Below are 144179 nucleotides of genomic sequence, written 5' to 3'. Positions count from 1 at the left end.
TCAGGACAGTCATTCACAAGTGTCTCCGAGGGTGGATTCCTGCACCCACAAACGCCAGGGACACAATTGTCCAGCAGGGGCACAATTCTGGAGGAGGAGGAGCTGGAGGAGGAGATGGAACCATGTTCACAGCAGGGTGGCACCCAGGCCAGCTCATGGCCATCACTGGTGCATGGCTGGGGGGATACAGAGGACACAGACGATACACCTCCCACAGAGGACAGCCTTTCGTTGCCTCTGGGCAGCCTGGCACACATGAGCGATTACATGCTGCAGTGTCTCCACAACGACCGCCGAGTTGCCCACATTCTAACTTGTGCTGATTACTGGGTGGCTACACTGCTGGATCCCCGTTACAAGGACAACGTACCGTCCTTAATTCACTCACTGGAGCGCGATTGCAAGATGCGCGAGTACAAGCGCACGCTGGTAGACGTGATGCTGCTGGCATTCCCACCTGACAGCGGGGCCACAGTGGAAGCACAAGGCCAAGGCAGAGGAGGAGGAGGAAGAGGTCGCCAACACAACCAGGGCACCGCCAGCACCTCAGAAGGCAGGGTTAGCATGGCCGAAATGTGGAAAATCTTTGTGAGCACGCCACAACAAACAGACGCTCATATGGAACGTCTTAGCAGGAGGCAGCATTTCACCAACATGGTGGAGCAGTATGTGTGCACACGCCTACATGTAGTGAATGATGGGTCTGCCCCCTTCAACTTCTGGGTCTCCAAATTGGTCACATGGCCTGAGCTTGCCCTTTACGCCTTGGAGGTGCTGGCGTGCCCTGCAGCCAGTGTATTATCTGAATGTGTATTTAGCACGGCGGGGGCGTTATCACAGACAAGTGCAGCCGCCTGTCCAGACACAATGTGGACAAGCTCACGTTCATTAAAATGAACCAGGCATGGATCCCACAGGACTTTTCCATACCTTGTGCAGAATAGAGATGGATACCGACCTTACCCAGCCATTGTTCTATTTTTGCTCTTTCTCACTCTTTTGGGGTGTACCCTCATTTAAAATGACTGAAAAAAAGCAGTGTTGGCTACCTCGCCCTCCTCCACCGCCGCTTCCACCTACACCGCCCATAGGTGTGCGCAGCCTGTTGCATTAGGGTGTGCACCCCAAAGTTTAAATACACATGCATGTGTTTGCCTACATGTATATGGCCCCGGTACATTACTCTCCCTGCTGGCAAAGTGAAATAGAAGTGTGTGGCACTTCTCTTATGGCACACCCGGCACACCCTCTGCGCACGCCTATGACACCGCCACATCCACCACCACCTCAACCTCCCTCCTACTCCATATGGGCCTCGTCCTTCACAGATGAAGAACATTGTTTTATTTTTCTTTTTTTTTTTGTTTTAAGTTATTTCCCTATCCACATTTGTTTGCAGAGCACTTGTCATGCTCTTAACTACGTTTTGCTGCCATTTGCAGCGCTCTAGCCCTTTCCATTGGTGTTTTAGAGCCATTTTAGTGCCTGAAAGTTCGGGTCCCCATTGACTTCAATAGGGTTCGGTGTCCGGGTAAAGTTCGGAAAAAGTCTGGGACACGGACCCGGACTTTTTTTTCAAGTTCGGCCGAACACAGACATCCAGGTGTCCTCTCAACTCTATTCACCTCACTTTTGTGGATGGGGAAATACCTTCTTTTTTTTTTCAGCCCAATGGCTTATTGAAAAAACAAACATCCATGTATGGCCAGTCCTTCACTTGTGCTTCATGTACAGTGGGGGAAATAAGTATTTGATCTGTTTGCAGTTCAGTGAGTGAAGTTAAGGATTTAGAGGAGATCTGTAAAGAGGAGTGGACCAAAATCTCTCCTGAGATGTGTGCAAACATGGTCACTAACTACAAGAAACGGATTACCTCTGTGCTTGCCAACAAGGATTTCTCAACGAAGTACTAAATCATGTTTTTCTTAAGGGTCAAATACTTATTTCACTCACTGAACTGCAACTTTATTTATAACCTTTGATTTTTTTTCTGGATTTTTAGTTGATATTCTGTCTCTATCATTTAAAATACATCTATGATAAAAATTATAGACCCTTCATTTCAATTTGCAAGAGATCAAATACTTACTTTATTTCACAAAAGTGAGTACACCCCTCACATTTTTGTAAACATTTTATTATATCTTTTCATGTGACCACACTGAAGAAATGACACATTGCTATAATGTAAAGTAGTGGGTGTACAGCTTGTATAACAGTGTAAATTTGCTGTCCCCTCAAAATAACTCAACATACAGTTATTAATGTTTAAACCACTGGCAACAAAAGTGAGAACACCCCTAAGTAAAAATGTCCAAATTGGCCACCATTATTTTCCAGCACTGCCTTAACCCTCTTGGGCATGGAGTTTGCCAGAGCTTCACAGGTTGCTACTGGAGTCCTCTTCCACTCCTTCATGATGACATCACGGAGTTGGTGGATGTTAGAGACCTTGCGTTCCTCAACCTTCAGTTTTGAGGATACCCTGCAGATGGTTTAGGTCTGGAGACATACTGGGCCAGTCTATCACCTTTACCCTCAGCTTCTTTAGCAAGGCTGTGGTCATCTTGGAGGTGTGTTTGGGATCCTTATCATGTTGGAATACTGCCCTGAGGCCCAGTCTCTAAAGGTAGGGGATCATGCTCTGCTTCGGTATGTCACATTACATGTTGGCATTCATGGTTCCCTCAATGAACTGTAGCTCCCATGTTCTGGCAGCACTCATGCAGCCCCAGACCATGACACTCCCAGCACCATGCTTGACTGTAGACAAGACACACTTGTCTTTATACTCCTCACCTGGTTGCCACCACACACACTTGACACCATCTGAACCAAAAAAGTTGACCTTGGTCTCAGCAGACCACAGGACATGGTTCCAATAATACATGTCCTTAGTCTGCTTGTCTTAAGCAAACTGTTTGCGGGCTTTCTTGTGCATCATCTTTAAAAGAGGCTTCCTTCTAGGGTGACAGCCATGCAGACCAATTTGATGCAGTGTACAAGGTATTGTCTAAGCTGACTATACGTCGCACACCTCACAGGCTGACCCCCTGCCCCTTCAACCTCTGCAGCAATGCACTCATATGTCTATTCCCCAAAGACAACCTCTTAAAATGATGCTAAGCACGTGCACTCAACTTCTTTGGTTGTCCATGGCGAGGCCTGTTCTGAGTGGAACCTGTCCTGTTAAACTGCTGTATGGTCTTGGCCTCTGTGCTGCAGCTCAGTTTCAGAGTCTTGGCAATCTTCTTATAGCCTAGGCAATCTTTATGTACAAACCCGATTCCAAAAAAGTTGGGACACTGTACAAATTGTGAATAAAAACAGAATGCAATGTGGAAGTTTCAAATTTTAATATTTTATTCAGAATACAACATAGATGACATATTAAATGTTTAAACTGAGAAAATGTATCATTTTAAGGGAAAAATAAGTTGATTTTAAATTTCATGGCACCAACACATCTCAAAAAAGTTGGGACAAGGCCATGTTTGGCACCCCCTCTTCTTTTTATAACAGTCTGCAAACATCTGGGGACTGAGGAGACAAGTTGCTCAAGTTTAGGAATAGGTTTGCGCCAAATGGTTTCTATGGGTGAAAGATCTGGACTGCAGGCTGGCCATTTCAGTACCCGGATCCTTCTTCTACGCAGCCATGGTGTTGTAATTGATGCAGTATGTGGTCTGGTATTGTCATGTTGGAAAATTCAAGGTCTTCCCTGAAAGAGACGACGTCTGGATGGGAGCATATGTTGTTCTAGAACTTGGATATACCTTTCAGCATTGATGGTGCCTTTCCAGATATGTAAGCTGCCCATAAGACACGCACTCATGCAACCCCATACCATCAGAGATGCAGACTTCTGAACTGAGCGCTGATAACAACTTGGGTTGTCCTTGTCCTCTTTAGTCGGATGACATGGCGTCCCAGTTTTCCAAAAAGAACTTCAAATTTTGATTCGTCTGACCACATTACAGTTTTCCACTTTGCAACAGTCCATTTTAAATGAGCCTTGGCCCAGAGAAAACGCCTGCGCTTCTGGATCATGTTTAGATATAGCTTCTTTTTTGGCCTATAGAGTTTTAGCTGGCAACGGCGAATGGCATGGTGGATTGTGTTCACCGACAATGTTTTCTGGAACTATTCCTGAGCCCATGTTGTGATTTCCATTACAGTAGCATTTCTGTATGTGATAAAGTGCCGTCTAAGGGCCCGAAGAACATGGGCATCCAGTATGTTTTTCCGGCCTTGACCCTTAAACACAGAAATTGTTCCAGATTCTCTGAATCTTTGGATGATATTATGCACTGTACATGATGATAACTTCAAACTCTTTGCAATTTTTGCTCTGAGAAACTCCTTTCTGATATTGCTCAACTATTGTTTGCCGCAGCATTGGTGGGAATTGGCGATCCTCTGCCCATCTTGACTTCTGAGAGACACTGCCACTCTGAGAGACTCTTTTTATACCCAATTATGTTGCCAATTGACCAAATAAGTTGCAAATTGGTCCTCCAGATGTTCCTTATATGTACATTTAACTTTTCCGGCCTCTTATTGCTACCTGTCCCAACTTTTTTTGGAATGTGTAGCTCTCATGGAATCCAAAATGAGCCAATATTTGGCATGACATTTCAAAATGTCTCACTTTCAACATTTGATATGTTATCTATATTATATTGTGAATAAAATATAAGTTTATGAGATTTGTAAATTAGTCCATTCCTTTTTTACTCACAATTTGTACAGTGTCCCAACTTTTTTGGAATTGGGTTTGTAGAGCAACAGTTCTTTTTTTCCTATCCTCAGAGGGTTCTTTGCTATGAGGTGCCATGTTGAACTTCCAGTGATCAGTGTGAGAGAGTTAGACAGATAAAACCAAATTTAGCACACCTGCTCCCCATTCACACCTGAGACCTTGTAACACTAACGAATCACATGACACCGGGGAGGAAAAATGGCTAATTGGGCCAAATTTTTACTTACTTTTGTTGCTAGTAGTTTAAACATTAATGACTGTGTGTTGTGTTATTTTGAGGGGACAGCAAATTTACACTGTTATACATGTCACATGAAAAGATATAATAAAATATTTACAAAAATGTGAGGTGTGTACTCACTTTTTTTTTGCTTTTATACTTTAACTGTAATGTTGACTGAAGATGGAGAATTGATTGTATCAGTGTTGAGGAAGTTACAAAACTTTTACAGATCTACAGTAAGCAAGAACATTATTTTTGGCAATATACTGTATGTCCCACTAATCTCCCCAATCTTAGATCAATGGGAGATATAGAATATTGTGATCAGTTAGCAATGAAAAGAAATTGGAAGTGCATAAGGAAGAATTTTAACCTATACCAAGATGTTTTCAAATAATATGAAAGCACCAAATAACCTATATTTTAATGTTTATGAACCTCTTATGATATTTTAGACTCTCATACCAAGGGACTATTTGCTCAACGACTATTCAGATTTTAAATCAGATCTGTCCCCTATAGGGACCTGCTTTAGGTTGCTTTGTGTTTCCATAGACTAGAATTAAACCGTATATTAGGCCCTTTTGGAGGGTTCAGGCATCTTGGTTGGAGGATATTAATGGGTAAGATACAATTAATAAAGCTTTGACTGAATTCTTTCAGGATAATATTGGGTCTGCCTCCCTGGACATTATGTGGGATACAATGAAAGCTTTCCTTAGAGGCATTTTTTAAGTCCATTAGCATGCACAGAAGAGCAGCCCGGGAAAGGGATAATATTTTGACTGAGGAAGTCCAAAAAAACGAAGCTTTATATATTAATAATCCCACCTCTTCTAATAGATCTGCCTGGAAGGACATCCAGCAACTTTATCAGCATACTATTTTGGATAGAGCTAATCGTTCTGGCTTCCTTAATAAATGTAGGAATCTGGAGGAAGGTGAGAAACTGGTCGTATGTTAGTGGTGATAGCTAACGCTCAAACCCAGTCAAACTTTATCACTGTTATTAATACAGCAGAGGGAATTAGTTCTCATAACCAACAGGATATTATGGAGATTTTTCAGATATTCTATAGTGACCCCTATAGGAGTAAGGTGGACTATCCTATGGATAGGCTTAACATTTTTTTGGGAGCAATTAGGCTACCCTTTGTTTCAGAGGATGCAAGATCCGCGCTAAATGCACCTTTGACTTTGGTTGAGTTGAAAATGGTAGTTGTGGATTCCCCCGGGAGTAAGACACCTGGCTTAGATGGCTTACCAGTGGAAATTTACAAACAATATGGAGGTTTATTGCTTCCGGAGCTTTTGAAAGTCTTCAACCAGGCTTTTGATCTTATGGAACTACCAGCGTCAATGAGGGACGCATGTATTATAGTTATTCTTAAACCAGGAAAAGCTACCTTGTTATCAGAGTCTTATCATCCAATTACATTATTGAATACGGACGTTAAGATTCTGGCTAAGGCTTTAGCAACTAGGTTTAGTAACGTAATACAAGACTTGATACATCCAGATCAGACTGGCTTTATCCCCATGAGATCCACAGCAATAAATCTCAAGAGGCTTTTTTTGAATATGCAGTTACCTACTGATAATGCAGGAGGGAGGGTCATTTTGTCACTGGACGCTTCAAAGGCTTTTGATAGCGCAGAGTGGCTATATTTATGGGAGGTTCTGGATAAGTTTGGCTTAGGGCATAACTTTATACATTGGGTTAGATTATTATACGCTAATCCGAGCATGTGTGCACAAGTTAATGGTTTGGTCTCTTATTTTTATCCACTCTTCAGAGGAACGCGTCAGAGTTGTCCTCTGTCCCCTTTGCTGTTTGCGCTGGCTATTGAACCACTAGCGGAGGCAATTCGTCAATCTAAGGATATCCACGGCTTCCAACGGGGGGGGGGGGGGGGGGGCAGAGTTGAGAAAATTTCTCTCTATGCGGATGACTCACTTCTGTTTTTGGGAGACACAGAAGGCTCACTGACTTCTCTTATGAATCTTATCCAGACCTTTGGCTCTTATTCTGGGTTTGTTATTAATTGAGACACATTGGTTCTCTTTCCCCTAGATATGTATGATGTATTATTGCCACCAGAAACTCAGTGTATTAGGATAGAACATAGTTTTAAGTACCTTGGGATATGGATTCACCCTCAGTTAAAGGATTATCCGAAATATAAGATATCCCCTCTTATCCATAGATTTAAAGGTAAAAGTAAAATATGGTCTAAACTACCCTTATCTGTTGTTGGTTGGGCCAATTTAATCAAAATATTTTGGACTCCCCAATTGCTCTATGTATTTCACAATTCTCCTATTTGGATTCCTAAAGTATGGTTTAGACAAATAGAATCTTTGTTTTGAGAGCTGTGTTGGAAGGGGGGTGTCTAGAATAGGACTAGCTCTCCTTCAAAGACTAAGGGAGGTTGGAGGTTTGGCGGTTCCTCATCCAAAAGTGTATTTCATTGCCTCCCAGCTACAGCACCTTGCGGGGTGGGGTGCAATAAACCTGAGGGACCCTATACAGGCCTTATTAATGGATGAGAATACTTAGTTTCACCTTATGGCACAAATGGAGGCTGGGTTGTTTACTCAAGATAAACAATTTCCCACTCTAGTATTTATGCAGAAAAGTTGGAAGGCAATGAAAGACATGATGGGTTACAACGGGATCTCCGCCTATTCACCTATTTGGGGAAATATAAATTATCCTGAATTGGATAAATTATTAGGCTTTGACAAATGGATTTCGGTGGGGCTTCATTTTGTCTCACAGTTGTATACAGATTGTATCTTAAAAACATTTGAAAAATTGCAGGAGAGTTACCAGATCCCCGTCAGGATTTTTTTAAATATTTGCAGCTGTGTCATGCACTTCAAATCCAATTTAGAAATATAGATGTGACTCCGAGACCCATGGTGATAATGTCATATCATATATATTATAATACAATATAGGACACAAGATGTTAAGATGGAACAGGGGAGGAGGGGGTGAGAGGGGGATTTGGGGATTATTTCTGACGATGAATGGCAAAATATTCTACAAAAAATATTGACAGTTTTTTTAATACCAACACAGCAATTGACACAGATGTTCATAATAAATAGAACATATACACCTATCAAGTTGTTTCAATGGGGCAGACGGGAATCCCCCGATCGCCCAAGATGCCGACAAACATCGGCCGATCTTCTACATATGTTGTGGAGATGTCCTAAATTATTTAGGTATTGTAGCGATCTGGTGAACACAATAAATAGAGTACTCGGAACCCAGCTTTCGCTGGACCCCAAAATTTGTGTTTTGAGCGTCTTTCCAGACGACTCATTATCACCTATGGTCGAAGAATTACTTAATAGGTTATTATTAGGGTTGAGCGGACACCTAGATGTCCGTGTTCGACGGGTTCGGCCGAACTTTAAAAAAAAGTCCGGGTCCGTGTCCCGGACTTTTACCGAACTTTTCCCGGACACCGAACCCCATTGAAGTCAATGGGGACCCGAACTTTAAGGCACTAAAATGGCTCTAAAACACCAATGGAAAGGGCTAGAGTGCTGCAAATGGCAGCAAAACGTAGTTAAGAGCATGGCAAGTGCTCTGCAAACAAATGTGGATAGGGAAATAACTTAAAACAACAAAAAAAAAACAGAAAAATAAAACAATGTTCTTCATCTCTGAAGGACGAGGCCCATATGGAGTAGGAGGGAGGTTGAGGTGGTGGTGGATGTGGCGGTGTCATAGGCGTGCGCACAGGGTGTGCCTGGTGTACCTGGGCACACCCTAATCACCTAGGGCACATAGCATTATCGCTCTGTTTGCCAGTGAGGAGATGGGAAAGATCTCCCTCGCACCTGCTCTGCTCTATTTCTCTTTGCCAGCAGGGAGAGTAATGTATCGGGGCCATGTACATGTAGGCAAACACATGCATGTGTATTTCAACTTTGGGGTGCACACCCTAATGCAATAGGCTGCGCACACCTATGGGCGGTGTAGGTGGAAGCGGCGGTGGAGGAGGACCAGGGCCGGATTAAGAGCATCATGGTCTTGGTGCTGAGGATTTTGAAGGGCCTTAAGGGCCGTGCCTTGACATGCACCCAGAGGAGGAAGGGTGCAGCCATGCATGCCTAATTCAACATGGGATGCTGTCTCTGAAGCCCATAAACACATCCATGCATCGGCAACTGTCCCTCCTTGTCCGGCCTTCGCGCTGTGTGGGGAGGTTCTGAGGGTGCTGCCTGGGGAAGCAAGCATAGAAGCCAGACTTCTGTGTTTACAAGTGACAGAAGAGCGGTCACAGTGAATATGGCCAACCCGGGGCCTATATAAAAGGTAGGGGCCTGCATGGAGCTGCAGCTCCAATAGCCCCTACGTTAATCTGGCCCTGAGGAGGAGGACGAGGTAGCCAACACTGCTTCTTTTCACAAATTTTAAATGAGGGTACACCCCAAAAGAGTGAGAAAGAGCAAAAATGGAACAATGGCTGGGTAAGGTCGGTATCCATTGCTATTCTGCACAAGGTACGGAAAAGTCCCGTGGGATCCATGCCTGGTTCATTTTAATGAACGTGAGCTTGTCCACATTGTCTCTGGACAGGCGGCTGCGCTTGTCTGTTATAACACCCCCAGCCGTGCTAAATACCCGTTCAGATAATACACTGGCTGCAGGGCACGCCAGCACCTCCAAGGCGTAAAGGGCAAGCTCAGGCCATGTGCCCAATTTGGAGACCCAGAAGTTGAAGGGGGCAGACCCCTCATTCACTACATGTAGGCGTGTGCACACATACTGCTCCACCATGTTGGTAAAATGCTGCCTCCTGCTAAGACGTTCCATCTGAGCTGCTGGTGCTGCTGTTTGTTGTGGCGTGCTGACAAAGCTTTTCCACATTTCGGCCATGCTAACCCTGCCTTCTGAGGTGCTGGCGGTGCCCTGGCTGAGTTGGCGACCTCCTCCTCCTCTGCCTTGTGCTTCCACTGTGGCCCCGCTGTCAGATGGGAATGCCAGCAGCATCGCGTCTACCAGCGTGCGCTTGTACTCGCGCATCTTGCGATCGCGCTCCAGTGAGTGAATTAAGGACGGTACGTTGTCCTTGTAACGGGGATCCAGCAGCGTGGCCACCCAGTAATCAGCACAATTTAGAATGTGGGCAACTCGGCGGTCGTTGTGGAGACACTGCAGCATGTAATCGCTCATGTGTGCCAGGCTGCCCAGAGGCGACGAAAGGCTGTCCTCTGTGGGAGGTGTATCGTCCGTGTCCTCTGTATCCCCCCAGCCACGCACCAGTGATGGCCATGAGCTGGCCTGGGTGCCACCCTGCTGTGAACATGGTTCCATCTCCTCCTCCAGCTCCTCCTCCTCCTCATCCTCCTCATCCTCCAGAACTGTGCCCCTGCTGGACAATTGTGTCCCTGGCGTTTGTGTGTGCAGGAACCCACCCTCGGAGCCCCTTGTGAATGACTGCCCTGAAAGCCTTTGAAATGTTACCTCTTCATCCTCCTCCTCCTCATCCTGTGCCACATCCTCTTCCATCATCGCCCGAATTGTTTTTTCAAGGAGGCATAGAAGTGGGATAGTTAAGCTGAGAACGGCGTCATTGCCACTGGCCATGTTGGTGGAGTACTCAAAACAGCGCAACAAGGCACACAGGTCTCGCATAGAGGCCCAGTTATTGGTGGTGAAGTGGTGCTGTTCCGCAGAGCGACTCACGCGTGCGTGCTGCAGCTGAAACTCCACTATAGCCTGCTGCTGCTCGCACAGTCTTTGCAGCATGTGCAAGGTGGAGTTCCACCTTGTGGGCACGTCACATATGAGGCGGTGAGCGGGAAGGCCGAAGTTACGCTGCAGCCCTGCCAGGCGAGCAGCAGCAGGGTGAGAACGCCGAAAGTGCGCACAGACGGCCCGCACTTTCTGCAGCAGCTCTGACATATCGGGGTAGTTTTTAAGGAACCTCTGCACCACCAAATTCAGCACATGCGCCAGGCAAGGGATGTGCGTCAAACCGGCTAGGCCCAGAGCTGCTATGAGATTTCGCCCGTTATCGCACACCACCAGGCCGGGCTTGAGGCTCGCTGGCAGCAACCACTCATTTGTCTGCTGTTCCATGCTCCTCCACAACTCCTGCGCGGTGTGTGGTTTGTCCCCCAAACAGGCAAGTTGTAAAACTGCCTGCTGTCGTTTAGCCCTGGCCGCGCTGAAGTTGGTGGTGAAGGTATTACGCTGTCCGGATGAGGAGGCGGTAGAGGATGAGGTAGCGGAGTAGGATGAGTTAGGAACAGGAGGCAAACTGAAGCGCCCTGCAATCCTCGTGGTGGAAGGACATGTGCCAAATTGCTATCCGCCTCAGGCCCATCCGCCACTGCATTTACCCAGTGTGCCGTTAGGGAGATATAACGCCCCTGACCGTGCTTACTGGTCCACGTATCGGTAGTTAGGTGGACCTTGGCACAGATGGCGTTGCGCAGTGCACACCTGATTTTTTCCCCCACTTGGTTGTGCAGGGAAGGGATGGCTTGCCTGGAAAAGTAGTGGCGGCTGGGCACGACGTACTGTGGGACAGCCACCGACATAAGCTTTTTAAAACTGGGCGTCTCCACCAGACGGAATGACAGCATTTCAAAGGCCAATAATTGTGAAATGCTGGCATTCAGGGCCAGGGATCGCGGGTGGGTAGGGGGGTACTTCCTCTTCCTCTCAAGTGTTTGGGAGATGGAAAGCTGAACGCTTCCACGGGACATTGTGGAGATGGTTGTTGGTGACCCAGGTGGTGGTGTTGCTGACAGATCGTCTGTTTGCGGGGTGGCAGGTGCCGGTATGACTGCAGAGGTGGCTGGAGCGGCCGAGACTGCAGCAGAAGAGGAAGCAGGATGAGCCAGAGACGTTTCTTGGTTTTGAAGGTGTGTACTCCACTGCAGCTCGTGCTTTGCACTTAGATGCCTGATCATGCAGGTTGTGCTCAGGTTGAGAAGGTTTATGCCTCGCTTCAGGCTCTGATTGCACAGGGTGCAAACCACTCGTGTCCTGTCATCAGCACATTTTCTAAAGAACTACCACGCTAGAGAACTCTTTTGAGCTGACTTTGGTGCGCTCGTTCCCTTGCTGCGTTGGGCAGTAGCAGGCGTAGTGTCTAGGGCACGGCCGCTCCGCTTCTGCACCCTGCTCCCTCTTCTGCTGTGCTGGTGGCTCTGTGCGACCACCGCCTCTTCCTCCAAACTACTCAGGTCACCTGCATGACCTTCATTCCATGTGGGGTCGAGGACCTCATCGTCCTCCACATCATCTTCCACCCAGTCTTCACCCCTGCCCTCCCTGTCGGTCTCCACAATGCTGAACGCCGCAGCAGTTGGCACCTGCGTTTCGTCATCATCGGAGACGTGCTGTGATGGTCCTTCCATGTACTCATCTTGAGAAATAAGTGGTTGGGCATCGCTGCACTCAATCTCTTCCACTTCTGGGGCAGGGCTAGGTGGATGGCCCTGGGAAACCCTGCTGACAGAGTCCTCAAAAAGAATAAGAGACTGCTCTATGGCTTGGGGCTCAGACTGCTTGCCTGATTTGCAAGGGGGTGAGGTGAAAGAGGGTTGGACATTGGCTGCAGGTGCCAACTCTGACCTTTCTGCAGTAGACTGGGTGGGAGACAATGTGAAGGAACTGGAGGCACTGTCAGCAGCAAACCAATCTACTATCGCCTCTCTGTGTTCTGGCCTCATCACTTCTAGAGGCGTATGATGCCCTACCAAATACTGATGCAGGTTCTGTCGCCTACTCACACTTGAGGAAGGTGTTTCACTTGTGCGTGTAGCTGGCACAGATCGACCACGTCCTCTCCTTGCAACAGGAGCTCTAGCAGCAGCACCACCACGACCCAGGCCACGGCCCCTATTTGACGCTCTCCTCATATTTCTGAAATTTAAGATCTTGCCCTAGAAAGGTCTTTATTGAATAGCGGAACAAAAGAACAACAGTATCGCACGGGTGTATCTCACAGTCAAATATGCAAACTATGCCGCAATTTAATGTTTTTTACACCAAAAGGGTGTGTATTGAATAGCGGAATAGGATAAAAAACTGTGTATCTCACACGTACAAACACAGACTAGGCCCGATTAAATTTTTTCCTACCCTAAAGGGAGGATGAGGAAGAGGAGTATGGAACAGGCAGCACCCTCAAATCTTCAGAAGTATGAGATGAACCCCAAAAACTTGGAAAGGTGGATCTCACACGTACCGACACAGACTATTCCGCAATTTAATTGAGCCACAAAGGTTTTTATTGAATAGCGGAATAGGAAATATGATCAAAAAAAAGTGTATGTTTTTCACACGTACAGAAGCACACTAGGCCCCAATTACTATTGTTTGTACACCTAAAAGGATGGATGAGGAGGAGGAGGAGGAGGAGGAGTATAGAACAGGCAGCACCCTCAAAGCTTCAGAAGTATGAGATGAACCCCAAAAACTTGGAAAGGTGGATCTCACACGTACCGACACAGACTATTCCGCAATTTAATTGAGCCCCAAAGGTTTTTATTGAATAGCGGAATAGGAAATATGATAAAAAAAAAGTGTATGTTTTTCACACGTACAGAAGCACACTAGGCCCCAATTACTATTGTTTGTACACCTAAAAGGATGGATGAGGAAGAGGAGGAGGAGGAGTATAGAACAGGCAGCACCCTCAAAGCTTCAGAAGTATGAGATGAACCCCAAAAACTTGGAAAGGTGGATCTCACACGTACCGACACAGACTATTCCGCAATTTAATTGAGCCCCAAAGGTTTTTATTGAATAACGGAATAGGAAATATGATCAAAAAAAGTGTATGTTTTTCACACGTACAGAAGCACACTAGGCCCCAATTACTATTGTTTGTACACCTAAAAGGATGGATGAGGAGGAGGAGGAGGAGGAGTATAGAACAGGCAGCACCCTCAAAGCTTCAGAAGTATGAGATGAACCCCAAAAACTTGGAAAGGTGGATCTCACACGTACTGACACAGACTATTCCGCAATTTAATTGAGCCCCAAAGGTTTTTATTGAATAACGGAATAGGAAATATGATCAAAAAAAGTGTATGTTTTTCACACGTACAGAAGCACACTAGGCCCCAATTACTATTGTTTGTACACCTAAAAGGATGGATGAGGAGGAGGAGGAGGAGTATAGAACAGGCAGCACCCTCAAAGCTTCAGAAGTATGAGATTGTGTTCACTGTACCCCACAAAGATTGTGTTCACTGTACCCCACAAAGATTGTGTTCACTGTACCCCACAAAGGTTTTGTTCACTGCACCCCACAAAGATTGTGTTCACTGTACCCCACAAAGGTTTTGTTCACTGCACCCCACAAAGATTGTGTTCACTGTACCCCACAAAGATTGTGTTCACTGCACCCCAAAAGGATTGTCTTCTCTGCACCCCACAAAGATTGTGTTCACTGTACCCCACAAAGGTTTTGTTCACTGTACCCCACAAAGATTGTGTTCACTGCACTCCAAAAGGATTGTCTTCACTGCACCCCACAAAGATTGTGTTCACTGTACCCCACAAAGGTTTTGTTCACTGCACCCCACAAAGATTGTGTTCACTGTACCCCACAAAGGTTTTGTTCACTGCACCCCACAAAGATTGTGTTCACTGTACCCCCCAAAGATTTTGTTCACTGCACCCCACAAGGATTGTTTGTCTTCACTGCACCCCACAAGGATTGTCTTCACTGCACCCCACAAGGATTGTCTTCACTGCACCCCACAAAGATTGTGTTCACTGCACCCCACAAAGGTTTTGTTCACTGCACCCCACAAAGATTGTGTTCACTGCACCCCACAAAGATTGTGTTCACTGTACCCCACAAAGATTGTGTTCACTGCACCCCAAAAGGATTGTCTTCTCTGCACCCCACAAAGATTGTGTTCACTGTACCCCACAAAGGTTTTGTTCACTGCACCCCACAAAGATTGTGTTCACTGTACCCCACAAAGGTTTTGTTCACTGCACCCCACAAAGATTGTGTTCACTGTACCCCACAAAGATTGTGTTCACTGTACCCCACAAAGGTTTTGTTCACTGCACCCCACAAAGATTGTGTTCACTGTACCCCACAAAGGTTGTGTTCACTGCACCCCACAAAGATTGTGTTCACTGTACCCCACAAAGGTTTTGTTCACTGCACCCCACAAAGGTTTTGTTCACTGCACCCCACAAAGATTGTGTTCACTGTACCCCACAAAGATTGTGTTCACTGAAATCCAAAAGGATTGTCTTCACTGCACCCCACAAAGATTGTGTTCACTGTACCCCACAAAGGTTTTGTTCACTGCACCCCACAAAGATTGTGTTCACTGTACCCCCCAAAGATTTTGTTCACTGCACCCCACAAGGATTGTCTTCACTGCACCCCACAAGGATTGTCTTCACTGCACCCCACAAAGATTGTGTTCACTGTACCCCACAAAGATTGTGTTCACTGCACTCCAAAAGGATTGTCTTCACTGCACCCCACAAAGATTGTGTTCACTGCACCCCACAAAGATTGTGTTCACTGTACCCCACAAAGGTTTTGTTCACTGCACCCCACAAAGATTGTGTTCACTGTACCCCACAAAGGTTTTGTTCACTGCACCCCACAAAGATTGTGTTCACTGTACCCCACAAAGATTGTGTTCACTGCACCCCAAAAGGATTGTCTTCTCTGCACCCCACAAAGATTGTGTTCACTGTACCCCACAAAGGTTTTGTTCACTGTACCCCACAAAGATTGTGTTCACTGCACTCCAAAAGGATTGTCTTCACTGCACCCCACAAAGATTGTGTTCACTGTACCCCACAAAGGTTTTGTTCACTGCACCCCACAAAGATTGTGTTCACTGTACCCCACAAAGGTTTTGTTCACTGCACCCCACAAAGATTGTGTTCACTGTACCCCCCAAAGATTTTGTTCACTGCACCCCACAAGGATTGTTTGTCTTCACTGCACCCCACAAGGATTGTCTTCACTGCACCCCACAAGGATTGTCTTCACTGCACCCCACAAAGATTGTGTTCACTGCACCCCACAAAGGTTTTGTTCACTGCACCCCACAAAGATTGTGTTCACTGCACCCCACAAAGATTGTGTTCACTGTACCCCACAAAGATTGTGTTCACTGCACCCCAAAAGGATTGTCTTCTCTGCACCCCACAAAGATTGTGTTCACTGTACCCCACAAAGGTTTTGTTCACTGCACCCCACAAAGATTGTGTTCACTGTACCCCACAAAGGTTTTGTTCACTGCACCCCACAAAGATTGTGTTCACTGTACCCCACAAAGATTGTGTTCACTGTACCCCACAAAGGTTTTGTTCACTGCACCCCACAAAGATTGTGTTCACTGTACCCCACAAAGGTTGTGTTCACTGCACCCCACAAAGATTGTGTTCACTGTACCCCACAAAGGTTTTGTTCACTGCACCCCACAAAGGTTTTGTTCACTGCACCTCACAAAGATTGTGTTCACTGTACCCCACAAAGATTGTGTTCACTGCAATCCAAAAGGATTGTCTTCACTGCACCCCACAAAGATTGTGTTCACTGTACCCCACAAAGGTTTTGTTCACTGCACCCCACAAAGATTGTGTTCACTGTACCCCCCAAAGATTTTGTTCACTGCACCCCACAAGGATTGTCTTCACTGCACCCCACAAGGATTGTCTTCACTGCACCCCACAAAGATTGTGTTCACTGTACCCCACAAAGATTGTGTTCACTGCACTCCAAAAGGATTGTCTTCACTGCACCCCACAAAGATTGTGTTCACTGCACCCCACAAAGATTGTGTTCACTGCACCCCACAAAGATTGTGTTCACTGTACCCCCCAAAGATTTTGTTCACTGCACCCCACAAGGATTGTCTTCACTGCACCCCACAAGGATTGTCTTCACTGCACCCCACAAAGATTGTGTTCACTGTACCCCACAAAGATTTTGTTCACTGCACCCCACAAAGATTGTGTTCACTGTACCCCACAAAGATTTTGTTCACTGCACTCCAAAAGGATTGTCTTCACTGCACCCCACAAAGATTGTTTTCACTGTACCCCACAAAGGTTTTGTTCACTGCACCCCACAAAGATTGTGTTCACTGTACCCCACAAAGGTTTTGTTCACTGCACCCCACAAAGATTGTGTTCACTGTACCCCACAAAGATTGTGTTCACTGTACCCCACAAAGGTTTTGTTCACTGCACCCCACAAAGATTGTGTTCACTGTACCCCACAAAGGTTGTGTTCACTGCACCCCACAAAGGTTTTGTTCACTGCACCCCACAAAGATTGTGTTCACTGCACCCCACAAAGATTGTGTTCACTGTACCCCACAAAGGTTTTGTTCACTGCACCCCACAAAGATTGTGTTCACTGTACCCCACAAAGATTGTGTTCACTGCACTCCAAAAGGATTGTCTTCACTGCACCCCACAAAGATTGTGTTCACTGTACCCCACAAAGGTTTTGTTCACTGCACCCCACAAAGATTGTGTTCACTGTACCCCACAAAGGTTTTGTTCACTGCACCCCACAAAGATTGTGTTCACTGTACCCCCCAAAGATTTTGTTCACTGCACCCCACAAGGATTGTCTTCACTGCACCCCACAAGGATTGTCTTCACTGCACCCCACAAAGATTGTGTTTACTGTATCCCACAAAGATTTTGTTCACTGCACCCCACAAAGATTGTGTTCACTGTGCCCTACAAAGATTTTGTTCACTGCACTCCAAAAGGATTGTCTTCACTGCACCCCACAAAGATTGTGTTCACTGTACCCCACAAAGGTTTTGTTCACTGCACCCCACAAAGATTGTGTTCACTGTACCCCACAAAGGTTTTGTTCACTGCACCCCACAAAGATTGTGTTCACTGTACCCCACAAAGATTGTGTTCACTGTACCCCACAAAGGTTTTGTTCACTGCACCCCACAAAGATTGTGTTCACTGTACCCCACAAAGGTTGTGTTCACTGCACCCCACAAAGGTTTTGTTCACTGCACCCCACAAAGATTGTGTTCACTGCACCCCACAAAGATTGTGTTCACTGTACCCCACAAAGGTTTTGTTCACTGCACCCCACAAAGATTGTGTTCACTGTACCCCACAAAGATTGTGTTCACTGCACTCCAAAAGGATTGTCTTCACTGCACCCCACAAAGATTGTGTTCACTGTACCCCACAAAGGTTTTGTTCACTGCACCCCACAAAGATTGTGTTCACTGTACCCCACAAAGGTTTTGTTCACTGCACCCCACAAAGATTGTGTTCACTGTACCCCCCAAAGATTTTGTTCACTGCACCCCACAAGGATTGTCTTCACTGCACCCCACAAGGATTGTCTTCACTGCACCCCACAAAGATTGTGTTCACTGCACCCCACAAAGGTTTTGTTCACTGCACCCCACAAAGATTGTGTTCACTGTACCCCCCCAAAGATTTTGTTCACTGCACCCCACAAGGATTGTCTTCTCTGCACCCCACAAAGATTGTGTTCACTGTACCCCCCAAAGATTTTGTTCACTGCACCCCACAAGGATTGTCTTCACTGCACCCCACAAGGATTGTCTTCACTGCACCCCACAAAGATTGTGTTCACTGTACCCCCACAAAGGTTTTGTTCACTGCACCCCACAAAGATTTTGTTCACTGCACTCCAAAAGGATTGTGTTCACTGCACCCCAAAAAGATTGTGTTCACTGCAGCCCACACACAGAAAAATGGATGTGGATCACTGACACCTGCCTATCTCCTATCCCACACCACACAGCAATATCGATTGTAGTTTGTAGAACACACTTTCCCTAAAATTCAGCAGACTCTGTCCCTAACAGGATTGAGAAGAGATCGTAGATCAGGAGAACTAAGTGCAGACCCCACCCCACACAGCAATATCGATTGTAGTTTGTAGAACACACTGACCCTATAATTCAGCAGACTCTATCCCTAAAATGCCTACAACTCGCCCTGCCTAAACACTCCGACCTGTCCCTCAATTCTATCCGGACACAAATGTTTTTTTCCTGCCTATCTTTCCCTAATCAGCAGCCAGCACGTTGATGTGTGCTCTGTCCCTGATCTAAGCAGCATAATGACGCCGCTGCGGCTGCCTCGAACTTATAAAGACTTGGTCGCATGCTTCAGACGGCCAATCACAGCTACTGAGACATTTGCAGGCATGGCTGGGATGGCTTAAGGCACACCAGTTAAACGATTGTTGATTGGCTGTTGAAAGCCCGCCATGAAAAGAGCGCCAAAGCATGCAAAACCCGGAAATAAAACGACCGAACACGGATTTTTACCCGAATATACAGTAAAGTGTCCGTGTTCGTGTTCGGGTAACAAAAATCCAATTATTCGGTACGAACACGAATAATACAGTCCGTGTTCGCTCAACACTAGTTATTATTTATTGCACGAAAGAATATAGCTGCTAAAACTTTATCCCCTATCCCGCCCTCTAAGGAGGATTGGAGATTTCAACTAAATGATACTTTACTCAGAGATCAACAAATATATAAGTAAAGAAATAATTCAAAAACATTTTTTTAAATTTGGGAGCCCTGGTTAAATTACCCTGATATGATTCCATCTTTTTACTATTATCAGTTAGATAGGGCTAAATAAGATTTTTGGTAATGGAAGATGAAAATAATGGCATTATATACGATGTAAAAAAAGGGGAGGGGGGGAATTTGCACTCAGGATAATTAGTGGCTGCTGCCTACCTCCTAAATATAACCCTGTAAGGGTAGTATGTAGTATGTATGAGAGAAAGAGGGAAGGTATTGGCGCTGCCTATGTAAAGAAGTGCTATAAATAAATATGCACGATATGTGGTTGGAGTCTCAAAAATGCAAATATAATCTTCAGCAATACATGAACTTAGATAAATAGAAATAAAATGTTAAATGATTTAAATAAAGAAAGCTGTAAGCCATAATCATCAAAAATAAAAGAAGAACTGCTTGAAATATAGATCACTCTGTGCAGTGGCGGCTGGTACTCAAATTTTTTTTTTTTGTGGGGGGGGGGGGGGGGGAGGGCGCAAACAGAAAAATGTAATAAGCATTGCATTGCGGCAAAAAATTGCGTGACTTTGAGGTCACAAAAGTGTGAAAGGGGCCTTCAGTAATCAAGGTATAGTGTGCTCTTTCAATACAGAGTGACCAGCGTGCCCCCCATCAATGCAGAGAGACCAGCGTGCCCCCCATCAATGCACAGTGACCAGCGTGTCCCCCATCAATGCACAGTGTCCAGCATGTCCCCCATCAATGCACAGTGACCAGCGTGCCCCCATTCAATGCACAGTGACCAAGCATGTCCCCCATCAATGCACAGTGTCCAGCATGTCCCCATCAATGCACAGTGTCCAGCATGTCCCCCATCAATGCACAGTGACCAGCATGCCCCCATCAATGCAGAGAGACCAGCATGCCCCCATTCAATGCACAGTGATCAGCGTGCCACCCATCAATGCACAGTGACCAGCGTGCCCCCTATCAATGCAGAGAGACCAGCGTGCCCCCCATCAATGCAGAGAGATTAGCGTGCCCCCCATCAATGAACAGTTACCAGCGTGTCCCCCATCAATGCACAGTGTCCAGCATATCCCCCATCAATGCACAGTGACCAGCTTGTCCCCCATCAATGCACAGTGACCAGCGTGTCCCCCATCAATGCACAGTGACCAGCGTGTCCCCCATCAATGCACAGTGTCCAGCGTGTCCCCAGTCAATGCACAGTGACCAGCGTGTCCCCCATCAATGCACAGTGACCAGCGTGCCTCCCCATCAATGCACAGTGACAAGCGTGTGGGGGGGAGGACAGAGCATGGGGGCTACCTCCTGTCTGCTGGGGGGGCGAGAACAGAGCATGGGGGGCTACCTCCTGTCTGCTGGGGGGGAGGACAGAGTATGGGGGGCTACCTCCTGTCTGCTGGGGGGGACAGAACTTCTTCCCCCCCCCAGCAGGCAGGAGGTAGGCCCTCCATGCTCTGTCCTTCCCCCCAGCAGACAGGACGTAGGTAGCCCCCCATGCTCTGCCGCCCCCCCTAGCAGACAGGAGGTAGGCCATCCATGCTCTGTCCTCCCCCCAGCAGACAGGACGGAGGTAGCCCCCCATGCTCTGCCCCCCCAGCAGACAGGAGGTAGGCCCTCCATGCTCTGTTCCCCCCCCAGCAGACAGGATGGAGGTAGGCCCTCCATGCTCTGTCCTCCCCCCCAGCAGACAGGACAGAGGTAGCCCCCCATGCTCTGCCCCCCCCCAGCAGACAGGAGGTAGGCCCTCCATGCTCTGTTCTACCCCCAAGCAGACAGGACGGAGGTAGGCCCTCCATGCTCTGTTCTTCCCCCCAGCAGACAGGACGGAGGTAGCCCCCCATGCTCTGCCCCCCTATTAGCAGACAGCAGGTGTTCTGGTGATCGATCTCCTCTTGAGGCTGCGGAGCAGAGGAGCGGCATTAAAGTCAGACAGTCAGGTTCCATAATCCAATGACATGATGATGAGTGAGTTACCTGCTGCCTTCTTCAATCTTCAGCACTCTCTCTCTCCCTGAGAGCATGCCACTGCACGCACGCACTGTAGAAGCGGAGGAGGTGGGTGGAGTGTGGAGGCGGAGCTAACTGCGCTGTGATGAATGATCATGTGGCCCCCGGGGCGGATCGCCCCCTCCCCGCCCCTGCCTGCATGATTGGCCCAGGCTGGAGTCTGGACCAATCACAGCCAGGACAGGAGTCAGTGGGGGAGTATCGGGGCGCATTGCTCTGCGCCCCGATGACACCCAGAACCGCTGCCAATCGGCGCCTCTGCCTGGGCCACTTGGGATGCCAAACCCCCCCCCCCCCATAGCCAGCAATAGGTCCGGCGCCCCATAGTGGCTTTAAATGGTAATTTTCTTATTTTTATTTTTTTAAGATGATTGGGGGGGCAGCGCCCCTGCGCCCCCTATCGACCGGCCGCCACTGACTCTGTGTATAATGCATCTATATAAAATATAGGAGTTTCACTATTTGAATTGAATTACTGAAATAAAATAACTTTTTGATGATATTCAAATTTTATGAGGTGTGTGTGTCTATATCTCTGTGGCACATTGCGGTATATCAGCAAGTGAACATGTTGTTGTCCCTAAAAGATGATGTGGTGAAAGCAGACAAAATAGGCAAGCGTAATGATTTCAGCGACTTTGACAAAAGGCCAAATTATAATGGCTAAACCACTGGTTCAGAGCCTCCCCAAAACTGCAGCTCTTGTGGAATATTCCCGATTTGCAGTGATCAGGATCTACCAACAGTCGTCTAAGGAAGGAAAACCAGCAAACCGGTGACAGGCTCATGGACGGTCAGGACTCATTGATGCACGTGGGGAGTGAAGGCTGGCCGTTATAGTCTGATCCAACAGAAAAGATACTGTAGCTCAAATTGCTGAAAAAAAAATGAATGCTGCATCGTGGTGTGGTTTGTAATGGGCTGCGAAACCGCAGATTGGTGAGAGTGCACAGGCTGTTCTATGTCCACAGTCAAAAGCGTCTACCATAGCTGTCAGAATTATACTACAAAGCAAGGGGAAAACGTAGCTTGGTCTGATTTCAAGAATGGTTTGAGGACCATAACAACAAGTTTGAGGTGTTGACTTGGCCTCCAAATTCTCCAGATCTCAATCCAATTGAGAATCTGTGGTGTGTGCTAACATTACAGCCTCACAGGGCTGTACACATACTGTGGCTGCGATGCTTTGCTTCATGGCGTCTGTATTTTAACCACTTAAAGTGACGTAGGGCTACGTCGGCAAACTTTGCGGGGTTAGAAAGGGATGACCGGGATGGTCGGCTTTCCATCGGTAATGATCGATGCGGCTCGGGAGCCGCTCGATCGTTACCCGGGTGAACGGGAGGGGACTTCCCCCCCCCTCCTGCCGCCTTCTGTGACTTTGCCCGGGCCTCCCGTCCCACCGGGAGACCCGAGCACCCAGCCGGCGCGTCCGCCAGCTGGATGGAGTCCTGATCTAAGCCGGAAGCAGCTTCGATCGGGTCTCCGATGACGTAACCCGGAAGCGGCGTCCATGACGTCACTTCCGGGTTACTCTGCTGCAAAAGGCGGCAGATTTAAAAAACGGCTTATGGCAGTGGCATGCACATCTGGAGAACATCTTGCTGGCTGTCTCCATGGACCGGAGCATTGCCATCCGGGCTGGGCCCCACTCCTCCCCCTCCGAAGCAGGGGAAGCAGGGGAAGCAGCCACCCAGTCTCCAGTCCACTGTACTATTGCTAGCATTGGAGATCTTCACCTCCAGCATTGGCATAACAGAGCCACTGACATGTCAGGTATAAACAATGGCCGCAGCAGGCGGCAGCAGAGGGTCAACAATGGCCCTAAGACAACCACTTCTTCATAAATCCCTTTCTGGTGGAGAAAGGAAGAGGACATGAAGAAGAGAGAGATGAGAAAAGAAAAGAGAGAAGAGGAAATGGAAAAGGAATAGAAAAGGATAGAGTGAGGAATAGAAGCAGCAGAAGGTTGGTGTCCAGGTCCGCGAAATAGAGGCTCGGGTGACTCGAGTAAGCTGCCTGATCCCGTTATATGAGGGGAGTACCCCCCTGTTCACGGGGAGCCCACCAGGTATCTCTCCCAGGGGTCCCAAGTCTTCTCAAAGAGGTGCATTTTATCTTGAAGGATGGCCACCATCCTCTCGTTGATAATGATCCAGTTCAGCTTAGCCTTAAGCAGCTCAATCAGTATCACCAGAGATCTCCGGGAACGGGCTATAGCTATTTTAGCTGCTGTGAAAATAAATGTTACCAGGCATTTGGTATGCTTTGAAGCCTTCTCAATAGGTTTACCCAAAAGCGCCTGTAGAGGTGACTTAACCAAGTTGATGTGAGTGATGGAATATATAAAATTATATATGCTGATCCAGAACTGTCGGACCTTAGGACAGGTCCACCAGACATGCAGAACTGTGCCTATTTGGCCACAGCCTCTAAAGCACTGTGGAGAGGCCTCTCGAACCGCTGCAGCCAATCTGATCGGGACCATGTACCACCTCAAGAACACTTTATAGTTAGCTTCTATCAGAGATGTGTTAATCAATGATTTCGAGTTTAGCTGTGCCAACATATTCCACCCAGACCTGTCCAGTTCCTGACCCAAGTCTGCCTCCCAACCTTTCATTTAAGGCAATTTAGTTCTGTCATCATTCAGTATATTGAAAATCAGAGATATGAAGCCTGTCTGTTTATCAATCGATGCTCCATGGGAGTCGAGGTTGTTAGATCGCAAAGACGTTTCATAGAGTTCACATAGTGAGAGATCTGGGTGTAGCGAAAATATTCCCTCACTGGAAGAGAATGTTTTCCTTGTAATGTAGCTCTAGGGAGCAGACCCTTCTTATCACAAAGGTCCGCCAACCGGAGAAATCCCTTGTTCGTCCACCACTCAAAAGCAGGAGGACAGAGGCCCGGAGGGAACATCTGATTACCCAACAAGGAGCCAAGGGAGCGTGGGGGGACTTGAAGCTATGCAGTTTTGACAATCTGTCCCATATTCCTAAGGAAAGGGACAAGGTGGGGCACAGAACCCCAGGACAGTCCCTGGGCCGCAACCACATCAAGTGATTAATTGGAGTAATAGGTAAATGGGTGGCTTCAAGCTGCATCCATATCGGGTGTGATCCCTTGGAGTGGAATCTAATCAGGTGGGTGAGTTGAGCAGCATAATAATATTTGACCAAATCAGGGACCCCTAGACCTCCTCCTTGTAATTTAGGTGTAAACATGGTTCGCTTGTTAATTCTAGGCCTCTTATCTCCCCATCTAAATTGCACAAGCTTATTTTGAAACGCTTTAAGATCCGGCCTGTTGACTGAGATCGTTAGAGTTCGAAATAGATAGAGCAACCAAGGCAAAACATTCATTTTCACCGAATGCAATCTGCCGAACCACGACGGGGGGCTAACTGCCCATCTAGCGTGTGCACTGAGGCAGTAAGGTGGATGCCCAGGTATGGGGTACACAAATACAGCAGGATATCATCGGCGAAGAGCGTGCACTTATGTACTCTGTCGCCGCAGGGGATACCCCGGATATTGGGATTCTAGCGTATTTTAATAGCTAATGGTTCCAGGGCTAATATAAATAGGAGGGGGGACAATGGGCACCCCTGGCGTGGCCAGGTACTCTGAGCCATAACCTTTGATAGATAATCTCGCTATAGGTTCCCTGTACAGGGTTTGTATTAGCGTAAGGAAATTATTCCCAAAGCCATATTTCTCAAGTGTCTGCAATAAGTATTCCCAGGACAAGGAATCAAACGCCTTATGAAGGTCAAGAGACAACAGCATGCCTCTTCTCCGTCCTCCCCCATCCCAGTTCGATTTCAGGGCAGAAATGATGTCGATGGCCCGTCTGGTCTGGTCAGGAGCCTGCCTATGAGGGACGAAGCCCATTTGATCTGGGTGAATGTAGTCGCCTAAGAATTCAGTCTTGTGGCCAGAATTTTTGTCATTTTTTTCATATCGAGATTAATTAGAGAGAGCGGGCGATAATTTAAGCAGTCGCCATGGTCCTTGTCAGGTTTGGGTATAACGTGTATAAAAGCGTTATTTTCATATTTAGAGTACATGCTCTGATCAAAGGTGGGGGGCAAGAGTCTTCTTAAACTTCTTATAGTAATGGCCGGAGAAACCATCCGGGCCCGGGCTTTAGTGGAATTTAGGTATTTGATGGCAAACAATTTTTCCGATTCAGAGAATTCTCTATCCATACATGCGCTGTGGATAGCTGCGGGAGGAGGATATCTCGGAAGAATGCTTCAAATAGCAAGCGTTCGAGAGGTTTCTGTTGGGAGTATAATTTAGTGTAGAAGTTATAAATATAGTTGATTATTAGTTGAGGGTTCTGTGATCTATTACCGTTTCGTAGCCTCAATTTCGGGAGTGCCGGGGAGTATTGTCTCGGAACCAGTTTACGGGCAAGCAATGTAAGTGGCTTATCGCCTAACGTAAAATAATGATTCCCTGACCACCGGATTGACCTTTCCACCTGTGTAGTCAAGCTATGGTTAAGGGCCATTCTCGCGCAGTCTATTTTGTGTCGTATATCAACGCCTGGATTTAGTTTCTGTTCCAGCAGTAAGTTGCGGAGGTCTGTTTCCTGTCGGGAGATGCCCTGAGCGCGTTATTTTTTTTTCCGGGAGGCTACTTGAATGAGTTTTTCCCCCGAATCATCTCCTTATGTGCCGCCCAGCGAATCGCCGGAGAGATGTCAGTACTATTATTGTCAAGGAAGTATTGGCGCAGAGTGTAATCCACTTCCTTAAAGACTATAGGGTCATTTAGGAGAGAGGCATTGAGCCTCCAGGCTACGGGTTTTTGGCTTTGTCCATAGGTCAGAAACTGTCATAACGACCTGCGAATGGTCCGACCATTGTTATCTGGCACTACAATATAAATGGGAGGAGGGGTGACAGAGTGAGTAAATGGTCAATGTGAGCATACGTTTTGTGGGCGTGAGAATAGTGCGTGAAGTCTCTCGTAGTGGGGTGATCGTTTCTCCAGACATCCAGCAGGTTGCATGAATGCAACAAACATGCCAATTTAACTCCCTGTTTGGGGACATGTCTGAGGGAAACATGTAAATAATTTGATTTATCCAAAACTTGGTCTAGCGGGAGATTACTGTCTCCCCCAAAAATTACATGGCCTGTTGCATGTGGCATTAACACCCGGAGCATGTCCTGAAAGAAAGCCAGTTGTCCTACATTAGGTGCATAGTATGAGATGAATGTGACCTCATGTTCATTTATTTTGCCATGAACTAGGACATATCTGCCTTCTTTATCTCGGATTACACCACTAGGTGTGAATGGAACTCTCTTAGCTATACAAATCGATACTCCCTTTTTTTTCATCGGAACTGTTGGACAGGTAACATGTGGGGTATTTAGCGCTAAGAAATTTAGGTGAGGAGGAGTGTGCAAAATGAGTCTCTTGTAATAGAAGAATATGTATGCCCAGCTTGGAATAGTACTGAAAAGCCTTTGTGTGCTTCACAGGAGCATTGAGGCCCTCAACATTGTGGGTTAAAATTTTAAAGTTAGCAGAGGCAGGGTGTGTCATTGTGGTTCGTCAGGGTGCACTCGTCTGAGTATGTTGGGGGCCACTGCCTGCTGGATCCGCAGACCTGGAAAGACACTAGCGACACCATCAAAATCCGGAGGACCTGGATACCAAAGCAGCACTAGAACAGTGAAAGAAGAAGAGAAAAGATTAAAGAGAAGACGAGGAGATAGAGCGCTCACCCCGCCCCCCCCCCCATTGCAAGCAAGGTGGGGGGGAGTCAAGGAAACTCTCAATATTGCATTTCGTACACTTAGACAGGGCTGGTTGTGGGGTCCAGCTCCCCAAAAGGTATCATGAATTGCTCACCACAATCAGCCATGAGCAAGGTCACAAGGTCGCTTTGCTCCAAGCCGCCTCAGCAGTGCACTGAGCGGAGTGAGGCAAAACAGTCCCGGAGGCTCAAAATCTGGAAATACATTTCAAGAACTCCATGGCCATGGGACCCTGAACTAGGCCCCACTGGGGACAATAAAGTCCATGCTATATTTCCCCCTAAATACAAAAAAAGGGGAAAAATTGGGGAGACGTTTTTCAAAACTTCGGTAGCAAGTGTCATAAGGTGAGGACTGGCAATGACGGGGGAAAAGAAAAAAAGGGCAGTCTCATGTAGACCTTTTCCTCGTCTCTGTAGCTGTCCAGTACTGCCTGGGCAAATGCAGTCTCCCTAAAACTGGAGGCAAATCAAAATAAAAGAGTAAGGCGGCAGTCGGGAAATAGAAGAATATCTATGCCCAGCATAGGGGTCCCCCGAAAACAATGTGAACCTCCCAACCGGAGCTATTCACACAGAGGACAAAAGAAAAAATCTGAAGACCAAGGGAGATGCATCAAGGCTTCAGGGTTGGGTGCGTGAATGGGCAGGGGCCTTCCATTGCAGTTGGGACCATAGAGGTGACAGTGGTCTGGCTGAGGCTGTAGGAGAATCCGACGGGGATCTAGGCGGGGGCCGTCTCTGGTAATGATACCTAGGCTAAGTAAAACATCTTTGCCATCGTGAAAGGTAGAGAAGGAATGCCTTTTCCCCATGTAGGTGAAGGAGAGGCGAAATTAATATGACCATCTGTACTTGATTTGACAGTTGACGAGGTAAGTTAGTAGCCATTTCAAGGATCTCCTCTTCTGAATAGTCGTTTGGGATGTGTCAGCAAAAATTAGAATCGGGTGACCAAGTAAGATGACATCTTGCTTGAGACAAGCCGCCACCATTATTTTCTCTTTAATCCTGTAGGAATGCGGTTTAACAATCATGTCCCTAGGTAGGCCATCTTGTCTCTGGGATGTCAGGGCTCAATGGAAGCGATCTAGTTCCAGGTGATGGGGAGAAATGTCAGGAACGAGATCTCACATAAGGGAGTGAATAGCAGGTTCCAGCTCAGTAATGGACTCAGGGAGCCCCCTAATTCTGAAGTTGTATCGGCGAGACCTGTTTTCCAAATCCTCGATTTTGGCCTGGGCCTGATCCAGTTGATCTTGCAGAGAGACAATCAGTTTGTGATTCTGATTAACTCTTTTCACTGTGCCATCAACTCAGGGGCAGACAGGCAACTTTTAGCCCAGCGGGCAAGTAGAGCTAGAGGCCCATGGTGCAGCGACTCGGCCCCGCTCCCACTCATCCTCTTCATGTCCTCCTCCTGACCCTCATTCCAGGCTGAAGCTCCGCTCCCGGTACTCTCTCTACTCACCGGCTGAATCCCGGTTCCCAACCAGGCCAGCATGGGGCAGTTGGGGAGAGCTGAGATAGCTTGTTTGGGGCTGGCCAGAGGAGGAGAGTCTTCAGTGGGACATTAAACCGGCCTCTGCTCAGACACAGTTTACCAAATCCATGCTGGGGGGGGTAGTTGGGCTGCACTCTGTACTTGTCTTCAACCTGCACTCAGTAGGTCAGCGGTGGGGACTTTTTACTTCGCTTCGCCAGGAAATCTTTAGGCATGTCTGTGGCAGAAGCGGTGCAGCCTTTTTATGGGACAGTCCTCCCCTGCATCAACTTTAGATTCTATAGAGTCCAGTCTGCCAACTATCTCCTGAAAATCACCTTTCAGATCTGCTGTGATGATTGCACAGGCTTTGGAGAGTTCCTATTGCAAAAGAGCCGAGAATCTGGCTTTTAAAACAGAATCCCCTGAATATGGTCCCGGGGGAGGGGGGGGGGAGTAGATGTGGATGCAGAGCCCCCCTGACTCAGGGCAAGTTCGGCCAGGTCCGCCATCTGCCTGTCCATGGATGAAGCTGGAGATGCTGCCCCCTCTGATGAGGCATGGTAAGGGGAGAAATGCAGCACTTCAGCCTGTGAGGGCTGGGAGTTGTCCCCTTGTGACTGGGAGGATAAGGGATCTCTTACCTCCTCCAGATGTGTGGCTGCAGGTGCCTGTGTCCCCAGGCTAAGAGGAGCTGACTGAGAAGAAGAGGGACTGCCTCGCGCTGTTGAGCTGCGGGTCGCCGCCATCTTGGCCGCCTGTAGCTGTGTCCCTGGGGGGGAGGGGCGCTCTGCTGGAGAAGGCTGGAGCGGTGCCTGCTGCTTCTTTTTAGTTGAACTGGATGTCTTACAGTTCATCATCCCCTACCCTCACCGATGTAGCCCTTCAGGAGTGTCTCAACCTGCACTCACCGCTGATTGTAGCAATGAACCGGCCGGAATGTGCGGAGCGCGGTCAGAATATGTCCGACGTCAGCACCGCGCGCATGCGCACTTAAGTCCCCTTGCTCTATTTAAACTCAAAAAACAAATAATGGGAATGTGTCAGTAATAATAATAAATACAGAATAAAAGCCGAGGAATGGATTGCACATGTTGAGAAGCAGATTTACTTACATGTTACAGTGTGCTGCAGTTAGCACCCAGTTGGGCTTTATCAGGATTCCTCCACAGTAAGTTGAATCCTTATTTTGTATATACGCCATGTATGGCCGTGAATCACGTTTTGCCTCTCTTCCACCAATAATTTTGTCACAAGTACCTGAAGGGCCCAAGTGTTAGAAAACAAAATTTGTTAAATGAATAGCATATTTTTTTTTTTCACAAAACACGACATTAGATTGGTCAGTGCATCTTTTGTGGCTGAAGACTGCAGAATTCCCCCAATGTTTCTCCTATTAGTTTCTGTGTCCTAATATTAGATGGGCCACATTCACAAACAGTGCCTTGAAAACGCATTCATACCCCTTGAAATTTTCTACATTTTATCATGCTATAGCCAAAAAACGAAATTGTATTTTATTAGGATTTTATGTGATAGACCAACACAAAGTGGCACATAATTGTGAAGTGGAAGGGAAATGATAAAGGATTTTCAAAATGTTTTACAAATATCTGAAAAAGTGTGGTGTGCATTTGTATTCAGCCCCTTTACTCTAATACCCCTAATTCAAATCTAGTGGAACCAATTACCTCCAGAAGTCACATAATTAATAAATAGAGTCCACCTGTGTGTAATTTATTCTCAGTATAAATACAGCTGTTCTGTAAAGCCCTCAGAGGTTTGTTAGAGAACCTTAGTGAACAAATAGCATCACAAAGGCCAAGGAGAACCAGACAGGTCAGGGATAAAGTTGTGGAGAAGTTTAAAGTAGGGTTAGGTTATAAAAAATATCCCAAACTTTGAACATCTCACGGAGCGCTGTTCAATCCAACATCCAAAAATGAAAAGAGTATGGCACAACTGCAAACCTACCAAGACATGGCCATCCACCTAAACTGACAGGCTGGGCAAGGAGAGCATTAATCAGTGAAGCAGCCAGGAGGCCCTTGGTAACTCTGGAGGAGCTGCAGAGATCCACAGCTCAGGTGGGGGAATCTGTCCACAGGGCAACTATTAGTCGTGCACTCCACAAATCTGGCCTTTATGGAAGAGTGGCAAGAAGAAAGTCGTTTTTGAAAGAAAGCCATAAGAAGTCCTGTTTGTAGTTTTCAAGAAGCCATGTGGGGGACACAGCAAATATGTGGAAGAAGGTGCTCTGGTCAGATGAGACTAAAATTGAACTTTTTGGCCTAAAAGCAAAACGCTATGTATGGCAGAAAACTAACACCACACATCACCCTGAACACACCATCCCCACCATCCCCACCATCCCCCCCATGAAACATGGTGATGGCAGCATCATGTTGTGGGGGTGCTTTTCTTCAGCAGGGATGGGAAGATGGATGGAGCCAAATACAGGACAATCTTAGAAGAAAACCTGTTAGAGTCTGCAAAAGACCTGAGACTGGGGCGGAGGTTCCTCTTGTAACAGGACAATGACCCTAAACATACAGCCAGAACTACAATGGAATGGTTCAGATCAAAGCACATTCATATGTTAGAATGAACCCAGTCAAAGCATAAACCTAAATCCAATTGAGAATCTGTGGCAAGATTTGAAAACTGCTGTTCACAGACGTTCCCCATACAATCTGACAGCTTGAGCTATTTTGAAAAGAATGGGCGAAAATTACACACTAGATGTGCAAAGCTGGCAGAGACATACCCAAAAAAACTGGCAGCTGCAATTTCAGTGCAAGGTGGTTTTACAAAGTATTGACTTAGGGGGGCTGAATACAAATGAATGCCACACTTTTCAGATAGTTTTTTGTAAAATATTTTGAAAACCATTTATCATTTTCCTTAAACTTTACAATTATGTGCCACTTTGTGTTGGTCTATCACATAAAATCCCCCAAAAATACATTTATGTTTTTGGTTGTAACATGACAAAATGTGGACAATTTCAAGGGGCATGTATGGTGCCACAAACAATAAATGCTTCTTTACTTCCTTATCTTCTACATTTGGGTAAGATTAAGATTCTAGCACAGTGATTCAATATAAGGACAGGGAAACTGCACTGAATATGACTGCATTACCTGCAAAAGGATTTATGTCCACCCAGTTCTGAGATTTACACAACTCTGCAACACTGAGCAGTCCTGCCTAGAAGAGGTAGAGAACTGATCTTACTCTGCTGTTATGGCAGCAGATAGTTGCCATAATCCTGGTATTTTTTTTTTACACGGCCGGCGGTACCCTTTCACATAAAAATGGTCCACTTCCACTTACAAGTCACCACCCCACCATGTGATTGGACAGTGAAAGAAGAAGCAGCATACTAATGTGCTTACCTCTGTTATTCTGCTCTCCTCCTTTCTACAACACACCTAATTGACTCCTCACTGCCTCTCCTTCCCCCACTCTGTACTCCGCTGTAAGGGGCTGCAAGTTTTAATGCCAAGCCAAATTATTGTAGACTGGACAGACAAAAAGGTAAAGAAGGTGTGAGTGTATCACTTAATGAGTAGTAAGATCAACTAGGGAGATAATTGTAGGGATTTCCCTGGACAGATGTGTACGTTTATTAAACTTAGAAGTTTTCTCTCAGTTCACTTCTCGGCAGTTTTTACAGGAAAATTATCTCCTCTGGCACCCTGTTTAGGAGGCCGAGAGCTTCACTTCTCAGAGGGAGAACAGAGGAGAAGTTTTTCCTCTGAAAATGGCCAATCGCAGTTTACATATGTGTACGGGAACAACGTGTGCGTTCACCTTTGCACAGGGGGACGGGGGCACTTTAAATGTTTTATTTATTTGTGGTACACTGACAGATGTATTTGTGCACTTGTACTCTATGACAGATGGTGCACTATTGCAGATGTTTTGTGCACTGTAACAGATGTGATGGGACACTGACAGATGTTTTGTGTATTGGTACAGATGCTTATGGGGCACTGTGACAGATGTGTATGGGGACAGGAACAGTGGTGCCAGGTGTACTGTGTGTAAAATCATTCTTACACACAGAGCTGTCACAGATCTTGCAAATCCCCCCCCCAGCACTGAGCTCAGTTGGGAGAGAACTGTCAGAGAAACGTGTCTCTGTTTACACTGGGAAGGCTGTGATTGGACACAGCCATCACGTAATCAGGAGGGCTAATCACAGTGCCCATATCTTGGTCTACAGCCATCACAGGATCGCGGCCTCAGGGCCACGCATGGGCGCTCGTTCTGAGGGACGTTTCTGAATGTCCACTCAGAACGACGAAAGGCCCACCTGGCCGTATATGTGCAGTGGCCGAAGAAGTTAAAGGAGCACTGCACCATATTTGTGAATTTATGCTTCAATTAAATTAAGCTTAAATTAAAATAACAAACATGTTATACTTACGTGCTCTGTGCAATGGTTTTGTACAGAGCAACCCCGATCCTCCTCTCCTTCTGGGGTCCCTCGCCAGTGCTCCAGGCTCCTCCTCTGTACCTATTGACAGTGTGCGGCTCGGCCCTGACCCCCCCCCCCCCCGCTTGCTTGGCACAGCATTTGTTTGGCAGCAGAGGGAGCCAATGGTTCATACTGCTATTAATCTGGTATGAAAGGTGGGTGAGACATACTATGGGTCCCACTATTGCCACATCCCTAAAAGTACATTTGAAAAGAAAAAAGAGAGGGGTGAGAGGATCCCACAGTGTACTGGGGTCTCTCAGCCTCTCAAGTGAATTTGGGACTTTGAAGGCAAATAGTGAGTGTTGATCCTGATGGAAATAAATGCAACAATAATTTAAAAAAATATATCATTTATTTTACAAAGACATACAAAACATATATCAATGAACATGTGTTCAATAGGCATGTTATACATGTGCAAAAGACAATACAGGTTAACCACTAGGTCCCCAAAAGCCTCTTAGATAGAAGGCAATTCATATAGAAAATCTACCAAATCATGATTAAATCATGATATCGATTCGTACAAACAAGGGGTACATTAGTGGAAAATGTGGAATCGCGACGCGTTTTGCTCAAGTCGCTTCCTCAGACGATTCCTGTAACCTTGTCTATCGAGCAGGCATGCTTAGTGTGCTTCATCTCTATGTCAGAGTGAGATATCCGATCCGTATAAGAACGTGTCACATATAGCTCCAAACAGTTTAAACCCTTGTTAGCTGGCAAGCACAGATTGGTATCCCAATAACCGTTTGTTGCAAAAAGAGTAAAACAGTGCCGGCATGAATACCACGTGGAGAGGCTGTTGGCAATATCGGTCGTGACCGGGCTCCCTCTTTGGCAATCTAATCTTGGTCCCTGATAGCACATTCTGTAAAGCGGAGGACGCACTGTTTTACTCTTTTTGCAACAAACGATTATTTGGATACCAATCTGTGCTTGGCGGCTAACAAGGGTCAAACTGTTTGGAGCTATATGTGACACGTTCTTATACGGATCAGATATCTCACTCTGACATAGAGATGAAGCACACTAAGCATGCCTACTCGATAGACAAGGTTACAGGAATCGTCTGAGGAAGCGACTTGAGCGAAACGCATCGCGATTCCACATTTCCCACTAATGTACCCCTTGTTTGTACGAATCTATATCATGATTTAATCATGATTTGGTACATTTTCTATATGAATTGCCTTCTATCTAAGAGGCTTTTGGGGACCTAGTGGTTAACCTGTATTGTCTTTTGCACATGTATAACATGCCTATTGAACACATGTTCATTGATATATGTTTTGTATGTCTTTGTAAAATAAATGATATATTTTTTTTAATTATTGTTGCATTTATTTCCATCAGGATCAACACTCACTATTTGCCTTCAAAGTCCCAAATTCACTTGAGAGGCTGAGAGACCCCAGTACACTGTGGGATCCTCTCACCCCTCTCTTTTTTCTTTTCAACTGCTATTAATCTGCCCAAGGAGGAGGGAGACAGTGGCGAGGGCCGCTACTCTTGTGTACATCAATGGATCGGATCAGGCTCAGGTAAGTAGAAGGTGGGGGGGGGGGGGGCTGGGGGAGATTTTGTAGCCCAGAAGGTTTTTCACCCTAATGCACTAAGGTGAAAAACCTTAAGGCTTTAGAGCCACTTTTAGACTAACAGGCTGTGGATTTCAATTCCCATAAATCTCTGCACCCATAGGAGGGGAGCTGGATGATTTTCCTGTGCAAACAGGGAGAGATTGGGGGCAGTCTAAGGCCTTAAGTGAGCAAATAGGGGACCAGCTACTAGGGGTGCCTTTATCCGTATGCCCCAGAAGGCTAAAGCTGAGAGGCTGAACCACTGTGAACCTTTCATGTGTGTGGGGACCTGGAGCAATAGAGACCCAATGCTGGGTGTCTGTGCCCATATCAGGAACCATGTGACTGAGTCACTGATATGTATTTGACTACACTGAAACCCAAAGCCAGAGGGACCTATTGCCATGTGTGCCTACAGCCTGGGTGAGCCAGTGAAGAACACATCATGAGGCCTGAGAATTCTGGAACCTGCTGACCACCAAACTATTGCGACCAGTTTAGTCCCTTGTCAGGAGTGGTGAGCTGAACTACACATCTAAACTCTCACTACACAGAGTTAACACCATGAAGACTGCTTTTACCCAGCTACTCATCTACATACAGTAAATGAAAGGTTGGGGGACCTAAAGCCTCAGCCAGCAAAACACAGTGCACCACCTCAATATAGCCCAACCCCAATCCCACAGGTCTGTGGTGAGGAATTAAGAAGGCACAGTGATTACTGATACCTATGCACAGGCTTAACAAGCAAAAATAAGCAGTAATAAGAACCAGCAACTAAATACAATAGCAACCAAAGAAATGATAGCAGTAAGGCGGGGAGCCCAAGGTGCTATAAACATAGGGAATCTGCTCTAACTAAAGAGGTGCAGCTTTGGATGAGCATGGGTGAGCACTGCATAACTGTGTAAACTTGTGCTAGGAGAGGGAGACAAGCAGGTTAGCCTGCGCAGGATTCCAGTGCAGTCCCGAAGCAGGAGCTTCGCCCGTTCCACCTAGCACAAGTTTTTTCCATGTGAGTGAGTGCATTTTTTCTTACGTTTTAGCCAGGTGTGAAGATATGCTGTAAAGTAAGAATTCTTTAAAAAAAATGCAGTCAGGTCCATAATTATTGGGACATCGACACAATTATAATCTTTTTGGCTCTATACACCACCACAATGGATTTGAAATGAAACAAACAAGATGTGCTTTAACTGCAGACTTTCAGCTTTAATTTGAGGGTATTTACATCCAAATCAGGTGAACGGTGTAGGAATTACAACAGTTTGTATATGTGTCTCCCACTTTTTAAGGGACCAAAAGTAATCGGACAGATTTACCATCATAAATCAAACTTTCACTTTTTAATACTTGGTTGCAAATCCTTTGCAGTCAATTACAGCCTGAAGTCTGGAGCGCATAGACATCACCAGACGCTGGGTTTCATCCCTGTGGATGCTCTGCCAGGCCTCTACTGCAACTGTCTTCAGTTCCGGCTTGTTCTTGGGGTATTTTCCCTTCAGTTTTGTCTTCAGCAAGTAAAATGCATGCTCAATCGGATTCAGGTCAGGTGATTGACTTGGCCATTGCATAACATTCCACTTCTTTCCCTTAAAAAACTCTTTGGTTGCTTTTGCAGTATGCTTCGGGTCAGTGTCCATCTGCACTGTGAAGCGCCGTCCAATGAGTTCTGAAGCATTTGGCTGAATATGAGCAGATAATATTGCCCGAAACACTTCAGAATTCATCCTGCTGCTTTTGTCAGCAGTCACATCATCAATAAATACAAGAGAACCAGTTCCATTGGCAGCCATACATGCCTACGTCATGACACTACCACCACCATGCTTCATTGATGAGGTGGTATGCTTTGGATCATGAGCAGTTCCTTTTCTTCTCCATACTCTTCTCTTCCCATCACTCTGGTACAAGTTGATCTTGGTCTCATCTGTCCATAGGATGTTGTTCCAGAACTGTGAAGGCTTTTTTAGATGTTGTTTGGCAAACTCTAATCTGGCCTTCCTGTTTTTGAGACTCACCAATGGTTGACATCTTGTGTTGAACCCGCTGTATTCACTCTGGTGAAGTCTTCTCTTGTTTGTTGACTTTGACACACATACACATACCTCCTGGAGAGTGATCTTGATCTGGCCAACTGTTGTGAAGGGTGTTTTCTTTACCAGGGAAAGAATTCTTCGGTCATCCACCACAGTTGTTTTCTGTGGTCTTCCGGGTCTTTTGGTGTTGCTGAGCTCACCGGTGCATTCTTTCTTTTTAAGGATGTTCCAAACAGTTGATTTGGCCACACCTAAATGTTTTTGCTATCTCTCTGATGGGTTTGTTTTGTTTTTTTTCAACCTAATGATGGCTTGCTTCACTGATAGTGACAGCTCTTTGGATCTCATATTGAGAGTTGATAGCAAAATATTCCAAATGCAAATAGCACACTTTAAATGAACTCTGGACCTTTTATCTGCTCCTTGTAAATGGGATAATGAGGGAATAACACACACCTGGCCATGGAACAGCTGAGCAGCCAATTGTCCGATTACTTTTGGTCCCTTAAAAAGTGGGAGGCACATATACAAACTGTTGTAATTCACCATTCACCTGATTTGGATATAAATACCCTCAAATTAAAGCTGAAAGTCTGCAGTTAAAGTACACCTTGTTTCATTTCAAATCCATTGCGGTGGCATATAGAGCCAAAAAGATTAGAATTGTGTCGATGTCCCAATATTTATGGACCTGACTGTATATATTTTAATTGTTTATTTTTATTAACCTACAAAATAAAAAGTGAGCAAACAGAAGAGTAATCTAAATCAAATCAATATTTGGAGTGACTAACCTTTGGCTTCAACCTAACATCAATTCTTACACTTGCACACTTTGTAAACTTGCACAAAGTCAGGGATTTTGTAGGATTAGAATTTTAGAATTAGGTATATAATTAACCAATTATACCAAGTAGGTGCGAATGATTATCAATTTTACATGTAGGTTGAAACACAGGCATCACCTGAAACAGAAACAGGCGTGTGTGTACGAGGCTTAAAACTGGGTGTGAAACAGACAAGCTCTGCTACTAATATGGGTTTGTGGAAGGCAGGTCATGCACCATGGCAAGACAAAAGGTAGTTCTTCTGCATCAGCAAGGTCTCCCCCAGGTAAAGATTTTTAAAGCAGACTGGGATTTTAAGATGTGCTATTTAAGCTATTTTGAACAAGGACAAAGAAACAGGCTACGCTGACTGCCTTAGAGACAGCGGAAACCAGTGGGACCCAGGTACACCCATCTGCTATCCGGAGAAGTCTGGCCAGAAGTGGTCTTCATAGAAGAATTGGGGCCAAAAAGCCATACCTCCGACGTGGAAACAAGTCTAAATGACTCATCTATGCACAAAAAGGTAGAAAGTGGGGCCCAGAAAAATGGCAGCAGGTTTTCTGGACTGATGAGTCAAAATTTTAAATATTTGGGAAGTAGCAGGAGGCAGTTTGTACACAAAGGGCTGGAGAGTGGTGGTGAAATAACGAGTGTCTGCAGGCACCAGCAAAGCATGGCATAGGTTCCCTGCAAGTCTGGACTGCATTTCTGAAAATGGAGTTGGAGATTTGGTCAATATTATTGGTATCCTCAATGCTGAGAAATACAGGTAGATATTTGCCATACCATCAGGGAGGCATGTGATTGGCCTCAAATTTATTGTGCAGCAAGACAAGTTTAATTTGCCTTCGAGTCTTTTGAGTGCCAGTTAGTGGGTCATTGACCGTTCATCTATTATAGCGCCTTTAGCTCTGTATAATTATCTGGTCATTTATTTGTGCCTTGTTTAATTGCATTTTGCCATAATACATTTCATTTATTTACCACCCAGTTGCTTGTGGTCTATTCCTGTGTAATAATATAAAGTTGTACCTGACTAACTTTTGAGTTACACTGGACACCGGACCAGATAAGGTGCAGAAAAGGTAAGTATAGCGATTTTTGCTTTACAGGGTTAGATAGATTAGGTTTAGAATGTGTCACAAAGCAGATTTAGCGTTAGGTTTTGCCTGGACTTATCCTTTAAGAGTTCCCTTCACTGGAACTAAGGGGCCAGACCCAACCCCTAATAACCAACCGCACACCATAATCCCCGCTCCACCAAATGATTTTGACCAGTACATAAAGCAAGGTCCATAAAGATATGGATGAACGCGTTTGGGGTGGAGGAATTTGACTGACCTCAACCTGATAGAACACCTTTGGTATGAATTAGAGTGCAGACTGCGAGCCAGGCCTTCTCTCCAACATCAGTGCCTGGCCTTACAAATGTGCTTCTGGAAGAATGGTCAAACATTCCCATAGACACACTCCTAAACCTTGTCAACAGCCTTCCCAGAAGAGTTAAAGCTGTTATAGCTGCAAAAGGTGGGCCAACTCAATATTAAACCCTGCAGACTTAGGCTGGGTTCACACTGATGCAAATTGGATGTGGGTTTCCCCACATCCAAATTGCATGACAGGAAAATGTGACCGGTTCACACAGCTCTGGGGCAGCCACGGTCCACATTGGAAAAGGATCCTGTGCATCTTTGGCTTCATTTCAGGTGCGAATTCAAGCAAAAATTCGGACCTGATTCAAACATGAATCAGTGTACAGAGACGTACCAGACTCCCTGCTGGGACCCGCGGCCCCATCAGTGTGAATGGGAGGCCATTAAAGTTCATGTGCATGCAAAAGGCAAGTGTCCCAACACGTTTGACAATATAGTGTATTACACATCACTTCCAGGTTCATTCCAGCTAGGGAAGATCAGTGAACGGATGTTCACTGGTCTCCCTCCCCTCCACCAAGTGACACCTACCATGCCTGTCCTGAGCCTGCAGGTGGGACAGTGGAGCCCAGGAAGCATGGCAATGGGGTTGCGTGGGGGGGGGGGGGGTCACAGAAAGTGATCCAGTGACTGTACAGCTGCCAGATAACTTTCAGTAGAAAGTTTGACAAGCGGCTTGTGAAGTGTACACACACCTCCGGTGGCTGTAGCAGCCTGGAGTGTGTATAAACCCCACCCCCACTACCACTGCTGGCGGCAGTGAAAGGGTTAAATACGTTAAGGGTGTAAATTAGGTTCAGGAGGGTGGTATTTTCAATATGAAACTAGGATCAGGAAAACAGTAAAATCACTAGAAGGATTTTCCATTTTTGCTTAGTTTAGATATTTTCTGTGGAATAACAATAATCTCTAACTTGTTGTTTTACAAACCGCCTGTTAATCAATACAACATTAATACCTTAGGAATGTAATAAAAATATACTTACATCCAAGAAGAGATAGAAGAAATATGACTGAGAGTTGCAGAGTCAGGAAAGACTTCATTCTCATAGTTGTTTAAAACTGAGCTGTACTGTGGACCGAGGTGCAGATCTTATTGCAAAGAATTATTATCACCTCTAACAACAAAAAATGTCTGTTAAGTAAACTAACCCCAATAAACCACTTCCTTAATTTTATGATTCAACACTAATAGAACTGTGCCTAGCTCACACAGAACAAAAGAATGTCTTCACTTACTATCCCATTTCCATCCACCAGCTGATTATTCTCACCTTCTCTTTGATCTTCTGCCATGAATGATATGGACCTAAAAGATAGCACCTTCTTCAGGTTAAAATATAAATTACATACAATTGCAACATACACAATCCAATTATACTCATTAAATAAAAAACAGATTAAATGTCAGAGCCTGGATTCAAACTTGGAAGCGCTACTGTGCCAGGCAATGTCTCTTCTTGCTGAGTCACCTTAAATGCTGGACAGTTCCCTGGACAATTCTTTAAATTATCCCGTGAATTATCCTGCCTTAAACCTTGTTTGTCCTGAACCTTGAACTCTTTGCTCCTCCCATGAATTTCCTGATTTAAGCCATGTCTCTGCACTTTGTTTGCCAGATTATTGTGCTCTCTCAAGCCAGTATCTCCCTTTTCTCTTTCCTGCTGCCGTCTGTATCTTTACTACCACTCATTACTGACCCTTGGCTTGCTCCATGACTATGCTTAAGCTTGATCACAACCTGCAACTACTTGTTACCAACCTTTGGCTTGCTTACTGACTACACTCCTTATCTGCTATATCGTCTGCTGGACCCCGGCTTGCTCACCATCTGGTGGGAAGATCCTTAAAACAACGACCTGGTACTAACATGCAGCTTAACCCATCCCCACAATCAGGAGCTCTGGTGAACACTGATTAGTCTGCGCACCTCCGGTGTCCCTGCTTTATTTGCCAGGGTGACCTGCTTGTATACTGCTGGTCGGTGAGAGTCCCTCTACTGGTCTCTGAACATGACCCCTGACTGTGACATTATAACTCTGTAAAAATTGTACATAAAATCCCCACTGCCACTGCAAATAATTAATAATAACAAAAACAATATAAATCATAATCAATGTTTAACCCCTTGTTAATGGCCTCAACTCAAAGATCCATCTGGATTCCATTTGGCTTAATATTCTAACCTTTTTGGAGACCCTCCCATGGACCTTATAATTTTTAACTCTCCAAAAGGTCAATCTAGTTGGATCCTTATTATGAGCCACTGAGAATTATTTTGATAAATGGTGTTTCTTATATCCTATTGTGATATTATATACATGTTCCCGTATATGCTTTACCAGGTTTCTCCTTGTATATCCAACATACTGCAACCCACATGGTCATTGAATGCGGTAGACCACACCTCCTGTATTGCACATAATGCAATCCTTGATGGTATACTACTTACAAGTTACTTACAAGTTAAATGAGGCTGTAGTAATTAGGATTGTACCAATACCGGTATTGGCGTCAATGCTAAGCTTTTGCATGATTACTCGTGCAAATGCTCTGATACCTAAAACCGATACCTTTTGCGGTGCAATTTGATCCGATACAAAACGAATAGGCTCAAATTGCACTGCAAAGAATCACATGTGATTTGAATGCAATGTGAATCACATGTGGTTTCCCACACCACTGCTGTGTAAACTCAGGCTGTTTCAATGACACATCTACACTGGGTTCACACAGGAATGTTGCGGAAAACCACATGTGATTCGGACAGGAACTGCACCGCATTCCTGTTCAAATCACATGTGATTCTTTATGTGATTTGAGCCCATTCAGTTTGTATGTTATCAAATTTCACCGTAAAGTTAATTGGTATTGGCGAGCACTTGAGCACAAGAATTGGTACTCGTAGTTGCCGGTACAAAACGGGTATCACTGAATCCCTAGTAGTAATAACCGATGAACCTACAACATTCCTCAAAATACAATCTCATTGTATTAAAATAGTAATAATTAATAATGTTGCAGGTTTTTCAGGCATTGGGCCTGATGTGAGTCTGCCATGGTCACCTGTAACACCTTCAGCCCATTTAAGCTGAATCACCAAGTGTGAGATTTGAGTCAAAGACCAGTCCGACATCTTTGGTTTGTTTTGTTTATTTTATATTGGGGATGGGAGAAGGGAATGAGTGGGATACTCCTCTGGCTCAACTAGGTACAAAATGGGACACTTGAAGAAAAATGCCTTTCAGCGCTTGCTGACGCTTCAGAAATACATATTTGCTGCACTGTACTTGAAACTTGACTTCTGACACTCTGGTTAGCTCAAAAGTCTCGAACACTGCTCCCTACAGTCCTTCCTGACTGAGGTGACTTCTGTAAACTGCTTCTACTGCTGCAACTCTCAACACTGTACACTGCACACACACTGGCACCCTCTCTATACTTCAGGGTCCACACACTGGCACCCTCTCTATACTTCAGGGTCCACGCACTGGCCCCCCCTTTACTCTTCAGGGTCAACACTGGCACCCCCTTTACTCTTGCTCCTGCACCGGCTAGCTGGCTCCCGGATCCCTCTGACCTTCTCCGGAGTGGTCCCCTCTCACAAGGCAGAACTCCAGGGGGCAGTTTGCAGTACTCACAAACTGGGAATGCTTTCCTGAAACTGGAACCCTCTCAGCTCCGCTTGTTTTTCTGCACTGGATCCTCTCTGCAGCTCAGCCTTCTGTCCCCTCTCACTAGGCAAGCCGCCTGGGACACCCGATTCCTCTGACAGGAGGAGAGACAGCCGCACTCTCCCTCCTGGGACTCTGCTCCCGCCAAAGATGCTGTGTCATGTGCTCCCCTCACACTTATATCCATTCCCAGAATGCTGTGTGGCAGAATCTGCCTTGCTGGGGTAGATACAGGCCTGAGTGCACCATTGGCTGGGTTTCCTCCACTGCCCAATGAGAACCCTCTCATTAAGTACAGTGGGGAGACTCCCCAGTCCAAACAACCACACCTGGGAGACATGACGGCCCAGCTGAAAATCATGGCCCTGCTGTTAAGCAGACAAGGCTCACTATACTTTACCTAGTACCTACCTTGTAGGGTGCTATATCAATAAATGGCTTATCAGGTAATATGCTCCCAAGCTGTTTGTCGACCTTCACTAAAACCCAATTTTTTTATATTTTCCACTTTTTGATGTAATTTAATACAATGGCATATAAAAAATCATTATTCTGGGTGGCTACCTGCTTTTCCTTAATTAGTTAATTTCTATCTACCTTATTCACCCTTGTTGTTCCTGAATAAATCCTCTCTCATATCACTTTTCAATACATTTTTCACCAACTTTTCATGCCTGCTCAATATAGCCTGCTTCCTCAGTACAATGCCTGCGTATTTTAGGTAATTGGCATTTGGGTATGTTAACAAGCCAACTATGATGACAACTATCATGGGGAAAGTAGCCATTCCTGTCTGTTGGCTTAAATGATCTCGTGATTAATCCCTTTCTTTTGAACATAACTTCTAGGTCAGGAGGTATCATGGGTCTCTCACGATAATACTATATTCTTATTACCATTTAGCTTATTCATAAATCTTTTTTTACTTAACCTTTTTTTTTTATCGCATAGGGGACAAAAAGTTCTCTTTTAGGAGACATCTGGGGTCTAAAAGACAACACTGCACCAACAATGCACAGTAAGGCACCCCTTGTGAAAATTCTTGATTCAGATCCTGCAACTATGATTTTCACTTTTGATTCGAAGTTTAGTCATAATTATGAAAATAAATTCAAACAAGGCACATGAATAACTAATGATCTGATTTGTCTGATGTGCTGCTGGCTCCTATATTCATTAAAATCTACCTCAATTAAGCCCCTCCCCCCCAGCACATCTACAGTTGTAATCTTCTGTGGTGGAGGGGTTATTAGAGCTGACTGACCTTGGACGAATACCAATCAAGAGTGTTGACTATGCCTGCCCTTTCCAACCAGTCCATTCATAGGGGTTGTACTATAGTTTTTATGAATGGAGAACGAGCAGATGAATGAAAGGTTCCCCTCCTCCATTCATAGATCAGGTTTTATTCATAGAAGCTATAGTACAGCTTCTATGAATGGAGGTGGGCAGAAAGGGTGGGCATAGTCAACACTCTTGATGAATGCCTGTCAGAGCTCCCTCAGTTCCATTAACCCCCACTGCACTGGAAGATTATGGTGGGAGGAGTGGGGGGTGGGTCGATGGATGAATTGCTCTGCATTTGTTGGACAACCAATGTACCAGTGGCGGCTGGTGAAGTTTTAAAATGGGGGGGCGCAAGACCCCACCCTTCCATTTTGACCCCTCCCATTTCTCAGAAGCCCCACCCCTTACAGACTCCACCCATTTTGCCCCCTGTATTTTGCTTGCGTGAACAAATTCTCCCAATATATCACATATTAAGGAGTCCATCAGTACTAGTATATCCCATAATAGGGAACAGGGGCCCTATTATGGGATATACCATGAGAGACACCCTATTATGGGATACACTGACTGAGAGTGGCAGAAACCCCACAGTACAGACCCCCCCCAGCACAAACCCCTCAAGCACAAACCCCACACAAACCCCTCAAACACAAACCCCACAGTACAGGCCCCCTAGCACAAACCCCACAGTACAGGCCCCCTAGCACAAATCCCACAGTACAGGCCCCCTAGCACTAACCCTACAGTACAGGCCCCCTAGCACTAATCCCACAGTACAGGCCCCCTAGCACAAATCCCACAGTACAGGTCCCCTAGTACTAATCCCTCAGTACAGACCCCCTAGCACAAACCCCACAGTACAGGCCCCCTAGCATAAACCCCACAGTACAGGCCCCCTTTCAATGCAGTTACCAGCGTACATGCCCCCTTTCAATGCAGTGACCAGCGTACATGCCCTCTTTCAATGCAGTGACCAGCGTACATGGTGCCCCCAATGCAGAGATCAGCGTGCGTGCCCCCAATGTAGTGACCAGCATACATGCCCCCAATGCAGAGATCAGCGTGCGTGCCCCCAATGTAGTGACCAGCATACGTGGTGCCCCCAATACAGAGATCAGCGTGCGTGCCCCCTTCATAGAACAACTAGAACAACTGACTGACAGGACAGTGTGCGGGCTGGGCCCCCCCCCTGAGGCATCATTCACTTACCGTTACCGGGCAGCCTTCAGGTAGAGGTAGGGACAGTCACTCACTCACACTCAACTTCTGCGGACTTCCGATCCGACTCCGTCGCCTCGCCTCAGTCAGCTCAGTCCCGACCTCAAGTCACGCGGGCGCGGCTCTCGCTCTCCTGTCCTCTCTCTCCCTCTGCAGTGGGCGGGAATGGAAGGGGATCGTGATCATGGTGGTCATGGTACATGCATGTCACAGGTGAGGGTATAGGCATGTCACAGGTCATGGTAAGGGCATGTCACAGGTCATGACACAGGTGATGGTATAGGCATTTCACAGGTCATGGTAAGGGCATGTCACAGGTCATGGTAAGGGCATGTCACAGGTGATGGTACATGCATGTCACAGGTGATGGTACATGCATGTCACAGGTGATGGTACAGGCATGTCACAGGTGATGGTATAGGCATTTCACAGGTCATGTTAAGGGCATGTCACAGTCAGGTCACAGGTCAGGTCACAGGTCAGGTCACAGGCATGTCACAGGTCATGTCATAGTCAGGTCACAGGTCAGGTCACAGGTATGTCACAGGTTAGGTCACAGGTCAGGTCACAGTCATGTCATAGGTCAGGTCACAGGTCACAGGTCATGTCACAGTCATATCACAGGTCAGGTCATGTCACAGGTCATGTCACAGGTCAGGTCACAGGTCAGGTCACAGTCAGGTCACAGGTCAGGTCACAGTCAGGTTACAGGTCATGTCACAGGTCAGGGCATCGCGCTGCAGCGGCTTCACTTACCTGCTATCCTGGGCTGCCTGCGAGACGTCCACGGCGCTGCTCTTCTCCTCGAGTCCTCTTCTTCTGACGGCGGCAGGATTCCGGGAACCGGTCCGGCGGGAAGGTGACAGTCCAGAGATCGGGCGGTGAGTGAGACCGTCCATGGCGCTGCTCCTCTCCTCCTCGAGAGTCCTTTTCTGTCTTCTCTGATGGCGGCGGGCTCTCTGGCTCTTCAGATCCGTCCGGCGGGAAGGAGATCGGGCATGACTGACGCACCCACCGGCACCGCCCCCATTGCGACGTCAGCAGGGTCAGGAATCGGATGTCCTGAATGATGATTGGTCCAGGCTGGAGACTGGACCAATCACAGCCAGGATATCACGAAAGTGGGAGTGTCCTAGCGCAATAACCTGCGCCCAGGTTACGCCCCAGAAGGCAGCCAATCGGCGCCTCTGCCGGGTCGAAAACCCCACCCCCCCATAGCAACCACTAAGTCCGGTGACCTGGAATTTTTTTTTTTTTAACTTTTTTTTTCTTTTTTTAATCTTTTTTTCTTTCCTTTTTTTAGGGGGGGCGTTGCTCCTGCGCCCCCTATGCACAGGCCGCCACTGCAATGTACAGTAAGTGATTCACTCCATGAGTATAGCTAATTTTTTTGTTAAACATCCTCATTGCAATACAAGAATGGGAAAAGACAGAGTTGCATCTTGTCCCCTTCCCCCCCATTTCGTTCTTTCTCTGTAACAGAGGAATGTTTTTTCCATTCTTGTTTGAATATCTGTATTTTACTTTATAAGATTTACAGTATCTCACAAAAGTGAGTATACCCCTCACATTTTTGTAAATATTTTATTATATCTTTTCATGTGACAACACTGAAGAAATTACACTTTGCTACAATGTAAAGTAGTGAGTGTACAGCTTGTATAACAGTGTAAATTTGCTGTCCCCTCAAAATAACTCAACACACAGCCAATAATTGTCTAAACCGCGGTTAACAAAAGTGAGTACAGTGTGAAAATGTCCAAATTGGGCCCAAAATGTCAATATTTTGTGTGGCCACCATTATTTTCCAGCACTGCCTTAACCCTCTTGGGCATGGAGTTCACCAGAGCTTCACATGTTGCCACTGGAGTCCTCTTCCACTCCTCCATGATGACATCACAGAGCTGGTGGATGTTAGAGACCATGCGTCCTCCACCTTCCGTTTCAGGATGCCCCACATATGTTCAATAGGGTTTAGGTCTGGAGACATTCTTGACCAGTCCATCACCTTTAAACTCAGCTTCTTTAGCAAGGCAGTCGTCATCTTGGAGGTGTGTTGGAATACTGCCCTGCGGCCCAGTCTCTAAAGGGAGGGGATCATGCTCTGCTTCAGTATGTCATAGTACATGTTGGCATTCAATGAACTGTAGCTCCCCAGTGCCGGCAGCACTCATGCAGCCCCAGACCATGACACTCCCACCACCATGCTTGACTTTAGGCAAGACACACTTGTCTTTGTACCCCTCACCTGGTTTCCGCAACACACGCTTGACACCATCAAGTTTATCTTGGTCTAATCAGACCACAGGACATGGTTCCAGTGATCCATGTCCTTAGTCTGCTTGTCGTCAGTAAACTGTTTGCAGGCTTTCTTGTGCATTATTTTTAGAAGAGGCCTCCTTCTGGAACGACATTCATGTAGACCAATTTGATGCAGTATGCGGCGTATGGTCGGAACACTGACAGGCTGACCCCCTACCCCTTTAACCACTGCAGCAATGCTGGCAGTAGTCATACGTCTATTTCCCAAAGACAACCTCTGGATATGACGTTGAGCATGTGTACTCAACTTATTTGGTTGACAATGGCGAGGCCAGTTCTGAGTGGAACCTGTCCTGTTAACCACTTTACCACCGGAGGATTTTGCTGTCTTACGTCCAGGCCACTTTTTGCGATTCGGCACTGTGCGAATTTAACAGACAATTGCGCGGTCATGCAACGCTGTACCCAAACGAAATTTATGTCCTTTTTTTCCCACAAACAGAGCTTTCTTTTGGTGGTATTTGATCACCTGTGCAACTTTCACTTTTTGCGCTATAAACAAAAAAAGAGCGAACATTTTGAAAAAATAACAATATTTTTCACATTTTTTTATATTAAATTCCCCCCAAAAAATGTAAAAAATCAAATTTTTTTATCATTTTTGGCCAATTTGTTTTCTGCTACCTATTTTTGGTAACAAAAATTGCAATAAGCGTATTTTGATTGGTTTGCGCAAAAGTTGTTGCGTTTACTAACTAAGGGAAAGATTTCTGTCATTTTTGTTTTTTTTTATTTTTAACGAGTAATGGCGGCGATCTGCGATTTTTTTTTTGCGGGACTGCGACATTGTGGCGGACAGATCGGACCCTTGACTGACCTTTTTGACACTTTTGGGGGTACCAGTGACATTACTACAGTAATCAGTGCTATAAATATGCACTGTTACTGTAAAAATGACACTGGCAGGGAAGGGGTTAATTTTATTGGAGAGGGAGGGGTTAATGTATGCCTGTATGTAATGTATGTATGTACTGACATGTGTGGGGGGAGGTGACTGAGTGACACAGGGAGAGATCGAGGGTTCAGCTATGCTGAACCCTGCAATCTGACCCTGCCTGTCACTTAGGAGATCCGCCTGCTGTGTTTACACACAGCGGGCGGATCTCCAGACTCGATTCCCCGACGATCAGGGAAGAGCAGCGGCGATCACCGCCGCTCCTCCCCTGGCCCGACTCCCGCTGTGACTGAAAACAGCAGGAGCGAGCCTCCGGCGGCACGCATGCGCCGCCCACAAGGGGCGGAGTCCAGCGAAGTAGGTTTACGTCGCTGGACGATAACGAGCCACATTGCTGCAGTAGCAGCAATGTGAGCAGGGCTAAAGTGGTTAAACTGCTGTATGGTCTTGGCCACCATGCTGCAGCTCACTTTCGGGGTCTTGGCAATCTTCTTATAGCCTAGGCCATCTTTATGAGCAACAATTATTTTTTTCAGATCCTCAGAGAGTTCTTTGTCATGAGGTGCCATGTTGAACTTCCAGTGACCAGAATGAGAGAGTGAGAGCGATAACACCAAATTTAACACACCTGCTCCCCATTTATACCTGAGACCAAAGGCATAACTAGAACCTTCAGGGCCCTGGTGCAAGAAACCAAGAAGGGCCCCTCGGACCCCTGGCTGGGCACCTTTCCTTCAAGCCTGGGGCTCTTCCCACTGATCAGGGGCCCCCTTCCTGCCATCTTGGGGCCTCCCTACGGTGGTGGAATGCCAGGGCCCGGTTGCAAGTGTGACCTTTGTGGTCCTGGAAGTTCATTGGGGTCAGTAGTTTTTATTTTTTGGTATTTTAATTGTATTATTTTTTATCATTTTATTTAATTTTTTACAATGTCACTGACTATGACCCTGTCTATTCAGAAAAGCAAGGAGCTGGTAAATTACATATTTACCGACCCCTTCCTGGTTCTCTATTGTGACACATCCCCTGCAGCAGCCGGCAGGAGAGGGAAGGGAAAAAAATGAGGTTGAAGGATTATAAGAGGTGCATGAAAGTCAGCCAGCCCCCAGTCTGATGTACTCAACCTCCAGTCTGTCACCAACCAAGTAGACCTGTCTCATGATACAAAGAACAGGGGTTTAGTTGACACACATTTGCAAACGCATGTGTAAGCTGCAGAGCCACTACACGGCACCCTGTTTTATCTGCAGTCCTAACATTCCTAATTTAGTGTATCCACACTGGGAGCACATGGCTGCTAATGGATGGATGGGGGAACAGGTGGGAGGGAGACAGCCCAACCTCCCCCAACCCACCCCCATCCATGACTGAACTGTTGTCTTAAAACACAAATAACTAAGTTGTAACGATGGTACAAACTGGAAAGGACCACCCATCAACACCAGTCTTGGCTGAATTATTTTTTTTAAAATGTACTTATCGCAAATTCATGCAAGTTTCTGGCAGTGCACACAGATTTAATTACAACCAAAACCTGAATGAATAAAAATTGATCCAATTCAGAACTGTGATTGGGCAGGTATTGACGCCAAACTGTACAAGTCCCCGACTTCTTCTTGAATTGGGCAGTCATGCACAGAGGCATAGCTGGAAGCTTGTGGGCCCTGATGCAAAAGTTGACCTGACCTATGCTTCAGTTATAAGTTAGCACAGTGAATGATCGGTACTGATCGCTCACTGTGTTCATTTAGAAAACAGAATTACATATTTACCACCCCATTCCCCTGCTCTCTATCCTGAAATATCCCCCACAGCAGCCAGCAGAGCTGTGGGGGGGATGGAGCTGAGGGACAGGGAGGCACACAGGTTCCAGCAGCTGCAGGAGGATAATGGAGGGTTCCTCTGTATGCCACTGTGACGGAACCTCAGACCCACACTGTACTTGTGGTCTTCCGTCAGTATACGGCTTCCTCGCAGTCATGAACATAGATATCAAATCCCAGCCGCTGTCATACAAAACTAGACAGTTTGTATACTGGAAACAACTAACTCCTTTATTAAAAAAGAAACAGACTTTTATACACTTTAGAAGTAGGTCGGTCACTACATGAATATTTACCCACACAATGAATAGCTAAGAGGTACAGCTGACTCATGGCTAATCCCAATTAACATGCTAATTAACTTAAGCCAGCCTGGAAGAACAGACTGCCGGTGTTCTAAAATGTTGTCGGACCCATGAAAATTCTGGACCTCGTCACTTCCGGTGACGCTACGTCATAACCCAGCTGGTGAGAGCCCCGATGCGCATGCACACAAGACATTTTCAAGGGCCGATGAAATTCTAAGACTTAGCAAACAGCTGATTGAGAGGAGGAGTGGCTGAGGTGGGACGCACACACCGCAGTGGGAAAATTGCTGTCACGGGCGAACAAAAGGTGCTGGAGACCCCAACATTTTATCGTAGGTGCCCAAGACCCTTCCCTACGGCTGATATAAATTTGGAGTCTCGGGGAGGAAAGGGCGCGGAGCAGTGACCCCGAGAACTGGGCCGCCCCCCACCATAGACTCCAATGTTAAACCTGGTCACCTCGCGGTTAGGTCACGGTTCTTTTGGGGAGCTCCCGTCACATCTCCCCACTTCCGGATGGAGACTAACACAGAAGGGGACCCCAAATGGGTTGACTTTGACGGTAGTCTGTAGTTCCAGCCCCCCAATGTCTATAGCCACACAGTATCCAAAGCAAATTGTCCCAAAGGGAGCATTACTCACCCAGCCAACCTCTGCCTCTCTTGTAGAACATACCCGCTGCTGTGGATAAACCTGGACTGGCCCTTCTCCCAGGAGTTCTTTCAACTGCTGGAGAGAAGACAGGGTGGCTGGGTTCACTACCTCATGCTGTTGTGGACCTGGGCCGACTGCCCAGCATCCCTGGGATATAGAGTGTACCTGTGAAGTTTCAGCTCTGTAGCATGTCCAGAACCAGAAAAAAAAAGATCATATAGGTGTAAAAGGAAGGTTCCCACCATCCCTGCTCTACTGAAAAATGATCTTTTTTTCTGGTTCTGGACATGCTACAGAGCTGAAACTTCACAGGTACACTTTTTAGACCCCCCCCCCAGACACTAAATCCAAAGAAATTTTTTATTTTTTTTATTTTTTTTTTAATTTTTCCAATAATTGTCTCTCTATCAAAAATGACAATTTTTAAGAACTTTTTTTTGTGTGATTTAGTGTCTGGGGGGTCTAAAAAGTGTACCTGTGAAGTTTTAGCTCTGTAGCATGTCCAGAACCAGAAAAAAAATAGAATTAGGGTTAGGGCTAGGGTTATTTTTAGTGCTTAGGGTTAGGGTTAGAGGCGTAGGGGTAGGGTTACTAACTCTAACCCTAAGTATCTCACCATAACCCTAACCCTATCCCCTAACACTAAACCTAACCCTTAAAGTCCAGTTCCTGTCCCATTTTGGTCGGTTCAGGTCTGTTTGCGGTTGTTTGCGGTGCGTTAAACGGGGAGTTTGGTCTGTCAGAGTTTGGTCTGTCACTGTGAAGTGGGCGTAACCCTTACACTACCTGATCGATACAACATCATACCTGATCGTATACACACACTGGATGTTTTAAAGCACGTTATTCCAAACAATTTAGGAATGTTAGGTGATTTATGCCCTTTATGGATTAAAACCCGACTCTGCGTCAACTACGTAATTTTCCATGGGAGTTTTGCCATGGATCCCCCTCCAGGATGCCACAGTCCAGGCGTTAGTCCCCTTGAAACAACTTTTCCATCACTATTGTGGCCAGAAAGAGTCCCTGTGGGTTTTAAAATTCGCCTGCCTATTGAAGTCTATGGCGGTTCGCCCGGTTCGCGAATATTTGCGGAAGTTCGTGTTCGCCGTTCGCTAACATTAAATTTTATGTTCGCGACATCACTATCCGCCATAAGACCTCTGCATCCAAAACCGTGGGTGCAGGTGTGCAAAGCACACTATTACTGTGCCACATTGTCCATTCTTCAGTCAGGATTTCTGGACTGTCAGCTGGTACTTCTGGATATTCCCAGGCAAGGGGAGCCCAGGCACGGCGCTGAGCAGAGTCTAGCAGCCGTCTGTAGGCGATCTCCAGTTCCCATTCCCGATTGGCTAGAAATTCCAACTCTTCCAGTGCCCAGTGCACTTTCAAGACATTCAGCATCCGTTCTCTGTATTCCAAGATTTCCTCCAAACGCCACTCCAAATCGCTCCAGAAGTCGGGGTCCTCAGACAGCCTCTCTAATAACAGTCCCAGGCCGCCGTAGCAAAAGCCTTCCGTTGGGCTGTCATCTGCTATCCATGGGCACACTTGGGTTACATACCAGCGGAGGGCTCTATAGCTCTCATCCAATCGCATCTCCGCCTGGATCAGCCTGCTTAACTCAGCTTTCCATTCCTTATGCGGTTATCTCCCCAAAAACACCATTCGCACTTCGTACTGCGACCAATACCTTTCCTGGAAGGAGGGGAGGATTTTTCCCTGGTGTCGCTGCTCACAGGCTAGCGCTTCCTCCCAGAGTTCCAAGCGGATTGAATAATGCCATCCCAGGCAGGACCTTCTCTGAAACTGGTCCCCTGTGCTGTATTTGCTTCTCTCGCAACCTCCTTCCGAATTCCTCTTCCATGGCGGCTGATATCTGTACCTCTCCTCTTCTGCTCCCTGGACCTTGGATCCCGGTGGAGGTTTGGATGTTCCAGACTGCAGGAAGCATCCCACCACTTGCCACCAATGTGACGGAACCTCAGACCCACACTGTACTTGTGGTCTTCCGTCCGTATACGGCTTCCTCGCAGTTATGAACATAGATATCAAATCCCAGCCGCTGTCATACAAAACTAGACAGTTTGTATACTGGAAACAACTAACTCCTTTATTAAAAAAGAAACAGACTTTTATACACTTTAGAAGTAGTGGCCACTGGTAGATTTTCTGTCGCTGGTGTCTCCTGCCCAGTCAGCATCCACATATCCTGTTAAGGTGCTTTCATCGCTTGCTGGTAACTTTAGCTTGTAGTGCGAAGTCCCTTTAAGATAGCGAATGATTCGCTTTACAGCATTCCAGTCCTTTTGACTTGGCATTGAAACCTTTCTGCATAGGATTCCAACAGTTGCTGCAATGTCCGGCCTTGTAGCAGTGGTAAGATACAGCAATTTCCCTATTGCCTTCCTGTATTGAGTATTAGTAGGTAATGGGTTATCTTGGCAATTCATCTCCTTTAGGTAGTTGGTTTCCATAGGAGACTTTACTGGTTTGGCGTCTTCCATTCCAAATGTTTCAATTATTTCTTGTATTTTGTGTCTTTGGTTCAGAAGAAAGCTGCCATCTTCCTCTCTCTCGATCTGGATGCCGAGGTAATTCTTTATGTTGCCAAGATCTTTGGTGTTGAAGTTCTGATTTTGTTTTTCTAGGATTTCTGCTTCATCCCCTTCTTGCTCAAAGCAAATCAGGATATCATCCACATAAATAAGCATATAGACCCATCTGTCTCCCAATTTCTTTGTGTATAAGCAGGGGTCCGCTTTACTCCTCAGAAAGTTTTGATGTGTAAGCACTTCATTTATTTTTATATTCCACGCTCTGGCTGTTTGCTTTAGACCATATATACTCCTGCAAAGTTTGCAAACTAGGTCTGGCTTTTGTTCATCTTTGAACCCTGGCGGCTGTTCCATGTAAATTTCTTCTGTTAGCTCGCCATGTAGAAACGCGGTTTTCACATCAAAATGTTTCACTTGCATTTTCCTTGTGACGGCTACTGTCAGTAAAGTCCGTATTGTAGTGTGCTTGACTACTGGTGCAAATGTCTCATCATAGTCCTCTCCGTATTTTTGACAATAGCCCTTGGCTACTAGTCTTGCTTTGTATCGCTCAATTTTGCCATCTGCATTGTATTTCCCTTTAAAAGTCCATTTACAGCCTATGGCTTTCCTTCAGGGTGGTAGTTCTATAAGTGTCCATGTTTTAGTGTCATGCATGGATTTTATCTCTTTATCAGTAGCCTTTATCCATTTACTTGCTTCTTGTTCTGAAAGCTGAGATATTTCTTCCCAGGTTGCAGGTTCGTTGATACTGGCAGTACTTGCTTTGTATGAGAGACGTACAGGTGGTTTACCTTTGTTTTCTCTTGTTGAACGTCTCGGTTTTGTGTCTGAGCCTTCTTGTATCTGCTCTTCAGTACTGGTAGAATCTGCACTCACTTCAACTGTTTGTTCAGAAGTTACAGATATGGGCTGGTCAATGTCAGTTTTCCCTTCTATTTTTGCTTCTACTGTTGTCATTACATTGTCTCTTAAATCTTCAACAAAAGTTATGCTGTTGCTAATGGTAACCTTGTCTGTTGTGGGATTTAGGATTCTGTAACCTTTGACATTGTCACTGTATCCAACAAAGATACCTTCAAATGCTCTGTTTTGGAGTTTGGTGCGTTTTTCTTCAGGTATGTAGATGAATGCTTTGAATCCAAAAACTCTTAGGTGTTTTTTACATTTGGCTTCTCATTGTGCCAAAGTTCATATGGAGTTTTCTCGATTGTTCTGGAAAGAAGTCTGTTCTGCAAATATGTAGCTGTCATGGCTGCTTCACCCCAGTATTTTTGTGGTAGTCCAGAGTCTGTCAGCATTCATCTGATCATTTCAGTCAGAGTTCTGTTCTTTCTTTCAGCTACTCCATTTTGTTTTGGTGTATATGGGACTGTCTTTTGATGTTCTATTCCATTCTTTTTTAAGTACTCTTGTATCTTATATCCTGTGAATTCACCTCCATTGTCACTCCGAAGTATGAGAGGCTTCCTCTGAAACTTGTTACTGGTCTTTATTATATAGTCTTGTAATTTGTCAAAAACTTCACTCTTGTGTTGCATTAGGTAGGTGACTGTGTATCTTGAATAGTCATCTATGAAAGTCACTATGTACCTTTTGCCTCCAGGTGTGGGTGGGTTTAGGGGACCACACACGTCACTTTGAACTAAGTCAAGTGGTCTTGAAGCTCTCTTCTGACTGACTTTGGGAAGTGTTGCTCTTGTAGCTTTGGATTTAATGCATCATTCACACTTAACAGTAACTGGACAAGGGGATATTGTTAGATCCCTTGTCAGATTCCTCCTCTGTAGTTCCTGTATGCATTCTGGGTGTCTGTGACCTAGACGTCTGTGCCATATATGTATATGTGCTTGTGTGTACATAGTCTCACCTTTTCCTTCACTGTGTCGAGGTGATATAGATGATCATCCAGCTTGGCACTTGCTACTGTCTGGTTGCCTTTTAGAATAGAACACTTATCACCTTGGAATTTTACAGTGAGTCCTCTGGCTGTTAGACGCTTCACAGATAAGAGTCCTCCTTCTAGATTAGGAACATAAAGCACATCTTTCACTGGTATGGCTAGATTGTGTCCCGCATCATCAGGGCATACAAGGGTTCCATGCCCATATCCTTCTGCATGTATTTTGCTTCCATCTGCAAGATAAATAGTTTCTTTGTGGTTCAGATCAAGTTCTGTGAAAAAACTTCTATCACTCGTCATGTGACTGGTTGCCCCCGAATCGATGCACCAGCCTTGACATTTATTGTTGCCTGTCACTTTAAAAGTGGCATTCCAGTTTCCTTCCCATGGTTCATTGATTTTGGCTTTGACCTTTTGTTTAGCATAAGATGGACGCTGTCATCTTTGCTCTGCTTTCCATATAGTACAGTCTTTCTTTATGTGTCCCTGTTTGTGACATCTGAAACACACTCTGGTCTCTTTCCTGTGTAACCTTGCATCTGTAGCTTTAAGAGCGGTTCTGGTGTCGGTTTCTGTGGAGTCATGCACTAATTCCTTTCTTCTCTGATACTCATCTATAAGCCTTTTTTTTACAAATGATAGCGTCAGATCTGTCTCAGGTCGTGTCTCCAGTGCATTGATCAGTGCAGTATATGTATCGGGCAAACTGCATAACAACATGGCTGCAGCATGGATGTCTGTTATATTCTCCCCGATTGATCTGAGTTGCGCAACCACTTCTAGCATTGCGTTTATGTGCTCCTGCATATCCTGTTCTCTGCTAAGTCTCATTTTGTAAAGTTTGCGCAGTAGAAACAACTTGCTGTTTAAACTGGATCTTTCATGCAGTCTATTCGGCACATCCCACATGCCTTTCGCTGTGTCCTCATGGCGTATATGTATGAGCTGATCATCCTCCACTAGTAAACTTATGGTGGCCCATGCCTGTCTGTTTTTCTTGTCCCAGTGTTGTTAATTGTCCTGTGGCCTCTCTGTAGTGGTAACCTCCCACAAGTCGTCTCTAGATAATAGCATTTCCACTTTAACCACTTGCCTACAGTGCACTTTCACCCCCTTCCTGCCCAGACCGATTTTCAGCTTTCAGCGCTCTCACACTTTGACTGAGAATTACTCAGTCATGCAACACTGTACCCATACAAAAATTGTGTCCTTTTTTTCACACAAATAGAGCTTTCTTTTGATGGTATTTGATCAATACTGGGTTTTTTATTTTTTGTGCTATAAATAAAAAAAGACTGAAAATATTGTGAAAAAACGCATTTTTCTTTGTTTCTGTCATAAAATTTTGCAAATTAGTAATTTTTCTTCACAAATTTTGGCCAAAATTTATACTGCTACTTATCTTTGGTAAAAATAACCCAAATAAGTGTATATTATTTGGTCTTTGTGAAAGTTATAGAGTCCACAAGCTATGGTGCGAATCATTGAAAATTGATCACACTTGATCACACCTGATGTACTGAAGGCCTATCTCATTTCTTGAGACACTAAAAAGTCAGGAAAGTACAAATACCCCCAAAATGACCCCTTTTTGGAAAGTAGACATTCCAAGGTATTTAATAAGGGGCATGGTGAGTTTTTTGAAGTTGTAATTTTTTCCCACAATGCTTTGCAAAATGAAGATTTTTTTTTTTTTTTTTTTACAAATTGTCGTATTAACAGGTTATTTCTCTCACACAGCACATGTATACTTGCAACTACACCCCAAAACACATTCTACTACTCCTCCTGAGTATGGCGATACCACATGTGTGAGACTTTTTCACAGCCTGGCCACATACAGAGGCCTAACATCCAAGTAGCCACGTCCGGCATTCTAGGAGCACAAATTACACATATAATTTCCTGACAACCTATCACACTTTTGAAGGCCCTGGAGCACCAGGACAATGGAAACCCCCATAAAATGACCCCATTTTAGAAAGCAAACAGCCCAACGTATAATTTTTGAGGCATAATGAGTCTTTTGAATATGTCATTTTTTTCCACAAGTTTTTGGAAAATGTGGAAAGAAAATGAAAACACATTTTTTTTACATAAAGCTGTCCATTTATGCAATATTTCTAACACATAGCATGTACATAGCAAAAATTGCACCCCAAAATACATTCTGCTATTCCTCCTGAATATGGCGATACCACATGTGTAACACTTTTTCACAGCCTGGCCACATACATAGGCCTAACATCCAAGTAGCGCTTTACACAAAGTTGTCCATTTATCCACTTTAAGACTGGGCCTATTTTTGACACTTGGTGTTTACAAGCTAAAATCATTTTTTTTGCTAGAAAACTACTTGGAACCCCCAAACATTATATATTTTTTTTTAGCAGAGACCCTAGAGAATAAAATGGAGATCGTTGCAATATTTTTTATCACACCATATTTGCGCAGCAGTCTTCCAAATGCGTTTTTTTTGAAAAAAAATTCACTTTTTTGAACCAAAACATAAGAAAACAGTAAATTTAGCACAATTTTTTTCCATAATGTGAAAGATAATGTTACGCCGAGTAATTAGATACCCAACATGTCATGCTTCAAAATTGTGCATGCTCACAGAATGGCGCCAAACATTGGTACTTAAAAATCCCCATAGGCAACATTTTAAAAATTTCTGCAGGTTACTATCTTAAGGTTACAGAGGAGATCTAGGGCTCAAATTATTACTCTCGCTCTAACGATCGCGGTGATACCTCACATGTATGGTTTGAACACCGTTTACATATGTGGGCGGGACTTGAGTATGCGTTTGCTTCTGCGCGCGAGCTAACGGAGACAGGGCGCTTTAATTTTTTTTTTTTTTTTCCTATTTATTTTATTTATTATTTTTTTATTTTTACACAGTTTAAAAAAAAAAAATGTTTTGATCATTTTTATTCCTATTACAAGGAATGTAAACATCCCTTGTAATAGAAATAGGCATGACAGGTCCTCTTTATTGTGAGATCTGGGGTCAAAAAGACCTCACACCTCACAACTACACTAAAAAAGAAAAAAAAAAAAAAAATTGTTGAAAGAGGAAAAAAAAAAAAGCGGCCCTTTAAACCGGTTGCTAGGCAACGTCTTTTGACGTAGCTCCGGTCCTCCAAGACCATAGAGTTGAGTGAGGGCCATCTTGCCCTCACTCGACTTCCTGTCTCTGAGGATCCGGGACCGGATAGTTTTCCCCGCTGCCGGCGGGTCCGGTAAGCTGGGAAAACGTCTGGGACGCGGCAGGAGGGGGGGGGGCACCTCTTCCCCTGCACCGTAAGGGTAATTCCGCGGCGAATCCGCCACTGGGACCACCCTTATATGAAAGCCGACCGCCCGCCGTTTCAAAAAATACCGGGGTTATGGGGGCTATCTGCTGCCATAACTCCAGTATTTAGCTTTTAATGGCCGACGCATATAGTCGTTAGGCGGTCAGTAAGTGATTGCATGTATATGGCAAACAGGTGACGATGACTGATGGGGTGACAGGTGACGATGACTGATGGGGTGACAGGTGACGATGACTGATGGGGTGACAGGTGATGATGATTGATGAGGTGACAGGTGACGATGATTGATGAGGTGACAAGTGACGATGATTGATGGGGTGACAGATGACAATCACTGACGGGGTGACATGTGACAATGATTGATGGGGTGACAAGTGACGATCACTGATGGGGTGTCAAGTGACGATGATTGATAGGGTGACAGATGACGGTGACTGATGGGGTGACAGGTGACGATGACTGATGGGGTGACAGGTGACGGTGATTGATGGGGTGACAGGTGACGGGCGATGGTCACTGATGGGTGACAGGTGACGGTGCACGGCGGTACTGATGGTAGTCTCTGGTGACCGGTGAACTTTAGGCTACATTCACATGTGAGCGTAGCGATCATGGGCAGAATCACTGCGATTCTGCCCGCGATCCGGAAATCATTGCAAATGGCGGGACGCCTGTGCGTTGCCTGTGATTTGCAATAGCACCCCAAACGCTGTGCGATGTTGCAGCGATTTCCGCCTGCCGAATCGAGGTAACATCACGCAAACAACGCATGACGCCCCAAAGAAACTCTTGTACCTTTTTTGGGCGTCATGCGATGTTTGCGCGATGTTACCGTGATTCGGCAGGCGGAAATGGCGGCAACATCGCACAGCGTTTGGGGTGCTATTGCAAATCACGGGCAGCGCACAGGCGTCCCGCCATTTGCAATGATTTCCGGATCGTGGGCAGAATCGCGGTTATTCTGCCTGCGATCGCTACTCTCACATGTGAACGTTATGGGTGTCAATTTCTGGGCACTGATGAGGTGACTGTTGGGTGACAGGGGACATTGGGGGGGGCTGAGGACTGTGTGTGGGGACCTTTATTTGTGTGCTTTTTACTTTTTACAGGGGTACAGAGCAGTAACTCAATGTTTCTAGTTCTTCTCCCCTCACACTGGAAACTGTATGAGGGGAGAAGAGCTAGTAACACTGAGTTACTGCTCTTTGTTTACATTTTGTGATCGGCTGTGAATGGATTCACAGCCGATCACATAGTAAACAGTCACTGTCAGTAACTGTTTACTACCGCCGGTGACAGCTGTGTTCCTACGGAACACAGTGCCACCGACATGACCGCGCTGCGCGCTCCTGATCGCGCATGCGCGGTCATCTCCCGGGCGCCTCCATTGTTATGGGCTGTGTCATTGGAACACAGCCGATCACGTGGGAAACAGCCATGCCTATTGGCTGTTTCCCCCCCTGCCGGTGACCGGCTGTGTCCCGGGGACACGCCGACACCGGCAGTGCACGGCGGCGCGCCCGGATTCGCGCGCCTGCCCTGCTTGAATGGGCGGACGTCATATGACGGCAGAGTCCATTCAGATCAGACATTGTGGAGTAAAAAGGAACTGGCTTCTTTATTGGAACATCAAAGATGTCACCTCATTGTAATAAGAACAACAGACAGGAAGAGATAACCAACAAGTTCAGTACAGTGTACAGGATATTACAACACATCATAGAAATGCATAGCATATCACTGAGCATTAGCGACATCTAGTGTCCTATTTGTGAACTGCAGTTAATCTGTAATAGGCTAAGCTTTAAAGTTGTTGTATCTCCAACACTGATGGCATGCATCTGTTACAAGTCTGACCAACTGAAGCAGTCCAAACCATCAATTTATCTGTCACATAGTTTTTTCACTGTCAGTGACGGTGTGAACTGTCACAGCCACCACCCCTCCTATCCAGATGTAGAACCAAATGTGACAGGGGAGCTGCACAGGCCCCCCTGGAGCATGGGCCTGGGTTGAAATTGGTACCCCTGCGACCCCTATAGCTATCCCAGTAGTCACCCGTTGTTGAGAGAAACTCTCTGCCATATTGTGTCATACTCTAAGCCAGAGGCCTGTCATAACATCCCCAACAAGAGGCCTAAATATTCAGGATAAAGGAATGTCCACACACAGATGAACTCCGCACTTAACTGCAACTTTACATCGTCCCTTAAACCCCTTTTACATCAGGGACTTAGATAAGGGATGGTCAGAGTGTCAGTGCAGATTTCAGAAGTAGTAGGTATATGTGCTCTAACTAGTTGTGCCGGCTGCACTGCGTCCATACTTGGCACTGACTCACCCACACTGTTGCTGTGTGCTGCCTAGGCATGGCATGCTGTTACACCGCCTGACCGCTGGGGTGGGGGCTGAGGGCTTGGCTTGGAATGAGGGAGGCTCTGATGGGAGGGGCGGGGCCAGGAGCTCCACTGAGTGGGATCACTGAGAGCGCCTCCCGATGGCTTTTTAAGAACCCCGCCCCTGGACCTCGTGAGAGCGGAAGATGAGCCCAGCTTGCCAGGTAGGTCTTTCTCCCCATATAGACTGATTGTGGACTTTTATGCTAAACCCTCCCTGACTGTGTTGTTTACCAACTCTATAGCTGTAAATTGCTGAAAGGTGGAAATTTATAAATGGCTACTTGATCATTTCTTGTAGTACGTTGCGTCCGCAGTCTCTGGTTATCTCCTGTAGTCCATCCACAATCTTTGGTTATCTCCTTTAGTCCATCCACAGTCTCTGGTTATCTCCTGTAATCCATCCGCAGTCTCTGGTCATCTTCTGTAGTCCATCCGAAGTCTCTGGTCATCTCCTGTAGTCCATTTGCAGTCTCTGGTCATCTCCTGTAGTCCATTTGCAGTCTCTGGTCATCTCCTGTAGTCCATCCGCAGTCTCCGGTCATCTCCTGTGCTCCATCCACAGTCTCTGGTTATTTGGGCATTTGGCTTGTGGCTTGGTCAACTGTGACTTCAAAAGGCAAGTTTAACGGCGACGCTGCCTGTGAAACTGGACATTTCGGATTGCGGTACTGTGAAGCTAAGTATCGATGTTGCAGGTGCTATGTTCATTTAAAGGTAGGTGGTCAAGGGGTGGTTCTGTATAATCATCCTCTTTGAGTCCCCATTCACATTGACTGCGGCTTTAAAATCATGCAACTTCATCTGAAATCGCACAATTTCAACATCGGCGTCGCCCGGCGCTTCATTGCGCATGCGCGACTTACATATAAAGACGGCCGGGGATCCATAGGACCTCACTCCGCTCCAACCAGCGAGGAGCGAACGTCCGGAGCCAGCGGTCTGCATCTGCCTAGACACTTCAGCCTCCCACTGCCCCCTCAGGATATCAAGTAAGCCACGCTACAGCACCACCTGTTGGCCATTTCTAATACCATTCACACACTAAAACTAGATATTTTTCTTTCCTCCTGTCAGACAGAGACTTATGCATCTGTGGCAGAGGACAAGCATCTAATATAAAGTAAGTTGCGGCACAGCGCCACCTGCTGGCCAACTTTAATACTATCTAAACCACATTAGAATGATGTTATAATTTTTTCTGCCAGATCCGTTGGCCATTTCTAATACCTTCTCACACACTAAAACTAGATTTTTCTTTTTCCTCTTGTCAGACTTATACATCTGTGGCCGAGGACAAGCATTTAATAAAAGTAAGTTGCGGCACAGCGCCACCTGCTGGCCAACTTCAATACTACCTATACCACATTAAAATGATGTAATTTTTTCCTGCCAGATAGAGATTCAGTGACCCTGTATCCTCGGAAGAGGGTCAGCCCCTCCTACTGATCTCGGAAATCTGTCAATCCAAGGACTTCTTATTTAAATTTCCAGTAAGTCAACATACTCACAACGTTTCACTATTACTGTATCATTATTTTAGAAACCGTCGAAAACCTCCCCCCTTATTTTAAATTAATTTCACATAGGATCACAGGCTTACACTTTTGGGACCAATCGGTGGACCCCAGTGCCTTTTATCCCCCTTTTCTCAAACGTAAGTGTTGTTTTTTACCCACCTTACTTCCAGGCCTCATCTCTGTATACGCCAACCTTATATATTGAAATTCTATCCACTCTCCAGGGAACCAGGAGCGTTGTGGTTACACATAGAAGCTTGGGGCTTGCTACACACCCCAGGACCCTACTCATCCCCAAGAGGTGTTATTTGTAAACTTGAGGTAATATTGGAAATTCACTCTATTCAGCTTAAATAGGGCACCAAACAACACACGCCCGCCTTAAACCAACCTTTCCCCCTTCTTTAGACCAACCGGCCCAGGATCCAGTAACAAGCCTGGTGGGCACAGGACCTGAAACCTCCCCCCCACTCCCTTATGGGCATAGATATTCCTGAAGTCTAGGTACACAAACAGAAAAGACGATGTTTATTTGTTTGTTTTTGATATATTTCTCACAACAAGTCACTAATTTTTTGCATTTTTCACTTTTCACTTTATAGAATATGGTGATTTTTTTTCCTTGATAAAGGCAATATATGCCGAAACGCGTCGGAACTACAATCAGGAATCACCATCTAATAAGAAAAATGGCTCATAAACTGTTAATAGTGTAATATGCATTACTTATACAACCAATGTTGTTGTTTTGATGATTTTTTCTTTGTTTTTCACTTTTATATGTAATTCTCTTAATAAAATGGATAATAATTACTTTGCCTATAAAATCCCACTTTCTTCCTTTTTGGCTTGAGGAACCAAACTTCTTTTTTGGGTTATGGAGGATTGTCAGTGCCTTGAGGCTCCTCTGGCTGGAGGTGAGTTAGGAGCCTCCAGACGCCTGAAGGAAGGCGTCAATGTAAGTGAAGTGCAGCCATGGCAGCCACTTATCCCCACACTGTTCTTCCGTGTTATTATTAGTGGCGGTCAATTTCTCCATACAATGAATCCCTTTATCCGTGGCATACCACAGGGCATGAGATGGCAGGAGAGTTAGTTTTTTCCTTTTTCTAGTTTTTTTTTTTAATTTGGCGCAATTCGTTTTATTCAAAAATACTTTTACTTGGTACCTACTGCTAAACCCTCCCCAGAACAAAAAAGCATCTATGGCCATTATGACATATCACATTTGACATACTAGATCTAAATCTAAGGCTCTGTTCACACCTGAGTGTTTTTCAGCTCGTAAAATGCTCATCTCTTAAGTTACAAAATGCCCAACAAGCAAAATCCCATTCATTTTAATGGCTGCAGTTCGCATATGAGCATTTTGTCGCCTGAAGCAAAATGAGTGAAGCTCAAAAAAGTACATGAGCTTCTTTTTTGGCAGATTACAATCGTTTTTAGTCAGATGTCAATGCCTGCCTCCAAACAACTGCAAAAAACACCTGAAAAATGATACACCCAGGTGTGAATGGAGCCTAAGAACTCGATAGACACACATTGTACCAGCTGTAGCTTCTCTTGCTCATTACACCCTCCCACCCCCCACCCAGAGTATCTTCAGGAGCAATTAATACCCTCCAGGGGTAAAGGAACTTGAGTATGCAGCCGCATGGAACCCTGGATGATATAGTCTGGAGGGAGCAGCAAACCCCAACTCACAGGAAACAAGGCAATAGAAGGAAGAGAGGAGAAGTTTCCTGGGGTTTGGGGGGGGGGGGAGCAAGCATATCTTACTGTGCAGGGAGTGGAACTGGAGAAACCGATATGCTGAGACTGAAAGCAGACACTGAGGACTAGAGTGCTGGGAATCAAATCTGTGAGGACCAGAGTGCTGGAACTGGGCTTTGAGGACTGAGACACAGAGGCTCAGGTTCCTGAGGACCCTAAACTGACCGAGGACCGATGAGTGGTTACATCTGTGCTGACTTTACCATTCAGGGCAATGGGAGACTGCCTATTTGGTTTAAAGCTTCAAAACGAATCACTGCATGCAGACAAAAAGGGGACTTAAGTACATCACCATACAGACTAGGCCCCACTATTAGCCAGCTGAAGTTTGCAGGTCAGGCGCCAGATACTGAACAACAGCCTTCCACAAGTACCCCTTTTCGGGAATTATATATACCTACACTCAAGGCGATATATACACAGAGTGCTCCCTGGGACATATTTTGATAATTTGTTGCAAAGGGTTACTGTGAGAATTTTCCCTACTGTTTATGCTGGTCATTGTTTATATGGTATACTGTTCATGTTGCTGTTTACCAGTGCTGCTGATGCTAGGTTAATTTTGCTTAGTACCATGGTGATTATGATTACCTGCCATATTATAACCTAGTATTCAGGGTTGTGGGGAAGGTGTTAAACATTTTCGTCTCAGTTCCCAAGTTTCTTGTTTTAGCTGGCCTACTTGTGATATAAACAGGGGGACAACGAAGATCTGAGAGAGTGCGGATGGGCTGACTGGGATTGGAGAGCAGAATGAAGACACCTGTGAGCGCAAACGTGGTGCTAAAGTTATCGGGAATCACAGATAGTATCCAAGTCATGCACAATGCCTACATGAACCCTTACCTCACAGAAGTATGCCTGAGCCACTACTCTATTTTAGTTAGGTTTGGGGACAGGACGTTATTCATTTTATATTGTCATGCTACATTTCAACAGTAAAAGCTATATTTACTGTTTTGAGGCTGGTCTGAAGTTACTCAAAGGGGTGCATGTTGGTTTTGGCATAATCCAAAAGAACCTGGGTCTGTAATTGCACTATGCGATATAAAGTAACACCACTACAAAAGGTTAACTCGGCAAGACAAAGAAGAGCAGTGTAGTTGTTATGGGTAACCAAGTGAAGGAACAAGCAACCAGTTGTTAAGAATTATACCTGGTAAGGTGGCAGGTCCTCCAGTAGTGAGGGGGGGTCAACATTCCGGCTCCCTCCCTAGTGGTCCCTCTCCCATAGTAACTGGGAGATCCATGGTTTGGTCAGGTAGTACAGGAAAGAAAGAGGTAGGTGCTTTGTGTGACCCCATTCTGTTACTGGGAGTGAGGTAACAGAGGTACGCTTGACTGATGGAGTAGGCGCAGGCTCAGCATGTCCCTCCTAATACAAGCATACAGGTTACAGTGTATAGTGCACTCTATTACTGCACACAGTGAAGGCTCATCTCTAAGTTGAGGAACTGCTTTAATGTTAGATTATATACATGACTGCATTCTCATCTAGTCCCGAGCATTGAAGAGCACACTCCATGCAAGAGTTACCCCACATGCATGGACGCAGATGACTCCGCCCACATATTGTTGCTGAGGGGGTCTATTTTTTCTGCCTGAGGGGATCTATGTATTTTCTTTCTTTTCTTGCTATCATGAATAGTTTCCATACGGATGACTTAGCACCACAGAATGATACTTGATTCTGTATTCTCTGAAAGCGGGAGTACTGTGAGGTGGGTTGGGGATGGAACCAAAGGCATTTTCTTTTAAAGTATATGGGTTATACATACAGGGATGGATTTAATAGATTTTTCACTTTGCCTGGGAATTTTCTCCTGAGCTTAATGAATGGGGTGAAGCTCTGCTGACTTTCTTCTTCCAAACATGTGCAAGCAAAAAAAAATGCTGTTTTTTTAATTTTCCTTGCATGTGATTGGGCATTCTTTGCAAAAGCAAACTGCACAACATTCACTAAGCTCCAGGGAAAATTCCTTTGCAACATGCATCTTCCCTTGCAAAGTTAACAGGCTATACCTTTAGTAAATCAACCCCATTTCTATTAAAACTAAACTCTCCTGTCCTCTGCAGCCAAGGAAGCTGCTATCTTGTGATTTGGCCTCTATGTGATCTAACTAGAACACCGGCCATTTGATGGCTTGACAGTTCGTTTGAGAAGTGATATAAGGTCTCTACTAGTAACTATAACAGTTATCACTCAAGACATGCCTTAAAGGGTAACTCCACTTTTGTGGGGGGAAAAAAAATAGCAAATAAAGAAAAAACAATATAGCGTATACACTTGCGACACAAGTCATATTGTAATTGAATGTTATTAAAAATGACCTTTCCTTTTCAATCTGCAGCTGTTTTAATTTTCTGAAAAAGCAATGAAATATGGCTACCTGGAGCTGTTCTGTAAACAGATTGTGTACTGACCACACCCCAGAAACATAATATCCTGCTTGTGTGATTGGCTCACCAATTTTCCCAGAAGTCTGCCAAAAGCTGGCCATACATTATACAATTTTCTTACAATTTTCTGTACAATTTTTTTTAGATTTAACTTCAACTATATAGTACAAAGGCCTGCCTTATAGGATACAATTAAGAGAGTTGTTTCGTTTTGGCCTTCTATTATATGGTTTTTGGTAAATCGAACAGAAAATTGTACAAGAGGATTGAACATGTATGGGGAGCCTAAGATACAACTCAGACTTCAGGCATCCCTGAAACACACGTCTAAAGGGATGCAGGCCCAGCAGCTTTTCTCATTAGTGCTCTGCAGCGGCACAGCTGGTTGATAATTCTGAAACCCCTCCCATGAGACCCACTCAGCACAGAGGGAAAAAAGGGATTTCTTCATAATAACAAAAGGTAGGAATCTGCCACAAGGTTTGTAGCAATCCTTGTAATGTACAGAGATCACCCAGAGGGGAATGTTTTTTTCTTCTCAACAAAAGTGGAGTTACGCTTTAAGGCTGGGTTTCCGAATCACATCTAACTCGCAGGCAGGTCACACTGCCCTCTGCGAACCGCTGTGGTTATTATTAGAAAGTTAATGACATCCCCCAGATCGGTTCACAGATCGCAGTGCAAACTGTAAAATCGTGCAGGAATTGGATCTCATGGGTGTGAACACGCATGCAATCCGATTCCAGTGCAGACCAAAAAAAGGATTCGGCACCATTTTATTTAAAATGGGATTCAAAATCAGCTATATAAATGGTATGACTGAATTCGCATTGCACAGAAAATGCATGTGATTTGCACCTCATGGCTGTGATGTCTGTGTTCACCAAGAACAGGAAGTGAAGGAAAATCTCTTCACTGAGACACATGTGGCAAAAAAAAAAAACTGACACAGGTTATAACCAGGGCTCCAGTCCTGCAGGAACGCTTGGGAACGGCGTTCCTGTACTTATTCTACAACAGGAACACCGTTCCTGTCCGCCCCCCCAGCCCCGACACAATCCCAGCAACACCTCCTGCTCTGGGATGGCGGGTCAGTAAGCCCAGATTGAGGGTTCCCAACCCACCATCCCCAAGCACAGCGTGCGGAAAGGAGCCGTGCTACAGGAAGCAGAGCCGATGCTTCTTGTATAGCGTCCGCTCCTGTCACAGGCTGAGTTATATGAAATGTACTACGCCTCTGCCTGTGACAGGGCACAGGAGCCATACAATAAACATTGGCCATGACATGAGAGGGAGAGGAGGGAAGGAGAGACACGAGAGAGAGAGAGAGGAGGGAAGGAGAGACATGAGAAAGAGAGGAAGGAAGAGTTCATATACTGAGAACAGCTGCAGTGTAAAGGTGAATGGGAAAAGAACCAAACACTTCCAACAGGCCCGGGGAGTCAGAAAGGGCTGCAGCCTAAGTCCAACCCTCTTCAACATCTACATCAATGAACTGGCTGCAGCTCTAGAATCCTCTCCAGCACCTGGACTGATTCTGCATGACACAGAGGTGAAGTTCCTGCTCTATGCGGATGACCTCTTACTTCTGTCACCAACAGAGAGAGGCCTACAAGACAGGCTGGAAGTGCTGGAGAAATATAGTGCCACATGGGCACTACCCATCAACTCAAGCAAAACCAAAATCATGATGTTCCAAAGGAAAAATAAAAAAACAAAGAGCCCCTCCTTTACATTAAACAACCACACTCTTGATGAATCCAACAACTACACTTACCTCGGCCTAGAAATTAACCAATCAGGAAGTTTCAGGTCAGTCATAGAGACCCTAAAAGACAAGGCACGCAGAGCCTTCTATGCCATCAGGAGACAGCTGTATAACCTAAAACCACCGGTGCGAGTCTGGTTCAGAGTATTTGATAGCATCATCACCCCAATCCTTCTATATGGCAGTGAAGTTTGGAGTCCTGTTACCTACCCAGACCAATCACAATGGGACTCCAGCCCAACAGAAATATTCCATCTGGAATTCTGCAAGCTACTTCTCCAAGTCCACCGGAGCACCTCCAACTGTGCCTGCCAGTCCGAGCTGGGCAGATTTCCCTTACTTCTTGCAGTACAAAAGAGGGCGCTATCATTCTGGGATCATCTACAAAAAAGCAGTCCTGACTCGTACCATCATAAGGCCCTACTGACCAATAAGAACCTGCCCAAGCCTGGCGGCCTGCAACAACTCATCAGCGCCTTGCCTATCCCAAACTCCCAACAATTTGACCTGACAAAATCACAAATAAAAAACATAATGAAATATTCAGAAGAAAAATATGTTGAAGAATGGAGAAATGAAATAACAAACTCCAAGAAACGAACTGTTTACCAGTCACTGCAGAGAGACTACAAACTGGCCCCATACCTGGAGGTGCTACAAGAGCCCAAAGACAGACAGACCTTCAGCCTGTACAGACTGAGGGCCCACAGCCTGGAAATCGAGTTAGTATGGAACAGACAGACCTACAAGCCCAGGGAGAGCAGATTGTGCCAGCAGTGTGACCAGGGGGTCCTGGAGGACGAGGACCACTTCCTGCTACAGTGCCCTAAGTACTCATCAGTGAGGGACACTCACTTCCAGAGACTCTCCGCTTTCGTCCCGGACTTCAATTCTATAGAAGGGAAGAGGAAACTCCAAATCCTACTGGGAGAAGAGGAGCCAATGGTGAGAATAGCTGCACAATATGTGACAGCATGTCACAGACTGAGAGGGACATGAAAAACTGAGGACTTAAAAATCCTTTACATAGACTCACCCCCCCCCATTCCCCTTTATATTACCCATTACCCCCCCCCCCCCCCCCATCACAAACTCAACTACTTTGGCAATGCTAAAATGTATTTGGTCCTGCCAATAAAGCTTATTTGAACTTGAATTTGGAAGGAGAGACATGAGAGAGAGAGAGAGGAGGGAAGGAGAGACATGAGAGAGAGAGAGAGAGAGAGAGAGAAGGGAAGGAGAGACATGAGAGAGAGAGAGAGAGAGAGAGAGAGAGAGCGGAGGGAAGGAGAGACATGAGAGAGAGAGGAGAGAAGGAGAGACATGAGAGGGAGAGGAGGGAAGGAGGGACATGAGAGGTAGAGGAGGGAAGGAGAGACATGAGAAAGAGAGTAGGGAAGGAGAGACAAGAGAGAGAGAGAGGAGGGAAGGAGAGACATGAGAGAGAGAGAGAGAGAGAGAGAGAGAGAGAGAGAGAGGAGGGAAGAAGAGACATGAGAGAGAGAGGAGGGAAGGAGAGACATGAGAGAGAGAGAGGAGGGAAGGAGAGACATGAGAGAGAGAGAGGAGAGAAGGAGAGACATGAGAGAGAGAGAGGAGGGAAGGAGAGACATGAGAGGGAGAGGAGGGAAGGAGAGACACGAGAGAGAGAGGAGGGAAGGAGAGACATGAGAGAGAGAGAGAAGAGGGAAGGAGGGGAAGGAGAGACATGAAAGAGAGAGGAGGGAAGGTGAGACATGAGAGAGAGAGGAGGGAAGGAGAGACATGAGAGAGAGAGGAGGGAAGGAGAGACATGAGAGAGAGAGAGGAGGGAAGGAGAGACATGAGAGAGAGAGGAGGGAAGGAGAGACATGAGAGAGAGAGGAGGGAAAGAGAGAGATGAGAAAGAGAGAGAGAGGAAGGAAAGAGAGGTAGGAAGAGAGAAAGATATGAGAAAGAAACAGAGAGATGGAAATAGAGCAATATAAAGAGACAGATGGAAAGAGAGAGAGGGATGGGGGAGAAAAAAAAAGAACAAGTGAAAGAGAGAAGAAAGGATAGAGAGGGGTGAGAGAAAGAGAGAGGAGAAATAGAGAGGGAGAAAGAGAGACAAAATACAAAGAGACCAAGGAGAAAGAGAGAGAAAGAAACAGGGGGACTGGCTTTCTGATCCCGTCCGCCTGTCAGTTTTACAGACGGACCGGATCAGATGCTCCATGCAGCCCTTTGGAGCAGAAGATATCAGCGGAGACATCCCTGCTGACACCCACTGCTATCCGATCTGATCCTGTCTGTGAAATCCGGATGGATGGAAACCCTATTTTCCATCTGCCTGGAGGATCGGATTGGATAAGATCGGATGAAAACGGACAGGTGGTCCGTTATCATCCAATCTCTCATAAAAGAGAGCGGGGCTCTGACAGCTCAGCCTCTGCACACAGAGCGGAGATGGAGCTGTCATCTGCCTGCTCAGCGGGGATCGGTAGATCGATCCCCCGCCGAGCAAAATGGACTCCGTTGAGCGCACCGCCCGTGGGAAAGACCCTTAGTGCTACTGAGCAAAATCCATATAAATATAAATCAAGTCTATTTTGCAGAGAAATATGTGACAGATCCAGGGTTTAATGATGCTGTGTCCAAGGGATATAAATCACGCCCGTAATTTGCAACTCAATGTATACGTAACCCACAATAGTACCCACCAGCATTACACGCCTGTGGCACCCACCAACAATACCTGCCAGCAGTACCCACCAACAGTACCTGCCAGCAGTACCCACCAGCAGTATCTGTCTGCAGTAGCCACCACCAGTACCCGGCAGCAGTGCCAGCCAGCAGTACCTACCAGCCATACCAGTCAGCAGTAGTCACCACCAGTAGCCACCACCAGTACCTGCCAGCAGTAGCCACCACTAGTACCTTACAGCAGTACCCACCACCAGTACCAGCCAGCAGTACCTGTAGCTGGCCAGCTATAACTTGTCCTAGGTTGCTAATATGACTTACATGCATATACAGCTAGACCTGCTAATAACCTCAATACAGTGCATATGTTTATATGTGAGAGACAAAAGCAGTTATTTACTGTGACTTTACGTTTGGATGTCTTATAACAGTTATATATTGTGTTCACAGAAGCAAAAGAGAAAATATGCCTGTAAGATTCATTTATATGCCTGCAAGGTAAGCTCAGATACAGCAGATTTGAAACCAGAAAGCACAGAGGTAAACTTTATTACCCATAATGAGTTTGTGGCCAATCACAGCCAATCTCTCACTCAGCAACAGTCTTGGCCAATTACAGCCAGCCTTACACCCATTTTTTGTCTAAAGTCTCATGCACACATTGCCAGCATTCTCATTCCACCAGAGAAAGGAGATCTGTACAGACACAGATCTACAGAGCAGTTTTATGGAAGCAAGTGGCCAAAAATAGGTAATTTAGGCTCCATGTACACGGGACATTGTTAAAAGTCCCTTTGAATGCTGGAATTTTTAGGACGTTTGAAACGTCCGTTTGGTCGCGTTTGTACCCGCGTTTAGCGGGCGTTTAGCGGCGTTTGCGGGCGTTTGCGTTTAGAACCGTTCCTAGAGGTCAAAAAAATTATTCCCCTTTAAAATGGAAAAACGCAAATGCTAAACGCGGGACATCGCGTTCGGACACGTTTGGACGCGTTCGGACGCGTTTTTGCATTTGAAACGCCGGTAAACACACGTTCGAACGCAAATAATTGCGTTCTAAAAACAGTCCCTGAACGCAACTGCCTGCAAATGACTGTAAACGACCTGGTGTACATGGACAGATAAGATAAAATGTAGATGGGTTCAGGGGCTTCTGAATAAAAAGCCCAACTGCTCCTAAACGGCCATTTCCAGCGTCCCATGTACATGGAGCCTAACAGTAATATGTGTTCCTATTGTTAGTAATGTGATCAGAACTGTATACTGAACTGGTTATGTGTTCACTTGTAGTTCCACCGAACTCAAACAAATACGCAAAGTTATACCAAACTTCAAAAGTTATATCAAACAGCAATAGAGAAGAAAGAATATTGATTAAGCATCAGATATACCCCTCAGAGAGATCATAAAGTGTTTAAACAATTGAAAGTACAGATACTGAAGAGAGAAATATATCCACCATTTTGTTATACTTTATTCAGCACATGTTTGTACATGGACTGTCTGCTGCAAAAGGGTCAGTGTTATCTATGAAGAAAAGTGGAAGTTAATAAAGAAGATATCTTAAGCGTTTGGTGTGCTCTTTAAACCTACTGCTTTCCATAGAACGGTATTTGAAGAATTTATAGAGTAACAGACAGTCTGGTTAGACTGAAGTCTGAGAGATTAAGTTCTTCTAATGCCACAGCGCACAAGGCACTTCATAGTGCTGCGCCTGCCACAGTACCCACTAGCAGTACCCGCCAGTAGTACCCATCAGCAGTACAAGCCAGCAGAACCCACCAGCAGTACCCGCCAGTAGTAACAGCCAGCAGTACCAGTTCTGGAGGACAGCCAGTTAGCAGCCACCAGCCATACCCACCTGGGGGACAGCAGCAGCTAGTGATACCCACAGGAACCCAATTCGATCCACTTAAAAAAACAGAAGGGGATCCGACAGAAACAGACAAAAACAGAAGGGGAGATCAGATTGGAGGGCCCATAGAGTAGAGCGGGCTGTGTCCATGTCTGCTCTGCATATGCAGAAATGGACCTGTCATCTGATCTGCCCGCTCCGCTCATTGTGGCCCGCGACCGGTTACCAAATCGTTAAAGTGGCCCTCGCTCCTCAAGAGAGATATATATATATATATATATATATATATATATATATACAGTATATACACCAACACACACTTTTTTTTATTTTTGAGGTTGGGGGTGATAAACTTCCCACAAGTGTGGGAAAGAGTTCCCACACTTTTTTTCCCAGGACTTGACCCCTGGTTATATCCAAAACAGAAAACAAAGGTTTTCCATTAGTTCTTCTTTAATTCTAAACTTCAGGCAGATAAAAACCATAAAATTATGTCCTTATTTAAAAAAAAAAAAAAAAAGTTTAAGTGCAACAAATGTCTTGTAAGTACCTGGTTTAGAGCCAGTTAGGATCTGCTGTATGCCTGCCTATCACATAATCTTATTTATTGACATTCAGTAGTGTCACTTGGTGTTCACTATAGTATGTTACAAGTCTTAAAATATTACTGCCTTAATAAAGTCAGTACAAGTAAGTGTAAAGTGCAAAAGATTTATTGCTGCCCACTTCCAGACTAGGCAAAGCTGCTGGAAAGCATACAGTAAAGATAATTTGTATATGATTACAGAGGATGCAAAGGAATAACAGAAGTGTGACATTTTAGGATAAGAAATAATGCAATGCTAAGCACATACAAGAAAAAATGACATTGTACTGTTTTTATTCATGTAATAAAATGTTGAAGAACAAGGAAATAAAGTGGTACTTAATGCAATGCTTTTTAGCTTAAAGCGCAACTCCACTTTTGTTGACGAAAACACATCCCCTCTGGGTATTCTATGTACAGTACATCTGTGTCCATGTGGTAAATTATTCTAATGGGAGTGGTTTCATAATTATCAATCAGCTGCTGCATCTGCAGAGTTCTAATGAGGAAAATTGCAGGGTCTGCATCCATTTAGACATGATTTCCTATTGGGAGTATCAGACCAAAAAGGAAATTGTTCTTGCAGGGGGTGCCTGAAATCTGACTTGTATCTTAGTGCAGACTTCTGTGAAAATCAGTGAGCCAATCACACAAGCAGGAGAAAAAAAGTTTTACTAGTTTGGTAAAGGGTTACTCCACTATAAATAGCAAATAAAAAATATATAGCATATACAATTGCTACACATATTGTAAATAAATGCTGTTAAAAAATGACCTTTCCTTTTAAATCCACAGTGCTGTAATTTTTTGTAAAATGCAATGCAATATGGCAACCACTGGAACAGCCCCAGAAATGTTATTCCCTGCATGTGTGATTGGTTCAGTGATTTCTCAAAACTCTGCACATAAATGGCATCCTCTGCAACATAAACGTCATTTTTGGCGAGATACTTCCAAAGGGTTAAATACTTCTAAAGGGGAGCAGATCCTTCATTTTCCTCTTTAGAACACTGCAAGTGCATCAGCTGATTAATAATAATAAAAAAATTAAAAAAAAAACACTCCAATTCAGATTCACTCTGCAGCAGTGATAATTTTGGCAGTAAAGTTTGATTTAGTTTTAGTCTTAGTCATTTGACTAAGATGCCATTTTAGTTTTAGTCCCATTTAAGTCATCTGCAATTGTTTTAGTTTTAGTCTTATTTAGTCGACTAAATCAGCAGCACAATTTAGTTGACTAAAATCAAATGTGTTTAGGTAAATTGTAATGCATTATTTAAGCATTTCTCCAGAATTTCCAAACTTATTGTATACTCCTGGAGTAAAGAATTCTAATATGTTATTATTTATAGTATTAAGGTTTGAACAAACCCTCAGATACAAATTTAGCCTCTCTGGATGGTCTAAGGAGGCCTGTAATGCTGCACAGTGCTTTCGATGGTGGTCTGAGGAGGCCTGTATTGCACACAGTGCTCTGAATGGTGGTCTGAGGAGGCCTGTAATGCACAGTGCTCTGGATGTTGGTCTGAGGAGGCCTGTAATGCACAGTGCTCTGGATGGTGGTCTGAGGAGGCCTGTAATGCACAGTGCTCTGGATGGTGGTCTGAGGAGGCCTGTAATGCACAGTGCTCTGAATGGTGGTCTGAGAGGCCTGTAATGCTGCACAGTACTCTGGATGGTGGTCTGAAGGGAGGCCTGTAATGCTGCACAGTGCTCTGGATGGCGATCTGAGGGAAGGCCTGTAATGCACAGTGTTCTGGCATGGTGGTCTGAGAGGCCTGTAATGCACACAGTGCTCTGAAAGGTGGTCTGAGAGTCCTGTAATGCTGCACAGTACTCTGGATGATGGTCTGAAGGGAGGCCTGTAATGCTGCACAGTGCTCTGGATGGCGATCTGAGGGGAAACCTGTAATGCACAGTGTTCTGGGATGGTGGTCCAAGAGGTCTGTAATGCTCCACAGTGATGGATGGTGGTCTGAGAGGCCTGTAATGCACATAGTGCTCTGGACGGTGGTCTGAAGAAGGCCTGTAATGTGCTCTGCTCTGGATAGTTGTGAGTCAGGACTCTCGTTGGGAGGCCTGTAATGCACAGTGCTGCTCTGCACAGTCATTTGAGGTGGCCTGTGATGCTGCATAGTGCTACATACTAAGCTTAGAGCTCCAGGGAAACCAGAAGTTCATGAGGGTATACGTCCCTCCCTCACATTTTAGTTTAGTTTTTGTTCATTAATGAAAAAGGAATTGATTTTCGTCATAGTTTATCATGTCAGTGGATGAAAACATGGTGTACTTTTCCTTTAGGTTTCATTACTATAAAAAGGCCACTGAAGAAAATTTTGATGAAAATGTTTTTGTTGAAATTAACATTGCTTTGCAGACACCAAACTGGATATGTTTGTTAAAAATCCTTGTCATGTACATTGATCACCCAGAGGGGATTGTTTTTTTCACAACAAAAGTGAATTTACTCTTTAAATACATGGCAAAGTTCAATGAAGAAGTTTCACTTTCTGTGAAAAATACTAAGCTAATTGCATGAACAGGGGGCGATAATACTGGACAGAGTACTGGTGCATTGATTTCACAAAGCCAATAAAATATGTGGGCGTTTTAGAAAAACAAAGCTTGCTGCCAATTGAATTGGAAAGGAAAGCTTGCATATAAATTCTATCAAATACAGTATTTACTAAAGATAACATTTTTCTTTATGGCAAGCCACTCAGTTGTTTATATATCCAACAAACAATCTTGCTATTTAAATCAGTAAAGACAGCTGGAATTTCAGGAATACCACATAAATGGCCGCCAAAACATACGACACCCCGCAGTACTCCATTGCAGATCAGTGGTCCACCTGAGTCTCCCTGTGAAAATATATAGATATAAAATAAGGTATACATAACATATGGCCAGCTTTTCATGACCAATTCTATGGACAGCAATGACAGTAGACACTGTAAAACTACAGAAGATAGAAAAAAAAAAAAATTCCAGTTTTACTTGGTGACCACAGTATTTACCAATCAGAAATGGCTGGTGGAGAATCATGGGACATGTAGTCTCATTATAGTGAAGAGATGTGGCCAGCACACCAAGGATTCCTCAAGAAGGGTCCAAAGCTTTATTCTCGTGGTCTTATGGTACACATAAGGCAACATTTCAGAGCCACACAGGGCCCCTTCGTCAGGCAAGTGCTTGACTAGACAGTTGCCTAGTAGTCTTATTGCTACCTGCAGGTATGCCTGGGACTGTTCCTTATGTGCACAACGGTACAACTGGGCTCCAACGCTAGCCAGCTGAAGAGTCAGCACTAAAGACTGCCTCCTTATAGCTGGTACACAGAGAACTTTGCTCATTGCTTAGTTTAAGAGGTACATTTTAGGAAATATTGCATAGAACCCCTAGCTTTTATTTTAAGTGCACTCTAAACCAGTTACAATATCCTTATCCACAGTGTAAACAATGTTTATATGCATTGTTTATTGCCGGTCTTGCTGATTTATGAGTTGATGACATTATAATGGTACAGAACTCGGTTAACTAAGTTACTTTGGAATAGAGATTACATTGTCTAGCAAACTGTGTCTGAATCTAACCTCTGTGTTATTATGTATGCTCATACTATCATTAACCTAAGCTATACCAATACATTGAGTTAATTCACCAATAAACAGTCTTGTAGGTATCTATGCTTATGTTTTTTTTTTTTTTTTTTTTCCAATAAAAAGCTTTATTGCAAGAATTGTCAAATATAAACATTAGCATTGCAAAGGAAATAACATTGATACATTTCAAATTGAAACGCTTGGCAAAAACAAAGAAGTAACAAGAACATGTACATGGAATAGGTCAAAAAGTGCAAAAATGACAGAACAAGTGAGATAACACTAGCTGCGTAGACCAAACCATGAAATTGAAATAACATATCTCATATATATCATACTGCCACTTAAACGTGGCCACGGCAAGTGAGCCGTCGAAAAGGGGGAGAAAAGGAAAAAAGTGACTGAAAAGAGAGAAGGTATGAGGGAAAGGTGGGGATCAGGATGAGGAAGGGTTGAGTGTGCAAAATCGTGAAAATTATAGGAAGGAGGCATAATAAGCAATCACATAATCATGTGACAAACAGTAACTTTGGACCTGAAAAGACCAAGTTCAGATTTGGTTGACATAAAATCTTTTGAAAGTATCAGAAAGAGTAAATTCTAGCCAGGGACGCCAGGTTTTGTGGAAGGCAGAATCACATTCTTTCTTAATAGCAATTATCTCTTCCATCTCAAAGAAAGTTTTAACTCTATGAAGCCACTCCTTCACAGAAGGCCCAGACTGGGCATTCCAATGCATTCACCCTTCCATCCCGATCTCTCATCGAGATCGGCGGCGCATGCCCAGTACACTCTGTTTGCGGTTCACGCGGACAGAGTGAGTTCCGTGTCGGTGGAACGCACCGGCCGCCCATGCTTCCGCCGGATCATTTCCGGTTGGGGGCATGTCCGGCTCCTACGTTCCAGGGAACCTAGACGGCAATCAGCTGAATGTGTGTCATCCAGCTGATGCTTCTTTCAGCTGATGACCACACTTTTTAAACCCTGTCTGTCTAGCATCAGAGCTGCTTGCTCTCTTGCCGGACACACAGGTCTTCTGGGGCTCTTATGCTCTCTGTGAACAACATACTACTGAGGTTCGAGGTAAGAAAAGAAAATCTTTCTTTCTGATCATGCTTGATTAAGCATGACTGACTTACAACCATCAGCCACTTGAACATTGGACATGTGGATGGTGCTTGACTGGATTTTTTGCCTGCATTGTAATTTAATTGTTTTTTTATAACCTTGGCCATTTTCATTATTTGGCTTCATATATATAATTTTTTGTTTTTTGCCCTATATAAAAATATGTAGGCTGAAAGTTCTCTCTAGCACTTTTGACATAATATAGTCCCTGTTTTAGATCTTCTAGTAATTGTGTAATTTCCCATTCAGCAGATTTGCTGTCACGTGAGGTTTCAGCTGCTCCCACCCAGCCTCTAATTGAGACTGGCTAGCATGTAAATTCTGAACACCCTGCATCCAGGATTCTGTGTAAAGATCTTAACACCTTGAAAACGGCACCCCTGATGGACAACATGGATATGCTGACCATTTGTTTTTAATCGTCAGGCAGGCTATCCATACCTATCACTACAGTGAACTATGTAAGTTGCTGGTATATGTTCTACTTGAAATGTACTGGATAATTATATGTGTAAAATGTTGAAACTAATTTGTTGTGCATTGATTACCCACAGACCACCCTCCAAGGGTACCCCTGAGGAAGGAGTTTAATTATACTCCAAAACGCGTCGGGTGACAACCCAGGGGTTCTGTGGTCTAAAGTTCTACTGTCAGATGTGAAGTATCCCACAGCTTGCCTTAATGTTTTTATCTATTTTTGTATAACTCAATAAAGAATTGATCTTTTATATATACTTTTTGTTTTCTATGTGTCAATTTGGTGCCTAAAAAGTCCCACCCAAGGGGAATTCCTTTTTGGTTTTGTAGTTACTTTTTGGGATGTGGCACCGTGGGGATTCACGCAACATGAACAATTATTTATTGCACAATACTATAACTTTTTCACGGAGGGAACCATATTTTCAAAACATTTTTGCACACATGCTAAATCTTGCATATTGGCATAAAGAATGGCTACTTCCATAACATTATATTAACCACTTTACCGCTGCTCACTAGAGCTCTACTGCGGCAAAGTGGCTCTTGTAGGTTTGACGACGTAGACCTACGTCGGCAGACACTCCCCCTTCTCGGCGGCGCGCGCGCGCAACGCCGGAGGCTTGCTCCCGCTGTACTCAGTCACAGCGGGAGTCGGGCCAGGGGAGGAGCAGCGGCGATCGTCGGGGAATCGAGTCTGGAGATCCGCCCGCTTGTGTAAACACAGCAGGCGGATCTCCTAAGTGACAGGCAGGGTCAGATTGCAGGGTTCAGCATAGCTGAACATGCGATCTGTCCCTGTGTCACTCAGTCACCTCCCCGCACACATGTCAGTAAGCACCAGGCATACATTAACCCCTCCCTCTCCAATAAAATTAACCCCTTCCCTGCAAGTGTCATTTTTACAGTAACAGTGCATATGTATAGCACTGATTACTGTAGTAATGTCACTGGTGCCCCCAAAAGTGTCAAAAATGTCAGTCAAGGGTCCGATCTGTCCGCCGCAATGTCGCAGTCCCGCAAAAAAAATCGCAGATCGCCGCCATTATTCGTTAAAAAAAACACCAAAAACAACAGAAATCTTTCCCTTAGTTAGTAAATGCAATAACTTTGGCGCAAACCAATCAAAATACGCTTATTGCGATTTTTTTTACCAAAAATATGTAGCGGAAAACAAATTGGCCTAAAATGATAAAAAATTTTGATTTTTACATTTTTTTTGGGGGGGAATTTCATATAAAAAAATGTGAAAAATATTGTTATTTTTTCAAAATTGTCGCTGTTTTTTTGTTTATAGCACAAAAAGTAAAAATCGCTCAGGTGATCAAATACCACCAAAAGAAAGCTCTATTTGTGGGAAAAAAAGGACATAAATTTCGTTTGGGTACGGCGTTGCATGACTGCGTAATTGTCCGTTAAATTTGCACAGTGCCGAATCGCAAAAAGTGGCCCAGACACAAGACAGCAAAATCCTCCGGTGGTAAAGTGGTTAAAAGCGGAGGACCTGTAGAACAAAAAGCTGTTAGCTGCAAGTTTTATGTAGCACAATATTTATGCAACTGTGTATCAAACTTGTATTTTATGCAAAAAATACACTAAAATGAATTTCAACGATCAAAATAAAGTTAACTGTAAATGAGCATTATTCCCCTCAATCTGGGATGTGCAGCGTGACTTAATATGTGTCGCACAATTGTTGTTTATGTATGTGTGTGTTTGTATGTGCACTTTTCAAAGTTTTTGTTCCCCAATGTCTCCCTTGAGTTCTATCTAAATAGGATCAATCACAAAAAAGAGGAGGGTGGAACATCTGTCAACCAAAACGAATAGTTCATCCAACAGAAAAAAGTAGAATACCTCCATATACTGTATACTATCCTATACCCACAGTTGATCCAGAGGAAGGAGAAAAACACAATAAAGCATGATCCAATTTGTTCCAACAGGAGAAAATGGTAATTCCTGACCCCCCAGGAGGCAACCGGATAATCCCTGGATCAACTACCAAGCAAGGTGTTATTACCTATAAATGGCAATATTCAGTTATATTTTGTGCATTTAGGAATGAATCCAGCACTTTTTTTAAATCTTCTAAACTGGCCAGAACTAGACTCCTGGGGGAGTTGATTGTAAATTTTCACAGCTCTTACTGTGAAGAAGCCTTTCTGTATGTGGAGGTTAAATCTCTTTTCCTCCAGAAGTAAAGAGTTAAAGAGGAGCTCCAGGCTCCTTCAGAAAAATTTAAAGTCAGCAGCTACAAATACTATAGCTGGTGACTTTTATTATAAGGACACTTACCTGGCCAGGGATCCAGCATTGTCCTCACGAATTGATTCTTTAATCGGCTTCAGGTGCATGTCTAGTAAGGGAAACAGAAAGTAAAACCTTGTGGCTTTGCGGCCTGTTTTCCCACTGCACATGTGCAAGTCACGCTGCACCTTGTGAATGGTCCTGTAGTTTTCTGGGTCCTGTGATTCCAGAAGACTGCGGGGGAAGGAAGGAGGGGGATGGGGGCAGGGGCAAACCTCTGACTCAGATTGCCACGACGATCTATGCTGGAAGTGGGAGCGGGTACCTGTCAAAAGGGGAGGAGGGTGCAAACGAGCAGCGCTTCCCCTTTTGGGTGGAGCTCCGCTTTATGATTAGCTTTGCTTACAGAGAGCAAAAGCACCCTAGTATAATATTATTTGATTAATTTATTTTTTATAGGTCTTTAATAGGTTTGCTGTTTAACCCCTAGGCGCCGAGCGCATGCAAATATGCAGCCTCTCGACGGGTGGTCCTTGGCGCCGAATGGCCGCATATTTGCTTGCATTAGTGCCAACAGAGCTGTGCCAAGAGCGCACACCCTGAGTGCTCCAGACACAGTGACCGACGGCTCACAAAAAGCTCACAATCACTTGGCTCTGAGTACACGTAAATATGTGGCCTCTCAGCAGCCAGGCCTTGGCACAGAGCGGCCGCATATTTGTGTGCATTAGCGCCAACAGAGCTGTGCCACAGTGACTGGCGGCTCACGAAAAGCTCAAGATCGCTCCTTGCGATTATAAGTTTTCCGATCATGTGACCGCCAATCACTTAAAGGGTCGGCGGGAGCTGGCACCAAAGAGTTAAGCAGCTAAATATGTGATTTCATCACGCAAACGTCTGAAGACCAGTAAGCTGCAGTATGGTATATTTTTATTCTTGGCTTTAGCTAAAGTTTACATCAGGCTGCCAAGGAATGCGGAACATTCAGATGAAAACTACATTTTGTTGATTATGTAACTTTATTATCATTCCATATTTTTTTTTAAAGCTGAACTCTGGGCAGATATAAAAGACACAAATGAATGCAGCCCTGTAACCAATAATACACCATTATATGTATTTTTTCAATATAAGCAGTAGGTATCTGAATGACCTGGTGTCAGTTTCTTGCATTCCATGTACAGGGTGGGAGGGAATAGCGGTACAAGGAGCCAATAGACAATCAGTTAATGTACTGACAAGAGTGTTACACGATTCAAAGGCTGGGGTGGGTCCAAGGCAACCTGAGCTCAGCAGAAATGGGTTGACTGGTGCTGGCCATCGGACTGAGGACATCTAGTGGATGCAAAAATGTACTGAGGGGGAAATCTATGGAGTGAAGCTGTACATTGTATCAAAAATTTTAACTTAAATTTTTAATGGGCTATTCATTTTTATCTTGTTATTTTTAACCAGAATTTTGTATCAACATACATTATATGTTTTTTTATTGGCTTTTGTTGCCTGGAGTTTGGAGTTGCTCTTATACATACATTGCAAGTTTCTGTTCCCCTGTCATTGGTACAAATCATATTTTCAGTTATTTTGTCATCCCAATACTTTTTGCAGTTTGTTTTGTCCATTATGGTAACATTTGCCTCCATGAGTTTATCTGATTGTTTATTCCGATTTGCATTTCTTGTCGCACCCCATCCTGCCACTTCACAAACCGTTCCTTTAACTGGCTCATCACAGCTTTCAGACAATGGCAGAGCTTTCACAGCATGTGTAAGTTCTGCATCTTCGGATAACTGAATTAAAAAAAGAAAAAAGGATAAATTACCTGTACGCACATGATAAATGCATTCAACTGTACCTACGGTATTGCCTTGTAAAATCTACAGGAAAGTCTCCTCTATCCTTGCATGCTCTTAGACCTAAATACAGCAGTGCCTAGGGCGGCGGGGGGGGGGGGGGGGGGAGGGGGCAAAAAAGCCCTTGCACTGGCACTGACTTGAAAAAAAAAATGGCCGTACATGTTCGGCTATTCCCGGGCAGGCAGTGCATGCGCGGTAAAGTAATGGCGCCGGGCGGCGCCATTTTTAAATGTAAGGCGCCTCAAGGTAAGTGAGACTCCTCTGCAGCAGATGCCGGTGCTGCGGGCATGGTACAGGAGATTCTCCTGTACCATGCACGTAGCACTGCATCTCCTGTACCATGCTGCCCACAGCCCTGCATCTCCTGTACCATTCCTGTAGCCCTGGAAGATTTTTCCCCTTAATGACCAGGCCATTTTTTGCGATTCAGGACTGCATTACTTTAAAGGACAATTGCGCGGTCGTGCGACACTGTACCCTAAAAAAATGTATGTCCTTTTTTTCTCACGAATAGAACTTTCTTTTGGTGGTATTTGATCACCTGTGCAATTTTTATTTATTGCACTATAAGCAAAAAAAGAGCAACAGTTCGGGAAAAAAAAAAAATATTGTTTTTCACATTCTGATATATAACATTCCCCCAAAAAATTGAAAAATCAAAAATGTTCATCCTTTTAGGCCAATTTGTATTCTGCTACATATTTTTGGCAAAAAAAAAATCACAATAAGCGTATTTTGATTGGTTTGCGCAAAAGTTATCGCGTCTACAAACTAGGGGAAAGATTTGTCATTTTTATTTATTTTATTTTTTTTACTAGTAATAGCTGCGATCTGCAATTTTTAGCAGGACAGATTGCACCCCTAACTGACATTTTTAACACTTTTGGGGGGACCAGTGACATCACTACAGTAATCAGTGCTACAAATATGCACTGTTACTGTAATAATGACACTGGCAGGGAAGGGGTAACCCGGGGTGATCAAAGGGTTAAGTGTGAGCCTAGGAGGTGTTTTCTAACTGTATGGGGGAGGGGTTTGTGAAATGAACACAGAGACCTGTGATTCTAAATTGAAGGATCACAGGCGCTCTGTGATCATTTCAGAGAGAACAACGGTCTCTCTCATCGGGGAACGATCGCGGGTGCCCAGCGGCAATTGTGTCTGTTAGCCCAGAGGATTGGCATCCCCGCTGCCTAGTGGGGGCCCCCCAGTAGCGCAGGCTCGCCCCCAGGAGCGCTCCCACGAACCAATGTACCCAAACAAAACAACTAAATATATAAAAAGAAAAATGGGGGTATTGCTGCCCTTAAAACATCAATTAAAACATCAATTGCTTAAATAGATTAAACATAGTGAGTGTAAAATCCTATACTGAATTGAGTCAAAGGACTTAGTACAGCTGCCAACACCTGACTCTGAATTAGAAACTCCGGATCATAAAATGACATAAAATAAATATAGTGTAGCGCTTGTAGCAATAAATTGAACTGCACAGTCCAAAAAAAGTTCATAAAATCAAATGGTAGGAATAAATCAAGTCCTTCCGAGAAGATGTGCTCCCAAAAGTAAATGCCAGACACTCCACGTTCCAAAAGCCCAGTGCATAGAGACCACCACCGAAAGATAAAATTGGCCCCTTACCACAATGCGATGATCCCCACTACAGGGATCGTATCCAGCCTGTATGTCAGATCAGAGGACTCATGCAGATAATATGCCAACTCCTTCTATCTCCCACATCAGCTCCGCTCGGAATACATGCATATGTAAAGAAAGGGAACAACTCCCATAGTGAAGTATAGTCACTGACTTTATTGATAAAGGAAATAAAAAGTGGCAACTCACATTTTACTGGAGACAAAACAGTGTGTAACTCTTCGGAGTATTCCCGGGACCTGGTTTCCAACCAAGAAAATGGCCGCCGCCTCCCCTCGTAGGTCCCAGCGTGACGTGCCGCAGGCTCCTCCTACACGTTTCATCAGTAGATGACGTCGTCAGGGTGTCCCCTGACGACGTCATCTACTGACGAAATGTGACTTTACTTCACTATGGGAGTTGTTCCCTTTCTTTACATATGCATGTATTCCGAGCGGAGCTGATGTGGGAGATAGAAGGAGTTGGCATATTATCTGCATGAGTCCTCTGATCTGACATACAGGCTGGATACGATCCCTGTAGTGGGGATCATCGCATTGTGGTAAGGGGCCAATTTTATCTTTCGGTGGTGGTCTCTATGCACTGGGCATTTGGAACGTGGAGTGTCTGGCATTTACTTTTGGGAGCACATCTTCTCGGAAGGACTTGATTTAGTCCTACCATTTGATTTTACTAACTTTTTTTGGACTGTGCAGTTCAATTTATTGCTACAAGCGCTACACCATATTTATTTTATGCAACTAAATATATAAGTAGGCACTTTGTACCCACTTTTAATGTACAGAGAGGAAGAGGTGGAGCCTAAAGAGTAAGGGGTGTGGTTTACAGATGACATGGCGGGTCTGAAACAGGAAGGGGTGTGGCCTTGACAGGAAGGGGTGGGTCATAGTTAAATTAGGGGGTGCACGAGTTTAGTCCGGCCTAGGGCAGCACAAAACCTTAATACACCACTGCTCTTAGGTGATATTGACATGGAGATGCACTCAAGCTATCAGCTCCGGAAAGGTCTGAAAGTGAGACTGAAAGGTTTCTGTGGCCCTCTAATTTCCCTTTCCAAGCATTGTCAATTGTCTTTTTTTTTTTAAGCAAAAATTTTATTTAAATATTTTATTTTATATATTTTTTTTTTTTTTTACATTTTTTTAAAACTCTGCTTGTTTACTCTTTTTATTGCTCAAAATCCATAAATGCATAAAAATCCAGCATGTACACATCGGAAAGTAAAGATAAATGTATATACTTAATGCCTTTTGCTTTTTTCTATATGGGGATCGCGGGTGGGTACTGTGCAAATATTATATTAATGTGTTTAGTTTCTGTCTGGTACATGGGTGGGATTATGTGGATATTATAAAAATGCTATGCTGTATATTTGTGCTTTTTCTGACCATAAATGTCCTTTAAAGTGGTTGTAAACCCTTGCATGAAGTAACTGGCCCAGGCGATACACAGGAATTAAATAAATCCTTCTACACAAGTTGTACCTGTTTATATGCAGTCTTCTCTACATCCTTTTAAGTCCAGCATTTATAAAGTATGTCTGAGCTAAGAAAGGGTGGAGAGTTGAAAGTACACACTGCAGAACTCAGTGACGAGAGCCCTGAGAGCTGATTGGAGGAAAGGGACATACCCCCTTCACACAGCACACAGGAACAGAGCTAAGGTTGTCAATCATAGGCTGTGTGCTTGAGATCCCTCCCTGTCACCTTTTCTCTTGGCATCAGGAAAACTTGTCAGAAGTGACTCATGCCGATAGCAGAGGGAAGAAGCAGCAGACAGAAATGACACTTAGTGCTCTTAACCGCTTCAGCTTCGGAAAGGTTTATTCCTTTCATGACCAGGCCATTTTTTGTGATACAGCACTGCATAACTATAACTGACAATGGCACACTCGTGCAACGCTGTATCTAAACAAAGTTCATGTCCTTTTTCCCCCCACAAATAGAGCTTTTTTTTGTGTCATTTGATCATCTCTGCACTTTTTATTTTTTGAGCTATAAACAAAAAAAAACAACAATTTTGAAAAATATATTTTTTACTTTATTCTATAAAACATATCAAATAAAAAACATGTAAAATATCTAATTTCTTCTTTAATTTCTTCATCAATTTAGGCCAATATATATTCTACTACATATACTACAAAAAGAAAATCCCAAGAAGCGTTTATTGATTGATTTGTGCAAAAGGTATAGCGTCTACAAACTATGGGATATTTTTATTTATTTTTTTTACTAGTAATGGCAGCAATAGCAGGACTGTGATATTGCGGCAGACTGTCGGGACAGGAACGGACATTTTTGACACTTTTTTGGGAACAGTGACACAAATACAGTGATCAGTGATAAAAATATGCACTGCCACTGTACAAATGACATTGGCAGGGAAGGGGTTAACATTAGGAATGTTTAAAGGGTTAAAAGTGTGCTTGACCAGTGCTTCACTACTGTGGGGGAGGTGCTTGTACTAGGGAAAGGCCTGAATCGGTGCTCCATACCGTCTGTACTGAGAGAATGGCGATCTGCCTGTTTACCAAAGCATTGGCGGGTGCGTATCTGGCGATCATCTCCCACTCTGTCTAATCAAAGCAGGAGCGGGCCGCTGACAGCGCGCGCCCCAGACCAGTGCAGGATCACGTAGCTAGTACCTCAGCTGGGACATTGTTTGTTTTCTGATGACCTTTCTAGTGGACAGAGAACACACGTTTGTGTCTTTCCCATTGTGAATTGGGTGACCTATTGTTTGTCTGTCTGCTAGTATTGTGTGCATTTCACATTGTTAGCTAACTATTGTGGGATGTTATATGTTTGTTTAATTAGATTACTGGTTAAATAAGATCACTGTTAGTTGTTAGCAGACTTGTATAAAGTACTCTAAATTTCTACTTGAGTAAAAGTACAAGTGCTCGATCAAAAAATTACTTGAGTAGAAGTGGAAGTGCTCGCAGAAAAAGTTACTTAAGTAGAAGTACTAAAGTATTCAACATTTTTTTTACTTAAGTATTGCAAGTAGTTTTTTCAAAAAATTTGCTACTTAAGTACTAAAAGTAAAAAGTACCAGTAGTTTTGAAAAAAAATTTCTACTCAAGTACTGAAAGTAGAAGTACAAGTACTGTGTTATGTAGTTATTAAAGAAATAAGTCAAAAGTTTGAACATCATATTGTTTTTATTATTTCAAATGATTTATTCAAATGATTAACCTGTGTTTGTTAGTAGTTTCTTGATGCACTTTAAGCGCTGTAGCACCATTTATTTGTTTGTTTCATATTTTCTTTTTATTGGAAAGATTTGGTATAGCAGCTTTTATTATACACAGCCTTTATTTTCGTATGCGCTGATTTACAAATGACATTATACACGTTTTTTTGAGCTTTATGCAACCTGCCATCTACTGTTCTGGCAGTGGTAATTTTTTTTAAAAGTAACGAGTAACTATGCAGCACAAAAAAAAAATACTTGAGTAGAAGTATCGAAATCATCGAAAAAATGTAGTGAAGTAAAAGTAGAAGTAGGAGAAAAAAATTCTACTCTAGGAAAGTACAGATACCGCATTTCGGTACTTAAGTACAGTACTTAAGTAGTTCTACTTCGTTACTATACATCTCTGGTTGTTAGATGTTATATAGATTGGTGTTTAAAGTTTGCATTGTCATTCTAATATCCTCAAGAGGCGAATGTCCTCCTATGGGGTATACAGTATTTGTCTGAGTTTCAGTAAACAGTCATTCCTTTGGTTGTATCCCAACAACATCTTGTCTGTGTACGATGCTTTGGGTAAAAGGCTGGTATTAGCTCTCGGTCTGCTGTAAAGGCTTGAAGGGTAGGAGGCACTGTTTGGCAGAAGGAAGCATCCAAGCAGGGTGCCAAAGTGGTTCCATTACAGTAAAAAAATATTGTTTGCTTTTCAAAACAATAAAAAACCCAGTACTGATCAAATACCGAAAACAATAAAAAACCCAGTACTGATCAAATACCGCAAACAATAAAAAACCCAGTACTGATCAAATACCACCAAAAAAAAAAGCTCTATTTGTGTGAAAAAAAATGATGTCAATTTAGTTTGGGTACAGTGTTGCATGACCAGACAATTAGCAGATACATTAATTAGTGGTTAAAGGAACTGAGCATTTTAATGTTTCACTTCTTCGGTCTGTTCTGCAAAAATTAAACAACTATAGCTGCTGACTTTTAATAAACAGACCTTTACCTGTCCAAGGATCCAGCGCTGTCTTCACCCGGGCCGCTTTCTACACCGATCTTCAGTCTTCGGCGTTGGCATGTTAACTGTGGGCAGCCGGCCGTGACTCCATGCAGCTTCACAGCTGGGTGCTCATTGCACATGCATGAACCATGCTGTGTGAATGGTCCCACAGCCTTCTGGGACCTGTGACACATCCTAGAAGGTTGCTGGCACAGGGGGTGTGGGGGAGGAAAACTGCAGCATGGATCGCCTAGGTCAGTGATAGCAAACCTTGGCCCCCCCGGATGTTTTGGGACTAAATTTCCCATGATGCTCATGCACTCTGCAGTGTAGTTGAGCATCATGGTAAATGTAGTTCCAAAACATCTAGGGTGACAAGGTTTGCTATCACTGGCCTAGGTGATCCAAGCGGGAGTGGGTACCTGTCAAAACTAGCACTAGCACCCACAACCCACCCCCCCCCCCCCAAAAAATGCTATAAATGTGTCAGAGAAAGGGGCAGAAGGAGGAGAAGGAAGAGCAGAACTTTCCCTTTTGTGTTAAGTTCCACTTTAAACTTTATTAAAATTTTATTTTCTATAAATGAAAAAGCTATTGTTGGTACCAAATTCGGTCAATACTGCTGCTGATAATATTGTATTGACAAATTAATCACCAGAAGAATTCTAGAAGACTTTTACCTTCAGAAGAGCAACATCATATTCATATGATCCATCCTTATATAGCTCATGTGTAACCACTCTATCAGTTTTTCTAAATTGCTTTTCGTTTTCTTCAGCAGAAATGGAATGGGCACCAAGTGTAATATTTGCTGTATGATTACTGTGGGGAAAAAAAAACATATTTATAAAAGGTATTTAAATATTTGACACAGAATGAAAAATGTGTGTAGCACCCTACAGGGAGGTGCTAGCTAAATGTATAGTGGGCCTTGTCTGCCTAACAGAATTATTCATTATAAAATTCATTTAGCTAGGATGTCAGGGATTCCAGATGTGCCTGCTGAGGGGAGAAGTATCCCCACTGGCTCCTGTGAGAGGCTTCTCATAGGGCAGTGTGGGAAGCCCAATCAGGGGACACATCCCAGCTTGTAACTACCCCCAGAAGGCAGATTATGCTGCAAAGGATTCTGGGAGTGGGTATAAGTTGGGGGGGAAGTGCGTGGCATGGTGTCTTGGGTGGGAGCAGAGTCCCAGGAAGGAGAGTGCAGCTGTCTCTCCTCCTGTCTGAAGAAGGCGGGTTGTCTCGGGGTGCCGCCTGAGTGTCCAGAGAGTGCTGAGTTGAACTGAGGGGAGAGAGAGAGGGGTCCAGTCCCAGGAAAGCCTACACAGGTCGTGAGTACTGAGGATTGCCCCTGGGGATCTGCCTGAAGTTAGAGGGGGCCACTCCAGAAGAGGTTCTGGGATCCAGTGTCAGCTAGCTACAAAAAGGGTACCTAGGTTGAGGACCCTGAAGCTACAGAGGGGGTACATAGTCAGTGGATCCTGAAGAGTTCAAGGTCAAAGGGGGCACCTGCAGTTTGGGCCCTGAATTGCACAGAGCGTGCCAATTAAAGTGACAGCTATACAGAGTTCTACTATATACTACATGAAGCTGTGCCAGGCAGGGGAAAGTATTCAGTGACTTTCATAGTACAACAGTGTCAGGAGTTCTACAGTTCTCATTCTTGTATCTTCTGGACTATAAGTCGAAGACTCAGCACTTCTTCTGTTATTCAGAGTGTTCTCAGTGTCAGTGAGCATTGGCTGGCGCCGGCTGGTGTCAAGGAAGCGCTAACGGGCATTTGAGAAGTAAAGTTCCAATTGTAATTAGTTTAAGCCTCAAGGAGTATCCCACTCATTATCCCACTCATTCCCTTCTCCCATCCCCTTTATTCCAATAAAAGAACCACAAGCAAAGATTCCAGAATTGTCGTTGCTTCAGTTGTCACACCCAGGGTCGCAGCTCACATGGGCTGGAGAGATCCCCGGTACCAATGACAGACCCATATCAGGCCATAGGCTTGGAAACCTTGCTACACGTGTTTTTTTTTTTAAAAATACAATTATGAAATTATATTAAAGCTGAACTGCACTGCATCTGAGCACCACAAACCAAAAATGCTATTTAATTCATTTTAATTAATTAATTAATTAATTTTAATCCATGTTTCCATGCTCTATTTTGATGAGAAATCACTTTGAACAACAACCTCCTAGCATTTCTAGCCACAGCCATCTTGAGTAAGGGCAGATTATTCATGTAGCATTTACTTTCTGTAATCCATCTGCCCATAGCTCAGGCATGCAGGCAGGAGGGTTTGCTTAGCTGGGAAAACCCCACCTCCCCTCCTGAAGACTCTTTGGTGTATATCCAGCTTAAGAGTGATGTGACAACTTCCAATTTGCATTTTTGTTCCAGGTCAGTGACTATGAAATTACTGAAGCCACTGGATCAGCATTACAGCTTGACAACTATGTTTAGAAGATGACAGCAATCACAGCTTTGCTCTTAGCACATTTCCGTTTTACATTCAAAGTCAGTGTACACCAGTCCTAATACTCTGTAGAGCTGAAGAAGTCTCTTGGATGAGTGCTGAAACGTCTTTAAGAAAAAGAGCCAATTACTTGCAAATATGTAGTTAAAGAGAAACGTTTGAAGCAGCCTCCTAGATAGGTGCTAGGATTAGTTAGATTTAGTGCTGGCTCACAGTGTTCAGTGGAACTGTGGGTGTTTTGGTAAATTTAGGTTGTCACTCTGTAATCTGTGTGGCTTCAATTGCTGGGTCAGGTAAAATTAGCTGCCTCACTGTATTCATTGCAGCTGTGTGCGTGATTAGTTAGGTCTGCTCAGTGTTACAGCTGCTGTTCAGTTTGGTTGTTTCCTCTATTATCCAGGAGGTTGGAGCAGCCTTTTTCAACCAGGGCTGCTTTGGCAAAATGCCTAGCAATTGATCAAAATTGTTATACAAGCCAGCAGGTGGATGAAGCCTGTCTTTTAGTTACACAAAGCCACAGGTTTTCATTATGCACCATTATAACCTTCTAGACCAGGGGTCTTCAAACTATACTATGACCCTCCAGTTGCTCAGGAACAACAATTCCCATCATGCCTAGTCATGTCTGTGAATGTCAGAGTTTTACAATGCCTCATGGGATGTGTGGTTCCGCAACAGCTGGAGGGCCGTAGTTTGAGTGTCGCTTGGAAGTTGGAAAGGAGTAACCAGCTTTCCCTGGACATTTTGTGAGTACAGACTGCTGAGAGACCGTGGAAACTTTTGGCTGCCTCCACCCCTCTTGTGTTGGAAAGCCAGCTACTGTATGTGTTTGCTAAAGGGGGCATTGACTGGTGGCCATTGTAAAGGGACTATGTTCTTATTTATCTTAAGTAAAAAGCTTGTGTGCTGCTTTTTACTGCTTCCACTACAAGCCAAGTCCACAGTTTACTATATGCAAGGACTCCTGCTTCAGCTGTACAGAAAGGAGTTCACTGTCCCCAACCTGTACATAGTTTCTGTTTTTGGAGTATCCCACTAAATTCCCTCTACCCTATCCAAGTTCTCCAAAAATAAAAACAGCACCTGTAGACTGGTTATTGAGGAAAAGTGTGACTGAGATTGTGTGCCTGACTGGGAGGAAATACACTGAGGAAGAACCTGGGCACATTTCCAAAGGCTCCTATGGAGTAACTTCTACAGTACATGTGGGTGCTCGGTTCTGGATTTTCCCAATGGATACTGCAATGGTTGCTATCGGTAATGGAAGAAAATGGGAGAGACTGCCAGTGTTGTTGTTGGTGCTGTGTGGATTGTGGAGAGGAAATTGGAATGTCCATTCATGGGTAGGAAATCTGTGTGCTGGAGAACTGCTGTGTCACAATGGAGAATGTCTGATTTACAGTAATGGACGCTGCCAGGGCAGAGGTATTTCCAAGTGGCAGCAGTGGAGGAGTTAATGTGTGGTGCGAGAATGAGAGCACCAGTGAGGTCTGCCTAGGGATTGGCAGAGTCACTGTCCATGTCTATGCTACCAGGGAGAATGTCTGTGCTACCATAGATACTGTTGCCAGTGCAGAAACATTTTTAGTTTGTGGCGGTGAAGGAATTAATTTGGGGCGCTGGAGAGAGCCCTGAATTAACTCCTACACCAGTGTGTATATCACTGCAGAAACTGCCTGCTTTACAGTAGAGACTTTTAAAGCTGGAATATGTGTAATTAATGGCAGGGGAAAGAGTTAACATGCACCGCAGGAAAGATTGCTCTGAGAGAGCCTGCCCAAAAATAGGAGCTACCGCCAAAGTGTCAGCCTATCGCAAAAGGCAAGAGGAGTCATCGTCTAAGTTTGGCTAATCCGGAAGGGCGGGCAGAGCTGTTTCTTCACTTCCGGGTCTAGCCAAAAGGGAGCCACGTGAAGAGAGCTAACTAGGGAGAGAGAACTGAGGATGAGCACCGGAGTTGCTGCAGACAGTGATGAATACCCACATAGGCTGGCCAAGCTACAGGTTACTCAATGATACTGGTATATGGCTAGTACCGCAAGGAAGTCTAGCTCTATGAAGTTAGGGTGGAGTTGAGCATGTCACAGTTGTCTGTGGGAATTGCCAGTGTCTCACAGTTAAAGCGAAGTTCCACTCAAAAGTGGAACTTCCGCTCATCTCCCCCCCCCCCCCCCCTCTGGTGCAACATTTGGCACCTTCCGGGAGACAGCGCCGCGTCGCCGTCCCTCGGAAGTTCGGCCCCTCCTCCTTCCCCAGCTGCTGAGCGAACTTAAAAGAGCAGCGCACTTTGCGCATGCGCAGTAGGGAGCCGGCTGTGAACCCGAAAGAGTTTACTGCCGGTTTCCCTTAGAACAAATGGCGGTGACGGCACCCGGCAGCAGTTAAGCTGCAGAGATGCTAGAGTCAGCATCCAAGTTTCTACAGAGCGGTGGTGAGTGCAGCCATTGGGACTGGCACTAATGATTGTTAGCCAGACCACCATCTCTCAGCAAAGCAAAGCTGTAATCTCAGCCTGTACAAAGTTGCACAAAGTTTCAGCCACAGCCAGCTACAGCTAAACCAAGCTATAGAGGAGCCAGATGTCAGCAGTTCACTGGTGCCAGATTCCACCAGTCTATCGGGCGAGGAGAAGCCCACAGTCACAGAAAACTCTAATGTCTTGAAGGTGTCGGATGCTAAAGTTCTTACTGGTGCCTGGGCCGGCCCTTACTCTCCTTCTTCAATGCCCTTCGGGAGGGAGCCGAGATGCCCCCCCGACTCTCTGAGGGCGTACATTACCCTTATTCACAAGGATGGTAAAGACTCGACTCGAGGGTAGCCTGGGATTTCATCAGGGCCACCCTGTCACACATCGGCCTGGGCCCCCGGATGTCCCGTTGGATTTTGGCCTTATATTCTTCTCCCTCGGCAGCGGTAAGGGTTAACGACTGGCGGCCCAACTTTTTCCCCATTACTAACGGCACCTGCCAGGGGTGTCCGCTGTCTCCCCAGCCATTCTTATGCTCTGTCCGCGCCAATCGGGACATTACGGGGCTACAGAGGGCCGGGAATCATCATAAAATTGCCGCCTACGCTAACAATTTTATCTTCTTCATTTCTAACCCGACCTCGACCCTGCCCAACTTACTCCAGGCCTTGGAACTTTATGGTCACCTTTCAAATTATAAAATCAATCTCTCCAAATCAGTGGCGCTCAATGTCTCCACTTCGGCCGCGGGAACCTTACGGGCTTTCTTCCCCCTACAGTGGGTCGCGGGCTCCCTTAAGTACCTTGGTGTCCACATTACAGCGGATCCCCTTGACCTCTTTCGGGTCAACTTCCCCACATTGCTAGGGGCCATCAGGGCAGACCTCCGTGCTTGGCAATCATTTTCGCTCTCCTGGTTCGGTCACTACTGCAATGCTCTCAAAATGAATGTCCTGCCCCGACTGTTTTATGTCATCCAGGCTCTCCCGATCTCTATTCCCCTCTCTTTCTTTAAGCAGGTCAGGGAGGCATTCATGTCTTTTATTTGGGCCTCCAAGTTCCCCAGGATCAAGCTTTCGACACTGTCTCTCCCTAAGGCGAGGGGAGGGGTGGGGCTTCTGGACCTCCTACGGTACAACAGGGCCTCCCACATGGTGCTGATCCTCGATTGGCACTGCCATGCAGAGGCCAAGCAGTGGGTGAGTCTCGAGCGTGAGGTGGCGAGCCAGGCATTGCCCTTGGGCCCCTGGTCCCTCCCCTCTCCTTAATTGACCCAATTGCTGATCACCCAGTCATCGATACTACTACTCTTAAGGAGGCCAGGCTTGTGCGACGTCAACCAATGGTGGCCCCCTTGCCCTCCCTTCTTATGCCTATACTGGGCAACCCAGAGTTTCCTCCGGGCTGCACGAGTGCCTGAATATGGAACCTAACCCTGGCTGGCAGGACGTGCCTTGGGGATTTCTGGTCAGGAGGTGATGTCCCATCCCCTGCTGAGGTCTCTCACTGGCCTCCTGACCCCCTTGACCCCCTCAGTGTAAACCAGATTCGCCATTTCCTCCTCTCTATCCGCCGGGAGGGATACACTCCCTGGCCTCTGACGCTGTTTGAATCCATGTGCAAGAGGGGTGACCCTTTTAGGCACTCTCTGTCCTTCCTATACACTCATCTGACGCGACGGATGGCTTTCACTTCTTCCGACACTGGGAGCCTGATTTAGGCATCTCGTTCAGCTCTAAACAGGTTGATAAGATCTTAAAACTTACTCACAAGGCCTCCATGGCTAACAAATACCAGGAAGTGGGCAATAAGATTCTCACCAGATGGTACAGAGTCCAATCTGTGCTTCACAAGATGGATGCCTGGTCCCCAGACAGTTACTGGAAGTGCCGCGCGGAGGGGGGGGGGTGGCGATGATACACATCTTCTGGGCCTGTCCCCTTCTCAGGGGCTTCTGGGACGAGGTCGCGTCGGTCGTTCGGCAGCTGACTTCGATCCAAGTGGGAAACGACTCTGCGTTATGTTTACTACACTTGACAAAACGCCCGGTTCGGAAGTACAAGAAGTCTTTAACCAGTCAGCTCCTCAATGCTGCAAAGGCTTGTATCCCAGCTATGTGGAGGCAGACACAACCCCCACGCGCTCTCTATGGTTCTCTAAAGTTAACGAGATCCATCGCATGGAGGAACTGACGGCCACCATCAAAAACACGGAAGAAACCACCTGGGACCTATGGAGACCATGAGTATATTTTACTGGCACTGACGCCTACCTGCAAGAAACCGGTTGATAATATAGTGCCCCTCTGCAATTCTCGGGGGCCCTGCCTTGGCTGCCTCGCCCTGGCCTCATCCTCCTCTGCCCCCCCTCTCTGCTCCCTCCCTACCTCCCCTCTCTTCACCCCCTCCTTTCCCCTGCCCTGCCTTACCTCCGTACTACTGTTCTTTCATTCTGCCTCATTTTCCCTCTGGGAGATTATCCCTCCCTCTGCCTAATGTTTCATATGTTACTCCCCTATGGTATGTCAGAGTGCATCTCCCTGAGACGCAGTAACGGGCCGCTCGGGCCCGCAACCTTCAGTCTCCATGGCACCTGACTCACTCAACGTGCACCCTGAATGCGCCCGTTTAGGAGATATTTACCTTACATGCAGCCAGTGACGTCACTGGCGCATGTGCTCTGAAGAACGGCCGCTCGTGCCGTTCCTTCAGAGCCCTGTGCCGTGACCGTCGGCTCCCGCACGCGTGCGTGGGAGTGACGTCATCGTGGCTCCAGCCAATCAGATGGCCAAATGCCGCGATCCCGGAAGACAGGCAACTGGACATGTCGCCCGTCATAGAGGTAAGCGGGCGCCACGGCGGGGGCTCGTTCTGAGGTAAGTATTTCATAATGAGCTAGTATGCTATGCATACTAGCTCATTATGTGTTTCTCTTGCAGGGTGAAAAAAAAATGTGGGTTTACAACCTCTTTAAGTCAAAATGTCCAAATTGGGCCCAATTAGCCATTTTCCCTCCTCTGTGTCATGTGAATCGTTAGTGTTACAAGGTCTCAGGTGTGAATGGGGAGCAGGTGTGTTAAATTTGGTGTTATCGCTGTCACTCTCTCATACTGGTCACTGGAAGTTCAACATGGCACCTCATGGCAAAGAACTCTCTGAGAATCTGAATAAAATAATTGTTGCTCTACACAAAGATGGCCTAGGCTATAAGAAGATTGCCAAGACCCTGAAACTGAGCTGCAGCACGGTAGTCAAGACCATACAGCGGTTTAACAGGACAGGTCTCACTGAGAACAGGCCTCGCCATGGTCGACTGAAGAAGTTGAGTGCACGTGCTCAGCTTCATATCCAGAGGTTGTCTTTGGGAACTAGACAAATGAATGCTGCCAGCATTGCTGCAGAGGTTGAAGGGGTGGGGGGGTCAGTGTGTCAGCGCTCAGACCATACGCTGCATACTGCATTAAATTGGTCTTCATGGCATCCCAGAAGGAAGCCTTTTTGTAAAGATGATGCACAAGAAAGCCCACAAACAGTTTGCTGAAGACAAGCAGACTAAGGACAGGGATTACTGGAACCATGTTCTGTGGTCTGATGAGACCAAGTTACATTTATTTGGTTCAGATGGTGTCAAGCGTGTGTGGCGGCAACCAAGTGAGGAGTACAAAGATCAGTGTGTCTTGCCTACAGTCAAGCATGGTGGTGGGGTTGTCTTGGTCTGCATGAGTGCTGCTTGCACTGGGGAGCTACAGTTCATTGAGGAAACCATGAATGCCAACATGTACTGTGACATACTGAAGCAGAGCATGATCCCTTCCGTTTGAAGACTGGGCTGCAGGGCAGTATTCCAACATAACACCCTCAAACACACCTCTAAGATGACCACTGCCTTGCTAAAGAAGCTGAGGGTAAAGTTGATGGACTGGCCAAGCATGTCTCCAGACCTAAACCCTGTTGAGCATCTGTGGGGCATCCTCAAATGGAAGGTGGAGGAGCACAAGGTCTCTAACATTCACCAGCTCTGTAATGTCATCATGTAGGAGTGGAAGAGGACTCCAGTGGCAACCTGTGAAGCTCTGGTGAACTCCATGCTCAAGAGGATTAAGGCAGTGCTGGAAAATAATGGTGGCCACACAAAATATTGACACTTTGGACAGAATTTGGACATTTTGACTTAGGAGTGTACTCACTTTTGTAGACATTAACCTCCCTGGCGGTATGATTATGTCAGGAATTATATACCAAAAGCGGTACAATTTTTTTCATGGAAATTTGGCGTTATGTATTATAGGCCTACAATTCTTAGTAATTACTGACTTAAACCTGACCAAAACAAGAGTCTAGTAGACATCCCAGATGTGATAAATTTGAAACACAAACGCATGAATTATAATCGAATCAATAATATAATTTTATTATATAATATATAATAAAATTATATTATTGATTAGATTATAATTCATGCGTTATATATTATATATATATATGTGTGTGTGTATATATATATATATATATAACGCATGAATTATAATCGAATCAATAATATAATTTTATATATATATATATATATATATATATATATATATATATATATATATATAAAATGTGTGTGTGTGTATATATATATATATATATATATATATATATATATATATATAAATATATATACATATATACACATATATATATATATATATATATATATAATATAAAATGTGTTATGTGTTTGTGTTTTATGCAACGTTTTGAATTTCCCTCCCTAGTTCCGCTCCCATGCAGCATTGCTGCTGCAGGGAACGGAACTAGGAAGTCATCACACCGACAGAGGAGCGGCGGGACTCTTGGCTGGCGGTCACAGCAATGAGAGATCATCGCTGGATCGCCAGGAGAAGGTAAGAGACACCGCTGCGCTCTCTGCACATCCACCCCGAGCGTGACTCGGGGATACCGATCCTGGACTAAAAAATCCACCCCGAGTCATGCTCGGGATTACCGCCAGGGAGGTTAATGGCTGTGTATTGAATTATTTTGAGGAGACAGTAAATTTATACTGTTATACAAACTGTACGCTCACTACTTTACATTGTAGCAAGGTGTAATTTCTTCAGTGTTGTCACATGAAAAGGTATAATAAAATATTTACAAAAATGTGAGGGGTGTACTCACTTTTGTGAGATAGTGTATATGACTTTGTCATTCTTTAATGCCCAGTAGGGGCCTGGTAGTGTGTTTAGACGACTAGGTGGCACAGTTTGATAAGTATATTATGTAATAGTGATTTATGTGCTTAGACTAGATTGTGCTCACCTGCATATGTTTTACATTCAGAGAAAACATTTAGGGTAAGGAATGTTATGTTCTAGATTTGTGAACATTTGAAGGGTTACTCCTGCGGGGGATAGTGCTTCATTCTCTATCTTATAAGTAGATTGTACATGTCAGTTTGTTAGGATATATTAACTTTGCTTTCTTCTAGGTGAAGACTGTTGAATTTTGGCTTCAGTATTAACCTAGTACTGTCAATATGTGAGAGTGCAAGGACTTCTGCTTCAGCTTTACAGAAAGGAGTTCACTATCCTCAACCTATACATAGTTTCTTTTTTTTTTTTTTTTTTTTTTGGAGTATCCCACCTAATTCCCTCAACCCTATCCAAGTTCTCCAAAAATCAAAACAACAAAAACACCTCAAGACTGGTTATTGAGGAAAAGTGTGGCTGGGATTGTCTGCCTGGCTATGGGTCAATCCAGTGGGGAAGAACCTGGGCAAATTTTCAGTGGCTCCTTTGGGAGTAAGCACTGCATGGAGTCCAGCGCTGTTTTCCCCACAGCTGATTCTTTGTTGGCTCTCCCTCTTACATGTCATGCTAGGCTGTCCCTAATTAGCATACTCACCCAGCCAATGAATCCAGCTTTGTCCTGCTGTAACCTGTCAGTTGCTGCCACATGTCAGGTCCTGCACTGCCTCTTCTGGGTTCTTGAAGCCAATCTACTGATGATGAGGGCTGTACTGAGCATGCCAGACCAACAAAAGTGTAAACGAGCCCTAAGTCTAGATGCCATCAAGGGCATCTTTTGGGAGGGCTGTACCGAAAACAATGCAAACGTGAGCCTAACCTTTTCATTAAATTACATACATTAGGTCATTCAAATTTCCCATGCTGGTAGAGTAAAGCCCCGTACACACGTACCGATCGTCGGCGAACGATCGGCCATCTTTTGTCCAGGGCTGTCGGTGTCTGTTGAAAAGTGCAAAAGACTGCACAAGAATTTTGTCCGCCGACTACAGCCGACTGCAGAAGTGATGTCATGTAATGGTTAACTTTCCCTGTGTTTTTCCTTTTCTGAGCATGCCCAGTCTTGCAAATCTGCGGTCTGTCGGCCAAAATCTGTACTGACTGGCGAACAATCGGCCGCTCTGGTGTCGGCATACAAAAATTTTAATGCTTGCATGACAGATTCTTTTCGGCCGAATGTGCGCTGTCGGCTGTCAGAGGCATCATACTAACAAGCCTACAATCGGCAGATCAGTCGTCGGCCGAAGCTTTTCGGCCGACGATCGGTACGTGTGTACGGGGCTTAACTCTTCACCTATAGTAACTCTTTTTCTTCTTTATCATTGCAGGTAAAAAAAAGGTACAAACAGAAGCAACGTGCCATCATTAAATTCTTGGCGAAGGAGGGGTGCACACTGTCCAACATCCACAGAAGGCTACTGAATGTTCATGGAAATGACACTATTGACTAAGGACACCAATGACAAGACATTACTCTTGTCAATGGTATCATCTCTGTAAACATTCTGTAGCCTTCTGTGGACAGCAGAGAGCCTGCACCCCTCCTTCCTCGAGAACCCAGTGAAAGCACTGCTTGGATTGAATTATTTACCTGCAATGAAAAAGAAGTTGCTATAAAGGAAGAGTTACTCTACCACCACGTGAAAATTAAACAACCTGTAAGTTAAAAAAAAAGTTATGCCCACTATTGCTTTACTTTCGATACAGCCCTCGTATCAAATGCTCTTGATGGCATCTTGACTTTGGGCTCTTTTTCACCTGTGTTGGTCTGGCATGTAAGGTCAAGGTGGGTGGTAAAACCATGAATGAGCATCATGAGGGCGTGTGAAATGTCATTCAGAATTTTGATGTGCACGTCTGCTGCCAAATAAAGTCTTATCTGGAGTGGACTACAAAAGTTAAGATATAAAGGTGCAAAACAAGCAACTATGAAATAAAATATAATGCTCTGAGGCATTGAAAAAGGTGAGAAGTAGATGTACTTACATGTTACAGTGTGCTGCAGTTAACACCCAGTGAGGTTTTATCAGGATTCCTCCACAGAGCCATGGCCCCTGTTTTATGTGTACCATGTAAGGTCGTGAATGAGGTTTTGCCTCTTTTCCCCCAATAATTTTCATACAAGCTCCTAAAATGTGAATTAAAATAACTGTTTAAAATGACAATGTAGACGAAAAAGCTGTAGGTAAGTCTATAAACTGATTTGTAAGTCTGTACATTCAATTAATTGCTGGTTGGAAAAATAGAAACCCGGCCTGTCCCCTTCCAAGTTTGGGCCCTCTTGCCATTGTTAAATATAGAACATTTTAAACAGAGACATACAATAGCAATTTCACTTCTGTGTTTGCTGTGCATGAGTACCGAATACTGACCAGTTGACATAAAATCCATTGAATTGAAACAAAACTCACTCAACATTACCTATTTTTAATCTTTATGCTCCTAGCCTTAGTAAAAAGATAGGAAGGTATATTATATTTACTTGTTTTAACTTTTTTTTAAATTTTATTTGCTTACTGGTTTCTAGCCTAGGCCAAAATGATGTCATACTTTCCATGAGTTTACATGCGCATTTTTTATCTTTTACCTGATAGAGGGGAGGAGGGGTTTTCTCAGCTAAGCGCACCCTCCTGCCTGTATGCCTGAGCTAAGGGATTCAAGAAAGTAAATGCTAAATTAATTATCTGCCCTTACTCAAGGGGGGTGGTGGTGTTTTTCAAAGTAACTTCTCTACAAAATAAAGCATGGGACATGAATGGATGGAGGAGTTTGCTTTAAATACTAAAAATGAATTGAATTGTGTTTTCAGTTTGTGGTGCTCAGACACAGTTTAGTTCCACTTTAAGCGTTTCAAGCCTATTTCTACCTTTTGTGACTTTAAAGGAAAACGCTGTTTATTGAGACTAATGATGATGGCTTTCAATAGAAAAGATTGGGGATCCCATTCAGTGCCTGATTAAGAACACACAAGGTCTCAAGGAATAGTGTAATTTGGCGCTCCCCAACTGACAGACAAGTGGTAAGTGGGATCATTTGACACTGGAGGTCAAATAGTTTACCAATGTTGTGAATCACTGCTCCAACTAAGATATTATGAAATTATGATATTATATATCATATAATATTATGTACTGAAACTGTGCTGGAACCTCAACTTTAAATCAGAAGATCCAGGACTGTAGAACACTTGACTCCTGACACTCTGTTTTAGCTCAAAAGTCACTGAACAGCTCCCTCCAGCCCTGCACTGGCTGAGGTACTGTAGCTCTGTGTAGATAATTGTGCAGCTGCCACTCTTAACCTTGTACACTTCCCACTGTACACTGACTCTTCAGGGCCCAAACTACAGGCGCCCCCTTTCACAATTCAGGGTCCTCTACCTAGGTACCCCCTCTAATACTTCAGGGTCCTCTGACTAGTTACCCCCTCTAATACTTCAGGGTCCTCTGACCAGGCACCCCCTTTTACAGTTAGCTGACTCCTGGATCCCTAGAGCCTTCTCTGGAGTGGTCCCCTCTGACACTAGGCAGACCCCCAGGGGCAGTCCACACTGCTCACGACCTTTGTAGGCTTTCCTGGAACTGGATTCCTCTGTCTCTCTGCTGGTTCTCGGCACACCGGATCCCCTCTGCAGCTCAGCTTCACACTCTCTGGATTCCCAGGCCGCCACCCGGGACACCTGCTTCCTCTGACAGGAGGAGAGACAGCCGTACTCTCCCTCCTGGGACTCTGCTTTCCACCAAAGACGCTGCGCCATGCGTTCCCTTCAAACTTATACCCACTCCCAGAATCCTCTGCGTCAGAATCGGCCTTCTGGGGTAGATACAAGCCTCACTGAGCCACTGATTGGGTTTCCTCCACTGCCCAATGAGAATCCTCTCGCAGAGCCAGTGAAGAGTCTCCCCTCTCAGTAACCCCACCTGGGAGACATGACAGTCCAGCTGAAATCATGGCCCTGCTGTTAAGCAGCCACGGCCTACTATACATTACCTAGCACCTACCTGTAGGGTGCTGCACTTGTTTTTTGTTGTTTTATTAGGGATAACAACTTGGATGGGGAATGGGAATTATGGGATGCCCAGCTTGACCAAAATAAATAACCAGGTATAACTTCCTCCCTATGTACACAATCTAGAACTGTCCTCCTTTCCAGACACTGACAGTCTTTTAAGAAGAAATGCAAAAGCCCCTTAAGGACTAGGAACTCTGTCTCTTAGAAAGTAACACTTTGTGTAGTAAGCAACATCCAGGAATGTCTCCTACTGATCCCAGCTCTACTGTCTGCAGTCAAACCACTGTTTGCCACTCTACTTATAAAAGCTTTTTCTGTTGCCACAGATGGTATAACCTACACTCGGGGTACCAGCAGGGAGCATCGCTGGATCCTGGTAGAGAGGTTACTTACCTTGTCCCCGGGATTCCGCGATGTGTCCCTGCAGCATACGGCGGCCGGATCTTCCGCCTGATGCTGTGACGACGTGACGCTAGCAGGGGGGTGGAACCGGCGGCAAATTCAAATAGTAAAACACACAAACACACTGATTTTATTACAAAATAAAATAAATTGACATTAGTTTGCCCCCCAGTGGCCTTTCCTGCAGTTTTAATGTACTTTATATATATATATATATATATATATATACACACATATACTTTAACTTATTTATAGTTTTTATTATATTATAATTTTTGATTTTGTGTTTCAAACTTTATAATTCCCGAGATGTTATAAAGAAGAATGCACAATAAAAAAAAAAATCATATGTGAATAGTTGGTTTGGGCTGCTCGTCCTTCAGAATTACATGCAAAATAATTGTACCGCTTTCAGCACCTAAAATCGGAAACAATCATGCCGCCAGGGAGGTTAATGGCTGGGCCGCTCAGTTACCATCTGACTTTGTAGCAATCTACACACACTATTTCCTAGACCTGAGGGAAGCATTTTTTCACTGATGTCTGCTGTTCTCATTTTTTACGCTCATGTTATACCAGAAACAGTGGCGGAGCCAGAGGGTTAGCTGGGGTGGCAATTACCACCCCAGACGAAGTCCTTGCCACCCCTGTTGCCACCTAGATCCTGGGTGGGTGCATGGCAGCGGAGGAATCACAGGGGATCGCCGTACGAGTCGAGAGCTGCGGAGGGAGGCGGGTCGAGAGCTGGTAGGCAGAGGGAGGAAGGAGGAGCGGAGTAATCACAGGGGAGCATCGATCCATCCCACACCAAGACAGGAAGACCAGACAATCGTCCTGTATCTTACTTTGTGTCCTCCCAATTCTGGGTGATATTCTGGGTGATGTCATGATGGATGGACTAAGGAGAGAACCTTAAATACCCAATTGGCTGGGGAGGCAGCAGGAGTCAGTGCAGCCTAAATCTTGCAGCCAATGGATGCATCGGAAGCGATGTCTGTCAATCACATGCCTTAAATCTTCATCCCGTATTCCCGCGGTCTTCCTGTCTTGGTGTGGGATGGATCAGCTCTGAAAGAAGTTCCTGGGCAGCCTGCAGTGACTGAGGTGAGGGACGGTTTGCCCAAGTAGTAGAAGCACCTGTTCCTGTACAGTCTATGCTCCTTACCAAAAATGTTTCCCCCTTTAATAAGTCATTGTAATGTCACCCATATTCTTTTACCAGGGTGAAAGTACCCTAACACTTGTGCAGCATTAGTGTCAGCTTACTGTCAGTCACCCTGTTTAAAAGGACAGGAATATGGGTGCCATTACAATGATTTATTAAAGGGGGCAAAATTATTGATAATAGTTTTCCTAAATCCTGCTTTTGTTTTTTTGTTTTTTAGCAGAGTGGCAGATTTTTTTATGGGGCTAATAAGCCACAACAGCAAGCCAAGTGTTTGGTTTATGGTTGTGGCATGGCCCATTGACCTGGATAGCCAAATTTCACATAGGCTTAACATTAACCATCGTGGCTGTGGCACATGTAGAGGGGTTCCAGTTGTGATCTAGACTTCGAGTTGCCTGTTTTTACCACCCCATGACCGCTCAGAAAAAAGTCTTAAATGGGCAAAATTATCTGAAAAAACGGACCCTTTAACTACTTCAGCTCCCCCTTAATGACCAGACCATTTTCTGCGATACGGCACTGCATTGCTTTAACTGACAATTGTGAGGTTGTGCGACGCTGTACCCAAATACAACTGATGTATTTTTTTCCCACAAATAGAGATTTCTTTTGGTGGTATTTGATCACCTCTGCAGTTTTTATATTTTACACTATAAACATAAAATTAGAGACAAATCCTTTTTACTTTCTGCTATAAAACATTGAACACTTTGTAGATTGACCCCCCAAAATAATACCTTGCCATCCCCTTTTTAAAAGTCTAGCTCCACCACTGACCAGGAACTCTTTGATTATATGATATATATCACTGTATTTTGCTGCAGACAGAGGAGGCTCTACTTCTAAGAAGATTGCTTCCTGCTCTTATCTATCAGGACATTTTTGACTACTCAACCTTACTTTAGTTTGTTACATTCAAATATTTGAATCAGACAGACAAAATAGGTATATGTGTGTGTGTATGGGTGTATATGTCCTTCAGGACTGTCACAGTATATATTGTTTGTTGATTTGATCTAATCAAGAATTGTCAAATCATTGTTTGGCACTCTACCTATAAAAGTTTTTTTCTGTTGCCACAGATAGTATAACCCTTCATTCCATTTAAAGGGATAAAGGGACATACCCTAAGATTTAATAACAGTGAAACCAGTGATGCTGAAAAAACTGCTTGCACCTCATAGGCATTTACATGTATGTATTTATACTCTTATCTAAAGATAACTGGTATAAGTGGTCTACATAATTTATTACTTTTATTTTACTTTAATAATAACGTTATAACACATAACATGTACTTGCTGTGAATTGCCAAACCCCAGTAAATTACAGGTCAGACGCCAGCCTCTGTCCCCCCCCCCCCCCCCCCACCTGACAAATAATTTACAATGATACTTGCCCTACCGGCACTTTTGATTATTTATATAAATGTCTAGTTACCTCTACACAGCTACGAACAACAATATATAAAAAAATGTGTATAAGATTGTATTGGCACTATATATGCAATATTTCTAATTGTTGTGTTCTTATTTTAGAAGATAAACTCTTTCCCTAAATATGTTTATGCACCCCTGAAGAAGAAAAGAAAAAGATTAAATTTCGAACCACGTTGGGTGTCCTTGAATTTCCTGTTTGGTGCTATTATTTGGAAATCCGAGTGTACTAGAGATTATCTAGAAATTGTGCAATAATCATTTTAATATTGAGTAATGTATATATATTTTTATATTTTGGTTACAACAATAAAGATTTTGTATAATTTTAACAGTTGACGCCAAACTACAACTTATGTTTAACTATGTGTTGCCGTTAAAAGTCCCATTATGGAGGTTTTTCTCCAGAATTCTACAGTTTAAGGGATATTGGCAACTATCAGCTTCTTTCTCAATTTCTAGTCTCAGGACTACCAGTCCACAGAAAGGATTAAGCACAACACCATCCTCCAGAAAGGCTTCCTACATGTGGCAGTCTTTCCCTTTGTGTATCTCTGGGTGTGCTGATGTACTCACATTGTCCTCCTTGCTCCCTGCTGCTCCTTGGGTAAGATTCCTTTCAAACTGCACTGCTGTCAGGATCCTCCCAAGCCAGCCTGAGCTCCAGCCTGAGGCAGGGCCCCCCCCAGACTTTGGGGTTCCCTCCTAGGCCACCGACAGTCTCCTAAGCACTCCATCTTCCACCCGGTTCCCCTGCTGGCATGACTCATCCATATTTAAGGGCTGACTCAGCCACCCTGCCAGGCCCACTGTCCAGGGATTGCCCAAGCTCCCCTAAAAATGCAGATCAACCCTCCCGACCAGGGCCATCTTTAACCCAGGGCAAAAGGGGCACCTGTCCAGGGCCCAGTCATTGTTGGGGGGCCCCTTGAGTCTGCAAAAAAAATCGGCCACCTCTGGTGCTGGTCACATGCTGGCTGCTCGCTACTATCACTTGTAAATACAGAAGCGCTGCTTCTGTATTTACAGGTGACAGCTCTCCCATCCCGGCGGCTGCTCTGATCCCTCTCCAGTACACACTGATCTATGAGAGCAGAGGAGGAGGGGGGCGGGGAAGCTGCGTCTGGAACAGGAAGGCTGCATGGACATCAGACAACATGCTGTGAGTAACATTTGGGACAGAGAAGTCTGTACTGGAATTAGGAGGGGGGGGAGGAGGAGGAGAGGAGAGCCTTCTACTTGGGGGGAGTGGAAAGAGAGCCGTGCACCCTGCTCCCACCTCACCCCTGCACTCTGCTCCCACCGTGACCTCACCCCTGCACTCTGCTCCCACCTCACCCCTGCACTCTGCACCCACCTCACCCCTGCACTCTGCACCCACCTCACCCCTGCACTCTGCTCCCACCTCACCCCTGCACTCTGCTCCCACCGTGACCTCACCCCTGCACTCTGCTCCCACCTCACCCCTGCACTCTGCTCCCACCTCACCCCTGCACTCTGCTCCCACCTCACCCCTGCACTCTGCACCCACCTCACCCCTGCACTCTGCTCCCACCTCACCCCTGCACTCTGTACCTATCTTACACCTGCACTCTGTACCTATCTTACACCTGCACTCTGTACCTATCTTACACCTGCACTCTGTACCTACCTCACCCCTGCACTCTGTACCTACCTCACCCCTGCAGTCTGTACCTACCTCACCCCTGCACTCTGTACCTACCTCACCCCTGCACTCTGCACCTACCTCACGCCTGCACTCTGTACCTACCTCACCCCTGCACTCTGTACCTATCTTACACCTGCACTCTGTACCTACCTCACCCCTTCACGCTGTACCTACCTCACCTCTGCACCCTGCACCTATCTTACACCTGCACTCTGTACCTACCTCACCCCTGAACTCTGCACCTACCTCACCCCTGCACTCTGCACCTAGCTTAAACCTCCACTATGCACCTACCTCACCCCTGCACCCTGTACCTATCTTACACCTGCACTCTGTACCTACCTCACCCCTGCACCTACCTCACCCCTGCACTCTGTACCTAGCTTAAACCTGCACTATGCACCTACCTCACCCCTGCACCCTGTACCTATCTTACACCTGCACTTTGCACCTACCTCACCCCTGCACTGTGATCCTACAAACAACAAGGAGCTGGGGGGGCACACCCTGAACATGCATTTCTAAAGCTGGTGCAGCTATTAACCAAGCAACATGCATATTTACAAAAAAAACGCACAAATGCAAAAGAAATGACTATCAAATATAAAGGCAATCAATAAATAAAAATGGGGATTTAGTCCCACCATATGGCCATATCGTGCTCAAGCCCACCACTACGTCAAAGTACCCCATTGTCAGTGGGTCCTACACTATCCATAAGAAAGAAGGATGAATCCAGCCTCTCAAACCATTGGAGATACTTACTCCTTACTGGGAGAGATGTGCAACTGCACTATAAGGGACTCCTCCTATATCTGCTAGCTAGTGGACACTGATAGAGTACAGGTGTGGGAGGGTGGGGTGCTCAACCCCAGAGTCTGGTCAGACCGAATACATTACAAACAACAAGGAGCTGGGAGGGCACACCCTGAACATGCATTTCTAAAGCTGGTGCAGCTATGAACCTATGCAAAAGAAATGACTATCAAATATAAAGGCAATCAATAAATAATTCTACCTCACCCCTGCACTCTGCACCTATCTCATCCTTGCACTCTGCACCTACCTCACCCCTGCACTCTGCACCTACCTCACCTTTGCACCTATCTCGCCCCTGCACCTACCTTGCACGTGCACTTTGCACCTACCTCGCCCCTGCACTCTGCACCTACCTCTATTCTGCACCTACCTCCCCCTGCACTCTGCACCTACCTCACCCCTGAACTCTGCAACTATCTCAACCCTGTACTTTGCACCTACCTGCACGCTGCACCTACCTCACCCCTGCACTTTACAACCACCTCACCCCTGCACTCTGCGCCTACCTCCATTCTGCACCTACCTTGCCCCTGAACTCTGTACCTACCTCACCCCCTGCACTCTGCACCTATCTCAACCCGGCACTCTGCACCTACCTCACCTCTTCACCTACCTCACCCCTGCGCTCTGCACCTACCTCCATTCTGCACCTACCTTACCCTTGCACTCTGCACCTACCTCACCCCTGCACTCTGCACCTATCTTAACCCTGCACTTTTCACCTACCTCCATTCTGCACCTACCTTACCCTTGCACTCTGCACCTACCTCACCCCTGCACTCTAAACCTACCTCACCCCTGCATTCTGCACCTATCTTAACCCTGTACTTTGCACCTACCTCACCTCCTTACTCTGCACCTTCCTCACCCCTGCACGGTGCACCTACCTCCACTCTGCACCTACCTCACCCCTGTACTCTGCACCTATCTTAACCCTGTACTGTGCACCTACCTCACCTCTTCACTCTGCACCTTCCTCACCCCTGCACCTATCTCACCCCTGCACTCTGCACCTAACTCCACTCTGCACCTACCTCACCCCTGCACTCTGCACCTACCTCACCCCTGCACTCTGCACCTATCTCACCCCTGCACTCTGCACCTATCTCACCCCTGCACCTATCTCACCCCTGCACTCTGCACCTATCTTACACCTGCACTCTGTACCTACCTCGTACCCTGCACCCTGCACCTACCTCACTCCTGCACTCTGTACCTACCTCACCCCTGCACCCTGTACCTATCTTACACCTGCACTCTGTACCTACCTCACCCCTGCACCCTGTACCTATCTTACCCCTGCACTCTGCACCTACCTCACCCCTGCACTCGGCACCTACCCACACTCCTGCACTCGGTACCTACAAACAACAAGGAGCTGGGGGGGGGGCACACCCTGAACATGCATTTCTAAAGCTGGTGCAGCTATTAACCAAGCAACATGCATATTTACAAAAAATAGCGCACACATGCAAAAGAAATGACTATCGAATATAAAGGCAATCAATAAATAAAAATGGGGATTTAGTCCCACCATATGGCCATATCGTGCTCAAGCCAACCACTACGTCAAAGTACCCCATTGTCAGTGGGTCCTACACTATCCATAAAAAGAAGGATGATGTCTGCCTCTCAAACCATTGGAGATACTTACTCCTTACTGGGAGAGATGTGCAACTGCACTATAAGGGACTCCTCCTATATCTGCTAGCTAGTGGACACTGATAGAGTACAGGTGTGGGAGGGTGGGGTGCTCAACCCCAGAGTCTGGTCAGACCGAATACATTACAAACAACAAGGAGCTGGGGGGGCACACCCTGAACATGCATTTCTAAAGCTGGTGCAGCTATGAACCTATGCAAAAGAAATGACTATCAAATATAAACGCAATCAATAAATAATCCTACCTCACCCATGCACTCTGCACCTACCTCGCCCCTGCACTCTGCACCTACCTCCACTCTGCACCTACCTCACCCCTGAACTCTGCAACTATCTCAACCCTGCACTCTGCGCCTACCTCCATTCTGCACCTACCTTACCCCTGAACTCTGTACCTACCTCACCCCTGCACTTTACACCTACCTCACCCCCTGCAATCTGCACCTATCTCAACCCTGCACTCTGCACCTACCTCACCTCTTCACCTACCTCACCCCTGCGCTCTGCACCTACCTTACCCTTGCACTCTGCACCTACCTTACCCCTGCACTCTAAACCTACCTCACCCCTGCACTCTGCACCTATCTTAAAGCTGCACTTTGCACCTACCTCCATTCTGCACCTACCTTACCCTTGCACTCTGCACCTACCTCACCCCTGCACTCTAAACCTACCTCACCCCTGCATTCTGCACCTATCTTAACCCTGCACTTTGCACCTACCTCACCTCTACACTCTGCACCTTCCTCACCTCTGCACTCTGCACCTACCTCCACTCTGCACCTACCTCACCCCTGCACTCTGCACCTATCTTACACCTGCACTCTGTACCTACCTCACCCCTGCACCCTGCACCTACCTCACCCCTGCACTCTGTACCTAGCTTACACCTGCACTATGCACCTACCTCACCCCTGCACCCTGTACCTATCTTACACCTGCACTCTGTACCTACCTCACCCCTGCACCCTGTACCTATCTTACACCTGCACTCTGTACCTACCTCACCCCTGCACCCTGTACCTATCTTACACCTGCACTCTGTACCTACCTCACTCCTGCACCTACATCACCCCTGCACTCTGTACCTAGCTTACACCTGCACTATGCACCTACCTCACCCCTGCACCTATCTTACACCTGCACTCTGTACCTACCTCACCCCTGCACCCTGTACCTATCTTACCCCTGCACTCTGCACCTACCTCACCCCTGCACTCTGCACCTACCTCACCCTGCACTCTGCACCTACAAACAACAAGGAGCGGGGGGGGGGGCACACCCTGAACATGCATTTCTAAAGCTGGTGCAGCTATTAACCAAGCAACATGCATATTTACAAAAAATAGCGCACACATGCAAAAGAAATGACCATCAAATATAAAGGCAATCAATAAATAAAAATGGGTGTGACAGAACCATCTGACTTTGTATTATATTGTTGCTGCCTCCTTTCGTCTGTTTGTTCGGCTGTCCCACGGCCCGTACAGCCCCCCCCCCCTTTGTTCCCCTATGTTTTAGCTGCTACGCTCCAAATTCCTTTAAAGAGGTTGTCACTATGTCTGCAAATTCAATGTGTATTAGCTGCAGATGGAGGGGGGGGATTGTTTCCAGCAGCCCCCTCCTAAAGAATGTCTACTGATTAACTCAGTGCTTTTGTCTAAAATAGGACAGTATGTTAATAGAGTCTGAAACTATTGATAAGTATGTTAATGAGCTCACCTGGCTGTAATTACACAGTCATTGTTCATGTGGTATTCTCAAAGTATATATAAGTGTGTGTTTCTTGCAATAAAAGAGAAGAGAGTTACTCTCGATCAAACCTCACTACAGAGCCTTGTCTCGTACTTGGGGGGGGAATTATTGATGTGCTTCATGTATGGCGCATTGGAGTGGTCGATAGCTGTCCGGGTGTTCGGGAGTGGATTATCCTAGACGACTGTAACCCCTTTCATACTTTGGGGTGTCGTAACAATTGGTGGCAAGCGACGGGAAGAGTCCCACCGCCCAGAACAGTTACCGATGCAGTATGAGGAGCTGAAACGGAATACCCTCAAAAAGTTATTGCAACGTAGAGGACGACCAGCAGGTAATTTAAAGAAACGAGAGATTATTGCTCAATTGTTGGAGATGGATGCAGCACAAGAAAGGGAGAGAGCTAATGTGACTGGCATCTTGGATTTAACACCCGAGGAAATACAATTTAACCGGGCAGTGCAAATAAGGCTGGCACATTTTGGCCCCAACCCTACAGCTGACATTGTGGAACGAGTGCAAGCAGCGGTAACAGCCCAACTGCAAGGAAGAGGAGCGGCAGCAGCGGATGTACCCCATAATAATGTGGGAAGAAAGAAGGTACCTTTTGCTGCGTTTAAAACTTTTGTGGAATCTGAGGAGGAGATTGATGGATTCTTGGCAGACTTTGAAAGGCAGTGTACCTTACACAGGGTGCCCACGGACGAATGGGTCACCATCCTCTCTGGGAAATTGTCCGGCCGGGCCAGTGATGCTTTTCGGGCCATCCCGGAGGAGGAAATTATAGATTACCAGGCCGTTAAAGATGCCCTGTTGGCCAGGTATGCAGTAACGCCAGAAGTATACCGGCGGAGGTTCAGAGAGACCCCCAAGCAAGTGAGTGACTCCTATATGGAGTGGGCATGCAGAGTACACCGTGCAGCAACCCACTGGATGGCAGGATGCCAAGCTGTATCTGGGGAGGAGATCTTACAAGTGTTTTTGTTGGAACATTGCTTCAACAAGTTACCTGCCGGGGTCAGAGAATGGGTCCGGGACCGTAAACCCTCCACTTTCCCGGAAGCCGCTCGATTGGCAGATGAATATACTGACGCTCGTAAGCTAGATGATAATGTGCCCAAAGCCCCTGCCAGGGTGGAGTACCGACAAGCAACACCCACCAGTACTACTATTTACCAGGCTCCAGCACACCGCACCCCGGCTTTGCCTGCAACCAACAGCTATGCCCAGCCACCCCGTTTTAACTCCAGGGATTATTTGCAACCCATCCGGTGCTTTGGATGCAAACAGCTTGGGCACAAAAGGCCGGAGTGCCCGTTGAACACAGCCAACCATGCACAGTCATGGAGACGGCCAGCCGGCGGAAATCCACGCAATTCCCCGCCTGCTGCTCACTGCATTGAGCAGGAGGAATGTTGGGGCGTCCTCCATGAAGCAGACCCGGTCCAAGCCGCTCATCAAGACAACAGGCAGCAGCACCGGCAGATGGTTAAGCTGAACGGAAGGGAAGTCAGCGGGTTACGAGACACTGGTGCCACTATGACTTTGCTGCAGAAAGATTTGGTGTCTGAACATCAACACACCGGAGACGCTGTGGCTGTGAGGGTAGCAGGGGGTGCTGTTTTTCGCCTACCTGTTGCCCGAGTACACTTGGATTGGGGAGTGGGGGCTAGACATGTTAATGTGGGGGTTATGAAAGACTTGCCTGCGGATGTTCTTCTTGGGAATGACTTGGCCCCCCTTGTTTCTGCATATGCTCCCATGGGCCCCAATGAAGTTAATGCTGTGACCACTCGTGCCCAGACCCGCGCTGCCGGAACCGACCCACCTGCTACTAAGACCCAGGTGCTAGCCTTCTTGGGGACAGCAGGGTACTACCGACGTTTTGTCCCTGACTACAGCGCTATTGCTAAACCCCTGACTGACCTGACTAAAAAGAACCTCCCTAAGCAGGTCCTGTGGTCTCCAGCTTGTGAAGCCGCGTTCCAGGCATTAAAACAAGCTCTTGTGAATGCCCCTGTCTTGGCTGCCCCAGTCCCTAACAAACGCTTTCTTGTCCACACAGATGCTTCCATGTATGGACTGGGGGCTGTGCTGAGCCAAGTCGGGGAGGATGGAGGAGAGCACCCTGTCGCATATCTCAGCAGAAAGCTGTTACCCCGGGAAGTGAGTTATGCGGCAGTGGAGAAGGAGTGTTTGGCCCTGGTCTGGGCCCTGAAAAAGTTGAGTCCCTATCTGTACGGGCAGGAGTTCTCCCTCGTGACTGATCACAACCCATTGGTGTGGCTTAACCGGGTCTCTAGGGACAATGGCAGGTTGCTACGCTGGAGTCTAGCCCTGCAACCGTATAACTTTACCATCACTTACAGACCCGGTAAGTACAATGGCAATGCTGATGGGTTGTCCCGACAAACAGACATCACTCCGGCTTCCTAGTCCTGGTCATCCCCACGTTGACCCGCAAGGGTCAAGCCGGGTCTGCCGGAGTGTCCCACAAGGAGGGAGCCATGTGACAGAACCATCTGACTTTGTATTATATTGTTGCTGCCTCCTTTCGTCTGTTTGTTCGGCTGTCCCACGGCCCGTACAGCCCCCCCCCCCTTTGTTCCCCTATGTTTTAGCTGCTACGCTCCAAATTCCTTTAAAGAGGTTGTCACTATGTCTGCAAATTCAATGTGTATTAGCTGCAGATGGAGGGGGGGGATTGTTTCCAGCAGCCCCCTCCTAAAGAATGTCTACTGATTAACTCAGTGCTTTTGTCTAAAATAGGACAGTATGTTAATAGAGTCTGAAACTATTGATAAGTATGTTAATGAGCTCACCTGGCTGTAATTACACAGTCATTGTTCATGTGGTATTCTCAAAGTATATATAAGTGTGTGTTTCTTGCAATAAAAGAGAAGAGAGTTACTCTCGATCAAACCTCACTACAGAGCCTTGTCTCGTACTTGGGGGGGGGGGGAATTATTGATGTGCTTCATGTATGGCGCATTGGAGTGGTCGATAGCTGTCCGGGTGTTCGGGAGTGGATTATCCTAGACGACTGTAACCCCTTTCATACTTTGGGGTGTCGTAACAATGGGGATTTAGCCCCACCATATGGCCATATCGTCCTCAAGCCCACCACTACGTCAAAGTACCCCATTGTCAGTGGGTCCTACACTATCCATAAAAAGAAGGATGAATTCAGCCTCTCAAACCATTAGAGATACTTACTCCTTACTGGGAGAGATGTGCAACTGCACTATAAGGGACTCCTCCTATATCTGCTAGCTAGTGGACACTGTAGAGTACAGGTGTGGGAGGGTGGGGTGCTCAACCCCAGAGTCTGGTCAGACCGAATACATTACAAACAACAAGGAGCTGGGGGGGCACACCCAGAACATGCATTTCTAAAGCTGGCTAGAAATGACTATCAAATATAAAGGCAATCAATAAATAATCCTACCTCACCCTTGCACTCTGCACCTATCTCACCCTTGCACTCTGCACCTACCTCACCCCTGCACTCTGCACCTACCTCACCCCTGCACCTATCTCGCCCCTGCACCTACCTTGCCCATGCACTCTGCACCTACCTCGCCCCTGCACTCTGCACCTACCTCCACTCTGCACCTACCTCCCCCCTGCACTCTGCACCTACCTCACCCCTGCACTCTGCACCTACCTCACCCCTGAACTCTGCAACTATCTCAACCCTGTACTTTGCACCTACCTCCACTCTGCACCTACCTCACCCCTGCACTCTGCACCTACCTCACCCCTGCACTCTGCACCTACCTCACCCCTGAACTCTGCAACTATCTCAACCCTGTACTTTGCACCTACCGCCACTCTGCACCTACCTCACCCCTGCACTCTACAACCACCTCACCCCTGCACTCTGCGCCTACCTCACCCCTGAACTCTGCAACTATCTCAACCCTGTACTTTGCACCTACCTCCACTCTGCACCTACCTCCCCCCTGCACTCTGCACCTACCTCACCCCTGCACTCTGCACCTACCTCACCCCTGAACTCTGCAACTATCTCAACCCTGTACTTTGCACCTACCTCCACTCTGCACCTACCTCCCCCCTGCACTCTGCACCTACCTCACCCCTGCACTCTGCACCTACCTCACCCCTGAACTCTGCAACTATCTCAACCCTGTACTTTGCACCTACCTCCACTCTGCACCTACCTCACCCCTGCACTCTACAACCACCTCACCCCTGCACTCTGCGCCTACCTCCATTCGGCACCTACCTTACCCCTGAACTCTGTACCTACCTCACCCCTGCACTTTACACCCACCTGACCCCCTGCACTCTGCACCTATCTCAACCCTGAACTCTGCACCTACCTCACCTCTTCACCTACCTCACCCCTGCGCTCTGCACCTACCTCCATTCTGCACCTACCTTACCCTTGCACTCTGCACCTACCTCACCACTGCACTCTAAACCTACCTCACCCCTGCATTCTGCACCTATCTTAACCCTGCACTTTGCACCTACCTCCATTCTGCACCTACCTTACCCTTGCACTCTGCACCTACCTCACCCCTGCACTCTAAACCTACCTCACCCCTGCATTCTGCACCTATCTTAACCCTGCACTTTGCACCTACCTCACCTCTTCACTCTGCATCTTCCTCACCCCTGCACCTACCTCCACTCTGCACCTACCTCACCCCTGCACTCTGCACCTATCTCACCCCTGCACTCTAAACCTACCTCACCCCTGCACTCTGCACCTATCTTAACCCTGCACTTTGCACCTACCTCCATTCTGCACCTACCTTACCTGTGCACTCCTCACCTACCTCACCCCTGCACTCTGCACCTACCTCACCCCTGCATTCTGCACCTATCTTAACCCTGCACTTTGCACCTACCTCACCCCTTCACTCTGCACCTTCCTCACCCCTTCACTCTGCACCTTCCTCACCCCTGCACTCTGCACCTATCTCGCCTCTGCACCTACCTCCCCCTTGCACTCTGCACCTACCTCACCCCTGCATTCTGCACCTATCTTAACCCTGCACTTTGCACCTACCTCACCCCTGCACTCTGCACCTACCTCACCCCTGCATTCTATACCTATCTTAACCCTGTACTTTGCACCTTCCTCACCCCTTCACTCTGCACCTTCCTCACCCCTGCACTCTGCACCTATCTCGCCCCTGCACCTACCTCCACTCTGCACCTACCTCACCCCTGCACTCTGCTCCCACCGTGACCTCACCCCTGCACTCTACAACCACCTCACCCCTGCACTATGCACCTACCTCGATTCTGCACCTACCCTACCCCTGAACTCTGTACCTACCTCACCCCTGCACTTTACACCTACCTCACCCCTGCACTCTGTACCTATCTCAACCCTGCACTCTGCACCTACCTCACCTCTTCACCTACCTCACACCTGCGCTCTGCACCTACCTCCATTCTGCACCTACCTTACCTTTGCACTCTGCACCTACCACACCCCTGCACTCTGCACCTACCACACCCCTGCACTCTGCACCTACCTCACCTCTGCACTCTGTACCTACCTCACCTCTGCACTCTGTACCTACCTCACCCCTGCACTCTGTACCTATCTTACACCTGCACTCTGCACCTACCTCACCCCTGCATTCTATACCTATCTTAACCCTGAACTTTGCACCTTCCTCACCCCTTCACTCTGCACCTTCCTCACCCCTGCACTCTGCACCTATCTCGCCCCTGCACCTACCTCCACTCTGCACCTACCTCACCCCTGCACTCTGCTCCCACCGTGACCTCACCCCTGCACTTTACAACCACCTCACCCCTGCAGTATGCACCTACCTCGATTCTGCACCTACCCTACCCCTGAACTCTGTACCTACCTCACCCCTGCACTTTACACCTACCTCACCCCTGCACTCTGCACCTATCTCAACCCTGCACTCTGCACCTACCTCACCTCTTCACCTACCTCACCTCTGCGCTCTGCACCTACCTCCATTCTGCACCTACCTTACCCTTGCACTCTGCACCTACCACACCCCTGCACTCTGCACCTACCTCACCTCTGCACTCTGTACCTACCTCACCCCTGCACTCTGTACCTATCTTACACCTGCACTCTGCACCCACCTCCCCTCTGCACTCTGCTCCCACCTCACCCCTGCACTCTGCTCCCACCTCACCCTTGCACTCTGCACCTATCTCAACCCTGCACTCTGCACCTACCTCACCTCTTCACCTACCTCACCCCTGCGCTCTGCACCTACCTCCATTCTGCACCTACCTTACCCTTGCACTCTGCACCTACCTCACCCCTGCACTCTAAACCTACCTCACCCCTGCACTCTGCACCTATCTTAACCCTGCACTGTGCACCTATCTCACCCCTGTGCTCTGCACCTACCTCTATTCTGCACCAACCTTACCCTTGCACTCTGCACCTACCTCACCCCTGCACTCTGCACCTACCTCACCCCTGCACTCTGCACCTATCTTAACCCTGCACTTTGCACCTATCTCACCCCTTCACTCTGCACCTTCCTCACCCCTTCACTCTGTACCTACCTCCACTCTGCACCTACCTCACCCCTGCTCTCTGCACCTATCTCGCCCCTGCACCTACCTCACACGTGCACTCTGCACCTACCTCGCCCCTGCACTCTGCACCTACCTCGCCCCTGCACTCTGCACCTACTTCACCTCTGCACTCTGCACCTACCTCCACTCTGCACCTACCTCCCCCCTGCACTCTGCACCTACCTCACCCCTGAACTCTGCAACAATCTCAACCCTGTACTTTGCACCTACCTCCACTCTTCACCTACCTCATCCCTTCACTCTACAACCACCTCACCCCTGCACTCTGCGCCAACCTCCATTCTGCACCTACCTTCCCCCTAAACTCTGTACCTACCTCACCCCTGCACTTTACACCTACCTCACCCCTGCACTCTGCACCTACCTCACCTCTTCACCTACCTCGCCCGTGCACTCTGCACCTACCTCGCCCCTTCACGCTGCACCTACTTCACCTCTGCACTCTGCATCTACCTCCACTCTGCACCTACCTCCCCCCTGCACTCTGCACCTACCTCGCCCCGGCACTCTGCACCTACCTCACCCCTGAACTCTGCAACTATCTCAACCCTGTACTTTGCACCTACCTCCACTCTTCACCTACCTCACCCCTGCACTCTACAACCACCTCACCCCTGCACTCTGCACCTACTTCCATTCTGCACCTACCTTCCCCTGAACTCTGCGCCTACCTTACCCTTGCACTCTGCACCTACCTCATCCCTGCACTCTGCACCTACCTCACCCCTGCACTCTGCACCTATCTTAACCCTGCACTTTGCACCTACCTCACCCCTTCACTCTGCACCTACCTCACCCCTGCACTCTGCACCTACCTCACCCCTGCACTCTGCACTTACCTCACCCCTGCACTCTGCACTTACCTCAACCCTGCACTTTGCACCTACCTCCACTCTGCACTTACCTCACTCCTGCACTCTGCACCTACCTCCACTCTGCACCTACTTCACCCCTGCACTCTGCACCTAGCGCACCCCTGCATTTTGCACCTTGCTCACCTCTGCGCTGTGCACATAGCGCATCCCTGCACTGTGCAAATAGCACACCCCTGCATCTAGCATACCTCTGCGATCTGCACACAGCGCATCCCTGCATGTAGCACACCCCTGAACCCTGCACTCTTTACCTAGCGCACCCCTGAACCCTGCACTCTGTACATATCACACCCCCTCAATCCTGCACTCTGCACATAGCGCATCCCTTAATTTTGCAATCTGCACGTAGCGCAACCCCCAACCCTGCACTCTGTACATAGCACACCCCTGCACTCTGTACCTAGCGTACCTCTGAACCCTGCATTCTGTACATAGTGCACCCTTCAACTCTGCATGTAGCACACCTTTCAACTAGGCACTCTTTATGTAGTGCACCCCTCAACTCTGCACCCTGTACATAGTATACCCCTCAGTGCTAGTGCAGTTTGGCCACACCCGCAATTTGATGCAGAGGTTATGATGTGCAGTAACCTCCAGCAACCAATCAGTGAGCAATAATGATTTGCAGTAACCACTAGAAACCAATTAGTGAGCAGTAATGATGGTCTGTAACATCTTGAAACCAGTCGGTTAGTGGTAATGCTGTGCAATATCCTCTAGCAACTAATCAGTAAGCAGTAATGATGTGCAGTAACCTCTGGCAACTAATCAGTGAGTGGTAATGATGTGCTGTAACCTCTGGCAGCCAATCACAATCGCTGCCTGATCTTCTGCAGTAAAAACTCATTTTGAGTATAGCGGGGGGCCCCAGGAAAATTTTTGCCCAGGGTCCAATCAATAATAAAGACGACCCTGCTGCTGACATACACTCTCTAGCTTCTAGAACTTTCTTCAAACTCCCAGAAACAGGGGGAGGCACCAGAGACCTGCCTCTGTGAGTCATCCAGCCTAAACTTCAGTAAATTCCAGATTTAGACTTACCATGAGTCATACAAATAAATGTACCTGTACTAACCTACTAGCACACTAGAGGGTACTATACATGTAATAACAAATAAAGTTTAGTGAAAAATGTACAAATTTAGTGTTACATCCAAGCATATAAATCTCTCCCACACTAAAAAATGTTCAGCCCCCCTGCCCAAATTGGGCACACATACCAATTTAAACACATGAGTCAGGGCACCTACAGTATGTACAAAAACGCTGATTGTGCTACACATGTTACATATTGTGCTCTCATGGATACTACTAATGATTCTAGGGCTATTATCAACTATACAGCAATGACCTATAGGGGCTTTTAAAGCATTGTGAATGGAACATTTAGGGTAGCAATTTTTTAATCGTGATTTCTTGAGTGCATGCAATTTTAAGGCTTGATATACAGTATATTTGTCACAACCTTATCTTTAATAATTTACCAAAAAATGGGTAACATATTTAGTTTGTGTGCCCTAAAGTTAACTTCAGTGTAGTTTTACCAAGAAGTTTTACCAAACTGTTGTACTAATATTTTGGTCTATGTGAAACATGGTCAGTGTGGACATCACCTATCACCAAACCCTCCCCAAACTTTCACCATCATTTGGTCTAAGTCGGTGCAGCTGTGCATGGCTCTACCCGCACAGCCATGTAGTTCATTCACAGTTGTGAATGAAATAGCTACAAGTCCCATTTTACCACCATAGCAGAGGGAAATGTAGTTCTTAATGGAGCACAAGTGTGGTGCTATCACCTCACTTGTAGCCCATTGATACTCCCCCCAGCTCTGTAGCTGAAAGCCCATACCTTGGTATGGACCCATGGCTGGAGAAATAGTTTGCAGGAGCCAGAGCATTGCACCGACTGATTGGAGTGAAATGCTTTGCAGGTTCAAATGAAAAAATAATAAATGCACACTTGCTTTTTGCAAAAATGGGTGCATTTATTATTTTTTTGCAAAGTGTAATTCTCCTCCAACCTCTGTTATTCATTAGCAGAAGAATATTTTAACAATAAATGTAGACAATATACTTACGTCCATCAAGAAGAAGAATTACCAATATTGCTGATAGTTGCAGGGACAGAAAAAGTTTCATTGTAATAGAGATTTCACAGTACGTTGTACTGAGGAAGGCAGAAGTAACTTAACAGCTTAACTGCAAAGTAGGTGACAATTTAGGTCCTCTCAGATCAGATAACAGATAGTTTAGACAAAACTGCAAGTTTCCATATGATTTTGCAAATAGACACATTTATTAACTTTAGATTGTTTGACTCAACTCGCAGAATGATTAACATAATCCACACAGCTGAAGCCACGAAAACGCCTTCTCTCCTTCTTATACTGGATGCAAAGAAGGCATTTGACTGGATCCACTGGTCCTACCTGTCACGCACCCTATCGGCCTTTGGCTTCCAGGGATATATCCATTCGGCCATTATGGCATTGTATACGACTCCTTCTGCGCAGGTGCTGGTGGCTGGTGCACTGTCTGATCCCTTTCCCATAACGAACGGGACTAGGCAGGGGTGCCCTCTTTCGCCACTCATTTCTGACTTCCTCATGGAGCCTTTAGTGGTATATATACGCTCTAATCCCAACATTTTTGGTCTAAGTGTTCAAAATACGTCCCATACCATCAGCTTATTTGCAGACGACATAATTTTGATATTGACAAAAGTTAACGAATCCCTGACCTATGTGCATGACACCATGCAATTATTCAACAGGATATCCTACTACAAAGTTAATAACTCAAAGTCTCACATATTGCCTATAGGGATCCCTCTACCTACCAGGCGCAGATTGGAGGCTTCTTTTCCTTACAAATGGTCGCAGGAGGGGATGCAATATCTGGGTGTTACGCTTACTCCGAACTTCACTAAACCTGGCGCAGGCTAACTATACCCCCTTTAGCTCAGGGACGATTATCCACCTCCACATATAGAAAGGAGACTGCCGCTAATACCCTCCTACGGGCAGATAGCCATCACCCGGAGCCCCTTAAAAGAGGCATCCCTGTTGGGCAGTTCATTCGGGTCAAGCGCAACTGCTCTGACCCGAGTGAATACCAACGGGAAGGAGCCAAGCTATATATGAGATTCTGGGAAAGAGGTTACTCCCACCGAGTACTCAGGCGAGCTAAAAGGCTAGCGGGAAAAAAGGACCCGACAGGAAATTCTTAGTCTAACACCTTCACTAAAGCCTGAATCAACTAATCATCCCAGATTGATCACAAAGTTTGGTGGCCAATGGAAGGATGTTAAAAACATATTGGAGAATCATTGGCACATCCTGCTAAGGGCCAACAAAATAGGTAAAATTGTGGGACCGAGGCCACTGATGGTGGCAAAGAGGGCCAGTAAACTGGGTGACCACCTTGTCCATTCCGAGTTTAAAAAGAAGGCTAGGCATTCATGGCTCACAGATCTTCCCCCTCTTACGGGGATGTTCCCATGTGGCCACTGCGGCATCTGTAAGTTTGTTGAGAAAACTGATATCTTTACTAATTCAGACAAATCTAGGACCTTCCTCATCCAACGTTTCATCAACTATGGGACAACTAGAGTCCTCTACTCTATTGAATGCCCTTGCAAAAAGTTATATGTTGGTAAAACTAAGAGGCAGCTCTGAGTTAGAATAGATGAGCATTTGAAGAGCATACGATTAAAGGAAGACACGCCCTTAGCACTCCATTTCCAGGAGAGACATAATAATAACCCAAGGGGCCTCAAGGTCAAGGGCTTTTTTGCCCTTGACCTCCCCCCGAGATGGGGCGCCACACGTATAGGGGGCGGAGACTCGGACGGACGAGCGGCAACCCAACAGCACGGCTCCCGATAGCTACTGTTTGGCGTGTACGGTCCGCACAAGCCCATTGTGCCGATTCATGTGAGTGTAATTCCACCCTAAATATGAATGAATTAAAGGATAATAGCAGTGTACACTTAGATGCTTCATTATGTTTATTCACATATCATATCCATGGGATGGTGAGAGATCGATCCAGGAAATGGCATCCCTTACACTGGTCTTACTGAGGATTCATTGTTGGTTTAATGCTTCAGTGAGGTGAGAGGCCATCTTGTGGCTAAACGGTGGTGGTGTCACTTGCACTTTATATATGGAAACATCTATCAAGCACCTTGATTGAATTTTACTCACGGTTATATTTATGCTATAGTGGACTTTTTGCACTTTACTTTGAATGCACTTTATGGACATTATATATTGCACCTAAGAGGAATATTTATTCATTTGCACTTTAAATCATTGATTTTTATGATGCACATTGTCACTTTATTTGATTTTATATAGCACTGTATATATATTGTTTACATGTGCTATGAAATAGTGGGTTTCTATGTTATTTCTGCTGAATTTAAACTCCTAGATATTGATGTGTTAAAGGTCCCCCTATAATCCTTTCTATGAGCCAAACTAAATTTTCCCATTTGTTGCTGTGGTTTATATATCCTAGCTATGAGAATATATCCCGTGAAGTGTGAACCTGTATTCTTCCTAATCGCCCGTGTGCTCAACACTACTTGTTTGCTCTATTTCTCTTCCTCATGAATGCCATTGACCACTATCCATTTGTTGTATATATCTCTTTCCATATATATCTTTTTGATGTGCTGTATATATATTTTTTTCTCACTTTTTTTCCTACTTCCCCCAATCTCTCCGACGATCGCCACTTGGCAGAAACGTACACATTGTACGCATGTGAAAGGTCCAAGCACGTCCATCCCTTTGTCCATTCAGAGTTTATCTCTTATTATACCTGATCTCAGCATAAATACATGGATCTCTAAAGATATGATCATCGTAGAGGACCTTCTGGTGGGCCCTGCAGTTAAGACGTTCCGTTCTCTACAGATTGAATTTAACATCCCACCCCAGGACCAGTATAATTATCTGCGGATCCGTCATTTCCTTAAAACGTCAGTTAACACTACTCTAGTCTTTCCTTGGCATATTGCTCAATATTTCACAGCCCAGGTCTCCAGAACTAAGGGTATCTCCTTGTTTTACAGCGCCTTTCAGGATAAAACCACTTTTGTAAAAACCTCCCCCTACATTCTATGGGAAAGATATTTCGACATGCAATTCCACACCTCGGAGTGGCAAAAAGCACTGACCACTACATATGCGGCTACTAAATGTGCAGGTTTGTGGGAGTTAACCCATAAACTGAATCTGAGGTAGTACCTCACTCCCCAGTGCATTGCAAAGTTCTCACTGCACTCGTCTCCACTGTGCTGGAGGGGATGTGGGGAACTTGGTACCCTCTTCCATATGCTGGAAGACGTGCCCATATGATTGGACGTGCCCAGAACTGTCGAGCTACTGGAATGGCATCTTGAACATAATTTCTGACATCGTAGGGTCCCCCTTCTCACTGACCCCTCCTTTGGCACTCTGCTCCCTGGGTATGGCTCAAACACCTAGACACCTCCAGACGTTGCTCGCCCACATACTGCTGGCGGCACGATTGGTTCCCCTTAGACACTGGAAACAACCTAACTCCTAAAGTTTGTGAGATTGTCCAAACTATCCAAACGCATGCTATATATGAACTAATGTTTGCCTCGTCTGTCCACAAATACCAGTCTGCCCATTTGGCCTGGGAACCTTGGACCACTAGACACTCCCCTAATGTTTCTTCCTAATATTTTTTTTTTTGAATATTGCAATTTCAAGACTGTGACACCTTACCCCCTTCCCTACCCCTAGGTTTGTGCCCAACAGTTCCAAGTCGGCACACTGTAAGGAACTTTTACCGCCCCGTTGGACAGACAAGACGACCGACTAGGCACACCCTGTTTCTACTATGCTGAATTTACATCTACCTGTTATAGCGCGTTCCTCTCTTGCCATTTATGAGAGATCGGGGAGGGTGTGTGTATCAGGTCTTCCGGAAGCATATGACCCTGTGCCTTTTTGTATATGGTGTCTTTTCTTGAATGTATGCTGTAATACTGTTCTATGTGCCCTAGCCAGGGCCGGCCTTTGGGGTGTGCAAGCTGTGCGGCCGCACGGGGCGCCATGGGCAACAGGGGCGCCGTGCGGCCATCACAGCTCGCAGACTGTGAGTTGCAGACAGCTTACTCACATGATCAGTGGAGTGGAGTCCGAACTAGTAGTAGCAGCAGGCACTGCCAGGTCCCCCTGCCCTGGGACTGGGTGAAGAGCTAAGAGCATCGGATCGGGATCGGCACCTGAAAAAAAAAATGGCTGCTGCCAGCTCCCGAAAGGCACACTGCGCAGGCGCCGCTGCTCGGGTCCCCGAACACGCTCGGAACACGCTCGGGTATTCTCGGGCAGACGGCGCAGGCGCATGCGCAGTGGCGTCTAAGCGCCGGGACTCGGGAGGCGCCATTTTTAAATGCAAAGCCAGTAGCCACCGTCCACAGAACAGGTAAGTCACAGTGTCACTGCTGCTGCCTGCCTGTGTCGTGCTATATCTATTTTTTCAGACAAATTAGGCTAAATACCTTCTATTTTATTGAAGGGGAGGATATAAGGGACTGTCACTTGTCTTAACAAAAGGAAAAAAAAAAAAAGAATTAAAATACAAGAAAATAATACAATACTTAAAAATAATATTTTTACTACATAATTGCATCGGTAATGGTACAGTTACATACATGTATGTAATGCATGTATGTAATGTATATGTATGTAATGTATGCATTTCATGTAATGTATGCATGTAATGTAATGTATGTATGTAATAAATGTTATGTAATGTATGCATGTAATGTATGTAATGTATGCATGTAATTATTTGTAATGTAATGTATGCATGTAATGTATGTTATGTAATGTATGCATGTAATGTAATGTATGTTATGTAATGTATGCATGTAATGTAATGTATGTAATGTAATGTATGCATGTATGTATGTATGTATGTAATTATTTGTTACAAATATTTTTTTCCTCTTTGTGTATGTTTAGGTGACCAGGGGGGCGAGGGGTGAAGATGGGCATGTAATGTATGTATGTAATGTATGTTATGTAATGTATGCATGTAATGTATGTATGTAATGTATGTATGTATGTAATTATTTGTTACAAATATTTTTTTCCTCTTTGTGAATGTTTAGGTGACCAGGGGGGCGAGGGGTGAAGATGGGCGGGGGGGGGGGGGCGCCACAGGATTAGCTCGCACAGGGCGCCTGAACACCTAAGGCCGGCCCTGGCCCTAGCCATTGCATTCTTGTTATGTACATCTAAGATTTTGTTCTGTTCACGTATTATCTATGTTGTTAAAACCCAATAAAAATTTATTGAAAGAAAAAAGTAAAAGAAAAGTATATAGTGCAATTCATTCCAACAATGCATCACACTGAGCTTACAGAATACACACTAGCATGTGCATGTTATAGAGATCATAACGCGCTTCTTCTGGTGTACTAGGGCCCTTAGTCACCTAGAGTGAATAATTGCTTCTTTCATTATCATTTAGAATGTTTCTTCGGAAACCATTGGCAAAGTAGCTTAAAGTGGTCCACCCTAGTTATGATTTTCTTGTACAGGGAGCTGATCACATAAGGAGCCTGAACCGTAAGGCTGTTTTTAAACTTTATATTTTCTTATATTTTTGGGCTCCATTCACAAATCGGTATCTTACCACATCCGAGCATGTGGTAAGATACCGCACAGTGTTTTTCAAAAAAATATTTTCAGTTCACTAAAAACCACTACAAAAATACCGCATGCATTATTTTATGAAGTGATACAGTATTTTAGTAGTGAACGTTTGCGGTACTTTAACGTAAAAAATAATGACCCTTCAGGTCTGGTATAGACTTTAAATGGAATCCCACGCCATAATTTAAAAAAAAAAAACTGTCTGTTTTGTATTATTCTGTAGTATATGCATTCTCTTTTCCATTATGACCCCTTTTTACATTATTGATTCTAACTTACCTGTTTAGTAAACAGAAATTTACAGTTACTTTGTATGATCATTTAGCCCTTTATCTGTCCTGTTACTGTACATTTGTCATCTACAAACAAGATCAGCCATGTCAGACAATGGTGATGGGAATGGTGTGACAGTAGCACACAGCAGTGCTACTCTATAGAAAAGCAGACAACGTAACACCCATGCAGTAATGACCCCCTTATTTCTTACAAGATTCCTTGTGCAACATTTACTCAAGGACACAGGACCAGATCAAGATTGGGGGATTGGGACAAGAAGTTGCGGGGCTTGATCTGATCATATGGGTTTCTGTCCACTCAGCAGGCAGAACTATCAATGCCTTAGAAGGGGGAGGGGGCAAGAAGGATAATCCTGCAGTACCCAGTAGAAGACCAGGATTCACTTGACAAGGTAGTTAACCTCTTAGAAGCAATTTAAAGCAAACTGAGTGACAACATTAGTGGGTGAATACATTATGCAATTTGCATTGGAACTGAAAGACATGGCAGCAGAGATATGCCATAGGGAAAGGACCACATGGGATGGGCAAGGCTAGGGTAATGCAGACAGATTGCTGAAGAAAAAATGTGTACAGTAGATGGACTGCTGTCTCACAAGGCCAGAAAAAAACCTTGCAAGAGAAAGATAGAAGCTACCCCAATCTGACGTTCTGTCAACTGTTATAAGTGTAGCACCACCCCTGAAGGAGCCACTTGAGAATGTTAGGTTCTTTGTCCTGCCTCTCAACTGCAAGAAGAGCCTCAGCCCCTTTGGCACATCTAGTAAACAAATGTTACTTAGTAACAGAGGGTAACTTGTGCAAAGTGTCTCCTGAAAGGCTCTAATGCAAGAGAAGGTTACATAGTTACATAGTTACATAGTAGGTGAGGTTGAATAAAGACAATAGTCCATCCAGTTCAACCTTTGTAGGTGTGTGTGGCTGTAATCATCTCACATAGCCCTGAATGTCCTGATCCTTGAGATGTACGTCTAAGAGTCTTTTGAAAGCCACCATACTTCCCACAGAAACCACTTCTTGTGGTAGAGAATTCCACAATATTGTAGCCCTAACAGTAAAGAACCCCCCACGTTGCCTGAGGTTAAAACGCTTCTCCTCTAATCGCATTGTATGCCCTATTGTCCTCATGCAATCCCTTTGACTGAACAGCTTTTTTTCTAAGATGAGATCCCCATTGAGATATTTATAAATTGCTATCATGTCCCCCCTCAGGCGTCTCTTCTCCAGGGAGAATAAATTGAGCGATTGCAGACGCTCTTCATAATTAAGGTCCTCCAATCCCCTAATCAGTTTAGTTGCCCTTCTCTGGACTCTCTCCAGCTCCAACACATCCCTCCTGAGGACTGGTGACCAGAACTGGAAAGAATACTCCAGATGTGGACGGACCAGAGTTTTATAAAGTGGAAGGATTATAGACTTATCTCTGGAATACATCCCTTTCTTTATGCATGCTAATATTCTGCTGGCTTTGGCAGCTGCCGCTTGACATTGCATGCTGTTGCCTAATCTATCATCAACCAAGACATCCCGGATCCTTCTCCATTTTTGATTCCCCCAAGGGTTCCCCTCCTAACGTGTATTGTGCTTTTATGTTTCCAGTCCCCAAGTGCAAAACCTTACACTTCTCCACATTAAACCTCATTTGCCATGTCGTTGCCCACTCCGTTATTTTGTCCAGGTCATTCTGTAGGATATCTGCTTCATGCTGTGCAGTTATTGCCCTGGCCAATTTTGTGTCATCTGCAAAAACTGATAACGAACTACTGATCCCGACCTCAATGCAGTTTATGAATAAATTGAACAAGGTTTGTCCCAGGACTGAGCCCTGGGGCACCCCTCTTACTACCTCAGACCAGTCTGAGTATGCGCTGTTTATTACCACACTTTGGACACGCCCTTTTAGCCAGTTCCGTATCCAAGAGCAAACCCTGCTGTCGATACCTGCAGACCTTATTTTATAAATTAAGCGCTTGTGGGGAACTGTATCAAACGCCTTAGCGAAATCCAAGTACACCACATCTACTGGTCTGCCCCTATCTAGCTCACAGCTCACCTCCTCGTAGAATGTTAGGAGATTGGTTTGACAAGAACGCCCATTTGTAAACCCGTGCTGATTACTGCTGATGATGTTGTTGTCTTTAGCAAACTCTACGATATAGTGTAATGTTCTGGTACCTCTGGTACCCTTGTCTCCATATTTCTCCTCTGCTAATTGCGTCCCATCTTGTGTAACAAGGGACGCATATACCTTTAAGACCGGATGACATCATTGCCGAGCGCCGCTATGAGCGGCTATTTCAATCGCCGGTTTGCTCTCAATCATCGCTCGTTCAAACCACATGTTCACCGCACCTACTCCTGTGAAGTCGGAGCTGCTGACATTCTCCCTTGCTGAACTGAAGCCGGAAACCTCGCTGGTGATCCGTATCTCGCTACGGGATCACCTCTCTCCAATGGACACTGTTACTACTAACCTATCTAAGTGATAAGTACCCCACAGGGGATTCTTACTAACCAATCTCCTACTGTCATCTACTGCAATTACCAAGACTATCTGTATCTATCTATTCACTATCATCTGCATAGACTGTTAGCTCTTGGGACTACTTTCAACTATCCTTGCACTAGGTTACTCTGTCTAAGTATACTCCATCTGTGTCCTCTTACCATCTGCACTATACTTGACATCAGAACCTATCTGCTTTACCATCACCTGCAACTCTCCTAATACTAATTCTAGTGCTCACCATACAATAGCCTGTGTCTCATCTATACATCCTCATATATTCTATCCCTCCATTAAACATCTATTAATATATATATGGTATATAACAGGCTGTACACGGTGATGAAGTACTGAGAGTTGGATATGTTTGTTCAACAGATTCTCTACAAGGCTACTGAGTGTAATAATTCTGCAGCTGTAAATCCATCCACTAACAAAAACGCATGAACGTTACATATAGTCCCTTATCATCCCCTCCAGAAGTTTACATACTATCAATGTCAAACTGACAGACCTATAATTTCCCGGGATATGCCTCTGCCCCTTTTTGAATATCGGAATCACGTTAGCTTTCCTCCAATCCCCTGGTACATTTCCTGTCCTAATACTGTCAGCAAAGATCAGGAACAGTGATCTAGATATAACCTTCTGAGTTCCTTGAGTACTCTCGGATGTACACCATCCGGGCCTTGGTGATTTGTTTGTGTTGAGTTTATCCAGCCTTTCCCTGATTTCACCGTCTGTTAGCCATAGTGGCAAGTCCTGTGTATTACTACTAACCATATAGTCATGGTCAGTGTACCCTTCCTTTTCCTGTGTAAAGACTGACGAGAAAAAAGCATTCAGCACGGTTGCTTTTTCAGTGTCCTCTGTAACCATCCTCCCATCATCGTTAATTATGTGCGCAATATGCTCAGCCCTAGTTTTTTTGCTGTTGATATATTTAAAGAATTTCTTTGGTTTTTTTTTTTTCCTATCCTCCGCTATTTGTCTCTCAAAGTTGATTTTAGCCATCTTGATTTCAAGTTTACTTTTCTTATTTGCCTCCTTGTATTGCTCGAAAGCCGATACTGTGCCCTCTGATTTATATTTCTTGAAGGCCAATTTTTTTCCCCTAATACGTTTTTTAACGCTACGGTTTAGCCAGCCAGGTTTGGCTTTGTCTCTTCTAAATTTATTTCCCATAGGAATGCACTGCAAGATGCATTTGCTTAATATGTTCCTAAAGCATTCCCATTTTTCCCCTGTGGTCAGTGATCCCAAGGTTTGGTCCCAGTTTACCCTTTCCATCAATGAGTACAATTTTGGAAAGTTTGCCCTTCTGAAGTTTAGGGTTCTTATGTTCCCCACTTGCTTTGTTATATTGTTATTTACACTAAAGGTAACGGTGTCTGCATGCAGTGTCTCTTTTAAAGTATTTGCACAAGATGGGCTTCTGCCCGCTCACGAATTCTGGCGACGCCCAGGTCCAAGGGAATAGAAGTTCTGAAACAGGCTCTTAAGGAATATCAATACACAATGTTAACAGGCGCTTGATCACATATCGAACCAAAAGTCCATAGAGTTAAAAGTCATTAATGGCACAGGGGGAGAAAAAGTCCACCATGTAGGGCAGCCATCCAGAAACCAAAAGCCAGGGGTTCCACAGGGCTAAAACAAGGACAAACAGAGGCGCCTCTAAGTGTAGACTTTATGCAACAGGTTTAATGAATAAAATTATGCACTCACGTTAGTAAGCATAAATTCTTGCCCATAAAACAAGGTTCCAGTGTGGTGAAGTGTACATCATCCGGTCATGGACATCCGTCCTGCTGGAGCTGAAAATCCTGAAAACGTGTCGCATGCAGATGACATCATCCAGGTTCCACTATCAACCAAGCCTCGCTGTCAAGCAAATACACCGAGCCTACTTCCTGGTCCTAACCTTGCCGTACAAGCCGGCCACGGCGAAAGGATTTTCGGCTCCAGCAGGACGGATGCCCATGACCGGATGATGTACACTTCTACACACTGGAACCTTGTTTTATGGGCATGAATTTATGCTTACTAACGTGAGTGCATAATTTTATTCATTAAACCTGTTGCATAAAGTCTACACTTAGAGGCGCCTCTGTTTGTCTTTGTCTTAAGGAATATCAGACTGGCAACCTGGCCCCGAAAGACCCAGTGATATCTGTACAGGCACCCACAAAGCCTATAAGGTGCCTGAGGTGGTGGGTCTGCATCCAGCCATAGAAACTGCTGGTGGGAGAAACTGCTGATGAGAGATGCTGTCACGCCAGCCTGGCTGTGATGTCTTTCTCAATAGATGTTTCATGGCCCCTCTAGTTTACCCCGGGCTCCTGGGTCACTCCTTCCTCCTCCCTCGGCCCCCTGGTTTCACCATGCTGGGGGCTGTAGTTTCTCCTCAGGGGATCACCTCAGGGCTGCCTGTCTTCGGGACTACATGACCCAAGATGCTCTGCTCCTCCTCAGCACTTGGTCTCCTGCTTGGGTCATTGGGGAACCTTCCAGGCAGTGCAGGGAGGAGGGGGGGGAGGAAATCCCTCACAGCTGCAGCAGTCTGTGTCGGTGGTGGGGGAGGTTGCTGGCCAAGCGGGCTGAGCGGCACACACTACATAAGTGTGCATAGCATGTCAGAAGCAGAGACTTATGGGCTTGAATGCACTCATGGTCATCATAGGCTGCTAACTGATAGACTCACCTGCAACTGAACATAGGTAGAGGTAATCATTTGGATATTGACAGGAGGGATGGCTCATCTCCAAATAAGAGTTAAGTTACCAGATTCAGTGATCCCTCCAAACAAGTGACCAGCCTCGCCACAGGGTATTTTGCTCCCAGGACCTCCAGCAGCACAGTCACCTTTGGTATGTCTTTTCCAGGCATCACTCCCCTCTTTCCATTCACTTTAACTCTGTAAAGACTCCTTGTCCCCATGACTTCCAGCAGCAGGACAGCTAGCCAACTTTAGACATACTCCCTGGCTTTGCACCAGGTGCATGCAAAAGCCTCCTATGCCACTGGCCTAGCTAGATAGCAGAGCTCTACGCATATCCACCCCCAGGCTGAAGTCCAAGGGAGAAAAACACTTCCAAGGTCTCTAAATATTTATTTATGTCCTTCCTCAACAGGCACCCATGCTAACTACATTTCTAGTCAGGAAGCAGAGAAAGATATGAATATTCATAACCCAAACCTACTGTACATTTCACTCTTGCAAAAAGTACCAATGTCACCTACTGGCAGCAGGGAGAATCAACAGGTAGGCTGAGTATAGAGGGGCAGAGCAAAGGTAGACTATAAAACTAACTCTGACTGAATACAGCAAAGCCAAGGAAGATACTCCAGCTTATGGCAGGGTGGCTACATTTAGTAAAATTCAATTGCCTTCTTTGACTCCCCCTTCATACTTCCATGAATAAATAGGTATTCATTTACAAAGTGTCATCTGTGCCTCTGCTACATTTCCCTTAATACTGACCAAAATAATCCTGTACAATAGAAGGAAAATCCCTTCTTGTTTCCTCTCAGTGTTAGGGGAATGCACATTTCCACACCTCCTTTGATGCTTCCTTAGTGTTCCATTCCCCCTTTCTTTGATCAAATTCACACTGTTACGGTTCCTTTCTATGGTCTCTTTTCTCCCTCTGATATCATCCACAAAATTGCTTTGGTGATTTCTGCCTATATCTCTTGTCATGCTTGTAAGCTCTCTACCTCTCACTGTCTTTAGTTCCTGTCTACATGGTCATAATTCTTCAAGTAACCTAAGTTCTTACACTTGTTCTCTCTCACTTTTCAAAATGAGATTCCATTGAGTACAATGCCCCCCACCCTCAACTCCTGCTTCCCCGGAACCACCACCATTAACAAAGGCTGACTGTGATCAGAATCTCTGACAAGTTTTGTGGTGGCAAAAAAGCTATTCTGGTAAATGTCAATGTTACAACCTTTCAACTGAGGCCTAGCAATATCCAACTGTCTTGCAAACATACTTGTACAGGTTTCTTTCTGCTTAAGATATTTTGATTTTGAAATGCCTTCTATAGTTATGGTGCACTTGACCTTGTGTGACAAAAAGTAACATAATGCAGTTTTCTCTGGGTATACTTTTTAAACACTCCAGACTTTTAAAGCAAAAGGAATACAAGGTAGTGTTGAGGAAGGTGCCTTGGACACCTAAAAGGTATATATTTAACCACTAGACCTCCGGAAAGTTTTACCTCTTCATGACCAGGCCATTTTTTGCTATTCAGCACTGCGCTACTTTGACTGGCAATTGCTCGGTCATGCAACACTGTACCCAAATTACATTTTTATCTTTTTTTTTTTCACATAGATAGAGCTTTCTTTTGGTTGTATTTATTCACCGCTGGATTGTTTACTTTTGGCTAGTGTAGCACCCTCTAGTGCTGGAATAGTAGATAGGTTTTTGGTGTTTAGGTGTAGGTACATTTTTGCAGGCTTGGGTGCCAGCCAAGCCTGTCTGTGTTTTTGTTCTGGGTTGGCAGAAATCAAGGGAGAGCTCACTGCTACCTCCCCCTACTTCTCGAATGTTCTGGTACCTTCTAGAAGAATGGGAGGGGAGGTCAGGTGGAGTTGCCTGGAGTATTCTGAGGGCCCTGACCAATCCCCCACTTGGATTGGCAAGGGGCAGCACCCCTCAAATACTTAGGTTCAGCCCAGTTGGGTAGGAGTTGTGTTCTGGTGTAAGATGGAGCTTTAGGTGGCCTTTGAGGGGGCTCCCTACTCTGGGGGGGTGACCTTGAGCCTGGGCTTGGGTGCGGACAGGACCCTCTCAACATACATGGAGGTGTTCTGGACAGGAGGCACAGCAGGAGAGCACGGCTGGGAAAGTCTCCAGAAGGAACAAGGAACAGCCTAGAGGGTTGGTGAGTGACACACAGTCAGGAGGACTGGGAGACATGCCTGAGAGAACTGAGATGGAGCAGTCTAGGATGGATGCAGAGCCAGTCAGGAGGACTGTGGTGGCATGGGCAGTGGAATGAGGCAGCTGCAGCCAGGAGGGCTGGCAGGGCCTGAAGAGGAGGTACCGTACTGGGAACAGTAGCCACACGTGGGAAAGCTAGTACTAAAGACTACCACATTTTTGTTAGGCCATAGGGGCCCGGGGTCCCTGCCTGCAAAGAGAATTTGCTTTGGGTCTGGCTGAGCCAGTGTCTGTTCCTCACATCAGTGCTAGCTGGTCCTGGGAGTGATAGTTTGCAAGCAAGTGTACTGTATGTACTGGAGGTCGAGAAGGAAAGATTATATATACTGGAGTGTATATAGTTCATTCTATACACATTTCTGAAAACAAGCGGGCATCCCATATGCACCCTTGCCTATCAAAATTTGAATTCCCCTAAACAAAAAAAACAAACAAACAAACAAAGCTACAAGGACTACTTCTTGTCTCTGAGTTTCTGGAAATATGTGTGCCTGACTGTACAGGGTGGGAGATGGACCACATTCACCAGCGGCACCTACAGGGGTAGAGCTACACTATATAAATGAAAAAATACTGAAAATTTTGAAAAAAAATACCCCCACCATTTTTTTAGATTCTGTTATAAAATTTTGCAAATAAATAATCATTCTTCAAAAATGTAGGTCAAAATGTATTCTGCTACATTTCTTTGGTAAACTTAACCCAAATCAACGTAAAATAGTTAGTCTGTATGACAGATATAGAGTTTACAAACTATGGTATATGAATTTGAAAATTGATCAGTTCTGCTGTACTGAGGGGCCGGCCTATCTAGTTTCTTAAGGCCTTAAACTGCCAGAACAGTACAAATACCCCCTTTTTGGAAAGTAGACAGTCTGCTGTATTTAGTACGAGGAGTGGCAAGTTTTTGGAATTTGTAATTTTTTGTCACAATTTTTTAAATAAATAAATCAAATTTGATTGTGCCCTCTCCCTCCCCCTTTTTTTTTCTTTTTTTTTTTCTCCTCCTTTCTCTCTTCCTTTCTTCCTTTCTCATTCCCGCTACCCTTGCCTCCATGCATATATTATTAGCCACTTTAGCTCAGGTTAACCACTTGCCGACTGCCGCAAGTACATATACTGCGGCAATCAGCCCCGTGCAGGCAAAGTGACGTACCGGTACGTCACTTGCCGTCGAGCCAATTGGGGGCGAGCACGCGCCGCCAGAGGCGCGCTTCTGCCCCCGCTCGTTCATGGGCATCCCCGCGCGAGTGACTGGCGGCTCCGATGTCACTCGCGATCTCCCGCTGGAGAGGAAGAAAGGCAGGCGGCTAATGTAAACAAAGCCGCCTGTCATTCTCCCTGGTGTAACAGCAGAGATCATACGATCCTGCTATGTAGCATTGTATGTCTCTGTGGTTACATCAAAAGCCACGCCCCTTTACAGTTAGAAGCACGCCCTTAGGAACACACTTAACCCCTTGCTCTCTAATAAAGGTAACCCCTTCCCTGCCAGTGTCATTTTTACAGTAACAGTGCATATGTATAGCACTGATTACTGTAGTAATGTCACTGGTCCCCCCCCCCAAAAGTGTCAAAAATGTCAGTCAAAGTCGCAGTCCCGCAAAAAAAAATCGCAGATTGCCGCCATTACTAGTTAAAAAAAAAAAACAATAAAAATGACATAAATTTTTCCCGTAGTTAGTAAACGCAATAACTTTTGCGCAAACCAATCGAAATATGCTTATTGTGATTTTTTTCACCAAAAATATGTAGCCGAAAACAAATTGGCCTAATATGTTAAAAAATTTAGATTTTTACATTTTACTTTGGGGGAATTTCATTTAAAAAAATGTAAAAAATATTGTTATTTTTTCAAAATTGTCGAAATGTTTTTTGTTTATAGCGCAAAAAGTAAAAATCGCACAGGTGATCAAATACCACCAAAACAAAGCTCTGTTTATGGGAAAAAAGGACGTCAATTTCATTTGGGTACAGCGTCGCACGACCGCGCAATTGTCCGTTAAAGTCACACAGAGCCGAATCGCAAAATAGGCCCTGTTCTTTGAGCAGCCAAATCCTCCGAGGCTTAAGTGGTTAAAAGCCGTCACCCTGACATCCAGGTTCAATAAGCTGTTCAGCTTTAAACACCCCTCAAACAGACATGATCTCCTATTGAGACCCAATTTTCCCATACCCAATCAAACAGTTGAGCCTTTATATCAGCCCTCCCAGGCTTGCCCTAACACAATAAAGAAAAAAATCACAATTTACAACGGTTTATAAACTTGGCTAGAATCCCTTACTTGTTAGGACCAATTGTTATTTCATCTGTTCTATTAAGCTTCTATGCTTACTGCCATACCCACAATGTATACCTGTTTTGTTCTACTTCTCTCAATAAAACTTGTTTGGAAAAAAAAAGAAAATAACTGATCTTTTCACCATTACTGACATGCCTTGTTCTGCTCTGTCTTCTTAGGAGAGGTGGGGCTTTGCTACCAAATGAATAAAGCAGAAGCAGAGAACACTATGCACTGCAAGTCCTCAAGTACAGCCTCATATCCGGTCATGACATCACCAAATCTCATACAAAATCTCATCATCTCGAAATAGGCATACCTCCCAGTCATCATGAAATTGGCATATCCAGGCTATGTCCCACTACCAGGTGCATCCAGCTTCAGCTCTATTGGGGCTCTGTCAAGTGAAGTCATCTCATGCTCAACAGTAGCTGCATACTTTCAGCAGTCGTGGATTGAGGGAGTGGGGTGTACTCAAACAACACCAGGGCATTTTTCCACCCACTGACTACTGAGCCTGGGAAATTTTTAACTCATGCTGACAACTATTCTTGGATATTTTTTGTGAAACTTTCAGTTGCAATACAGTGATTAAGAATTATTTTGTGGGTACAAGCACTGTGGGATAAGTTTGCAATGTATACTGTGAGTAGCTTCAAATGCTATTTTGCCAACTCCCTTAAGGCCAAAGCCAATATTCGGTGCAGTTTAGCCAAACTAATATTTGCCACTGCATGATGCGCACATCCATGTTCTTTATTTCCAGGGTGTCCTTCATTCTCAACTTCTGTTGTAAGGAGATATGAATATAAGGCTCAAGGAATGAAAAGTTCATTGCTGTTTTTGCAAGATAAATTCAAGAAAAAGGGTACATTTGTTCTGGGTACTGCTTAGACACAAATACGTTTCTAATGCCCCGTACACACGTGCAGATCGTCGGTCGATTGTAGGCTTGTTAGTATGATGCTTCCGACAGCCGACAGCGCACTTTCGGCCAAAAAGAATCTGTCGTGCAAGCATTAAAATTTTTGTATGCCGACACCAGAACGGCTGATTGTTCACCAGTCAATACAGAATTCGGCCGACAGACAGCAGATTTGCAAGACTGGGCATGCTCAGAAAAGAAAAAACACAGGGAAAGTTAACCATCACATGACATCACTTCTGCAGTCGGCGGACAAAATTCTTGTGCAGTCTTTTGCACTTTTCAACAGACACGACAGCCCGGGGACAAAAGACGGCCGATCGTTCGGCCGACGATCTGCACGTGTGTACGGGGCATTACTGTTAACTAAGTAACTAAGCAAATCTTAACTTTCTAAATTCACATTCATCTAGAAATTTATTATTTATAAAGAATAACGACACAACAGAATAGCATCATATTTATCTTACATTAATTCAAATCTTATCAAATAAATGATAGGAAATGCAACATATAATTATGTTCAGGAAGTTGATGAGTAAAATAGAAGAAAACATAAAAACTGAAGCCATATAAATGTACAGCATGCAGTCATAGGCCATGCATGCAGTCACAGGTCATTTAAGGGCTACCCGCATTTTTTTCTTTATCCAGGTTTTGATATCCTTGTTGAGATAACTGTACACACTTGCATCTCCGGGAACGCCACATTCATAAGCACCAAAAGATGTTACTCCTCTGACTGTTCCATTGCAGACCAATGGCCCACCAGAATCTCCCTGGAAAAACATTATTTAAAACATTGTATAAGCTTCAAAAAGGAAATCAGAAGAGTAAAAAACATTTGGGAACTCCATATATAAAGAAGGCAAAACAAAAACAAAATAGTCAGTTATTAAAAATGATAGATGTCCTATTTATCAACAGTCTGACATTTGCTGAAAATAAAATAAGGTATAGATGTAGCATTGTCACTGATTTTAGGATTCAGCAAGAAGATACTCCTCCAGGCTTATTAGTGACTAAAATGGTAAAAAAATACTTTCAAATGACAAATATACATATCTTCAGGTTACACTGGGGTAAAGCTATTTCTGCCTTTCATCTTGCATCCTTATTTAGCCTTCCCTATCTCAACCCCTTGGTTCTCTACCCTTCTTTGTATTACACTGATGGTTCCCTTCCCTCTCTCCCTTTAGATTGCCTTTCCCCATAGGGGTTGCTGTGTGATGACTTCTTGGGCCTCCTCTAATTACCTGCAGACAATCACTAGAGGACAGTTCACTCATCCATCCTCACTCCCAGTTGCTCATTATTCAATGAACAGTCCAGGGGTTTTGCTTTTTTGGTATTTATTGTGGAACTCGGATGGGAGAAGGGATTTAATGGGATGCTACAACTGAACTATTCACAGTAGACAAGGACAACTCTCACTTGGCCTTACCAGGTTATTTGTGGAAGCACACTGCTTTAACCATGCTGCAACTTATATGGAAGAATTAAGTCCTCTTGCTCTCTCTAGCAGCAAACTTGATGCAACTAAATTATCTTCAGGACACTCTCTAGCATCCCCTTGACTGACACTCGTCCACTGACTCTTCTAGCAGAAGCGGTGGCCCTCTCAGAACAGGTCCCATGACACAGATCTGTACTCACTGTAGACAGAATCAGATCCTCTCCAGTGTCTCCCTCCCAGTCAGCTCTGCAGGACATCTGGGTTCAGCTCATCTCTGACTCTCCGGCCCTCAGGTCGACCATCAGAGGCTGCATGGTAGCTTCTACAGAGGAGGGGCAGCCGCCCCCTTCCCCCTGGACCCCGCTCTCTAGCTGAAAGACCCCGAGCACATGTGCCCTTTGGTATTTATACAGTATCCCAGCATGCACTGGGGCACTTTCCTCTTCCAATCACCAGGGCTGTACTAAATGCCTGTGCACTCATTTGTCAGGTTTCCTCCCACTGTCCATTATGCTTCCCTATTGGACCAGTGTGAAACACTTCAGACAAGCTGAGCTGCTCCTGAGCACCATGAGCAGACCTCACTTACAGATCCTGCTATCTGGCTGGTAGGCAGAGAGCAATATAAATTGACCTGGCAATCTCTCTGGTAAGCAGAAAACATCCAAAAACTATATTCTCTCTTCTAGCACCTACCTAGGAGGGAGCTACACCTAAAATCAAGAATTAGAGCATAATCTGCTTCAACACCCAAACTGAATTGGTTGGTCTTGGTCGAACATACTTTGTTTCTCTGACATTTCCTCCGTATCTTTGGCTCCAGCGTTTACCTTACAACTGTTTCTGTTTTTTGATGACCACTTTGCTGTTGGTCTATTTTTTCCTTCACCCCTTTTTCCTTGTGGTGGTTGCTGGGTTGTCCTTCACATTTTATCTTGAGGTCTATTATGTTTTCAGAAAACAGTTTCCCTCTAGAGGTGGTATTTTTCCTGCTTTAGAATGCGTTTTTGGTACCTTTCCATATAGCAGCATATTTCTATATTGCTCCCTATTTTCTCACTAGGAACTCTCAGTCATTTGGAAAGCAGCTCAGAGAATTGTAGACTACATTCCAGAGTACCTCCAACTCCCCTGTAGACACTGGTCCCAGCTCTGCCAACCTCAGGAAATACCATCCGACCTTTGCTGCTTCTTCACCAGCTCACCTGGCTGCCTCCTCACCAACCTGTCTGACCGCTCCAGAGATCTCCCAGGGCAAGGTAAATGAAAGATAAAGCACAACGCTGTCTTCCAGAAAGACCTGCTAGATGTGGCAGTCTTTCTCCTTGTCAGTCCCTGACCTTGCTGTTGTACACACACACCTCCTTACTCCCGCTGTCTCTTGGGAAAGATTCCTTTTAAACTGCTCTGCTGTCATGATCCTCCCTAGTCAGCCCAAGCTCCAGCCTGACTTAGAGCCCCTCCCACGACAGGGGTTCCCCTCAAGGACAACTGATAATCTCCTCAGCACTATATCACCATCTTCCACCCAACTCCCCAGCTAGCATGACTCATTCATAGTTAAGAGGCTGGCTCAGTCACCCTGTCAAGTCCACTGCCTAGGGATTGGCTAAACTCCCCTAAGTATGCAGATCAACCCTCCTGGCCTCCCCCCTCCAGTTTCTAGAAATTTCTCCAAACTTCCAGAACCAGGAGGGAAGGCACCAGAGACCTGCCTGTATGAGCCATCCAGAAAAAAAATCCCACAATTGTATGGATCCTGGGAGTGTTGTGAAATAAATGAAGGGGAGGTGCTTCGAAAAAATACATGCCAAAAACCACCATAGGAAAAACGCACCTACAAAGGATACCGAATAAATTGTATTTGTTGGACATACATGTAACAAGCAAAGATGGTAAACCCCTTCCTCACATATATCCCTCCCCCTGGCCCCCCACCCAAAACAACCCACCCCACTCTGATCTCCCCAGATCCTGGCCCCCCAAATTGCTTCCACCCCTCTGTAACTCACTCCAGTGACTATGCTAATCTTCCCACCTTCTGGTGACAGGTCTGGTTCTATCAGTGAACTGTGTGAAGTGATCTGTAGACTGAATGGCTAAATGTTTTCAGTGAAAGTAAGTCTGCCTGCTTATTCGCCTGGTTCGACCATCTGCAAGTTAAGTGTCCGCCCACTCAAACCAATGTCAATGTAAACCCCCGACAAATGTAAACAGAGAGAGAGAGAGAGAGATGCTTTGTTTGCAAATATAGGAAAGCAGATGGGAGCTATCATTTGCTGACAATTTAAATGGCATTTTGTTTTCTTTTAAATGTCAATTTTGCTATGTTAGGTTCATGCACCATACAGATGTGCCACTTTACCAGCAGTTTTATGGCATTCCCCAGGCATGTTATTTAAAGAAATTATGCATTTTTATCATTTCATATTTTTCCATTTTTAATGTTTCAGTATTATTAAAATTGCTTCTCATCCCCAAACGTAATTCATGAAAAATGTTTTGCTTTGGTACAGGTTCCCCAGAGCAATGTCCAGCCCTCTATGTCAATTTTGTTGCCTGTTAGCTCAGAAAATGGCCATTTGGCTCCTATTGACTTCAAAATGGTTCAGATTCGGCACTTAAACTTTAGTAACGTTTGCCAAACCCACCTTGAGCTGAACCCAGTTACATTCAGGTAATCCTTTTATTTCCATTAGCTGAAATACAGTATTGTCTGCCTACCAGTTCCATTTAGAGCAACTATAGCCCAAGAGAGCACAATATTACTGACCAAAAACTATTTTTTTTTCGAAACCTAAAAGAGGCAATTAAAATTGAACAAGTGCTTTTTTACTCACTCAGGAAACCTGATGCTGTAGCTGTTAGGCTTTTTTTTGTGGCAGCCCACACTCTGAAACAGGTGGGCAAAATGTGCTCTATAGTATGGCTGTGTAAATTCTAATATTACATGTTGTGCCCAGAACAGAAGGTATTAGCCACCTCTGCTGCTAATAAAACAGAAATCCTGAGATGTCTGATGAAGTTTTAAGGGTCCCCCACCTTTCCTGCCATCTGACTACGTGACATTTTTTTTTAGAAGTGTAAACTTCAGAGGACATATTGTGACAAGATAATATGATATGTGCAGGAAATAGATGTGAGTGAGATGTACAGAAAACATGAAGGTTAGTAAAGTTTGGACTTCACCAGCAATGAGATGCAAACCACAACTTTACAGGAAACCTAGAAATATGCACAGTTCTTATTACTGCATCATGACGGAAATATTGCTCTGTTGACCATGAAAAAATTATTATCCAGGGACTATTAAATACAATGGATTTACTAAAGGGTGTAACATTAAATATAGAGAGGAGTAGGAAATAGGTAACTGTGGGTTAATGGATAGATTAGGGTTAGGTGGGCATGGCAGTTATAGGGTTAGGCGGAGGACACTCACATTTTAATGTCACACCTAACTTACAAGTAAACGTCTCTGTGTGTTCCCCTAGTATGGATCAGAAATAAAATTATTTTTCACATAATACATTTTGCATACAATGGGGAAGCGTTACAGATTTCTTGCAGATAATCATTGCCTAATGAATTTGGTATATACTGTATACTTGTTCTCCTGTTGTAGTAAAATATGTCCTAAAAATAATATATTTATTAGAATTGTTTTTTTTTATATTAAGGGAGGGCCCAACTTATTTGAAAATTGTGTAAAGGGGATTTTAGCCCATTAGCCCCAGGGCTGTAGATCATTTTTTTTTGTTCTGGTGGGGGGATTGGTCAGTGGAAGGTAATGGTTAGGTCTTTTGAAATAAAATAAATTGCACCAAATTCACAAAGACTGGAAAAAGTGAAAACTATTTGTATTGCCCGTATTATTCAATTATTCTGTTTTCTCTGGTCCTTTTGAAAATTCAATCTGATTGGTACCATGGGCAAGAAGAACGATTTTTCCTTCCTCCCGTTTTTATGAATGTGGCCCAGTAGAGAAAACATAAAGCAGGAGGATAATATTATTGCAGTTTGTTTGAATAAGGCCTAAAACTTGATAATAGCCAAGCCATGCTTACTATGCAACTTTAACTGGGCATAGAAAAAGTTTGCTGTTGCTAAAGACATGGACTTTCCCGGCACAACAATTGACACGAGTGTC

General features: G+C 45.3%; 1 protein-coding gene across 1 annotated transcript; it reads right to left on the bottom strand.

Moving 5' to 3' along the window:
• Window positions 1-76570: 76570 nt before the first annotated feature.
• Window positions 76571-122082, bottom strand: LOC309555672 (granzyme A-like). The gene is made up of 5 exons (XM_082257703.1): window positions 121983-122082; window positions 101512-101653; window positions 89973-90114; window positions 83112-83369; window positions 76571-76983 (listed from the first exon to the last, which is right to left on the bottom strand). Exons 1-5 carry the CDS (start codon window positions 122041-122043, stop codon window positions 76825-76827), a joined length of 762 nt encoding a protein of 253 aa, XP_082113829.1. The 5' UTR covers window positions 122044-122082; the 3' UTR covers window positions 76571-76824.
• Window positions 122083-144179: the final 22097 nt, after the last annotated feature.

The sequence above is a fragment of the Pelophylax lessonae genome, assembly GCF_965119305.1.
Source record: "Pelophylax lessonae genome assembly, chromosome: 1".
Classification (NCBI taxonomy): Eukaryota; Metazoa; Chordata; class Amphibia; order Anura; family Ranidae; genus Pelophylax; species Pelophylax lessonae.
This window is presented reverse-complemented; position numbering and strand designations above follow the sequence as displayed.

Excerpts from the sequence above, each read along its gene's own strand:
- LOC309555672 (XM_082257703.1), bottom strand. The coding sequence starts at position 122,043 with ATGAAACTTTTTCTGTCCCTGCAACTATCAGCAATATTGGTAATTCTT. Across the intron at positions 101,654-121,982 it reads AATTCTTCTTCTTGATGGAC|GAGCTTGTATGAAAATTATT; the intron begins GTAAGTATATTG and ends TTCACATTTTAG. Across the intron at positions 90,115-101,511 it reads ACTGCAGCACACTGTAACAT|TAATCATACAGCAAATATTA; the intron begins GTAAGTACATCT and ends TTTTCCCCACAG.